A 120,240-nucleotide genomic window follows, 5' to 3' on the forward strand; every position below is an offset into this window, starting at 1 on the left:
TCCAGTCTTCTTGTCTGGATAATCACAGTGGACAGAAGGGCCTGGTGGGCTATAGTCCATAGGGTTGAAAAGAGTCGGACACGACTGAAGCGACTTCGAATGCACAAATAAGAGCTCTTGGAGCAGGCACTTTTGTTGTTATTCTGAACAGAAAACCAACAACACTCTAACCTGCAGGAAGAATACCCTTGAAGGAAGTGTGGCTAGGAGAAGGAAAGGGTATGGATCTTTATGGAAAACTAATTTGTTCCATTTCTAGAAACTCCAACCTAAAAAAGAATGAGATTCAGACAAAGATGTACAAAGATATCAGAGTTATTTGGCAAAAACTTAAGAGCACCTCGCAGAGAATGAAAATGCTTCCTGAGAATTGTTAACAAGAAAAATGCTTCTCAAGTGACAAGACAAAGCAAGATACAGGAGTTCCATGCTTCCAGTTCAGTTGCTCAGTTGTGTCTGACTCTGCGACCCCATGAACCACAGCACGCCAGGCCTCCCTGTCCATCACCAACTCCCAGAGTCCACCCAAACCCATCTCCATCAAGCCAGTGATGCCATCCAACCATCTCATCCTCTGTCGTCCCCTTCTCCTCCTGCCCTCAATCTTTCCCAGCATCAGGGTCTTTTCAAATGAGTCAGTTCTTCGCATCAGGTGGCCAAAGTATTGGAGTTTCAGCTTCAACATCAGTCCTTCCAATGAACACCCAGGACTGAAATCCTTTAGGATGGACTGGTTGGATCTCCTTGCAGTCCAAGGGACTCTCAAGAGTCTTCTCCAACAGCACAGTTCAAAAGCGTCAATTCTTCTGTGCTCAGCTTTCGTTATAGTCCAACTGTCACATCCACACATGACCACTGGAAAAACCATAGCCTTGACTAGACGGACCTTTGTTGTCAAAGTAATGTCTCTGTTTTTTAATATGCTATTTAGGTTGGTCATAACTTTCCTTCCAAAGAGTAAGCGTCTTTTAATTTCATGGCTGCAATCACCATCTGCAGTGATTTTGTCCCAAGAATATAAGTTGCTGTTGTTTTTTCAAATACAAGTAAACACTAAAATAGTATAAACTATCATTGGTGGTGGGATGAATGACTACCTTCTTTATATGTTCACATTGCCTAAAAAATATACTACCTCTACAAACAGTACATTGAAACCTGGAAATTAAAATAGCAAAAAATGAACAACATGACATGTTTTAAGGAAATCAAGCAGGAGAATGAAACAGGGCCCGTGAATTCTTTGGAAGACAAAACAGATCTTGAAGACTGTCAGGATGTAGGGAATGAGAAAGAAGCCTAGGATAATTCCAAGGTCCCAAGCTAGGAAGGATACAAAGAAACAGGTTTGAGAGAGCTGAATTCTGTTTCCAACCTAAGGAATTTGAGGAACCAGTAAAGTCCAGTGGAGAAGTATAGAGAGCCGTGTGTATGTGCTCAGTTGTGTCCAACTCTTTGCGACCCTATGGACTGTTGCCCACCAGGCTCCTCTGTTCATGGAATTCTCCAGGCAAAAATACTGGAGTGGGTTGTCATTTCCTTCTCCAGGTGATCTTCCCGACCCAGGGATGGAATCTCCTGCAGATTCTTTAACACTGAGCCACCAGGGAAGCCCATATACAGAGAGCCACGCTGAGCTTAATAAAGGGCTCAAGACAAAGAAATTTGGGGATCTTTAAAACGATGCTGCCTTTCCCTCCTCACTCAAGAGGCACCTTCCTTGAAGAGAATTGGGATAGGCTGTAAGGACTGTCATTTTTGGGACTTTTAAAGAATGTTCTTAAAAGGCTGGGATAGTACCCAGACACATACAAAAAATTGCACAGCTACTTAGAAGATATGAGATCATTTGACCTCAGTAACTTTTCCTGGGATTAAAAAAAAAAAAAAAATGTCTCTATCTTCTGCCCAAAAAGGGTTCAAAGCCGTTACCTCTAGGTGGTAGGACTAGTGTTTCCAATTCTCTTCTTTCTGCTTACCACAGTGTCTAACTTTTCCAAATACAGCTTATTGCTTTGATCATATGAAAGTTAATTTTAATGAAAACAAAATTTCTTCTGTTAGTTCTTTTTTCTTGCAGGAGCTAGTGAGAGTAAAACCAGGATTCAGGTTTGAATCAAACAAAATGGTTCACAACCAAAAAGGTCACAATCACTCCAGGCCAGAGAAAGGACATCTTAGTTCTCTGCTACCAGTGGGACTGAGAATATAACCTGAGCTATGATTAGGCCAATCTTTTCAAATCTTGGTCTCTCCATTTTTAAAAAAATGAATATACTTGACTCAGTTGCCCCTCCCTAACAAGCATAATTTACCAAGGTGGGCCAGCCACTTAGAGCACTTTTGCAGAGGTCTTGCAAAAGTACAAGACCAGTACACTGCCATAGAGTCAGTGGTCTTCAATCCAAGTGAGAGAAATTTCCAGTTAACTTTGGCACCAAAGAAGTCAAGATAAAACGTTCTACTAAAATGCTAAGTAAGTAAAATCATCCCTTTATGCATCCTGTATTTAATCCAGAATTAAGCACATTTCCTACTAAGCAGTACTTTGAGAAACATAATCATTTACATACCCAAAATACTTTTAAGTTGTCAACAAAAATATTTACCAATTTTACTCTACTCAGTTAAGTTATTGTCTTGCTAAAGATAAAAATGTATAGAGAGCTGAGAAAGCTCATTATTTCTGGTATTGTTTGATCATATTCCACCAGTTACATTTAGGTTTCTTTCCTCAGCTCCTATTCTGGGGGAAAAAAACAAAACTAAACTAAAGGAATTGAAATGACTAGAAGGCTCCCCTTTTTTAAAATGAAGTGCTAAAAAAAAAAAGAAATTGGCTTAATTTCACATTTCCAACTTAAAAATTTTATTGTTTGTTAAACTAACATCAATTTATACACATCACAGTACACTGTAAGATAAAATGTTAACTCTTCTGCCAGTCACTGTGTCTCGGAAAGTGGATCACACTGGACTACAGCTGTCACTACGTTGCTTTGTAAACACAATAATGTACAAAGACAGCACAAATCCAACAGCACATGCTGCGACCAAAACCTTTTCCGTGGACCTGAGAAAGCTTTCCAACGTATTCGATGGGAAACGAGCATCAGACAAGGAGCCGGGTCCGATCTGCTGACATCCTGCGTCGCCTTCAAGGGCTCAGCTTGGCCAGGTGAGTCATTCAAGTCCTTCAGTCTCAGGACGCGTGTAATAACGGGGACAGAAACGGTCAAACGCGACGCCAAAGCCTAAGTAAGATTTTACTAAGTAAGTAAGGTCTGTTGCTTCGCTCCTGGCACCCCATTAAGTCCTCGCCCCGTGGGCCACCGGAACTCCAGGATCTTCAGAAGCGTCGCTGGGCTCTGGTACCTCTTCCAGCAACATCCGTCTCAACCACCGGTCCGCGCTGGTCTCCTGCCTAAAGAAGCACCAAATGACCAGAGCCATGAGGGACAGGCTGAAGGGCAGCACCACCCACCAGGGCCGCTGCTGCTCGGTTCCCAGGGACTGCTTCACTGTCCAGCGGAGCGGCGCGGCTCTGCTGGAGGAAAACCGAAGGGGACGGTGAGGGTCATCCTCTTCGTCGCCCTCGGCCGCCAGCTGGGCTCGAGTCCGGCCGCTGGGCGGCGGAGGCGGGCTTCGGGAAGCCCAGCGCACGAGCCTCAGCGCCTGGAACGCCCTGGAAGAGAGAAAGCAGTGAGCGCGCGCGCCCGCCCCTTCCGCCCGAGGTCCCACCTAGACCCCGCGCAGCTCACCCGGCAGCCGGCGCGCACAGAACGCCGCTCATCGCGACCCCGGCTCCGCGTTCGGCGCCGCGGCGCGCCGTAGTCCTGTCACTTCCGTCGCGCGAAGCCGGAAGTTGGGTGCTGTTCCGGGCCTCCGCTCACGACTACAGAACGTGGGTCCCCGCTCGCGCAGCGGAAATGACTCATCCTCCTGCAGCCTCTTCCGTCGCAGACCCGCCCCCGGCCGGCCGCGCGGGCATGCCGGGAAATGTAGTTCGCGGCCGGCCCGAGGCAGCACTAGCCTTCCTCTCGCTGGGCTTGCGCCCCAGGCCTGAGGCCCATCGGCGGGGACGGGGTGTTAGCGTGGTCCTCTGATGAGCTCGCCTCAGCACGGGTCCCCCGATAACGGCCCACACTACGCACCCTTCTCGCAGTGCCGGCGCAGCCCCGGACGCCTCTTCCCCTGGCCTCACACCGCTGTCTTGCTCTCTTCGTGGGACTTCAGCCATGTCCCGTAGACTAGTGTCCCTGGCCCCGGGGCCACACCCAGCCCTCAAGCTCTGCGGGCTCCGAGCTGCGCAGCCGTCGCCGCATATACACCATTCGCCCTGCAGGGCAGGTGCACTGCTCAGCCGCAGGGCCGTGGGCCCTCACCCACGGCACCAGGGCACACCCGTGGCCCTCCCCGCGGAGCCGGCGGGCACTCGGGCACGTCTCCCTCTTCAGGCCAGCGGGACCACCTGCGCAGGGCCCGGAGCGCCATTGTTGTGAATGGAGGCTACAGCGTGCTCCTCGGGGACCTTCCTGTCCACCTGCAGGAGTTAGATCGGGAGAGACAGCCCCGAGCTGTCTCGGGACTCCCTGTCTACCCTGCTCTCCAATCGGCTCCATAGAGGCAAACTGGCGCTGGGCCAGCTGAGCCGTGCTGTCTGGAGACCACATAGGAGGACCCAGGCATCACCATAGACTCTGTGGCGATGTGGGAATGTGCTGGGGTGGGGGTGAGGGGGCACTTGATGACAACATCAGATTACCAGGCCACCTTGTGACCTGTGACATTTGAAAAACAAAATGCACAACATGAGAGGGTGCTTTTTTTTTTTTTGGTCAGTTTTCCCTTAACTCCTTTCAGGGTGTGTTGAACGTCAGCGACTGCATTGGTTAGTAACTTCATTTTTGCAGAACCGGGTGGCGAGTGACAATCTTTGGTTGGCAGCTGTAATTTGCCGCCTCCCTGGTTCAGCACCTTTGCTTTGAGCTTATCCTGCACCTACTTTCTGGTGGGAGAAGCCACAGCCTCGGGGATCCCGCCACACCCCAGGAATGCTGGAGACACTTGAGCAAGGGCAGCGAACTGGAGGTGTTCCTAACTCAGCAGCACCTGGGAAGTCTCCCCACCCAGGGAAGCCCAACCCTGAACCCCTGGTGGCGGCTCAGCTCCAAACCCAGGGCTGTGTTCAGAGCTGCTGTGTCAACAGAGGCGCCTATGTGCTCACGGCCTCCTCACTGGGCTCCGCCCCACGTGTTCCACCCCAGAACCCCACCCAGAGTCACTGCCAAACCAGTTCAGCCACAGGGAACCCCAGGAGCACGGCTATGGGCAGGAGGATGGACCACAGTCATTCTGGTGTGCAGCCTGTAGGGCTTCCTGGAGGAGGTGAACATAACCTGAGGAGGTAACCTCAGGAGGACCCTGAGGTTAGGGGTGGAGCTGCTGACTGCAACTGATGCAACCACCTGGTTGGTCTGCTTTCAGGCATCTGGGCACAAGCTGCCCTGGGCCAGCAGAGGGGGCCCAGAGCTGGGGGGGTGGTCAAGGGCAGGGGCTGGTGGGGGGTCAGGGACCCCACCCCCGGGCAAGGCAGCCTCTAAAGGGTCACTAAAACTGTCTTGATGACTGCCTTGGATGCGTGACAGAAATTAGACACCTGGACAGGTGCCCCTTGAGCCTCTGCTTCCTCAGCTGTAAAATGGGCATCTCCTGTCCTTCATGGCTGCTTCCAGGACTGGACCTCTGCCTGAGGGGCCCTCAGCAGGCCCCGGGGCAGCTGTTAATGTTAATGGGACAGCATGCAAATATCTTTCCACCCTGAAGCAATGGATGTTCCCTTACAGCCACCAGGCTCCTAGGGTGCTCTGAGGTCAGAGTCCAGGAGGAGCAGTCCAGGCCATAACAAAGATTTAACAAATCTACATGTCCTCTGTGCCCAAGTCCTGCTGGCCGGGTCTCCATTCTAGGTGAAGGCATGATGCAAAGGACACGGGTTCTGTGGAGTCAGCAGGCCCTTATGTCTGGGAACTGGCCTAGGGCTCAGAGCTGGGCTCTCCCATGGGACAGAAACAACTTCAGAGAACATCCGTGTTGGACCAGGGCACTCCATGCCCACGGTGGCTCAAGACAATCACATCTGAACACAGACAAGACATGAATGTGACGTGGCCCAAACGTCAAAAAAAGACGAAGTACTCGATTCCTGGCTAATGGGAGGGACTCTGGTCATTCACCAGACGTGGCTGTCCTCCTTCTGGACAAGATGTATTAAGACGCTATACTACGGACTCCCCTGGTGGTTCCGTGGTTAAGAATCTGCCTTCCAGTGCAGGGGATGTGGGTTCAAACCCTGCCGGGAACTAAGCTCATACATGTTGGGTGGCAACTACTGAGCCCATGCACTCTAGAGCCTGTGCTCCACAACAAGAGAAGCCACTGCAAGGAGAAACCCAAGCACCACAATGAAGGGTCATCCTCACTCTCAGCAACGAGAGGAAGCCCGCAAGCAGTGAGGAGCCTGTGTGCCACGACAGAGACCCAGAGCAGCTAAAAAGAAATACAACTTTTAAGTGATGCTACACTGAACTGAACAATGTTCTTCCAAATTCTGACCCCCTGGAGCCCACCACATGATCCCTATTTGGAAAGGTCTTTGTGGATGTCATTAGTTAAAACTATGTCATATTGGATGGGATTTCCCAGGTGGGACTAGTGGTAAAGACCCCGTCTGCCCATGCAGGAGATGTAAGAGATTCGGGTTAGATTCCTGGGTCAGGAAGATCCCCTGGAGAAGGGAATGGCTACCCACTCCAGTATTCTTGTCTGGAAAATCCCACAGGCAGAGGAGCCTGGCAGGCTACAGTCCATGGGATCTCGAAGAGTCGGACACGATTGAAGTGACTTAGTACCCACATATGCATGTCATATTGGATAGGGTGGGCCCTGAATGGCGTCCTTATAAGAGGAGAAAAGACCCAGAGACACATGGGGAGAAGGCCATGCCACGAGGCAGGCGGAGACTGAAATGATGGAACTAAGAGCTGAGGAGTTGGGAGGATCCTGGCTGCACCAGAAGTTTAAAGAAAGGCCTGGAAGAGTTTCTTCTTCAGAGTCTTCATGGTTTCAGATATCTGGCGTCTGAAACTGTGAGAAAGGAACTCTGTTGTTTTAACTCCCCCTGCCCCGCCTCGTCAGCGATCCTTTGTTATAGCAGCCCCTGGAGATTCACAGCCCCCAGAGCACAGCCCCCACGCACACGCCACTGAACCCAGAGCCCTTTGTAAGGCCCGCCTCCTGAGACACCTGCACTGCAGGCTGTGAGCTCTCCCTGCTGAAACCCACTTGTTCAGCGACATGTGTGTCCCCTCCGGCCTCTGGCCGGAGCATCTGCTGGTGACAGCAGCCCCAAATGCTGAGGTTTGCTTGACTCTCCAAAGTGGGGGAGCCCCAACAGGAAAACCACAACCAGATGCTCCTGGGGCCACCCCCAGAGCGTCTCCAGGACCCTCCGCTTCCTGACCCCAGCAATCTCGGCAGGGCGCTGGGTGACAGGTGCCCCACACTGGCAGCGATGCCCCCGCCCCTCCGGGACATAAACCAACACCTCAGCCTTCATTATCTCTAAGCACACAGAGCAACCTCACACGGGCCTGACGTTCCACTAACAGGAGGGAGGCTGCCGCCCGGTGTGCCCGATGGCGGGAGTAATTTACTGTAGCGCCACTTGAGAGCTGGCATATTGGACCTATTGATTTTCCCTGGGAAGATCAATACAGGGTGCGTGGGGACAGGCAGGGCCACCGCCTTTGGAAAAGCAGAGCTCGTCTCCCGGGGGCCGAGGCCTGAGAGCAGAGGTGGGGGCGGGTGGGCCCAGGGCTGTGAAGGCCCCGCGCCGCCCATGACGGGGGCCGGCTGGGAGCAGGTGCCGGGGGGCCAGGCAGCCTGAGTGCCTTGGCCCCCGGCCCACTCAAGGGTGCCAAGGGTCAGGGGGCTTGGAGGCAACTCCTTTCCTTGGCTCGAGGCCCCCTCCCCGGTTCAAAGCCAGCAGGGACTCTCTGCTTCCATCGCCCCATGTCCCCTCACCCCGCGCTTGGACCCTCCACCTTCCCCCTGTGAATCACAGCCGGTGGGGTAACTCAGGGCCGCCTCCTGCCTCAGGGTCCTTCGCTCAGTCAGTCCTGCTGGGTCCCTCTGCCAGGTAAGGCTTCGGCAGTTCCCAGGGGAAGGGAGTGGGCATCCTCGGGGCCATCCGTCAGCCGACCACGGGGTGCCGGCTCCCGGCTACCTGGGTCCTCGCCAGGCCGTCTCCTCTGCTGGAGCGCCTTCACTCCCCCGGCTCGGCTGGGGGAGCTCCTGCCCCCTCAGCACCCGCAGACCCCCTCCTTGGTGAAGCCCCCCTCTGGTCACATGGCAGGACCTTCTCCAGGGCATGGCTGCACCTCACCTTCCTCAGCCCGGGCCCCCCCAGCTAGGGGCCCGGCACAGGCGAGGGCTGGAGACTGACCCACAGGCCCTCCTTGGACCTCCACCCAGATTGCAGTGCCCTCGCCACCCTGCGGGGCTGACCCAGTTGCCCCGGGGACTCCAGCCCCTTCCCAGGCCCAGGCCCTGGCTGTTCCCAACAGGCAGCGGTGGGCACTGCAGCTGGGGTCTGGGCAGATGCTGGGGTCCGGACCTCGGTCCTGGGCAGGTCATGGAGGGCGCTCCTTGGGGCTGTGTCTGGGCAGAGAGGGACGCTGGGGTCCCAGCCACCCTGGGCAGCCACTGGACGCCGAGCTCCAGCTTTCCTTGGCTCCTGCAAAGGCCCCCATGGGGCGGGTCACTGGCCTGGCCTGGGGTGGGTCACGGCCCTAGGGTAGAACTTTGCATGTCCTGTCACTTCCCTGAAGCCAGTCCTGAAGCCAGGCATTGGGCCCTCTAGGTGGCAGAGAAGTGACTGGCAGCTTTCAGTGGGACAAGTCCCCCCACAGTCCCCACTAGGACCCCCGTGGGATGGGAGGAGAGCTGCCCCCTTGGAGGGGGCACTGGAACCTGGAGCTGAAAGGCCCAGGGAGGAGGTGGACAGGTGAGGCCTGCAACCGGAGGGAGGTCTTGGGCTGTGAGTGGTCGTGGGGCCCAGGCTGGGAGGGGCTGCTGTCCTGTGCTCAGAACCTGGTCCCCGAGCAGTGGAGGCTTTGGGAGACCCCCCCACCCCCAGCACTGGGGCTGCTGTCTGGGAGGAAAGCACCCAGCTACGCCCATGCGTGGTGGGTGACGAGGTGGAACTGTGTCCCCCAAACCGTGTCCACATGGACCTCAGAAGGGACCCTCACATGGAAGGAGGGTCAGTGGGGTGAGATCAAGTCAGGGTGAGGTCAGAGGGACAGGAGTGGCCCGCAGTCCCAGGACAGGTGTTCTCGAAAGAGCAGGGAAGCTCGAACAGGACACAGGTGGGGTGGGGCGGCCCTGTGATGAGCGGAGCCTGGGAGCCTGGGATCACAGGCGACACCAGATGCCAGGAGGGAGCGGGGCGGGTGGGCTCCCCGCTAGAGCCTCGGGAAGGACCTTTCACTTCAGGCTGCTGGCCTCCAGGGCTGTGAGAGTCTCCCCCAGCTCTGCTCAGGCCCCCGGTTTGCTGGGAACTGACTGGGTGGCCCCGGACGTGAGTGCAGCAGCACATGGAGGGGGCAGGGAGGATGGGAAGATGCTGGGGTCTGGGCCTGGCTCCTGGGCGGGGGTTGGCGGGGTGGCAGGCCTTCTGGGGTCCTGCTTGCAGTGTTGACTGTAACTGCCCAGGAGACGTGGTGTGGACACACCTGGGTGGGACCCCGGAGCTGGAGGGGCTACCAAGTCCCTCAGAGGAGGACCCAGATGCCAGAGACGGAGGTGCCAAGGGCGAGGCCCTGGGGGTGGCGGGGGCTCCTCGGGGTTTGCTGCACATGCACCTGCAGCTCTGGAGCGGTGGGAGGTGGCGGGAGTGGCCCGGCTGGTGGTCCCTGGCCCTCCTGGGCTTTCAGGGCCACTGTTGGCCCAGAGCCCACTCACCCAGGACGCTGAGGAGGCAGGATGTCCTCTAGAGAAAGCTACTCCAGAAGTCAAAATAGCATGAAATTTAATTTTCCGCCTATTTGACAAGGCTGGGTCTGGGCCCCAATCAGCGGCTGAGATAAGGGTCCTCTGCCGGGTGTGAGCCAGCTGGGCGAGCGGCAAACACTCCAGCATCCCTGGGCAGGCTGAGGCTCCCCCCGCGGGGCCCTGGTTGCCGGGCGCTAAAGCAAACGGGCTCTATTTGCCCAGTCTGCGATGACAATGCAGTCATCAAATATTTGCTGGCCTGGCCGGCCACGGAGCTCAGCTATAAACGCTTGAGTCCAGGTGGAGGTGGGCCTGCCCAGTGGGAGCTGCAGGCTGCGGCAGGTAGGAGCCAGGCTGGGCGGCGGGCGGGCGCGGATGGCAGAAGAAGGCTGTGGGCTCCTCTGCCCAGGTGGTCTCTGCAGACCACCCACCCACTGGGAGGGGTCACCAGCAGGGTGGGGAGGGCCGGGTTCTTGAAGACAAGCCCAGGCCAGGGGGAGACAGGACACTCGAAGCTCGTCTCCCCACTAGCGGCCATCCGTACCCCAACACTGGGGCCACGGGACACTCAGGCCGTGAAGAGAGACCCCAGAACTTCGAGCAGATGGCAGGGGAAGGGGGCAGGGTAGGGGAGCTCCCTGACTCTGACTCCTCGCCCCTCCCCCACGCAAAGTGTGGTTTCCTGAAGCTGGAACCCCCTCCCTCTCTGAACCCCCTTCCCTTTCTTCCTGCCTCCTGCCAGGGCGCCCACCAGGAGGCCTCTTGGCCAAGGGCTGGCCCGCCTGCCTCCCTGAAGCAGAGGAGCTCGACCTGTCCCAGGGTGGGGGCCTCCCACATTCAGAATCAGCTCCCTGCGCCCACCACCCTGCCCGCAGCCCCCCTTGGCCTCCAACCTGTCAGTGACTTCCCCAGTCCTGCCTGCACCACCTCCCCACACCTAGCCTCAGGCTAGGGACACTCGAGGTGACCCCCCCTCCTCCCCACAGAGAGCACAGGGAAGCCTGGGGTGGTGGGGGTGGGGAAATGGCTCTGCCCTCCCCCAAAGGCCCCCCAGCGTCACCCTCATGGCCCCTGAAGTTCCCAGACTTCAAGGGACAGAGCAGCTGGGTCAAGGCGGCCAGGCCCGGCCTCCCAGGCTCAGCACTGGCGCCTCAGGCACAGGGGACCCTGCCAACATCAGACACTCATGGGGGCACCAAGGGGGGCCACGGCCCGTCACGCCCCAGGGCAGACACCGCGTCAGCCAGCCTGTGTGTTAGAGGCCACAGCAACCCTGAGTTGGGACAGCGCTCTGCGGACCCCAAACCCGCCCGCAGCCCAGCCTGGCCAGCTCCCTGCCCCCCGGCCCACTCCCATCTCTGAGGCGCTGTTTCAGGGGCACTGTTGCCAGCACCCCCCACAGTGGGGGATGAACCCACCCCTTGGGGTGACCGCAGCCTGCACGCCCCCTCCCGCCGCGCCCACCTGCCCGCGGGCCACCACCTGTCTCTCCCCAGACATCAGCCATCCCTGAGCTCGGCGCCCACCCCAAGCCTGCAGTGGCCCCCCCTAGGGGGGCTGGGGCTCCAACCACTACCCTGTCCCCTCTCTGCCTCCCTCCACAGCTGGCGCCCACTGCCCTGACGCTCTGCGAGGAGATGGCCGCGGGAGTCATCCGGCCGCTCTGTGACTTCCGGCTGCCCCTGCCAGCCCTCCGGCCCTTCCCGCCCCCAGCCCCGGAGCCCCCAGACACTTCCGAGGAGGAAGAGGAGGGGGAGGAGGAGGAGCTGGAGACCGAAGGGCCAGAGGGCCACAGCCCAGCCCCCCGCAGCCCAGGCTGGGCCCCTGAAGTGCTCCCCCAGGACCCCAGCAGCCCGGAGACGCCACTGCAGCTGTTGCGGTTCTCGGAGCTCATCAGCGGTGACATCCAGCGGTACTTTGGCCACAAGGACCGGGGGCAGGACCCCGATGCCTGTGACATCTACGCCGACGGCCGCCCGGCCAGCAGTTCGGCCAGGGAGCTCTCCTGCGCCGACCTGGTGCGCCCGGCCCATGGCACCCCCCCGGAAGACCATGAGGCCACCGAGCCCGGGGGCTGCTCCCCAGGGTGCCCTGAGGGGCAGGCGCGTGGGCCAGGCCTTGGAGGGGACGGGCTGCAGCTGCTGGGGCCCCTGGCCGAGCTCTTCGACTACGGGCTGCGGCAGTGCTTGGGGCCCCAGGCAGCGGGTGGCCGGCGACTCAGGCTGGAGCGCAAGTACGGCCACATCACCCCCATGACCCAGAGGAAGCTGCCCCCGTCCTTCTGGAGGGAGCCGGCGCCCAGTCCCCTGGGCCTGCTGCACCCCGGCACGCCCGACTTCAGCGACCTGCTGGCCAGCTGGTCGGCAGAGGCCGGGTCTGAGCTGCTGGGCGCAGGGGCCCCGGGCCTGGAGGAGGTGCAGCTGGCCGAGGCCTAGTGATTGCTCGAGGGTCAAGCCGAGGGCACCAGGCGTCTGGACTCGCTTTCCTGCTGAACTGGCAGGAGCCGGGGGACCCCCAGCCACGGCAGCCACCAGGACTTGGACCAGCTCAGGTGGGGGCTCCCCAGGCCAGGGCAGGGGTGAGCCGGGGCTGCCCAGGACTCTGCCCATAGGAGGGAGGGCGGGGCAGGAGCTGCAGCCCCTCGGAGGTGGGGGCTCGAGTCTACACACAGTGGGTGAGTCCCATGTCCCCCAGGCCAGCCCCTGAGGTTCCATCCAGTAATGTAGGGCCGCCCTCTGCGCTGCCCACCCGGCTGGCCCCAGGGCGGCCCCTCCTTGCAGTGCCCGCAGCACGCCAGGGCCAGCTACTGGGCTGAGAACTTTCTGGTGGGGCAGGGAGAGGGTGTCATCTTGGTGCGGAGCCAACGCCCGGGGGCCACAATGCTGTGGGAGGGAGGCCCCAGGGAGCCGTGGGGCCTGGGCTCGGTGGCTCTGGCTAGAACAGGGGTTCTAGAAGTCTTGGAAAGACCCTCTTGGTCATTCCTTTGCTCAGGGCCTCCTGACCGCCCCTGGGAGGGAACTCTGGACTCCGACAGGAATGGGGCGGGCACATTTATTTCTGGGAAACGGGCAGGGACAAGAGTCGGCAGGCAGGCTTCTGGCCGTGGGGCTTCTCCGGGGCCGCGCTCCTGGGTGTCTGCTTGGATGCCAGGTTCATGAGAACCGCCTTCCACTGTAGCCACCTGCCCAAGACACGGCTCAGGCCCGGGGCCCACCTCCATCCCCTGCCCTGAGGCCTCCCGTGAACCCAGACCTGCAGGTGCTCTGGAAGGCGGCTCCCACTGCCCACCTCACGGCCTGATACACGCCCCAGCGGTTCACAGGGACCACGTCGTCGGGGGCCACCTCCTTGACAAAGAGCTGCTGCCGCCCCAGGGATGTGGGGCCCCTCCTGCTGCCCAGCGTCGGGGCCCAGGGGCCCTCCTTGCTCCACAGGCGCAGCACGCTCTCCCGCAGGGTGGCCATCGCCTCTGCACGCTGTGGACACGGGAGTTGGACTAGACGGGGGGCCGCCAGTGTGGATTATCTCCCTCTGGACAAACCCGAGCCTTATCTGCCGGGAAACGCGGCTTGGGCCAGACACGCACACAGACAGACAGCTGCGCAGAAAGGAGAGCTAGGGGGTGACCGGGCTGGGGGTGGCGAGGGCAGCAGGGCGTCAGGCTCCGCACAGAGGAAGGCATGGGTGGCCCCCTGCAGGCCTGGGGGGCAGGAGCGCCCAGCTCGGGGGCCGCCTCTCACCAGCTTGGTTTCTGTATTAAACTTGAGATTCTGGATGGTCTTGTTGTCCTGGATGCTGGTCTCCAGTTTCATCATTTGGTTCTGAAACTAAACACGGCCCCCCATTTGTGGGCACAGACGCAGGGAGTCTGCAGTCCCGGGGAGTGGCCCCACCCCAGCCATTCGGGGCAGGAGGCACTCTCCCACGAGAGGGTCCTGGTCCCTGGGTGGGAGCCGGCAGCATCACTCTGCCCAGTGACAAGGCGGGATTCAGCAATTCTCAGGGCCGCTCTCTCCCGTGTGACCATGGACGTGCACCAGCACCCGGGATTCCACGTGGGAGCTCCCACTGGTACTCTCAGAGGTTGAGGGGTGCAGAGCCAGCAGCAGGACGCCTGGTTCCATGAGCCTTGCCCCCACCCACCAGGCGGCATCCTGGATCTGAGCCTCCCTGGTGGGGGGAAGTCTGCGTGGCCCCTGCCCCCGCCGAGTGTGCCAGCCCAGGGTACCGTGGCCAGCTTGCCCTGGATCTCGGCGATCTTGCGCCCGGGGTTGTCCTCTCTGAGCAGCTGCACGGAGGACAGCAGGGCAGCCAGCTCCTGCCTCACAGCCTCGACTGCCAGCTCTCTGTGGGCACAGAGGCGGGGCTGCTGGGCTCTGGGAGGGCCTGCGGGGGCACGCAGGGTGGCAGGGGGAGGAGGCCCTGGGCAGGGCAGGGGCGCTCAGCCTTGCTGCCCCTCCGGTGGGTCCTGGGGGGTCCCCAGGAGGTGACAGGGGGATGGCAGCCCCCAGCAGGACCCAAGCCCAAAGCTGGGCCAGGTGGGGCTAGGGAGGGCTCGGGACAGCCACAGGGGCGGGGACTTGGGGAGGATGCCCACCGTCAGGAGGCCCGGGAGGCCACAGGTGTTGCTAAGACGACTGTGCCCTGCTGGGGGGTGGGGGGGGCACCCCTGCCCTGAAGGCCCTGCCGGCCCTGTAGGCGCCGGGCCTCACCTGGCTGTGGCCTCGGCAGAGATCTTGCAGTCCGAGTCGCTCTTGTGAAGCACACACTTGTCAGTGACAGCCTCTATCTGAAACATGGAGCAGGCGGGCAGCTCAGGGCGGGCACGGCGGGAGGGGAGGCCGCCCGGCCCTCACCCACCTGCTGGGGCAGGCGGTCCAGTCGCTCCTGCACCTCCCGCAGGTGCGCCTCTGCCTCCTCTCGACAGCGCGTCAGGCCTTCCCGCCACCGCTGCTCTGCGGCTTCCCACTCATTCTGTGTCTGGGGGGGGCACCAGTGAGCGGGGGGGCACGGGTGGACGGACAGACACGGTCACCCCCACACAGCAGAGCTCCCAGAGGGCATGGGCACCCGCCCCAGGTCTGCGCAGGTCCACGCTGACTGGACACAGCCTGGCCTGGCCCACGGCGGGCCCGGAACTCCGGGCAGGGCCCCAGGCTGCGCAGAGCACACCCCTAACACGGCCAGGCCCGGCTCCCTGCCCCAGCGCCCACGAGCCTGTGCAGACAGGGACTGAAAACAGGCAGCCCGCCCCACCGCCAACGGGTGTTCACGTGTGCACACGTGTTCACAGCAGGACTGAGGGCATCAGAGCGCAGCAGCTCTGTCCATCCGCTGACAGATGGACAAGCTGTGGTCTGTCCATGGTGAGATGTCACAGCCGAGAAAAGGAGGCACGTGCTGACACACAGCGCGAATGGACCTTGGACACTGACGCTCAGTGAGAGGCACTCACAGAGGCCACAGACTGTTCGGTCGCATTTATGTGAAATGTTCAGAGCGGGCAGATCCACAGACAGAAGCAGATCAGTGCTTGCCCGGGGCTGGGGAGGGGGAGTGTCCGCGGACACACGGGGGTCCTTCAGAGGGGACGAAAGGTTCTAGAAGTGACCGTGGTAGTGCTTGTACAGCTCTGAATGCACAAAGAACCATGGAATCACACGCCCTGAAAAGCTGGGCTGTGTGGCCTGTGCCCTGAACCTCAATAAAACTGTTAGAGAAAGAAGATGGAGAATCCCAGGGAGGAGGCTGCTGCTCTGGCTGCTCTGTGGAGCCCATGCACTCTGGGCCTGGGGCCGTGGGGCCAGCAGCCAGGGCGGTGGGGCCCCTCCTGTCTGGGACACTCACCTCCCGCAGCCGCATGCTCAGAGTCTGCTCCTGCAGGTCCAGCCGCCAGCTCAGGGCCAGAAAGTGGTCACTCAGGTCCTTCACCTGCCTGACCAGCTCAGCCACGGACACCTCCAGGGCCTGGCTCTTCTCTCGGAGCTGTGGGGGCCGGGGCTGAGTGTGCCATCTGCCCTGAAGGGGGATCCTGAGAGCCTGCCCCCCGCCCGGCCGCCTCACCAGCTCCAGGGCGCCATGTGTCTCCTGCTGGGCCAGCTCCCCGGCCAGCTGCATGGCCTCCAGGTTCTCCTGCAGGTAGGTGGCCAGCTCCCCAGCCCGGCTGTCCTCCAACTGCCCCTTGGCATCCCTGGGGGTGGGTGCCACTGAGGGAGACTGACCCTCAGCCAAGGCTGGCCCCCAGCCTGGGCACTGGACCAGGGCCACTGGCTTCAGAGCCTTCCAGGAGGCCCCAGGGACGAGATGATGGGTGTCATCCCAGGGGCCACTAGACTGGGCTGTGTCCACCACCACTCAGAGCACCCTGCGAGGGACAGGCCGGGGTGTTGAGGGGAGCCCCCACTACAAGGCTGCCCCTCTGCCCTGGGGCACCATGCTAGGAGGACACCCGCCCCACCCAAGGGCCCGCTCAGACACCCACCAGGCCTTCTGCTCGGCCAGCAGGACACGGTTGAGCGACACCTGGTTCTGCTGCACGAACTCAGTCAGCTGGACCACAGCCTTGTCCAGGCCCCGGCACTGCTCCAGGAGGTGGCACCCTTCCTGCTGCCGGGCAGAGGGGGCCTGGCACACTGCCCCCCCAGGGCCCGCACGCGCTGTGCCTCCCACCTGGCCTCCCCACCCCCCACCTGGCACTGCCCGCCCCCCCACCTGGGCCTGCGCCTCCCTGCTGCCTGGCAACGAGCCCAGCCTCTTGCCTAGCACTGCTCCCCCCCCAACCCAGTACCGCCCCTCCCCTGGCCCTGCCCTTCCCCCAGCACCGCCCCTCCCCCACCTGGCACCACCCCTCCCCCGGCCCTGCCCCTCCCCCTGGCACTGCCCCTCCCCCATCTGGCACTCTCCCTCCCCCACCTGGCACTGGCCCTGCTGGGCCCGCACGCGCTCCGTGTCCAGCTCCTGCAGCTGTCGCCACCTGCCCTCCAGCTCCTCCCGCAGGGCACTCTCCGCCCACAGCCGTGCACTCTCTGAGGCCTTCATCCTCTGCAGCAGCCAGTGGCCATGAGCCCAGGGCGTGGGGAGCACAGCCGCCCCCCCTCCTCCCTCAGGCGCCCACCTTCTCCAGGGCCAGGAAGCTCTTCTGCAGGAAGCCGCACAGCCTGGCCTCCCTCTTGAGGAAGCGGAGGCTCATCTCCTCCCCTAGCTTGGTCATCTGGGCCTGTGGGCGGGGTCCACGCGGTTGCCATGGCTGTGGGCATCCCGCACGCCTGCCCCCTCGCCCACATTGCCATGCTGTCCTCTGTCCATCCTTCTCTGTCAGAGGCAGCCCTGGTCCCTGCACCTGCAAGGCCAGGCCTGTCACACCCTCCAGAGGACGGCAGGCAGGCAGGCGGGGCCCTGGTCTGAAAGGGCTATGAAGGGGCCCAGGACACACGTGATCCCCACAGTAACCCTCAGACCCCCGGGCCAAGGGACACGGCAGACCAGCCACCGATTCCACCCCTGCCAGGACCTTGGTGTCCGTTTGAGCACGGGTGCACACACACAAACATGTGTACACACACACGTTCACTTGCACACTGCCTGTTCTCATCCCCAGGCCCAGGGAGGAGGCCCTTCCCTTTCTCCCTCCATTGCTCCCTTCCTGTCTTGCCAGGGATCTGGGTGCAGCCCCGCCCAGTGCCCCCCCTCACACGCCCACAGGCACGAAGCACCCTCTCCTTTAAGGCCGGGAGGGCCACCCCCAGTCCAGGGCAGGTGTGCCCTGAGCCCACACGGGCCTCCCCGCCCCATGCAGGCTGACCCAGAGCCAGGCTCGGCTGCTTCTGTAAAGAACCAGGAGGCAGACGGTCGGGTCAATGGGCCCAGGGTCTCTGTCACAACCGTCCAGCTTCGTGGCTCCCGCACCAGAGCAGCCGTGGGCAATAGTAGACAGATGATCATGGGCCGAGGAGCGCACTCAGTGCCCCGGGGTGCACTAGGGGAGCAGTGGGTCAGCCGGGGGTGGGGAACCCTGGGCCCCAGCGCTGCCCGGAGCACCTGCCTCTTGATGGGGCCCGCACACCGCCTTCCCACAGGGCCGCGGCGGGGTGGCAGGCAGCGGGGCAGCTGAGCTATGCAGGCAGCAGCTGGGGACGTGGCGTGGGCCTGGTCTCTATTTGCAAGCTGCAGAGACTGGGCCAGAGGCGCACGGCCCCGGTCCCACCTTCTAGGCCACGTGCACTGGCCCAGCAGCAGGCCTACCAGCATATGTGTGTCCACGTGTGGGGGTGGAGCATGGGGAAGGGCCTCAGGGTATGAGCTTCTGTTTCCTGGTCCAGGGGCTGGTCCCTCGGGATGGGGAGGTGCACGTTATGGACTTTCTTTGGGGGAGGATGTGCTCCATCTCATGGCCATAGTGGTAGGCGCCAGCCACAGGCAGCCACAGGGCACGGTGACCCGGCTCTTGTGACCAAGGAGCTGACATACAGAGACCCCCGTGGCCAGTGGCCACCATGGTGGACAGCATAGGTCTTGGGGGTTGGCCCAGGTCCAAACACACGGACAGAACCAAAAAAGAGCCGGGGAAAGGAAGAGCCCGCCAACAGAGGAGACGCCGGCTGGGAGGGGTCCGGTGTGGACCAGCTCACTGGCAGCTCATCGGTTGCTCAGACTCCTGGGCCGGGCCTGGGCCTCCCGGGTACCTGCATCCTGGCCACCTGGTGGTCCAGCTTCTGGCCCGCCTCCTCCTGGCTCTTCTGCAGGGCCCCACAGGCCACCTCACGGTCCTGCTCCTCCTGCTTCAGCTTCCCGGTCAGCTCGGACAGCCTGGGGGCAATGGCTGCAGGTGACTGCAGCCCAGCCGGCCGGGGAGACTTGGGGGGCCCCAGGGATGCTGCAGGGGCCTGGACACCGAGTCCTTCTCAGGCCTGAGCCTGTATCCGTGGGGCAGAGACTGATCCATGGGCTGGCAGAGCAGGGGGTCCAACCTCACCGGGGTAACCGTTCTCGAGAGGCCAGAAGCCCAGTACGTGTCCCCCAGCACCCCCATTCCGGGATGGTGAGAGCTGGGCTCCTTCTGAGCGTGATGATGGGGGAGGGGAGGGGTGGGGACCCTGGGCTCGAGTCTCTTTTCCCCACAGAGGGCCCACAGGGGTTCTGAAGCCTCCAGTCAACCAGCAGGTTGGCACCCAGGGCAGGGGGGACGCCTACCCTGCCATGGGACACCCCCACGACCACTCGTCAGGTCCAGAGACCGCCTCCCGAGGGGCCCACCTGAGGCTGGTCTCCTGCTCGGCGCCCTTCCGCTCAGAGTCCTGGAGCGCCTGCTTCCTCCGGACCTGGGTCAGGGCCTCCCGGACTTCCACCAGCCTGGCACACAAGAGGCACCTCTGTCTGGAGCCTGGGGCCCGCCCGCCCCCTCCCAGCGGCCAGGAGCAGGCTGGGCAGCCTTCAGGGTGGGGGCCTGGCCAAGCCTCAGCCCCCTTCCCGGGCTCCCGGGCTCCCGGGCTCCCGGGCTCCCGGGCTCTAGCAACCAGGCCTTCTTGAGCGGAGCTGCGGACGGATTTGCTAACCCGAGCAAGACGCCACGTTGGAGGGAACCAAAGCCCGGGGCTGGGGCCCGCGCTGGCCGGGCAGCAGCGGCTGCTTCCCCAAAGCCCCTCTTCCTCCCCCAGGCCTGCTCCGTGAGTGGGGGGTACGGGGGGTGGTACCTCTTGTCCAGAGCCTGCATCTGGTTCTGCTGCTGTGGGCCAGGGAGCTGTGAGGCGGAGACGCGGGCTGAGTGCAGCCGGGGCCTTGGAGCTGGACCCCGGGGGTTGTCAGAGTGCTGGGCCTGGGCTGAGTGGAGCTCAGGGTCCAGGGAGGCGATGCCCCCAGGCCTTGGGACACGCCCCACCTGGACGGCTTCCTTCTTGGGGGCTGGAACCGCCTGCCGCGCCTCCAGCTGCAGCCTCTTCAGCTGTGTGTCCTGCAGCTGCAGGCAGGCCCGCACCTGGAGCAGCTCCTGCAGCAGGCTCAGTGTGGCGTGCTCACAGCGGGCCCTGTGTCCCCGCAGGGACGCCACCTCGGCCTGCAGGCCGGCCACCCTGCGGGGCGAGGAGCAGGCCGAGTCGGCCGTCTGTGTGGGGTGACAGTCCCGACTGCGAGGCTGCCCCTCCTGCCCCAGGGGCTCACCACTGCTCCAGCTGCTTCCAGCGCTTCAGGGTGCCCTGCTCTGGGTTGGATGCATCAGACGGCAGGCGGCTGCACGCATCCTTCTCCGAGACCTCCTCTGGGCTCAGGGACTCGGGGCTGGCCAACTCTTCCTCCAGGAGCCCCAGGTCCTCCGGGGCGATGGTGCTCAGCTGGGAGGGCAGCGAGGCCTCGGATGAGGGGCTGCTGTCTGTCCGGTCTATGAGAAGGTAACTTGGGGTTCGCCTTTGGGGCTGACGGGGGAGTTGCTCCCAGATGGACCCCAGACCCTGCTGCGGGCACCCGCTGCGCTCACCATGGCTCATCCCGCTAGGCCACACAGGAAGGGCTCACCGAGGGCCCAGGGAGGGCTCGGCTCTCGCCGTCCACACAGGACACTCAGGCTCAGAGAGGTCCAGGCCCCACCTGAGGACACATAGCGCTGGACAGCAAAAGCGGGACAGTGCCTGCCAGCCCGAGGGCGGCCTGGGCTGTGAGGGGACCTGGGGGTCTCACGGGGCACAGAAGCTCTCACCTGGCGGTACCCCCAGCTCCAGCCGCAACTCACAGCTTCACCTGCAGCCCCGCTTGTGGTCGGCCTGCTGCCAGGAGGCCTGGGCCTCGCGCCCCGCAGCAGCCCAGAGTTGGCCCCGGGCGTGGGGGTGAGGGGCAGGGAGGATGGTGGGGAGTCAGAGCCGGAAGCTCTGGGGTCGGGGAGCACGTGGGGCGCAAAGAGGCCACCCTGCCCTCACATTCCTCCTTCCGGGACAAAACCAAGGTTGGAGGGCAGCAGGGCTCTGCCGGAACCTTCTCCTCAGCAGAACCTCCTGACTTCACGGCCCAACTGCCAGTGGAACCTGAGCCCTCAGCTTCCCCGTCCCAGTGAGGCCGCCCCAACTGCCCACTCTCAGAAGGCCCTGAGGGAACGCCCCTCTGCTGGTTGGGGGAGTGGCTGCCAGCCACTGGGTCAGCCTGGGAGGCCCTAGCCCAGTGGGAGGGGCGGCCTGGAAGCGATCACCCGCCCTGTGGGCAGGGAGCCTGAGCGGGGAGGCTGGAGGCCAGGGCCACACCAAGCACAGGTGGGCGGCCAGGCCGGAGGCACGGGGCCACGGGGGCGACAGGGCGGGGTTGGGGCAGGCCACCCGGAGGGCGCGGCCGTAGGGGAGGCGCAGCCCCGCGAGGAAGGGCAGGCTGAGCAGACCTGCAGCCTGCTCTAAGGGGGTAACTAACATGCCCCCCAGTCCCTCACTCGATGTCAACGCCCGGCTACAGGACAGCGCCCGCCCTCTCCTCGCGCCTCAGCCTGCAGCCCAGTGCCGGGGGGGGGGGGGGGGGTGTGCCGCGTCAGGCTTCAGGCCCGTGTGGACACTCAGGGCCCCTCACCCCACCCAGGTGGTCCCCCTCCCACTGTTGCCAGACCTGCCCACGAGGGATTGGGGGGCTTCCCTGTGACAAGGTGTCTGTGTCAAAGGGGACCCCTCCCCAGGGAGCCCGACGCCCTGCGGCCACATCACACACCCTGGAGGCCGGCAGATGAGGGACAGGGTGGCACTGAAGGGTGGCACACTGACCGAGCGGCCATGACCTGGGGGCCCCCATGTGTGGGACCGGGGCCGTGGTCAGGAGGCAGGGGGAGGGAAGACTGCCTTCTCAAAGGGCTCTGCAGTGGTCCCAGAAGCAACGTGGACGAGGATGTGGTGGCGGGGCCCACCCTCCCTGGGGCATAGGGTGGCCCCAGGCACTTCCCCATCCAGGGGTCTCTGAGCCCCTCACCTGCATCCCCAACTCAGAGATGTCCTCGCTGGGCTATCCCCCACCTCCACCCCTGTGACCAGTGAATCCTGGGTGCTAGATCAGGGTCCACACTGGGGGGACAAGGAGCTGACACAGTTCATCAGTACCATTCCTTTATTTCTCCCATTCAGATCCCCACACTTGGACGCCCACACCCCCCACAGAGCGCTTCCCCACCAGGAAGAGAGCTGCCTTCCGAGGCCCCACTCCCTTAAAAGGAGCTGAAACCCAGCTGGAGTGCCCACCCATCTATCACAGAGCCATCCATGGCTACCATCACAGAGTGGGCCAAGGACGCCAGTCCCTCCAGAATAAAGGTCCGGTGGGGCCTCAGGGACACAGCATCCCAGCTCTGGGCCTGCCCGGCCTGGGAAGGGTGCGTCCCTGCTCTGGGCTCGCCGACTCATCCCAGAAACCCCCTGCCCCAGATACCAGAAGCAGAGCTGCTACCGAGTATCGCTCAGGGCCACTGGGGTTCCGTGTGCCAAGAAGATCCACCTTCCCAGCGGCGTCCACAGGGGTGTGGTGACAGGCGTGGTTGGACTCGGGGGTCCAGGCCTGCAGGGGGGTCTCAGCTCTCCCCCTGTGCCCAGACCCTGGCATAAAGCCCACTGCACTGAAGGGGGCGAGGCCAGGGCTGCAGAGGTGAGTCTGGGAGTCCGGCTCTGAGGCCTGCGCTCCAGGATGGTCCTGCTCCCCGAGCCCTCGCCTCTGTGCCTGCAGCTCAGGTCTCTGCCCAGACCCAAAACCTGACAGCCACCAACCGAGCCGAGGCCTGAGGGCCAGGGCCAGGGGTGTCTGCTGCAGCCGCTGGCGGTGCGCAGGGTGCAGGCCTAGGAGCCAGCCCATCGTGGGGCTGCAGCACTCGGACCCATGGGCCCCTGCTTGCCAGTTGTCCCCTTGCACACACGCAGACACATGTGCTCACGGGCTCTTGGGAAGAGAGCAGCAGTTGCACAGATTCCTGAAGAACCAGGAACAGGAGGCTGGGTCTGGGATTCCCGGGGCGAGGTTGGGGGATGGGACACTGAGAATACAGTGCCCACGTGCACCACACGCTGGCCGGGCCATCCCCAACGCCTCGTGGTCGCTGGATCTGCTGCCAGGGAGTGAGGCGGGGGCCCTGGGGGAGGTGCGGGCTCCAGGGCCTCACGTCTGGGCCAGAGAGAGCTCCTCCAGGCCCCCCTTTCCAAGCCGGTACCTGGCCAGGTCCTTCCTGGTCACCATCCCGACCACCTGAGGGAGCAAAGCCGGGTCATGAGGCGGAGCATCCCCTCTGTGGATGCCCCTGCCCTGCGTGCAGAGGATGGCACAGCCTAGGGGAGCCCTGGGGGCGGGCGGGCAGGCCAGGGGCAGCAGGCCCCCCTCACCTGATTGCAATTGTCCACCACCACCAGGTGCCGGAGGCCCAGGGCCCGGAACAGCTTGAACACCCGTGGAAGTGACGCCTCCTGCAACATGGACACAGCCTCAGCTCACCCGCCAGCCCTGCCCCACCCAGGAGACGACGGGGCAGGATCCCCCCAGCAGTACCTGGGGCACTGTGTAGGGCGAGGGGTTCATGAACTCGGACAGGTCCATGGTGCACTCCCGCTCGTCCTGCGACACGTGGATGGACTGAATTGGGGGGAAGCGCGGGTAGGCATCGCGAAAGTCCTTCAGTCGCAGCCGGCGTCGCAGCAGGCCCATGCTGGAGCGCTCCATGAACACCTGCAGGAGGCGGGGTGGATGGTGGGGTGGGCATCAGGCACTGGAGGCTCAGAGCCCAGGGCCCTGCCCGGCTCCCGGGCCACCCGACGGCCTACCTTGTGCTTCAGCAGGACGATGAGCTGCGAGCGCAGGATCAAGCCCTGGAGCCGAGCTGGCTGCACGAGAGATGCCGCGTCTGCAGGAGCCCCAGGACCCACCCTGCCGTCTGGGTTGCCGGTCGCCAGCGCCAAGACAGCTGGGGGCTCCAGCCAGGCTCCCAGGTGATGCCGGCAGCCCACGGGCACTAGCCATGCTGCAGGCACTTCCCCAGGCAGGCTTACTGGTCCCCAAATGCCAGAAGAGGTGGCAGGACCCAGAGCAAGAGGTGCTGAGAGATTGTTGTTTGTGGGGGCAAGCAGCAGACCCTAGCTCCTGGCCCCGATGCCGGAGGCAGCAGGGCTGCATGTTCTGTCATGACCCCGACAGTCACAACCCTGACCCCAGGTGGCGATGCAGCCTGGGGTAGGACAAGATGCTAGGGTGCTTCAATAACCACCCACACCGCGGAAACTATGCTCATGGGCACGGCCGTGTGAGCAGTGGCTTCTATCAGAAACCCCAGAGCAAGACACCCCCCTTCATAGAAGCCCGCCCCCACTCGCCGCTCTGGCCAGCACAGGTGGCAGCCTGGCCTTCCGCAGGGGTTGGTACCTGCGTGCCGTCAGCGTCCTCCACCACGGGGAAGCCGTTGTGGTTGGACGCCGTGCTGCTCAGCACGTCCACGATGACGCCCACCTTCTCCCTCCTCCGCAGGCAGGTGACCGGTGTGCTCATCACCTCCCTGGGGAAGAGCCACACCGTGACCCACCACGTGGCTGACGAGGCCTCCCAGGGCGTCCAGCACCCGCCCAGCCTGCGGGCCTGCCTGGAGGGTACCTGGCGGTGAGTGAGTGTGAGGTGACGGGGGCCTCCCAGTGCAGGAAGGGCACGCTCTGCAGCTGGATGTGCATGTCGTACAGGCCCTAGGGAGAGCAGGTGCGGCCATGCACGAGGCTGCTGGGGACTGCCCCCACGGGCCCACACTCACCGCGGCCACCGACCCTCGGTTCCCCTGCCACACCTCAATGAAGACATCCCCCACAATCTTGGCGGTCATGAGCACCAGCATGATGGGGAAGCCGTAGGTCACGTTGCTGGTGGCCTCCATCATGATGACCGTCAGGCTCAGCGTCATCCTCACGATCCCACCTGCCCAGGGGAGGGCGAGGGCAAGACTGGGCGGGTGGGGCACCAGCCCCTGACAGTCCCCTGTGCAGCACCCCACCGTCCATCCAACCCTGAGACCTGGCCCCCAGGCAGCACCATATGGGGGTGGGGGAGGTGGGGGCCTTCCCAATCTCAGGACACCCACGTGGTGGCCAGCACTCACCCAGCTGGGCAGCAGCTCCCATTAGGGCATACTTGCCAGGGTCCGCCCAGACCTGCAAGGAAGACACGGGGTGCTGAGGGGCGTGGCAGCCCCAACCCAAACCCATCTAGGCTGCACTGACCGCACTGTCCAGGAGCGAGTCCACAAGAGCGTCACCTGAGTCTGTGAACACGCTCACCGTGCCCGCCCAGAGACAAGTGAACCTGGCCGCCTGAGAGACGGGCATGTGGTATGCTGGGGCGGGGCCGGGTGTGGGCAGGAGTCCACGCACAAACACCTGGGTCACACCAGGAAGCGGAGAAAGGAGTGAAAACCTAACTTGTGCTAACGCACAGGCGAGCTGTGAAAACATGACACTCACGATGGCCCGCCTGCACAGACGGATCGCTGCAATAGCCAGCAGAGGCATGTCCGCGGAGGCAGAAAGCGGACCAGGGCTGCCAGGGGCAGGGACACAAACGTGACTGCCTAAAGCGGACAGGTGTCCTTCTGGGGTAACAAGAACACTCTGGAACTTGGTGGTGGTCGTGGTCACACAGCTCTGCAACACGCTGAGGAGCTACCCAGCCATTCACTTCCACAAAGTAGGAGTTTACAGTATGAAAGTCACCATAATGAAAGTCAAAACTGTCTGGAAGGAAACCTGGGACAATGACCTGAACCTGGCGAGGGGAGGCTCACTGTACCCCTCTGACGGCTTTTTAAGGTCTGGTCTGAACGACCATGATACAGCTAGAAGGTCCATAGGATGAAGGCCAAGCCAGCCGGAGGCAAGGAGGAGGCAGCGCCAGGGCTGAGGCCTGAGCTCCACACCCCCAGGCCCCGCCCCCCAACCCTGGACTCCTGAGCCCACCGAGCTTTCCCAGGGCTCCAGGTCCGGGTGCGGCTCGCCGGACCCGCACTCACCGCGGCCCCCGTGATGTAGGACAGGGAGATGCCGAAGAGCCGGCCCCAGGCGGCCCCAATGAGCAGGGAAGGAATGAAGACGCCGGCCGACACCGTGAGCCCATAGGTCCAGCAGGCCAAGAAGAAGTAGACCAGGGTGAACAGGCCGAGCGTCACGGGGTTGTAGGAGCCTGCGAACAGGGCACTGGCCAGGGTCTGCCATGCGGACTCAACCCTGCGTGCTGCTGCCCGCCCAGTGGCCCGGCTGAGCCCCCAGTCACAGCCCACTCCCCGAGCCTCCCCGTCCTCAGAGGCCTGGTGCAGGGTCTCAGGGCCCGGCCCTTGAGCGCCAGTCTGGCTGCCCAAGGGGCGTGCAGAGGGGCGTGGGGGCCCTGGGCTGCCACTGAAGGTGGGCGACAGCCAGAGCCGAGGCAGAGGGCTTGCAGACAGGTGCCGAGCGGTCAGGAGAGCCCCTCGCCCCCAGGGAACCGAGACCGCTGAACTGGAAGCAGGTCTGTGTCCAGCCTGAGCCCATCTGTCTTCAGGAACACAAGACTGTGCCAGGCTCCGGTGCCAGAGAGCGCCTCCCCAAGCTTTCTTCTGACCAAGTGACCCCCGTGGGCAGCGGCCAGGAGGGAAACCCACCCTGGGAGGCGAGCCCGTCTGAATGAAGGACAGGACGGCCTCCAGGAAGAGAAGCAGACAGCGTGGGGAGCCTGGCCGGGTCCCCGGGCACTGACTGCCAGCTGCGGCCCTAGTACAGCCAGCCCTGCAGCCCAGGGCAGAGGGCACAGGCCCATGTGGGGACAGGTAAACGACAGCTCGGAGCAGGAGCAAGCACCTGGTGGGTCGTGAAAAAGGCTGACCACACTCTTCTCTGGGGTGTTGAAGAAGGCCGCAGCCATCGAGTTGTACTCGCCATCAGCACAGAAGAGCTGCAAGGGGTGAGAGTGGATAGGCCAGTGGGACGCGGTGGTCCCAGGCTGGACAGCGTCAGGCACAAGCACACACAGGGGTCCAGCTGCAGTCTTGGAGAGGAGGTGGGGCCCGGGAGCTCGCGTCAGGAGCAGGCTCCCATGGTGCCTGGGTGGACGTCGGTGCCCGGCATGTGCCAGGCCCAGCCCTCAGCCTGAACAAGACTGCATGCCCCTGGAGGCCTTAACGTGAGCGGGGGCTCCCAGCAGAGTGGCGTGTGTCCACCCCACGGCCCCAGCTATGGGCCTAGACAGGCCTGTGTGTACTCCCCCTGGGCAACCGGCAAACAGCTCCCGTCTACGAAGGAGCCTGCTCTGGACGTTTCCCGCACACAGAACCATGCCACGTGTGGCCCTTCCTGTCTGGCTTCTCTGACGCAGCAGTGTGGGAGTGTGTATCAGAGCTCAAGCCTCTCCACAGTGAGGGGACCCACTGTGTGCGTGAACCACCCAGTCCCTGCTTGTCGTGGGCAGGCACTGGGGCTGTGGTGCAACCTGCCGTGGTGAGAGTGGGCACACGGGTCTCCCCTGCACGCCCACCACCCCACCTTGCAGACCCCATCAGCCCACCACTCCAGGAGGCCAGGTGAGACCCAGGCCGCGGTGCCCGCCCTCGTCTGGGGGCTTGCTCTGCCCCACCTCCCCCAGCTGCCTACCTGGAGGGGGTAAGACACGGAGCTCCCCCGCAGGGGCTGACAGTCTCGAGACGAGTAGATGAGCACGAAGGCGGCTGTGGCGGTGACGGCGGCGACCAGCGTGGCCTCGACCACCTGGAGGCAGGGCCGGTGGACGTACCTGGAGTGCACAGCCAGGCCAAGTGTGGGACGGCCGGCGGCCAGGGCAACGGGGCCGGCCACTCGGGAAGACCGTCCTGGACGCCGCACCCATCTGCCCGCCCCCCACCAGGCTTCCTCCTGCTCTCGTCTGCCTCCCAGAGTGAAAGGGTGAGGAGAAAGGCCAAGACTCCACCTCGGCCGCGAACACCAGAGGCCCCCAGGATGGCTCTCCCAGTGACGCGAGCACCTCTGCTGGACCGTGTGCGGCCGGTGGACGCCCCTGCAAACCGCCGAGGCTGATGCGAGGCCCGACACGCCTCCTGCCAGGCCACACGCGCCCCGTCGCACGGGGAGAAGCGCGCTGGGCATGGGGCTGCCGCGTGGCGAGAGCCCAGAGTGGGACTGTTTCTAGCAACCCCGTGCGGCCACACTTCTCAAAACTGATTTCTCACCTGATTCGAAACATTGTCAGCCAGTAATTCAAGGCGTTGAACACAGCTCCGAGAATGCCCCCTGGGATGAGGAAGGAGCAAGTAGGTGTGTGGGACTCAGGGAAGGCTGCCAGGTGGCAGGGGGCCGGAGGGGATGCCCGAGGATGGAGTGCCCACCCATGAACTGAGTAAGGAAGCTGAGGAGCTGTCCCCAGCCAAGGGGAGCTCCATCCCCCAGGATGGGCTTCCCCCGCCGCCTGGGATAGCCAGCAGGGGTGGGACCATGAGCTTCTCTGGCTCCCGCAGCTGGGCCAGACCTGAAGCCTGCGGCTGTCCTTACCCACCACGCCCATGGCGATGAAGATGGGGATCTCGTGGATCACGTACACCATGGTCTACGTAAAAAGGGAAGAGCAAGTGTCCATGAGCAAACCACTGGCCCCTGCTCAGATGAGGCTGGGCATGCCCGGGGGCCCTGTGCCTCTCCGCAGAGTGCAGACCCCAGGAGGGGAAACCTGGGCGCTTGGGCAGACCAGACTGCCTGCCTCCCAACAGGGAGGCTCTGGGGACGGCTCAGGCTTTTGCAAATGGGGAAGTGAGGAACTACGAAAGAGGAAAGAGAACGCTGGTGACCTGCCCACCAGCAGCCCATCCACAGGCAAGAGCCGGCCACTGAGGACTTCTCGGCCTCCAGGAGCCACTGCGGGGCGCTGGCCATCAGCCTCAGTAATGCTGCCCGACAGTCTGTGGGCGCCTGAGCCCCCCTGAAGCACTGCTGGCTGACGGGCGCCCCACCTGCATGGCCAAGCAAGACACCCCCTCCCGGGGCAGCTCCAGCTCCAGCCCCAGCCCCACAGACAAGGGCTCCCCCACAGCTGCTCGGGCTGAGCCTCGAATACACAGCCTGGCCCCCTTGAAGGAAGGCTGCAGGGCAAAGGTCACCACAGCGGGCACCTCAGTATCAAATCTTCCAAAGTTGATGAGCCCAGGGCTGGACAGGTCCCACGCGTTCCCGTGGTAAATGCTCAGGACGAAGTTCAAGGTGAAGGTGGAGATCATGGAGGCAAAGAACTGCAGGTGGAGAGATGCACGCTGTCAGTGCCGACGTGTCGCAGCAGGGGCACACAGCTGAGCCCCAGTGGGGGACGGTGGGGAGGGACCGGGCTGAGAGCTGCCCAGCCTCGGGAGGGGGCCATGCCCACACTCACGATTCTCCACGTCAGGAACTGGTTCCAGAAGGACGCACCTTCCTCCAAGCTGAACAGCACCCCACCTAGAAAAGCAGTCGCCAGCCCTGAGGTGCCCACCCCACCAGACAGTCCTGCACCCACAGCCGCCCCCGCCCCATGGCAGAGGGCCATCGGGGCTCTCGGGAGGCCCGCCCCACACCCTCGGCGGCAGAGTCCCCCAACACCAAGACCCTCCCTTCCCACAGCAGGGGCTGGCTCCTCCTCCTCACCCACAGGAGCCCCGAAGGCAGCGGACACTCCAGCTGCAGCTCCTGCCGAGACGAAGTCCCGCTTCTCCGTGTCTCTGCGAAAGTACTCGAAAATCTAGGCCAGGACAACAGAGAAGCCTCAGGCCAGGCCTCTGATGGGACTTCTCTCAGACTGGGGGAGGGGGCCCAGAGTGAGGGGGAGGGGAGGGGTGAAGGAGGGGAGAAGAAAGGGGAAAGGGACCCAAAGTGAGGAAGAGGGGGAGGAAGGGAAGGGGGAGGGGAGCGGAGGGGCTCAGCCATGGGGTCAGCTGGCAGGACTGCAGAGTGGGGTCTCGGGCAGCCTCCTTACCCACTGATGTCCAGAGAAAACCACCCAATCCAGCAGTGACCACACGCTGTGGTCTTTGCAGGAAGGACCAGCCCACACACGTGACCTTCCCGAGCTCTCTGGGCCACATTCCTGTGGACTCTTCTCAGAGCTACACGCCGTTTCCACGCAGACACACAGCCCCGCAAGGAGCACCAAGCGACCGCATGCCCCACGGACCAGAGGCTAAGGCGACGGTGCTGCAGGGGAGGCGGGCCCGACCCGGGCTGTGGTCCTGGGCACTCGGGGGACTCACCTTGAAGTCCCGCTTCAGCGACGTGGACCTGCCCTGGGAGATGCCCGCGGCGATCACCGAGCCCGAGTGGATCATTGGCCCTTCCTGGAAGGCACAGACAGCGTGTTCTGGAGATCAGCCCACCCCCACAGCCCAGGGGCGGGGGCGCAGGCTGGGGCAGCTGCATTCCGTTACCTTCCCCACGGCCAGTCCCCCCACCACCGACAGGATCACGCCGGACACTTTGATCACCAGGGTCTGGAACACAAAGGAAAAGATACCAAAACTGATTAGAGGCCACACATGGTCAAGAACCCAAGCGACAAACTGCACAGACAGGAACCTCATCGTGACCCCCGGCAGGCAGGAGGCCAAGAGGCGGCCAGTGTCCAGGGATGTGGGCTCGCGGCCCGTATTCCCCTGCCACCCATCTCCTCGGACCTTCCATCCTGGGCACTCACATCCACACAGGAGACACACAAAGCAGCTGTCACTCTGTCCTCGGGCTTTGTTCTCTGCTCCCCAGAGGGACCAGACCCCCCACTCCCTGGAGCACCCCGTCCCCAGAAAGGGCAGGAGAGACGTCGCCAGTAAACCCCTGGCCCAGGTCCACCCACCACCCCCTGGAGTGCCCAGGAGTCGTCGCCCAAAGAAAGCGCCCATAGACCTGCCAGCATGTCCACACAGAGGCACGTCAGCAGCAGACAGCGCGGGTCTGGGCAAAAGTCAGAGGCAAACGTGGGCAAACAGAACACTCCTAAGTCAGAACGCACATGTCCTGGGCTGAGCCCCAAGCCCCCAGGGGCTGCCTCGCACCTCACCTTGAGCCTGACCACGTGGGGGATCTTCACCCCGTTGAGGAAGCACTTGATCTGGGGGATCCCGCTGCCAGCGGCGACCGGCTGGAAGGAGAGGCAGCACTGAGCCCGCAGGCAGGGCGAGCAGCCGCTGCCACCACACGCCCAAGAGGACGTGCCTGGCGGGGCCTGGGCCGCTGGGGGAGGCGGCTGCTCGACTCTCCCGCCCCCACACAGAGTGACCACTGAGGGGAGCAAACGCCACAGACATGGTGGTCCCGGTGGCCCCCTGGGCAGGAGGGGGTTCCTAGGACAGGGGGCCTGCTGAGGTGCCCGCCCTCTTGCACGCCCAGGGGACCCTGGCTGCGCCCAGACGCTTCCGGACACGGCCCCCGTCTTCACCCAATGCCCCCACAGGAAGGAGCGAAAGAGCGCAGGGAGGAAAGTGGTCCTGGGGCATGTGACCCCTTGGTGGGGCCCTCCACCGGCAGACCTGCGGGTCGGGCTGCAGGGCCTGCCTACCTCCACAAAGGCGACGATGGCGGAGCCAAGGAGCACGAAGGCGGCATTGAGCGAGGCCCACAGCAGGAGGGAGAAGGACAGCCCGCCGCGCTCGGTGAACCTGTCGATGTCTGCGGCTGTCAAGGGCCACATGCTGTGGGGTCTCGGGGCACCGCGTCCCAGGGGCTGCACTCTGGCCTCCGGGGCATGGAATGGGCATCTCGGGGCCAGCGCATAGCCCCACCCAGTCACACTCCCCCGCCCACAGCAGAGCACGGCAGGGGCCCTCCTGCGAGTCCACCGGCTTCCAGTGACCACGGACAGAGGATACTGTCCTTGACGAGCCTGTACTTGAGGCCGGCCAGTTTCTCCACCACGATGTCGATGAAGCAGGCCACGAGGCCCGTGAGGATGCCCACCATGGCGCAGATGACCCAGCGCTTTATTTCCACCGTCCGGAAGGCCTGCGGGCCGTCACAGGCAGGCGTGGTCATCAGGGGCAACTCTGTGACCTCCATCGTGCACAGGCTCACCCTGCGGGCCCCCAGACCCTAAAGAGCAGCCCTAGCGGCATCTCAGAGGCCGCGGAGCCCTGGGGCATGGACCCCGACCAGGGCGAAACTGGATGCTGATGCTCCAGCCGCCATTCGAGAACTGCCTCCTCAGAGGTGACAGTGTGACCCTGGCGTGGGCACCTGAGCCCAACCGCGGGCAGCGCTCACCACAGGACGCCAGGTGGGGCCGGGGCGGAAAAGAGACGGAGGGAGGTGGCAGGGTCTCAGACAGACAGACAGATGGACAGACGGACACACACAGACACACACCACAGACAGACACACAGATAGGCACACACAGAGATACACAGACACAGACACACAGACGCAGATAGACATAGAGACACACAGAAACACACACAGAGGCAGAGAGAGAGACACACACACACAGACGCTCCCCCATCCCCTGCCGGCTCACCGTGTGGTTGATACGTCGCTCCTCCTCCAGGAACAGCTGGTTCTCACTGTTGTCGTAGTCCAGGCTCTGCGGACCGGGCGGCAGACAGCGGTGAGCGACCCTGGCTTGCGGGTGCAGGGTGGCCACACTGGGGGAGGGCGGGGCGCGGGGGGCCCACCTCGTACTTGAGGGACAGCAGCTTCTCGTTGTGTGGGATCTCCCTGGGGAAGGGGTGTGGGGGGTCCATGTCCTGCGGGGAAGAGGCAGATCCTGGCAACCTGGCACGCGTCAGGACACAGCAGCACGAGGAGGGGGCCGTGCCCGCGCGCCGGGGCAGCAATTCTGAGCCCAAGGCCAGGCCAGGCATGTGGCTGGGGGCGGAGATGCAGAACCTCGACAGGAGGCAGGCGGCCAGGTCCCGCGACACCTGCCAGGCAGGTTATTCCAGGAACCAAGGTGGCCTGGCCCCGAAAAGCAAGATGGAAGGTGTCTGTGGCGTGATGGGACACCCGCTGTGGGCTCTCGTCCGCGTTCTGGCTCTGGGCCCAGACACCCAGCTTCTCTGAGTGATGACAGAGTCTGGGCTATGAGACGGCCGGGCTGGGACTAGAAAACCATTGCAGGACCAGCGGGCTGGAGATGCAGCTGATCTCCAACGGGCAGGGGTCAACCAGTCCTGCTCACATGACGGACCTTCACTCAAACCCCACGCGGAGGGGACAGGGAGCTTCTGGCTGGTGAACGTGGAGGGCTGGGAGGGGGCTCCCGGGGAGGGTGTGGGGCTCCACACCCCTTCCCACACGTTCCCTGGGCATCTCCCCCATCTGGCTGTTCCTGAGTTGTGTCCTTTGTGGTAAACCAGTAACATAAGCAAAGTGCTCCCCTGAGTTCTGCGAGTCATTCTGGCAAGTTATGGAACCAAGAAGGGATCGTGGGAACCCTGATTTACACTGGTCAATGGAAGCACAGGTGACGGCCTGGACCGGTGTGGGAGGGGGTTGTTTCATGGGACTGAGCCCCTCAGCCTGTGGGTCTGTGATGCAGTTAGGGTCAGAAGGAACTGACCTGCAGAACACTCAGGGGGTGTCTGGACAATCAGAAGGTGACTTGGTGTAAAAGTAGAAACAGTTCAATACTGTTTCAATAAAGGACCAAATTCACAGAGAACACCTCAAAAGACACAGAAAAAACATTAAACACAACTTAACAGAAGACCTCGGGGGACCTCCCGCACTTGGTCACGGTGCCTGTGAAGACCCACACACAACAGCACGCTCAGGGATGAGACTGAGACTCGTCCTGTGAGACCAGGACAGGATGAGGATGCCGCTTGGGCACCTCTGCTCAGCTCGGCCCTGGAGGTGCTACCAGGGCCATCAGGCAAGAGAGAAAGGGAAAGGCACTCAGGTCAGGAAGGAAGAAGTGAAACTCTTCTTTGCAGATGACATGGTCTGATATGTAGAAAACCCCAGAAAGTAGTCTTAAAAAAACATATTTCCATGTTCCTGCAATGAACAATCCAAAGAGAAATTAAAAAACTGCATTTACTACAGCATAAAAAGTAAGACTCTACAAAATAAAACTTACTCCTAGAAAGCACTTAACAAAGGAAGTGAAGATCTGTATGCTGGGAACTATGACCCATTGTTTAAAAAGAAAATAGAAGACCTAAACAAATGAGAAGCTATGCTGAGCCTGTGGAGCAGAAGACTAGATGTTAAGAGGCGACACCACTTCTGTCTAGACTCCGGCAGGAGCTTCTGAAGAAACTGAAGAGCTGAGCTTAAACCCCACATGGAAACACACAAGGGATCTTGAACAGCCAAAACCTCTTTCAGGAAATGAACAAAGTGGGATGACTCAAACTTCCTATTTCTGAAACTTCCTACAAAGCTACAGGCGTCTGGGGAGTGTCGCCCAGGCATACGGACAGGCTAAGAGACCAGAAACAATCTCGTCACAGCAACTGACCTTCAATGATGGTGCCGAGACAACTCAACAGGGAAAGCGCTATCTTTTCAGGAAGCGGTGCTGGGAAAACTGGGCAACTATGTGCAAAGAATGAAGTTTGACCCTTATCTTACAGCATGAACAAAACTAGTGAAAAGCGGATCAAAGATCTGAACTGCAGAACATGAAAGACGGGAGTGAATGCTTATGACCTTGGCCTGGGTGGTGGTTTCTCACCTATCACACTCAAAGCACAAGCAACAAAAAACAAACCAAATGGACTCCGTCAAAATTAGCAGTGTTTGTGCTTCAAAGGACATCAGAAGAAAGTGAAGAGACCAGTGATGGGCCAGGAGGAAATTCCTGCAGATCCTGCAACTGACGAGCAAGGTGTGTCTGCAGTGTACAAAGACCTCTCAGAACTCAGTCACAAAAACACAAACCACCCGGTTAAGAAACGTGACAGGACCCAGAAGTCCTCCAAAAGACACAAAGGCCATGCAGCACCAGCAGCCTCCGGGGGAGGCAGGCTGACTCCTGAGGAGGGGGTCAACCGCACGTCTGGGGAGGGGTCTCGGGGAAACGCTGGAAACTGCTGGGTACTTCAACCCCCAAAAGAGGGGCAGGAGAAGGGACGCCACCCAGGTCCAAGGGCCTAGCACCCTGAGATGCCCTCCCCCGGGCCAGCACGGACTCTGTGCCTGCCCCTCCCGGGCCACACAGAGCAGCTCGCTCCTGACATGCGTGCCCCCACCTGCGCTCAATCATCTCAGCCTCGGGGACGGAGCCCCCCCAGTGGCCCCTGTCTGCACGGCACTGTCACCGCCTGCCATCCTCCCGTTTGGCGTTCTCCGTTCGCCCTCGGCCAGGCTGTGGCTCCACAGAGCGGGCCTGGCTGTCTGGGGCGGGGCGGGAAGGGGCCTGGTCGAGCAGGATCCCACTCACAGGGTCCAGAAGCTCATCGTCCAGCTCCACGCTGCTCAACTGTCCGATTCGGAAGAACGCTGAGTGTGGTGACTGGAAGCAGAAGAGAACCACAGGCCGCTCAGCTGCAGGCCGGGCTGCACCGGCATCACCCCCGGCCCCGGCGTCCCGGCCTCCTCGGGGGAGCACAGACGCACACCCTCATGTGGGAGACGCCAGTGGGACCGGCGCTGCCCCCAGGCCCGGCCCAGGACCCACAGCCTGTCCCATCCCCGGGGTCCTCCTGGGCCCCCCTCCTGTCCTGGGAAACCCAGGGGATCAAGCCCCCCTCCAGGAGCCCTTCACCCTGCAACCCCCGCCACCCGCAGAGGCCCCATCTCTGTCCCCCCATCACGACATGAGCTGCTCCACCCGGTGGGCCCGTCACAGGCCTCCCCACTACCACCCCACCCAGACAAGCAGTCAGAGAAGCGTCCTTTCTGTGGCAGGACATTCTGAAGCAAGGTGTGCTCCTGGGCCCAGGACAGGTCAATCGCAGAGGACAGTCACCCTGGCATGTGCCCACCCTCACGCCCAGCGCTGGGCACAGCACATGTGAGCACCAAGAAACAAAGCACAGGCCGCCCACAGGCGCACCTCCGGCCACGAGCCCCCTGCCGGACAGAGGGACACAGCGCGAAGTGCGACCCGGGGCTCCCGGCACGCTCGGGTGCCCTGCCTCTCCTCTGCAAGAGCCACGAAGCACCTCAGAACACGGGCCGCGGGCCCGCCACGCGGGAGCCCAGAGCACACGGGGACTCCAGCAGGAAGGCGTGGACTCAGCAGCACGCCCAGCCGCCAGCAGTGCTGGCCGCATGCTGAGACCACAGTTGCGGAGGCCGCGGTAGAGAAACGTTCTCTCAGCTCTGCGGACCCAAGTGCTGGCAGGGAGCACACCCGCGCAGGGTCGGGGACAAGGGTGTGGTGACCCCTCGGCTGTGGTCGCATCACTCCAACCTCTGCTCGGCTGCCACCAGCCTCCTGTGTGTGCGAGCGGACAGGTACGCACATGTGGGTGTGCACGCACGGGGGGTGTGCACGCCCGTGTTTCATGTGTCCCCCTCTCCTATGAGGACGCCAGCCTGACCACACTGGGACCTGACCTCAGCTGCCAAGGCCCCACCCAGGCTCCAGGCTGGGGGCACTGCTCCCCCATGACAGGTAACCTGTCAGGCGTGCTCACGAGCCCACCATCCTGCTCCAGTCACTTTCCCCCAGGTATAAATGGCAAACATCAGTACAATGGGAGTGAACAAAGAAACACAACTGCTTTCTTTTCTAAAAGCAATTGACAACACCCTCGAAACTGCTGACCCTGATGAGGAAGGCAGGAGGGCCTGCCCCGCTGGCCCAGAAAGGACTCGACTTCATAGGCGGGGCCCGAGCTGGCTGCAGCCTGTGCTCCCCACACAGACACACGTCACCGGAGCACACACTGGGGACGTCTCTATTGAGGAGATGGGGTGCAGAGACAGGTAGAGCTCAAAGTCGGATTCTGAAAGCAGCAGGAAAGACCCAGCTGCCCTACAAGCCAACAAGCGGAGCCAGGCGGAGGGGCATGCGCGTCACTGCCACCGACGGAGCACAGCGCCAGTCGCTCCCGCTGAGCCGTCGGCCCACAGAGCAGCTCCCCTGCCAGTTCAACAGCCCCCGAGTGCCTGCCTGCAACCGCGTGGCCTGGGTAGAGGCGGGCACTCCCCCCCGCGGGAGCCACCGGGCGAGCACACGGGGGCACCAAGGAGCTGTGGGCAGCCCCGAACACGGACTCCTGCGGGGATGGAGCCCCCGCTGAGGCTTCTGGCTGCACCCCCGCTTCAGCGCCCTTGGGTTTTCATCACCTCTTCCCCAAACTCCACAGGCATCTCACAAACGGATTATCTTTTGTGATGAAAAAGCCGTTTACTGGATGTATGGTGACTTGTTCTCTTTTCTTCACCCAAGCTAACTGCTGGCGTTTCCCCAGACTGCTGATGCACAGGACAACCTGGCTGGAACCTCCAGGCTTCTGAAAGGACTGAAAGCTCCCACTCCATGTGGCTCCCCTGACCCGACATGCTTGGAACGCCAGCCCTGAGGGAGAGCAGGCAAGGGGTGGGCAGTGGCTGTGAGAGGCAGGATGCGGGCACGTATGCCACACGTGACGGCAAAGCGCTGTGCACACACACTGTGCCAACATCAGCACTGTCTCGGCATGGTACTGCCCCGGGGATGCGGCACACGGGCCCTCTTGTACTGTCTTTTCAACTTCCCGTAAATCCACAATTAAGAATTTATATGCAAATGGGACTACATCAAAGTGAACTTCCGTGCATCAAAGGAACGATGAACAGAGTAAAAAAAAAAAACAGTCCTACAGAATGGAACTCCTGCAGCCCGACAGCAACGAACGAGTCGACTAAAAAGACTGGCCATGGGGTGTGGGGCGTGAAGATCTAAACCACAGTGCGATGCCACCTCACACGTGTGAGGACGGCCAGGATCAAAAAATAAAGTAACAAGTGCTGGTGAGGACGTGTGGAACCAGACCCCCTGTGCGCTGCTGCTGGGCGCGTGAAATGGAGCAGCTGCTGTGGACAACAGGACAGTGGTTCCTCAAAAAATTAAAAATAGAATTACCTCATGATCCAGGAATTCCACCTCTGGGCACAGACCCAAATGACGAGAAAACGGGGTCTCAAAGAGGTGTGTGTACACCCACACTCAGGCAGCATCGTTTATAGTAGCCAAGCGGTGGAAGCAACCCAGCTGCCCATTGGAAGATGCGTGTATAAGCCTAATGTCCATCCGCACAGCGCAGCGCTATTCCATCTTGGAAAGGAGGAGATCCTGTCATGTGCCACAGCACGCACAGACCTCGAGGCACCAAGAGAAAGAAGTCAGCCACAAAACAACAAATGCTGCATGACACCGCTGCTCGAGACACCACACAGACAGCAGACCGGCCTTTGCCAGGGCTGGGGAGGGTTGGGGAGTCGGGGTTCACAGGCGACAGAGGTTCGGTCTGGGCGGACGAGAACGTCCTGGACATGCTGGTGGTCTTACATGTAGACTGTATATGCTTAGTCACGATTGAGGTGGCAAACTGTGCTACGTACCTTTAGCATCATTAAAACAAACGGCAAACAGTTTATCGGCTGTCTGCACACCCTTTCCCCCTGCTTTCCAACCTCCCTCAGCCCAAAGCCCCCCGGCCCCAAGCACTGAGGACAGGCACAGGGCCTCTGCCACCAGGGGCTTAACAGTCAGAAAACCAGGCTGCCCATAAACAAAGCGTAAACCGTGAGGAAGGCTTTGAGGGTGACGCCAGGGTCCAGTGGCGGCGGGGGAGGAGGCATCAGCTGAGACCTGACAGAAGATGCTGGGGGATGGGACAGCCCCACCGTGGCATCGCTGTCCGAGTACCGCCGCCTCCGCACAGGGGGCCTCCCGGATGCCCTGACCAGTTCTGGACCCACCTTGTCCTCACCTCCCCTGCACGGTTCGGCTGCACCCATGTCCTCTGCCTCCCAGACTCTGAGCTGCCTGCACCAGCCCTGGGCAGGGGCTACTGCAGGCCTGGGGGAGACAGGAGAGGGAGGGAGCCTTCAGGGAGGGCGCCGGGGTGGCTGGCCTGCACCCTGTGATGTGGGGCCAGAGCAGCTGGAAGGGGAGGAGGACAGCACGCGGACACCAAGGCAGAGGGACTTCCCGCTGACACTTGCCCCAGCCCGGAGCTGCTGCCGGCTCAGGCTTCCCTCTGTGAGTCCTCAGAAGCCTCCGCTTCCTGCTGCCCACCCTCTGCCCACACACATGACTATGACTTGCTGGCTGACGCCACCTCCCCTGCCCCAGGGTGGACAGGCAGCAACTTGCCTTCACCCCACACTCGGGCATGACGGGCCGAGGACCAGAGAGAGAGAAGAGCAGCTCCAAATAGCCTAGTTCCCGACAGATGGGGTTAAGCTCAGGGGGCCCCATAACCCATCCTGCCTAGGATGGCCCAGAGCGGCCATCACACAGTGCCTGGCAGGTTCCAACGCCGGGTGCACGAGACTCCGGTTGGGGACGCCCTGCAGTAAACCCCGTGGCGCAGGGCTGTCACTTCAGTTCAGATGGCCCTGTTCCGAGAACAGCTTCCAAGTGTGCTGCGGTGAACTCAGCCCGCCGGTCCACAACCGCCCCTCCTGCAAGATGGCTGGCCTTGAGGGGCTGAGTCAGCAGTAGGGGAGTTGCACCAGGAACGGCAACCCAAAGACCACCAGAGCCAAACTGCTGTTTCTAACACCCCTGGGAGTGACCAGTGTTGACCGCCTCATGATAGGCGGCTGGGGGCTGGACACAGGTGACCCTCCTTGCCAGCAAGGAGCCTGCGCACTTGTCTCTGCTGGTACAGTGCGGAGCTCCTGCATCGATGCCTCCGGTAACCCCAAGCCCCTCCACCCACCCACCCCAGGCCGTCTGAGCATCCTTCAAGGCTGGAGCCTCCAGCTTCCCGAGGATTCTCCACAAGATAAAGACATCTGGAAGCCCGCAGCTGTCCCCTGCGGGTCCATCCTGGCTCCTTCCCCGGCCCCACCACCCACTCCAATTTGCTTCCCAAATGCACTCTCCCTTTATCTCTCCCCTCTGTCTACTGGCCCGAGGACCATGCAGGCTTCAAGACTGGACCCAAGGTGACCTCTCCTATCCTTGGGGCCCCTCACACAGTCCTCCTAGAGCACTAGGCCTGCTCTTCCTGGAGTTGGAACCAGTGGCAAGGGAGCTGTGCTGTTCACCTCTGAGTGCAGCTGGGGCACACGGCAGATGCACCACACTTTATTTTCAAATTGCTTAAGAGCAACTGATCACTTATCACTAAACACAAATGAAAAACAAAAAAGCTTGTAAAGGTTTTTTTTTTTTTTTTAACAGGGGAATGAGTTTCAAGGGAAGAGTCAACAGGTTAAGAAAGGAAAAAAAAAAAAAAAAAAGAAGGCCAACTCCTGTGCCTACACTAAGGAGAACTGAGAAACCCCAGCACATTGAGTCCTGCAATAAACTCCAATTCCATTTGGAAGCTTTCAATCACTTTACCTGTTAGCCCTTAGGGCCAGTTTCATATTTATAGTTTGTAGATTTCAGATCACTTTCTTTTAAAGAGAAGAAAAGAAACAAACATTTTGAGAAGAAAAGAACAAAGCAGCCCTGTCTCCTAGTAGATCAAAAACCACTACAAGTCAGCCTCTTTAGGTCACTTCTCATGTGGACAGACAGCACTTGAGCAGAAGACCTCATTCATGGAGCAGACTGTGACCCTCACTGTCCGAGGCATCTCTGGGGGACCGGGGGAACCTAAAGATAAGTTCTAGGGGGACAGCCCCATGCTTGTGTCCTTCCTCATTAAACACCACACAAGGGTGTAAAGGACACATCTAGGACACAGTGAGAAAAAAGAAACGGGAAGAAAAGTCACAAAACAGAGTAAGGCCGCACAATCAACTCAAAATTAACACAACACACAAGAAATGACTTAAGTGACACAAACTTCTGTGCTGACTCGCAGGGCACATTTCGACCACTCGAACTTGTCTTCCTGCATCTGGCTGTGCTTGCATTCCAATGAACAGCTGTAGGAAAACCGAACGCACTTCCCTGTCATTCCTAAGATCGGCCTGAAACCGCTGCGTCTAAAGGGGGCCGGCCGAGTACCCAAGGTATTCCCACTGAAAAAGCAAACTCCGCGACCTTGAAGTCTCTTGAAAGCTCTTGAAACGTCCTTCCTAGCGGATCAAAAATGACCCGATAAAAATAGTACCTCGTATTTAAAAAAACAAAACCAAAAAGTAATGGGTGACCCGAGCAGCAAACCACCCGCCTTCTCTTTACAACCGCTGTGGAGCAAACAGGGAGGAAACAGCTTCGCTCTGCCGGGGCTCGACCGCAGCGGCCGGGCTCCACCGGGTACGAGGGGCCGCGATCCCGCGAGTCCAGAACCGTGGGGCCCGGCTTCCGAGCCCGCCCGGTCGTCCGCCCGGCGGTCGGAGCACCGACTCGCCGCGTCCCCGGTCCCCGGCCCCCGCGAGCGCGGCGCGGACCCTGCCCGGCCCGCCTGCCCCCGGCTCACCGCGCGGGCGGCCGCGGGCCCGGCCCCGTTCAGCAGGGGCGCCGCCTCCCCGGCCGGCGCCCCGGGCCGCGCCGCCCTCCGCAGCAGTGGCGCCGCCTCGTCGTCGTCCAGGTCGCGACCGGACCACGACACCTTCTTGGAGACGTTGGCCATGTCCCGCCGCAGTGGACCGGCCGCCGGCGCCGCGGCCGTGTTTGTTCTCGTGACCCACGCCGCCGCCACGTGACGTTCGCTCTGATCACGTGGGCCCGCCGGCGTCCACGTGACCCAACGGCGCCGCGGGGCGCGCGCGGCCTTCTGGGAGTTGCAGTCCCACCGCCCGGCGCCGGCTGGGCGGGGCGGAGAGCGAGCCGGCTCCACGGGGAGTCCGCACAGCTGTGCATACAGACCCGCCTCTCGGGAAGGGTCCCCACGCAGCAAACGGTTGTGCTGAGGACACACCATGACCCTGTGGCCTTCCTGCAGAAAACGCTGCACTGAGCGCATCACACGGGGAAAATCCAGTTGAACCCCAATTTCGGGACAAGTGCCAGCTAGACAGCTCTTCCTGCAGTGTCAGCGTCCTCCCAGAAACACCGAGGAACACCGAGAGACCGCCCTGGATGACAGGAGATTAAGAGCCGGGCAACCGAGGCTGCTCGTGGGCCTGGCATCTGGGGGACAATTGGCAAAGATCAGACAGGCACTGTGCATTAGGTAGGGGTGTTACTGCGGCGCCCAAACCTGGGGCGTGATCTTCGTCTGGGTGTCATATCAGAAAAGCCCATTTCTTCTGGAGACAGCACTGAGATAGTCAGGGATGTAATGTGATGTCTGCAGCGTAGCCTCAGGTGATTCACAAGCTAATGGTAATCACAGTATGTAGTTACCCACAGAGGGAGAAAGCAAGCTGGTGGGATGTTAGCACGGATGAAACCAGGGTAAATACACCTGTGCCACGTATTCTTCTTGTAACTTTTATCTTTAAATTTGAAGCTTTTCAAAATAAAGACATTTTAGAAGTTCTTTATAGGCTTCTCCCACATGTTTCAAAATAAAACCAAAACTGAAACCAAAATAAGAGGAAGGAAGCCCAACAGGATTGTAAGTTTTCCCCACGATTGCAAAAGGTGTGACCTGGCTTTGCCCTTTTGCCGGATAAGAACAATCATGTGCCAGCCCTGTCTGTGGAGGGAGGCCTGGAGGCTACAGAGTGAAGCTGGCTCAGGCTCCGAGGAACGATGGGGCTGGTTCTCGACTGAAGGGAGTGGGCGAGTGCAGGTTGTATGAAGCCCAGGCCTGTGGAGAACTGCACAGAGCGATGGGGAAGTGAGAACAGGCCTGGGGACGAGGGGTCCAGAGGGGAGGCCCCTCTGCATTCTTCCGTCCTCCCTATCCAGGAACGCAGTGGACTCAGGTCAGAGGTGGGGTTGATAGGATTCGAGGTAGGTGTGGCTCCCGTCACTCACCCATCGGGGATCCCCGTGACTTACTCAGCCTCCCCTGCCCCAAAACCTAGATGGGCTTCCCCTACACTCCTCAGTGGAAAGCCCAGCCCTGCCCAAATGCCTAACGACCTGAGTTCCCACCAATCTCCCCTACAAACACCTTCCTAAGTGGGTCTGCCCTCCTGGAGAGGCCCCACCAAGCACCCGGATGCAGGGCGGCAGACAGCCCACTGCCACGCTACCTCTGCCAAACACCCACCGTTTCAGCATCTGTGAACACTGGGCAGAAATGCTGCTGCGAAAGCTAACGGACGATGCTGTGGTGTTAGAACAGGTGTTCGTAACATGCCTGAAAGCTGCAGAGGGCGGGAAACGGCCTGCATGTTCTCTCAATGCTGGCGACCCAGCTGTCCCTTAAGAAAGACTTCCTAATCAAATTAGTCTTCCCCCAGAAGATGTCATCTCTTCCTCCTCAACAGTCCAATGCAGCCAGGGCTACAGAAAAGGCCAGAGGAGCCTGGGAAAGAAGAGACTGAGATGGGCAGCTCTCCGTGAAGACGGACACGCCCTGGGGAAGTGCCAGGGGAAGCAGAACTCTGTGGTTCCGGGACCTTCCTGTGGCCACCCAGGGGGGTTTCCAGACCTGGGATTAATCCTCTGACCTTGACTCATGGATGGCTGGGGAATGGGCTGGGAAGGGGGAGGGGAGGTGGCTGGCTAGACTGGCTAAAGGCCTGGGATCACAGCTAAGAGGCCCCAGGGGCTGATTTCAGCGCCCCCCCTCCCAACCCCGCCCACGGAGCAGGCCTATTTCCAGACTTAGTGATTCTAAGCTTTTCCGACAGATGAACAGACGTGCCCGGCGCCCCCACCACACACACCCCTATGCTGCTCTTTTCTGTGCCTACAGATCGCCTTACAGGTTTTGAGATCTTGCAAGGATTAATTTACATCACAGTGATTCTTTTCCTTTTTTTTTCTCCTGAGCTGAGTCCTAACCACTGGAGTGCCAGGGAATTCCCCACACCTGTTCTGTCAATGCATTTTTTCTTTTTTAACTTGCCACGATTCAAAATTCTAAAAAAAAAAAAAAAGCTGTTAAAAACAATACCCAGTACTGGCACGAATGTGGAGTTATGGCAACCATCATAGAATGCCGGCGGGGACATAAAACAATGCAGTCACTTTGGAAAACAATTTGGTGGTTTTTTTGAAAGTTTAAACATGATTTTATCATTTAACCCAGGAATTCCGCTGTTAGGTATCCGCTCAAGAGAAATAGAAATGTGTGTCTACACAAGGACTCAGAGGAGGGTGTGCACAGTGGCTTCATTCACAGGGGCCCCCAACTGGAAACCACCCAAGTTTCCATCGACTGATGAATGGATAAACAAAACATGGGTCATTATGACAGAAGATCATTCAGCTACACAATGGAATGCAGCAGACAGACGCTACAACACAGATGAACCTGGAAAGCACGATGCTCAGTGAGAGGAGCCAGACGCCGAGGACCACACAGTGAAGGGGTCCATTTATGTGAAACGTCCAGAATAGGCAAATCCAGAGACCGAAAGCAGGAGAGTGGGTGCGGAGCTGGGGGAAGGGGCTGTGTGGGGACAGGAGTGACCCTAACAGGCATGATGTCTTTATGGGGTGGGGGGAACAATGTAAATGTTCTAAAGCTGGATCATGGTGATGGCTGCAAACTTGGCAGATTGACTACAAATCTTCGAACTCTACACTTAGAATGGGTGAATTTCATAGTACATAAAAGCATTGCCCATCCTTAATGTGTGTTTCTGAGTAGCCTGTTTCCTTTGCAAGCCCCCTTCCCAGCAGCTCTGGTAGCCTCACCAGCTGTGTCACAGAACCTTGATGGACCCCCAGGGGGAAGGAGCTGCAAGGGCCAGGAAATGGACTCTCTGGCCCTTCTCATGAGAGATGTTGGAACAGGGAACAGACAAACAGAAACTCTCACAAGCCTCATGGAGAGAGGACCACGGAAGCTAACACAAGGAAAAGAGTTTTCCAGGGACCAGCCTGTGGCTGCCGCAAACCCACACCCAGGAAGCCCAGCACCACCCCGTGGCCGATCAGTTATGCTTAAATGACGTCATACTACAAAGTGGGGTGTTTGTGAGAACACTGCAGTGAAGGGGAGAATGCAGTCCCGGGGGCCCTAAGGCCCGGCTCTGCCTGTACCGGCCCCGCACCCCCCATGGAATGCCCACCTCCTGTTGTTAGAGGGCAGGTGAGCCTGGTCCAGGTCGGGGACAGCAGCCTGCCCCTCAGTCTGAGTAGGGGCCCTCTATGGACTGTGCAGGGTTTGGGGGTGCCACCGTGTGAGCGCCACTGCTGTGTCTGCGGTGAGCCCTCAGGGACACAGCTGTAGGCAGGTGCAGTTCACCCTCTGCACGAATCCGCCCACCGACGTGGCATTGGCCAGCGTCAGGATGGCACCCGTCGGGAGCGTCTTCCCCATGGCCAGGTTCAAAACCTCCCCAGGGACCAGCACGCGGTCCCATATGGCCAGGCCTGCCATGCTCCCCACAAAGGCCTCCGAGCTGTCAAACCCGCCCCCCACGCGGTCTTGCTCCTGGCCTAGCACTAGGGACCCTCCTGGGGGGATCTCGTACCCCTCCCTGAAGCGGGAGCCAGTGGCCACGAGCCTTCGGTCCACGTGGAGCCAGTATCTGCCCAGGATGGACGTCCAGATGACACACACGTGGTGCCACTGGCCGTCTAGCAGTGGCTGGAGGGGCAGCTCCCTGAAGGCCGGGTCTCCGATCACAAAATGGACAGAGCCGGGGGTCAGGGAGTCGCGGCCGTGCAGAACCAGCTTGTTGTCATTTTCCTCAGTGGCGTAGGACAGGAGGGTGCCCAGGTGGTCCGCGGCCGTGCGGACCCAGCTGCAGATGGACAGGGCCCGCAGACCCGTGAGGAAACCGGGGTGGAGGAACCCCACATTCTCGGTGGAGGCGTTTGGGAAGATGAGTGCAGGGCCCACGTTGCAAACTAGAAACAGACGAGGGAGGGGAGTCAGCCTGCGTCGCGGGGGCGGCGGCTCACTTGTCCTCACGTGACCTGTGCCGTCTCCCAGATGGCAGGACTGACGCCAGGGCACCTGGCCAGCTGCGCTCCTCGCAGCAGGGAGCCCCGGATGAGTGTCTCGTGGCTGCTGGGACAAACCCCCCACAAATGCAGCAGCTCAAAACAAAACCCAAAGTTAGCATCTCACAATCTGGATGTCAGAAGTCCCCATGGGTCTCTCTGAGCTGAAGATCACGGTGTGGGTGGGGCTGGTTCCTCTGGAGGCTCCAGGGAGTAGCCCTTCGCTGCCCTCTGACCTCTGCTCCTGCCTCACATTGCTGTCCCTGATGCTGAGCCCCCTGTCTCCCTCTCCTGAGGACCCTGGGATGAGGTCGGATCAGCTCCCATCTCAGGGAGCTGGATGGACTTCACATTAGAAAGTTCTCTTGCCACGTGAGGTGACGCAGCCACAGGGGCTGGGGCCAGGACGTGGGCATCTTTGGTGGCATCATCCTGCTGACCAGACTTCCTCCCAAATCTGCCTGAAGGAGGGTGGGTGGGGCGGGGGGGGGAAGCCTGCATTTCTAGCTCCAGGGTAGAAGTGGGGGCTCCTGTCATGATCCAGGGCAGCGGTTCTCAATGGACATGCCTGTGTGCCCGGGGAACATCCAACAACACCTGCAGACAGTTTTGGTTGTCAGGACTTTGGGGGTCCCCAAACTTACAGCGCCGCTTTCCTGGGAGCCCTGTTGATTCCCTGCAGGTCAGCCAGTCAGCTCAGTCTTACTGGTGAGGCCCCCAGAACCATGCAGATGGAGGGAGACCTGCTCCAGACTAATTGTCCCTGAGGGCTGCAAGGCCAGACTGGGAGCAGCTGGGCCACAGCTGAGAGTTCAAGGCGGGTGGAGGCCAGAGAGGTGCCGAACACCTCTTGGTGCCCTGGAGGCCCCTACAGCTGGGGACGACCCGACCCCAGGTGCCCCTAGTGGAGAACCCTAAGCTGACGATGTGAAGCGGCAGAGGCCAGGGGCCCTCCACAGACCCCACGGGCTACAGACCGGGGCCCTGGCCCTGCAGGAAGGATCCTGTTGGTGACAGCTGAAGATGCCAGCCCTGACCCGTGTGATCACCAATGCTGAGTGAGGATTTACTGCCCGCGGGCAGCACCCAACTCGTGGGTGTGCCAGGTAGCCTGATCTGCAGGCAGGCCATCTCCTGGGTGGTTCCTTTCTTCAAAGGTGGGGCGTGTGGGGGTATGAGGGACTGAGGGCTAAGCAGGCCCCCAAGGGAGAGGTGGAGAGTGATGGGGGCGGGCAGGCGTGGTGCTTACCCTCGCCTGGGCTCTCAGGGGGCCACGCCTGCTGGTTGCCTAGACCCAGGGGCTCTTGTGCTCCCTGGAGACGGTGAGCGAAGTCCGGAGGTGGGTCCCGGGGCTCAGATGGAGCTCTGGACGCCTGCCTGCCCCCCTGCAGCTGTGGGGTGCTCCGGTTCGACGGCCTAGATGGGGCCAGGGTTACCTTTGGGGTAGCGGGGCTGGGGCTGGCCACACGCAGCTGGCCTTCGAGAGCGGCCAGCCTGGCGCCCTGGCTGTGGACGAGGGGCGTCAGGCGGAGCAGCGTGTCCTGAAGGGCCTGCACGTCCCGGGCCAGGCCGGAGATAGCGGCCCTCTGTGTCTCCTGCTCCCGGGCGCACCGTGCACTGCCCTCGCTCACGGTGGCACTCAAGGCCAGCAGCCTGTGGTCCGCCTTCTGGCTTCGGCGCTGCGTCCTCCGCACCCAGGTCTGGAGGTGGCCCAGCTCGCCCTGCATGGCCGCCTGCGACTGGTTGAGCGCCAGGGCCACGGCCCGGCTCTCATGGGCCAGGCTCCGGAACCGGGCCTCGACGTCGAAGGACAGGTTGTAGTGGCTGGCGATGCCCTGCAGGTGCGTCAGGGTCACCTCTTGGAACCTCTGAAACTGCGGAGAGGACACAGGTGGCCCCGGGGGCTTGGTCTTCAGGGCAGCTTGGTGAGGTGACTGACCTCCGCCACCAGCTCCCCCGCGCCGAGCTCGCAGCTGCAGGATGACCCCAGGCCTGCACTGCAGAGGGCGAGGGCCCCCGGGAGGCTCCCACCCCTTCCTGCAGCCACACTCTTCACTCCCCTGGTGAGGGCAGGCTGCTTGTGTGGGGATCAAAGTGGGGAGGGCTTGGGCTCCTAAGAGCCGGCCGTGGCCCCACACAGGAGTCTCTGCTCCACGGGGGACCTGAGACCCGGCGCCCCGAGGCCCAGCAGGCCCCAGCACACCTGTGGGTACCCTCCTCGGGGTCGCCCCAAGCCCACCCACCCTCACACGCAGCTGGCTTATCTTCAGAAGGAGCCCACTAAACCTGTTTTGCTATTTCAACCATAGGTGAAAAGTCAACCCATAAAAACTGCAAACTCCACTTTGAGCTCACAGAGCACAGAACTTAGCATTGTTTCTGCATCATCTCTGCTTCGCCTGCTGTCAATTAAAAACCTCTACCGCCCCACACAGTAGGTACACTTACCTGCTCTTCTAGTCTACGGAGCCTCTCAAAAAATGGTTTTCGTTGCCCCACGGGGCTGGTTGCTTGCGACAAAGCTCCATGTAGATATATGTGCAGAAGGATGAGCAAGAAAGGCAGGGTTCTTCCCGTCGGGCTGCCCATGCTGAGAAGGGGCGAGAGGAGTCCTGAATGCAGGAATACGGTCTGCTTGGAGCTGGGCCTCCACTAGGTTTGCTCGCCTCTCCCGGGGGTGGCTTCCCTTCTTCCCCTCTGGCAGGTAGTCAGGTGCCTCCCACCATCTTGATGAGAGGTATTCGCTCTGGAGACTTGAGGTTCCCAAGGACACAGGCTGAAAACAGATGCAGTGTCTTTGGAAAATAGGTCTACTTGGTACAAAGCCTGGTCCAACTGGCTCGGATTCAGGCGGGGTGATTGCTTTAGCAGGAGCGCACGGACTCATGTTCCCACCAGAGAAGTGGAGGTAGCCCAGGGACCCTGGCAGGAGCAGGGGCTCCTTAGAGCCATCTGCCGTGCACAGCAGATCCAGATCCATGAGGCCCCTCCCTCGCCCTTGGAGGAGGCAAAAGAAACAGAATTGGGAGCTGCGTTAATTCATCTCGGGCTTTGGGCTGTGAAGTGGGCTGAGTGGTAGGTCCCAGCCTAACCCTGGTGCCTGCAAATGGGAGCTTATTTGGGAAAAGGGTCTTTGCAAATACAATTAAGGATCTTGAGATGAGGTCATCTTGGATCATCCGTATGAGTCCCAAGTCCAAGGATAAGTGTCCTGAGACAGAGAGGAGACACGCAGGGGAGAGGGCCGTGTGAGGCGAAGGCCAAGGTTGGGGTGGAGCCGCCCCAGGAACAAAAGGAGCTGGGGGCGGGGCGGGGGGGTGAGAACCCTCCCAGGAGCCTCGGGGGCAACGTGGTCCTGCCAACACCCTGATCTCCGACTTCCGGGCTCCAGGGCTGCCAGGGAAAGCGTGGCTTTTGTTTTAAGCTCCCCTATTTGTGGTCATTGGTTACAGCAGCCCCAGGAGACAACACAGGCCGCCTGCCTAAGTGAATGGGGGGCAGAGACCTCATTCCAGGGCCAGGTCCATGGCCAGTGCTGACCCAGTGAAGGTAGCAGGAGAAAACCACGGTCAAGGCGGAGACTTCCAGGTGAACAAGGCGCCGGGCACAGAAACTGGTCTCCTCTCTCTCCCCAGGGTCACTCTGATGGCAGCCAAAGGACATAGCCTGGAGGAGCCACAGGGCAAGAGAAGAGATGCAGCAGCTGCCCCGGGGAGCAGAGGAAGGGGCAGAGGGGACCCGGGCGGGCAGGGAGCGGGTCTGTGTCCTGGGGCTGCAGCACCCTGTGACTACCCTGGGGGGCAGGCACAGGAGTTCATTCTCCCCCGGCTCTGGCAGCTGGAAGCCTGCAGTGGCGGGGTCAGCAGGCCCACCCTGGATCCAAAGGCTCTCGGGGAGGATCCCCTGCCGCTCCCGGGGCAGCCTCGCCCCAGTCCCAGCTGTGTCTTCACAAGGCCTTCTCCCCCATGTGTCTCTCCTCTTCTGTCCAACAAGGACACCAGTCATTGGATCTAGGGCCCACCCGGATAATCCAGGGTGATCTGATCTCGAGATCCAAAACTTGGTTACATCCACAAAGACCCTTTTTCCAAATAAGTTCACATTTATAAACACGGGGCTTAGGACTTGGATGTTTTTCTTGGCGGCTACCATTCAGTCCATTACAGGGAGGTTTGAGGGGTTGGGGGCTGTCCAGGGATGGTAGGGGGCTGGGGCGGTGTGCAGACTGGAGAGAAGAGACTCTTGTCAGTCTGAATACAGAATTGTCAGTCCCCTGCCTCCTCCCTCACCTGCTGCGCTGGGTGACTGCTCCTGCCCACCAGCCCAGCCCCCAGACGTGTCAGCTGGTTCTCTGAAGCCATGATGTCCAATCCCCCGTCCCATGAGGCTAGCCTGGGTGGAGATCCACTGCAGGTATAAAATGCACCCTGGATCCCAGGATCTAGTATAAAAAAGGAATGAGAAATGCTTCCTCAATCATCAGATTTTATATATGATTATATGTTGAAATGGTAATAATATTTTGGATGGACTGGATTAAATAAAATAATGTTTTAAAAATTAATTTCAACGCTTTCTACTTTTTATTAAGACTACTAAAATATTCAAAATTAAATATGGAGCTCATGTCATTGTTTGACTGGACAGTGTCACCTTGGAGAAAGACTCTGGGTTTGCGGGCCCCCAGGCAGAAACAGGGGTTTTCCTTTGACTCTCTTTCATCATCCATTCTTTAAAAAAAAATGGTGGAAAAAATATATATCATAAAATGCACTCATTTTAAGGGTGAAACTAACAACATGGTATTGAAGTAAATATCTACCTATTGGACTGTGGGAGTCTGAGGGTTCTGCTAGCTTCTGGAGAGCAGCAGACAGGGACCTTCCCCAGACACCTGCCCCCAGGCACCTCCTCCAGGCACCTGCCCCCAGGCAGGAGGAAGGAGGGAACTTCTTCAGTCCAGGCAGAAAACCTGTTCTTACTAACATCATGGGCAAGAGCTTCCTGCACTCCACCAAATGAACTTCCAACCACAGGGTAGACAGAAATCTGCCCAAATAGAAAAGGAACCAGGAGACAATGCAGAGGGCCAAGGAAAGGCTCAAAAGTAATCTAAAAAACACCTTCAGAAAGACAAGAAAAGCTTTGTGTCCACAAGGCAAGAAATGGATACTGTGGGAAAAGGAATAATCAGAAAGGAAGAAGCTGCTCCTGGAAATGAAAAGCACAATTTTCCAAGACACAAAGAAGTAATAAAGTAAAATGCAAATAAATAAATAAGTAGAATAGAAAAATTAAAAGGCAAAGTTAAAACAGTTGGTCAGAAAGTAGGCAAAAAGGCAAAGAGACGGAAAAGAAGAGCCAAAACACTGGATTGATCTCAGTCCAGTGAAAAGACACTACGGAGCGTGAGACTACAGGGAAGAGGGGAAGGAATCACTAGGAGGATAATCTGTGAAGCTGCTGCAGACAAGGGCATCCATCATTTGAAGACCTCGTGGCAGAGAGCCCCAGGCCAAGGGACAACTACAAGACTCATTTAAGTGTCAGACACCACAGATGAGAAGATTCTAAAAGTGTCAGAGGAAAAAACCTGGTCACCTGTGGATTGAGGCTCCCCCAGAGGGCTGTTGGCCACCTCAGCAGCAAGGCTGGCTGCCAAAGACAGGGGGCAAAACTTGACGACTCTGAATGAAATGATTTTCATTTAAAACTGAGCAGGGCTTCCCTGGTGGTCCACTGGTTAAGAATCCATCTTGCAACTCAAGGGACACCATTCGATCCCTGGTCCGGGAAGATCCCACATGCCCTGAGCAACTATTGAGCCAGGACTCTAGAGCCTAAGAGGTACAACCACTGAAATCAGCCCACCCAGAGTCTGTGACCCGCAATGAGAGAAGCCACCGCAGTGAGAAGCCTGCACAATGCAACAAAGAGTAGCCCCTGTTCGAGGCAACCAGAAAAAGCCTGAGTGCAGCATCGCAGAATCTCAATAAATCTTGAACAAAACAGAGCAGTTGGAGTGGCCAGTTAGCTCAGATGGTTAGAGAATAATACTGATAAATTGTGTATCTGTGGGGAAGAAGGTGGGAGGGGGGTTCAGGATGAGGAACACATGTAAATCCATGGTTGATTCATGTCAATGTATGGCAAAAACCACTACAATATTGTAAAGTAATTAGCCTCCAAGTAATAAAAATAAATGGAAAAAAATTGTGTATCTATTAATAGCTCAAATGTGAATCTACCTGGAGCAAAGAATAAAATCATTTTTCAGATATGCAAAGGGTTAAGAAATTTATCCTCTGTGCCATCTCTTGAGACGTTACTGAGTGACAGGATTCAGAAAAATGTGGGGATAGAGGGAGAAGGAAGCAGCTGTAGGAGCCAGGAATGAGGGCTGTAGTCCAGAAGCTGCCTGCGAGGAAGGGGCAGAGAGTCCCAGCAAGGCAGCATCCTCTCCTCCTCCCTCCTTCGCACCCACATCCAACCCATCTGGTCTCCCCCACGTGAGCCCCTTCTCATCACCTGACCCCTGGCTGTTCTCGCACTGGCTGCCTCTCTGGGCTTTCTGTATCCACGGTTGCCCCCTACCGTACACTCTCCTAACTGCACCCTGGGTGGACCCCTCTTGATGAAAGTGTAAGAGGAAAGTGAAAAAGTTGGCTTAAAACTCAACATTTATGTATGGAAAAAGTAACATGGAAACTTACGTTACCATATGTAAAATAGATAGCCCACAGGAATTGGCTGTCTGGCTCAGGAAACTCAAACAGGGGCTCTGTATCAACCTAGATTGGTGGGATGGGGCGGGAGGTTCAAAAGGGAGGGGATATATATATATATATATACTTACGGCTGATTAATACTGAGGCTTGATAGAAAACAACAAAATTCTGTAAAGCAATTTTCCTTCAATTAAAAAATAAATAAAATTTAAAAATATTTGATTTAGACTCACAAAAAACAAAAACTGAACACTCAGAAAACTAAGATCATGGCATCCAGTCCCATCACTTCATGGCAAATAGACGGGAAAACAATGGAAAAAGTGAGAAACTTTTATTTTCTTGGGCTCCAAAATCACTGGCAGATGGTGACTGTAGCCATGAAATTAAACGACGCTTGCTCCTTGGAAGAAAAGCCATGACCAACCTAGACAGCATATTAAAAAGCAGAGACATTACTTTGCTGACAAAGGTTGGTATAGTCAAAGCTATGGTTTTTCTAGTAGTCATGTATGGTTGTTAGAGTTGGATTATAAAGAAAGCTGAGCACTGAAGAACAGATGCTTTTGAACTGTGGTGTTGGAGAAGACTCTTGAGAGTCCCTTGGATTGCAAGGAGATCAAACCAGTCAATATTCATTAGAAGAACTGATGCAGAAGCTGAAACTGCAATACTTTGGCCACCTGATGCAAAGAACTGACTCATTTAAAAAGACCCTGATGCTGGGAAAGATTGAGGGCAGGAGGAGAAGGGGACGATAGAGGATGAGATGGTTGGAATGCATCACCTACTCGATGGACAGGAGTTTGAGTAAACTCCGGGAGTTGGTGATGGACAGGGAAGCCTCATGTGCTGCAGTCCATGGGGTCGCAAAGAGCTGGACACAACTGAGCGACTGAACTGGCTCTTAGGGCACTCATTTTCTTACCCCACCCAATTTTTCTTATCACTATTTGCTATCTGATATATTGTACTATTAATTCTTTGGCCACCTGATGTGAAGAGCTGACTCGTTGGAAAAGACTCTGGTGCTGGCAAAGATTGAAGGGAAAAGAGAAGAGGGCAGCAGAGGATGAGATGGTTAGATAGCATCATTGACTCAATGGACATAAATCTGAGCAAACTCTGGGAGATACCGAAGGACAGGGGAGCCTGGGGTCACAGAGTCAGGCGTGACTTAGCGGCTGAAAGACAACAACAACTATTGTACCTGTACTTTACTGTCTCCTTGACATGTGAACACAAACTTTGCTTCAGTCTCTGCTCTACAAGAGTGCCTGCTGGCGCAGCAGGCATTCAGTTGACGTGTGTTGAATTTATAACTGTTTCCCAGGTTTCCCTTCGACACCCCCTGGGCTGAAGATCTTGCCAGGACTTCGCCACTCCCCAAGGTCACCATAGGACGTTCTGCCAAGATGGAAGTTCCTTTATCTGTGCTGTGAGTTGTGGCAGGTGGCTATCTAGCCCTTGACACGTGGACAGTGCGACCAAGGAACTGGCCTGGTGGCTGGGGGCTACCGTGCAGAATGTTGCCGCCCCTACCCCAGGATACCCATCAGCACCCGAAGTCACCTCCGTTGCGACTGCTTCCTAGTCCCGGCCCTGCCTCAAGGCGGGCGGCGAGGCCGCACACGCGATCGGGGCTCAGTAGGAGCTTGTGTGTAGGGTGCGCACGTGTGGGCTCAGGAGAGAAACGGGACTCTCGGGCGGAGGGAGGGAGGGAGGAGGTCACCCTGGGAAGATGCACGCGGTGGCAGAACGAAGGCCGGCAGGCGCGAAGCAGCTAGGTTCCGAGCCACGTGCGACTCAGCACAGAGAAAACCGCCCCGCCCACCAGAAGCCACGCCCCCTCGGACACGCCACGCCCCCCCGCGCCCGCGCAGGCGCAGATGCGGCCGCCCGTCCCACGCCTCTTCCGGCTCGCCAGTTGGCGGCAGATTCGTTACAGGCAACCTGCGGGAACCTTCGTCCGGAGCTCAGATATTCAGCGCCATCTCTTTAGGCCCCGAGAGTCCTTGCTGTGCGGCTACGTGATCTGGGCTTCGAACTGACCGCTGAGCGGGCCTCGGGGGCCGTGGCGAATCAGCGACCGGTCGGCATTGGCGGAGCGAGCGGAGCCGTGGCGCACCACTGCAACTCGGCGGGCTCGAGGGTACGCCCCTCCCGGCGATCCCGGTCCTTCTTGACGCCCCTTCTGCCCCGAGACCCCCGCGCGTCCCGACGCCCTGTCCGGCTCCCCGAGGACCCCGCCGGCCCCACGTGGCCCCTGTCCGCTGCGCCACTAGGTGGGCTCAAGGCGCGTGCCGGGGCGCCGGCGCCGAGCCGGGCGGTCGCTGGCGGCTCTGCACGCCGCGAGCGGGAGCCCGCGTGCGCCGGGCCGAGCTGGGAGGCCCAGGCTCGGGGGGACACTCCGTGGGTCCCGATCTAGTGGCTGGGTGCACTGGTGTCAGACAGGTGCCGACCTCATGGAGCTCGTGCTGCAGGGGCGCCTGGCCCTACTGTCACTGTCAGTGATGCTGATGGCTTCTGGGCAGGGAGGGGGCTTGGCAGGGTGAACCGCAGGTGGGCCTCCCAGACTCAGCACCGTTGACATCTGGGTGTGGATTCTTCCCTGTGGTGAGGCTGTCCTGTGCCCCACATGTGGGATGTTTACCAGCGTCCCTGGCTCCCACCACACACTAGGGACGGAAAAGTAGCAGCCCCCAGTTGTGACATATAAAGAAGGCCCCAGACACGGGTTCCTGCGGCCTGGGTACCCTACTGCAGAGCCTCAGGCCAAGGAATGGCTCTTGGTGGAGAAAGCCCCAGCTGCTGAGGGGAGGGGAGGATACTGCTGGGTGCCAGCAGGGGTGAAGAGGAACCGGGTCCTGGGGGCCTGAGGGTGGGCTTCCTGAGAGTGTGTGAAAAATGCTCCCTTATCCGAGGCCGAGTCCCATGTGGAGGATGACAGCCCCTGGGACTTCTCACGCACCTTTCCTGTGAACCCCAGGATGGATCCTGTGGCCTCTGCTGTCCGCCTGGAAGTCCAGGAGGCTGTTCACATCCTTTCGTCATCTGAGGATGGGGGCCACATCGTCTCCACGCTGCAGTCCCTGAGGCGGTACCTTGGTGAAACGGAGACCCAAGCTCCCCCTGGGGAGCAAGAGGAGTTTAGCAGGACCCACTTTTCCACTGTTCTCAGATGTGTGGTTGGCAAGCTGAGCCCTAACTGGCTGGACCTGCTGCCAGATGGCCAGTTGAAGGAGCTGTGGGCCAGCTTCTTCCTGGAGGGCCCAGCTGACCAAGCCTTCCTGGTCCTGATGGAGTCCATTGAGGGTGCTGCCAGGTGAGTGGGGCTGGCTCTGATTATGGAGTCGCTTGTAACATCTGGAGGATTTCAAGCCAGTGGGTTCTCCAAATTATGTGACAGTTCGGCATCCTGAGAAGTGAGAAAGTAAAAGCAGCGCATGTTGGAACGCTGAACTAAAAGAGGGTTGCGTTAATCTCTGCAATGGACAGGCCCTCTGTCCTGCCGTGTGGGCGAGGGGGCCACAGGAATGGTCACACCCATGGTTGGGCGGGCCCACGGGACAGCTCCCGGCTTATGTGGTCTAAGCAGGCAGTGGGGCGTGGCCATCCTCCTGGGGAGCCCTCTCCTTCACTCTGTGGCTCCCAGCTCATCGTGAGGCACCCCAGCAAACCCTCTTCCTTGGCATCAAGCGCCTTGAGGGGATGCTGGTTTCGGTTCCCTGCGGTGGGACGGGAGGGGGCGTGTCCAGGGATCCCAAGGTATGGAGGGTGCTCAGGAAGCAAGGCTGCTCACACCTGCTCTCGGTTTAGCCCCAGCTTCCGTCTGATGAAGATGGCGCAGCTGCTGGCCAGGTTCCTGAGTGCAGGCAGGATGGCTGCTGTGATGGAGGGGCAGTGTGGGCAGCAGGCAGGGCCGGCCTCCCGCCTGCTCCAGGAGACCCTTCTCACCAGGGTGGTGGGCCTTCCCGATCGCCTGGGCAACCGTCTGCAGCGAGAGATGCTGGCCGCCTTCTTCCCTCAGAACTACTTCCCTCTGCTGGGCGAGGAGGTCCTGCGGGTGCTGCAGGCTGTGGTGGATTCTCTCCGAGGTGAGGGCCCCTCTTCTGACAGCCTCCTTGGGCCGGCGTCCGCTCTGTCCCGCCCGCCCTCTCTGGCCTCCAGGGACTCTGCCACCTCTGGGCAGTGCCACGGGCAGGTTGGACGTTATGGTCTGTCTGGGCTGCAGCAACCCACCTGTGAAGTTTCGGCCCGGCTCGGCTTGCCGTGGAGATGGAACTGGCCCTGAAGTCCTTGTGTGTGTGTCTGGCCCCCCCACTCAGAATAAGGGAACGTCTGAGGTCTGGAAACTAAAGAGCAGTGATGTGAAGAGGGTCCATCTGAGGTGGCTGCCAGCCGAAGTGTCCGTGTCCCTGTCCTTGTGGGTGGGGGCTGTGCTGGGGGCCAACTCTGAGGGAACTTCCTGTGCCCAGGGCAATGGGGCGGCATCCTGCCCACCCTCTCTGGGGCAGCAGGAGCCTGGCTTCCCCACCTGTGTGGTCCTGTGGTCTGGGAGCCAGTAGAAGCTGGGGTCGTGTCAGTCCAAGTGAGGGTGGGCATTGGCCCTCCCCACAGTGAGGCCCTCTTTCCCTGCGGCCTGGCCCCTGCGCTGCCCCAGCCCTGGCCGGAGACCCTCACCTCGCCCTCCCATCTTGTCTGAACTGAGCAGCTGCGTGATGCTGTTACCCTAAGCCTAGCTCTGAACATCCCGGCAGCTCACCCCGCCCCTTCCCAGCTCCGCCCCGCCCACTCCCAGCTCCGCCCCGCCCCCACAGCTCTGCCCCGCCCCCTCACGGCTCTGGAGCAGCTCTGGCCTCAGGTGCTTCTTTTCTGGGCCGCTTCCCGGTCGCCGTCTCACCCTATTTAGTATCGCAGCCGCCATCTCGACCTCAGAAGTGGTCAGAGTGGCCCCTGTCCTGCTGTCTGACTTTCCCTCTGCCGTGAGCTGCCATCCTGGACTTGTGTCCACAGCTGACCTGGTCCTCACAGGTCTGCTGAGAGAAATGGACCTGAGTGTTGGGTCATTGGGGCTGACGTGTCTGGAACACATCTCCTCCCCCCGCCCCCCGCCCCTCCCGCTGTGTTGGCCGGGTTGAATTCACTCCCGGATGCCCATCTGTAGATCGCAGACGCCGTGTTCCCTTCGCACGCGGGGCTGTCTGTCTCCTGCTTGGCCCCGTCACACGGCTCTTCTGGGGCAGCTGCAGCCTCTCCCAGCGCCCCACATGGTCCCTGCTTTGTGGAATCACCTTAACGATGAAGCAACTGAACATGGTGCTTTTTGATGTTGTTTTCATTGGCTCTTTGACTTGGAAACAATGCTGGTGGGGCTGGAGTTAGACTGAACGAGTTGGCCATTTTACGATGCGGGATCCCCCTGCCAGGAGCCAGGTCTGTCCCTACGAGGCCGGGTGCACACGGGTGGTCTCATCGCCTCCTCCTCCCATCCCAGGTGGCTTGGACTGCTCCGTCTCCTTTCTGTCTCAGGTCCTAGGCAAAGCCTGCGTTCACGGGAGACAGAGTGAGTGTCCCTGCTGTGGGAGAGGCTGCGACGTGTCCCGGGAGGGGCGGTGCGCTTGTCTGGCCCTGGCCCTGCTGGGTGGGGCTCGTCTGCAGTCACTGGACTCCCCATGGGCCCCGGGCTCAGGGCACCCTTTTCTTCTCCTCAGAGGAGCTCCTGGGCGTGCTGGTGCCCCGGCTGATGGTGCTGACCCAGGGCAACTGCCTCTGGCAGCGGGTCTGCTGGCGCCTGGTGGAGTGTGTGCCCGACCAGGCCATGGAGGCCGTGCTGAAGGGGCTCGTGGAGGCTGCCCCGGGGTAAGAAGCGAGGCATCTTCCTGCTGCAGACGCTCCTCTCCCAGAAGGGCGGGTGGTGGGGATCCAGAGGGCGCCTGGCCTGCCCGTCTCTGTGTGGTCAGCACCATGGCACCTGGGTGGGGGCCCCTCCATCTGGTGACTGGTCCTTTCTTGGAGTTCAGTCATGCAAATGCCCATCGCTCCTCACTCCTGGTGGCCGAGTCAGGCCCCTCTGTCTGCACCTCTGTCTTCTCTACACCGGAAAGTCCCTGTGCTCAGAAAACTGAAGTCCTGCAGGAGGGTGCTGGGCCCGCGGCTCCATCCTGCCTGGTGACCATGCCCGGGGGCTCTCATGGAAACCATGGGAGAAAGTGCTGGTCTCTCACTTGAAGGAAGCAGGGGTCTCTTAGTCTAGATCAGAGACTGCAAACTACAGCCTTTGTGGCTCACCCTGTGCTTTTACGAATAAAGTTTTATTGGCGCACAGCCACGCTCAGTTGTGGACCTACCTGCCGTGACTGCTTCCGGCTGTGGCATCTACAGAGCCCAGTGGGCCATGTGCCTGGCCCTGCCCAGAGAAAGCTGGCTGCCCTGCCTGAATGGAGCATTTCACCTGGACCCATCGGGGCAGGGAGGGATGTCCTCTGTGTCCAGCACTGGGCTCCCCAGTCTCCACAGTTACTGGGAAGAGGGAGGGTCAGCACCGACTTGAGGCTGGGGCGCCTCCTTGGCCCCCCAGTGGTCAGCGCGGATCCGGGGAATTCCGAGTCCTGCTTTTCCCTCTCACCCTGCCACGCCTCACAGGCCAGAGGTCCTCTCACGGCTGCTGGGGAACCTGGTGACAAAGAGCAAGAAGGCCCAGTTTGTGATGACGCGGAAGCTGCTGTTCCTACAGTATAGTTGCTCGGTGAGGGCCGGCGGGGTGGGACCTGCGCTCGGCTCCCTGGACCCTCCTGCCCCTGGGCTCCCTGGCCGGGCAGGCGGTATCTGTCTGCAGACGGTGATGCGAGCCTGGCTGTGTCGCAGACGCCCGTGCTGCAGAGCCTGCTGGGGTATCTGGCCATGGACAGCCAGCGGCGCCCGCTCCTCGTGCAGGTAAGGGACCCCTGACCCCCAGGGAGCGTGTTCCTGCTGGGGGGTGGAGGGCGCTGGGCGGAGCCTCTTGGGGGCTGGCGGGACACTGTCAGGAGGGGGTGGGGTGTCTGACAGGCTGCACCCGCTGCCCGCCAGGCGCTGAAGGAGCTCCTGGAGACATGGGGCAGCAGCAGCGCCATCCGCCACGCACCCCTGGAGCAGCAGCGCTACGTCAGCAAGGCCGTGCTCATCTGCCTGGCGCACTTGGGGGAGGCGGAGCTCCGGGCCTGCCGGGACGGTGAGTGCCCGGGGCGCCCCATCCCCCACCCCAGCACCCCCCACCCCGCCCCCAGCTCAGCCCCGTGGCTTGGTGCTTCCAGAGCTGCTGGCCAGCCTGATGGACGGAGTGAAGAACCGCCTGGACAGCAGCCTGCCCCCCGTGCGCCGCCTGGGCATGACTGTGGCCGAGGTGGCCAGCGCCCGACTGCACCCTGAGGGGCCTTCCCTGAAGTTCCAGGTGAGCACGGGCGCTGCCCGCTGGGCCCTCCCAGAGCCGCCGTCTCTCCCGCCCGTCACTGCCCACTGGGCCCTCCCAGAGCTGCCGTCACTCCCATCCCAGTCACTGCCCACTGGGCCCTCCCAGAGCCACCGTCACTCCCACCCATCACTGCCCACCCGCTGGGCCCTCCCAGAGCCGCCGTCTCTCCTGCCCGTCACTGCCTGCTGGGCCCTCCCAGAGCTGCCGTCACTCCCGCCCGTCACTGCCCGCCTGCCGGGGTCCAGACCATGGAGCATCTGTGCCCTGGTGTCCCCACACAAGCCCCCAGGGGACTCTCAGGACAGAGCCCTCTCAGGCCCCTCCATCCACTGAGCCCCCGGACATCCTGGGAGACGGGGCCCCATCTGCCCCGTCCCTGGGGATGCCCAGACCCTCTGGCCCCTGGTGCCACCCTCTGCGGAGGGAAACCTAGTTGCTCTTGAGGGGCAGCTGGCTGGCTGGCCGTGCAGACCTCAAGCTGTGATGGTGGCTTCAGAGGGTCCCCACAGTGCTGCCCCTGCTGCACCCGTCCCACCGACTCCAGCTCATCTTCGTTGCAGTATGAAGAGGACGAATTGACCCGAGAGATATTGGCCTTGGCTGCACCCTGGCCGATGCCTGACGGCCCCTCGGAGGCAGGGTGAGGGGCCCACTCGGAGCTCTGGGCATGGTGGACCCGGCAGGCGGCTCCTTCACACCTGCTACTCCTGACCTGTCCTGGCTGAGACAGAAGCTGAGATGCAGACAGGGGCTTAGCGAGTGTTCCCCAGGAGGTGCGGGTTCTGGGACGAGTCTCGCAGGGCAGCCCTGAGGGTTCCTTTTTTGTTTCTAAAGCCTGCCTGTGGCTCCCGTCGGTGGGGAGTCTCCTGACCAAGAGACGGTGGATGGTGGTGGCCCCCAGGCTGGGCGGGAGGGCTCCGACTCCGAGCTGGACAGGTAGGGGCGGCCCCACGAGGGAGGGCGTGAAGGCCCTGGCAGGACCATCTTGGAATGTGGGCCCCGCAGCGCTGGCTCCCTCTGTCCCTCGGGTCCTCCTCCCACTGGGAAATCAGCCCGCAGGCTCTGAGGGCCCCAGGACCGGTGGGACCGAGTGCCTGTGCGTCCTCCTCAGTGATGATGAGCTGGTCCCCTACGACATGTCGGGGGACAGGGAGCAGAGGAACAGCAAGACGCCCGCGTATGTGCGGGACTGCCTGGAAGGTGCGTCCTCTGCGTCCCGGGTCTCCCGCCCCCTGCCCAGCCTGCCCACCCGCCCCGCCTCACTCGGGCTGTGGGGGCCTCTCTGCAGCTCTGACCGCATCTGAGAACTGGGAGCGCTGGGAGGCGGCCCTGCAGGCCCTGGAAGGCCTGGTCCTCAAGAGCCCAGCCGCCACCCGGGAGGTGAGCATGCAGGCCTGACAGGTGTCGGCAGGGAGCGCCCGGGCCTCTGGTGGTGTGGGGGAAGTGGCAGGGCCCCTACGATCATGCATCTTGACCCTTGACCCCGTGGGCAGGTGAGCCTGGAGCTGGCCAAGGTGCTGCTGCACCTGGAGGAGAAGACGGTCATAGCGGGGTTCGAGGGGCTGCGCCAGAGGGCGCTGGTGGCCGTCACAGTCACGGACCCGGCACGGGTGAGTCCTCGCGATGTGCGGAGCATGGGTCGTGGCCCCGGTGGGGGCTGCGCAGGGGGCCCCCTCCGGGGTCGTGGCCCTCAGCCACCTCCTGCCCGCCTGGCCTAGGTGGCGGAGTACCTGGCTGTGCAGTTCTATGCCCTCAACTACAGCCTCCGGCAGCGCATGGACATTCTGGACGTAAGTGCCCAGGCCTCTGCCCACCCCCATCAGAGCAGCACTGGCGGGCCTGGCACAGAGCCCTGGAGGGGGACGGGGCAGGTGTTTGCCAGAATCTTCGTGGAGGGACCAGAGGCCTCCCCAGCCCCTGTCGCTGGTGTGAGAGCCTGGGACCAGTGTCTGTCTGGTGCTGACACAGCATGGCCTTGGGGGCTGCGTCCTTTGTGTTAAATAATGGCTTCACTGAGTTGTGATGCACACGTCATAAATTCAGTTTTATGATAAGCAAAATGGGGTATGTTCACACAGTGAAGTATGACTTGGCTTGAAACAGGAAGAAAATTCTGACATGATGCTCAGTGAAGTAAGCCAGACTCCAAAGGACAAACAGTATATGATCTGACTTACACAGAAAATGGACGGGCGGGGAAGGGCAGGAGTCCGTGTTCCCCGGGGCAGAGTTCTGTCTGCGGGGACGGGAAGGCTCTGGAGGTGCCGGGGACGGTGGCGCTTTCCCTAGGTTGGAGCTCTCTTCCCTTTGCCCACGAGATGGGGGTGGCAGGACTGAGTGGGCTTTGGGAGAAGTGACGGGGGCCTGGGCTCCTCAGCAGGGAGCGCCCACCTGCCCCCCACAAAGTGGAGTGCAACTGCAGGACCAGATCCGATTTGCCGCAGGGCTCCCGGAACCGCCCCACGGGGACCGCTGGGCCCTCTGCGGTCCACCTCACCTTGAATTTGGAAACTGTCGTCCTTCCCCAGCGGGGTGGCAGCTGCCCCGGGTCTCCTCTCCTCTAGGTCCTGGTCCTGGCCGCCCAGGAGCTGTCCCGGCCCGGGTGCCTCAGGAGGGCCGCCCAGCAGGGCTCCCCGGGGCCCGGCTCCCAGCCCAGTGTGGCTGCGGTCCCGGCCTGGCAGGCGGTGGTGGAGGAGCGCGTCAGACGCAAGACCCGGCGGTTCTGCAAGGTCAGCTGGGCCCCGGCGTGGCCTCCCAGACGGGGCCTCTGCCCCGTGGGCACGGTGCCCACTCGTGTCCCAGGAAGGGAGGGAGGGTTTCGGTGGTGGATGCTTGCCACAGGGCATCAGGCTGAAGGGGCTGTAAGGCTAGGAGAACAGCCCCGAGGTTCAGCAGCAGCAGTTGGCCGCTGGGCACGACACGGGGCCATGTCTGGAGACTTTCTCATCCTCACCAGGGTGGGGGGTGACCAGCCCTCCTGAGGGTCCCCGTGTATCCACGGGGCCTTGAGTGCGCGTGTGTTTAGCAGGGCTCCGCGGGGTGGGCAGCAGCCGCTGGCCCCAATGAATTCAACGCAGTGGCTGGTTACTTCTTCTTCCCCCTCCTTCAGCGTTTCGACAGGTGAGGGCATTTTCTAGAGCCTGTGGTTTGGGGAACAGGAGCCCTGGATGCTCCCAGGCTGGGGGCTGAGGTGGGGTCAGGTCAGCAGGGTCAGGACCTTGACTGTGGTTGCTCATAGCGTAAGTGACGATAGAGCGTCAGGATGTCTGTCACAGATGCTGGGCTCATGGCAGGGCTGGGCCAGAGCCTCCCTGGTGTCTCAACACAGCCGCCCCCATGTACCTCCTCGTCCCGGCTTCCTGCCCCAGGCCGGGCTTGACCAGGCGGCCCTGCAGAGTGACGGGGTGTCTGTCCACTGCCTCCCCCTTGCGGCTCTGGGCAGCACGTGGGGTGAGGAGGTGAGGAGGGCCGTCCAGGCCTGGGGTCTCTCTGTGGCCCAGGAAGTCGGGGAGCCAGGCCTGAGCGCCTGGCCAGCACCATTGCTGGGTTCTGTGTTGTAGGCCTGTGGTGACCTTTGACCTTTTGGGAGATGACCAGCTGGTTCTTGGGAGACTGGCCCATGCCTTAGGGGCCCTGATGTATCTGGCCGTGAACACCGTGGTGAGTGCCTGACGACCCAGCCCTGGGAGATGCCCCGGCCTCCTGGCCCCGCCACCCTTGCCTCGGGACGGGCGTGTTGGGCCTTGTGGGCCCTGCGGCGGGGGCCGCTGGCACCTGGACCCCTGCCCACTGGCGTGCCTGTTGCAGGTGGCTGTGTCCATGGGCAAGGCCCTGCTGGAGTTCGTGTGGGCTCTTCGTTTCCACAGGGACGCGTGAGTGGCCGCAGGGCTGAGGGCAGTCGGGTGGGGGGTCTCGGATCCTGTGGGTCGTGGACAGCAGCAGGTGGGCAGGGCTGGGGTGGGCAGCACTGCATGGCAGCTCCTCACGGCTCAGCCTACGTCTTCTTGGCAGCTACGTGCGCCGGGGCCTGCTGTCTGCCATCTCCTCCGTCCTTCTCAGCGTGCCAGCCGAGCGGCTGCTGGCGGACCTGCCGGACGAACTTCTGGAGGCCCGGTCCTGGCTGGCAGGTGGGTGCTGGGCCAGGGCCGAGGTGGTGAGGCTGAGGGGGCCGTCAGCTTGTGGGTGGCGGGACACGGTCAGTCACTTCAAGGCACCCTGTGGGGAACGTTGGGGCAGTGCTTGTATCCAGGCTGGACAGGTTTGCCCTCTGTGAGGTTACTGGTGTCCTGCCACCCCCCCGCACCCCTCCCCCAACCGGGTCATATGTTCTTTTTAAAAATTCCCCTGTGGACAGCATGACCTCTGCCTGTGGGCACTTGAGCCATGGCCCTCAGCACGCTGTGCCCATGTGCACCTGCGGGGCTCACAGCTCAGGGGCCTCTGATGACGGCCTTTCTCTGCCCACCTGCCCCCACGAGGCCACCAGCCCCTGCAGCCCAGCCTGTCGGGTCTTTGCTGGTTTCCCAGCCGTCCTCGCACAGCGGCTGAGGCGCCTCCCGGGCCGGGCTTCCAGCCCAGGTGCCCCGCATCTGGGCTGCTTCCAGGTGACGTGCAGGCTGAGCCCGGTGCCCTGACACTGCGCACATTCCTTTCTGTCTTCGCAGATGTGGCGGAGCAGGATGCAGACGAGGACTGCCGGCTGCTGGCGGTGAAGGCGCTGCTGGTGCTGGAGAAGCTCCGCGACAGGCTCCTCCCGCTCTCCTCTCCTTAGGCCCTGACCCCTGACCCTTGAGCCCGGGAGGCACATCGCTGGATGAGCAGGGCGCCTGTTGCAGGCTGGAGTGCCTGCGGCTCGGCTCAGACGTCCACCAGGGACTCAGGGTGCCGCCCCCCACGGCCTGACACTGGGATGTGGCCGCTGCGGCTCTGGACTAGGGCTGTAGGACGGCCGCTGGGCAGGAGCGGGGAGCCGTGGCTCAGCCTGGCCTTCGTGCAGACCGTAGACCAGGGTGTTGAGAACACCGGAATGAAGCGTGAGGGGGCAGTGGTTCTCTCTTGGGCAGGGACCCTGGCGTGCAGACGGGGAGACGCGAAAATGGGGCCAGGAAGGGGATGCGGGCCCTTGAGAAAATAGGCTTTATTTGGAGAATTTCAGCAAATAGATGCGGGGTTGAGGGTGGGAGAGGGTGAGGCAGCCCCTGACAGCCCCTCGCGGTAGGAGCTGGTGACGGAAGGCGCAGTCTGGAGGCACAGAGCCCCGGGCACAGCCAGTACCAACTGCTGCCACCCTGTGGTCAGGACGGGCTGTGCTGCAGGAACCAGTCAGATGTGCTGCTGGGCGACCCGCGTGGGTGCTGGGAGATACCTCAGGTTCTTAGGCTTCACACCCTGTAGTTGGGGAACGTCATGGAGAAAATAAACCTACTCCCTTGACTACAAAAGGGCTAAAACCACCTCAGCAAGGATCAGGGACTCAGAGGGGTGGCTTAGAGACACCCCCCGACACCCGCCAGACAGGCCAGCATGTCTTCCTGCAGCTCTGTCTATGGACTCGGGCGCAGAGCTCGTCAGGGATGTTGGGCCCCGCTCCGGGAGAGGCGGGTGGGTCCCAGAGCCTGGTGGCGGCTCAGGGCCCGCTCTCCACCTCCTCGGCCACCTCCTCGTCCGCCCCCTTGTGCTCCTCCACGCTGTTGTGCCGCATGCGCTCAGGTGCCTCGCAGGTCAGAGGGAGCCCCAGGCCCTGGTGCACGGCGTCCACGATGTGCTGGCTCACGTAGTAGGACATGTTGGCGGAGGGCAGCCGCCGCCGCATCTCCTCCAGGTACTTGTAGGCCTGGGGACAGAGGGCAGCCAAGACGGTCAGCGCACAGAACAAGGGCCCGGCCGTGGTCAGAGTGGGCAGCAGAGGACGGGGCTCCGGGGACCTCGTGACCTTCCCAAGTGTGGCGACGGCCGGGGCTCTGGGGCCAGTGCTGTGACCTTCCCTGGGAGGAGTCCTGTGGGCAGGCTAACAGCAGGATCTTGTGTCTGGGGCCACAGCCCTGGAGGGTGGGCCCCCCTGGATGCTCACGGGGGACCCTGGGAAAGGATTCACATGCTTCATTCACTGGGGGGGAGGGCAGCACAGTTTACACACACACGGTTTGCCTGCTCCTGTGCCCCAACTACTGGCCTTCACAGTACAACTACGGAGCCATAAGCCGCAATGAGGGTCCGTCAGCCACAGTGAAAGATCCCACATGATGCGAGGAAGGTCCTGTGTGCTGGTGCAGCCAAATAAATTAAAAAAAAGGTTTGTCTTGTGTATTTTGACCAGGCGTCCAGTCTAGTGCAGTCAGTCGGCCCTGTGGTTAGTTAGTCTTGTGTGTGTGTGGTCCTTGGCCAGGGGCTGGTATTTCCTATGGGGCCTCTTCTGGTTCTGCTAAGTGGGAATCTGGGGGGCATGGGGGCCACCCAGGAGCTCGGGGGGGCGGTCTGAGGCAGGATAGACATGCTTATACCTGCTCCACCTGCGCCCCTGTGGGGAGGGTCACATGCGAGCATGAGGGGCCTCACGTGGCTTGTGTGGGTTCACTAAGAATCAATTCAGGATGTGAACAAAGTTTCCAGGAACTCTGACTTTATGAGGAAATGATGGTCACATCTGAGCATTTCTTCCAGATGATACAATTCTAGAGCAGTCATCTCAGATATAATTGGGAGATATAAACAAAGATTGTGAGATAAGCTAGGCTATTTGGAGGAACGAGGGGTGCAGCATACAGGTGCCCAGACTCCCTGATGACGGGGAGGCAGTGTTGGGCACCAGGGCCATCCCTCATGTCTGCCGAGTGCCGGCTACAGGCCAGGAGCCGTGCTGGGCGCACAGGAGGCCCAGGCCAGGCTGGTGGGCACTGCGGTGAGAGGCCTAGCCCAGTGAGGGTGGAGGTGGTTGGGCAGCTGCGGGTTTTGGGCTGGGAGCTGCTACATGGATGGGAGGGTGGGAAGCAGGAAAGGACTTCAGGGGGCCGGGGGACTCGGCAGCGCACAGGGGCAAGGCAGCAGTGTCTCCAGGAGGGTTGGGGGTCTGTCAGGGCTATTACGACAGGGGAGGTGCATCTAGCGGGAGACGGGGGAGACACCCCCCCACCTCGTGCCCCCGAAGCTGCAAGGAGGGTTTCTGTGTTCCCCTCCTGGGAGGAGACATGCAGGCCTTCCCTGTCTCTATTTACAGGTTTTTTTAAATTTGGAGTTACTGTATCCCCCAGGGGACCCCCCCTGGTGGACCAGTGGCTAAGACTCTGCCCATCCCTGGCCTGGGGCCAGGGCTCCATCCCCGGTCAGGACATCGAAAATCCTGTGTGCTGCAATGAGGACCTGGCGTAGCCAAATAAGCAAATAAATAAAAGAGCTTAAAAATGAAAACCCCACAGGCTTCAAAGCTTGAAACCACAAAGAATTTGGTGAAACGCTTGCAATGTGATATGATACTGAGGATTCAGAGGTCTAAGTATCTCTGCTGTCCAGCTTGTGTTCTCCTAAAAGGGGAACACTGTTTGGTTCACTTCAGAGCTGTCTCCACAACAACAGAAGGGCTCGGAGCTGGAAGTGGATGGGCCGAAAGGACACGGGTGAGCCGGCCAGGAAGTCTGAGCTCATGGTGCTGGCCCCCAGGTTGGGGCTGCGGGCGGATGCTCGGCTTCCCTGGGAATCAGGGCCACGCCCCACAAGGCTGGCACGGCCCGCTGGCGACATTTCTGGAACAACTGGTCGATGCAGGGCTTGTGAGCGCTTGGGAAAGGAATGGGCCTTGGGTCACTGCCTGCGGGGGCCGGGCCGGGCAGCGCTCTGGGCCTCGGCAATGTATGTGTGCAGCCCGTGGGGACACGACAGGAAAACATGGTGGGCAGAGCTCTGCTGTCTGCATGAGAGGATGGAGGCTTCCGCTGGGCTCTCTTTAGGTCAGCCTCCCACCAGCAAGGACAGACTGCACAAACGCATCCGGCTCCAGAGAACAACCGTGGCAGGTGTGTTGGGGCCCACGCTCAGGTGACTTCTGCTTGTAACCATTGCCTCAGGGAGGCCCGAGCCCAGGCGCTGGGAGATGTGAGAGGCATGCAGAAGCCACACCCTGTCGTTGAGAGAGCCAGAACTGGAACCAGAACTGCGTCCACATGGCAGCCGGCATGTGAGGAACAGGGGAGCCCTGGAGCCCAGGTCCCGGCCTTGGCTGGACCCTGACACTGCACGCAGTGTAGACGGGCCGGAAAGAATACGGCAGAAAAAAATATTTACAGATTTCCCAAATACAGTCTCAAAAGGATCAAACTGTTTCCAAGTAACTTACTCTCATCTCAGAAGAAAGCTCAGTGATGTCTAAACACACACACACGGGGCTTCCGTGGTGGCTCGGTGGATGAGGACTCACGTGCAAGGTGGATGGGCGCAATCCCCGGTCTGGGAAGACCCCACGCGCCACGGAGCAACTAAGCCCGTGCACACAACTACTGAGCCTGTGCCGTAGCACCCGCGTGTCCGAGAGCCCGCGCTCTGCAACGAGAAGCCCGTGCACCTTAGCGAGGAGTCACTCCTGTTTGCTGCAGCTACAGAAAGCCTGGGCACAGTAACGAAGACCCAGCACAACCAAAGGTAAATAAATAACGTTAAAAAACATACACAGACACTCACACAGGGACACAGGCACACACACACAAAGACAGAGTCGCCTGACAACCTAAAACATCTGCAGTGTCTAGAATCCAATACATAATCACCAGGCCTGCAAAACAGCAGGAAAATACAAGCCACAATAAAGAGAGAAGACTCGACCAACAGAAACACCGGAACCTAAGCCAGGAGTGGAGGACTGTGCGGTAAACACGCGTGTGCACAGGAAGGCAGAGGAGAGCGCCGCACAGTGAGGAGACCGGGAGAGCACAGCGCGCTGCGGGGGCCGCGGGGGCTGGACCCAAAGGACGGACGCGAGTCTCTGCACGAATGGTGCGCTTTGCCGCACAGCAGTGCGGAGAGACTACGTTCCAAAGACAGAGGAGAGACACGCGAGACGCAGGGAGGAGAGGCGGTCCAGACCCACGGGGGTACAAGTGCAGACGGAGCAACAGGAGAGCTGTAACCTGCAGCAACAGCACGGCAGCTGCACCAGTGCGAACAGGCACATTCTGAGAGAGGGACCGGCTGAGCTGGGGCCAACACACGCCAGACGGGTCCAATGGGGGTGCAGGGGCCCCCAGATGGAGAGGACACAGTGGCGCACCAGTAAGAGGACAGGCCCCTCGTGACTCGGGGGGGAGGCACGGGCGCTCGTGGGGGAGCGGGCCTGCAGACGGGGCGCGTGACCACCACAGTGGGACACACTGTGCACCCCCCACATCGAGGCCACGGTGAGCCGTCCTGCACGGGGACTTTCCAGATGAGGTCCCTGTGACATGGGCCAGCAGGATTTCTCCAATGTGTAATGAACTGTGTTCACATTTGCACAACCCAGTGAACCAGTATTTTCCAAATGACCACTGTGATGTGACAAAATCACGTGTGTGTACAAGATCCAAGACAGACCAACGGGTTCTAAGGTAACAAGTACGAAAAGCAAGGCCTGGTCTCTGATGGCGGAGTGTGGTGAGGAGACAGACCCACGGACACCAGGCGGGGGTGCGGGAAGGCCCGCCCCTTCTCGCCTGCATGCTAGTGTGAAACTGGGTCTTCATCACAGGCCTCATATTTCAGTTCAAACAACCTATTTTACCAAATAGAATGCAGAAATCAGACATTAAAGAGACTGGCAAAAATGTACAACAAAGCTACTTTTCTCACTAAAGGTCTTTGTTTTGGAAAATGCTGTTATTTTAAATGAAAATGTTATCGGTGTTACCATATCGTGAGCTTTTTATGATTAAGTAAGTTAACAAATATTTTACAAATTTATTATTTCCTAATATGGTAAGTATTGGTAGACATCAGCCACATAAACAGAAGTTTTTTGAGTTGTCAGTAACGTCCCCAGTGTAAAGGGGTCCCCAGATCAAAATGCTCGAGAACTGTCTATTATACCGAATGATCAAGAGCCTTCCCGAAAGAGCGCTCCAGGGCCAGAAGTCCACCTGCATGCTCGCTCCTAAGGACCTGACGCCCATCTCACTGAATAAACGCCCTCGGAAGCTCCAGGAGCCGGGCACCCCGAGTGCAAGCAGACAGAGGAGTGGGGGCAGGAAGGACTCTGTGCCCCTTGAATGGCTCAGAAAATACTCATTTTATGTGTAAAATATAAATCTTAAAACATTTACAGAATGAATAAATAAATATGACAAAATATTTAAAAGACCAAGAATCTGGTAAAGGGTAATTGGGGTTCCATTATTCCTGTAACTTCCCAGTTTTAAAGTATTTCAAAATAAGAAAGGTAGGAAAGGAAGGGACTTCCCTGGTGGTCCAATGGCTGACTCCACGCTCCTGATGCAGGGTTCCCAGGTTCGGCCCCTGGTCAGGGAACCAAATCCCACATGCCTCAACTAAGACCCAGCGCAGCCAAATAAGTATTTTTTTAAAAAGACTGAAAAATCAAACCGACACCGAGCCGCAGGGAAGCCAAGCCCCCGCCCAGGCCTCACCGCCTGCAGGTCCCCCGCGTGCACATGGCGCTCCACCAGGAAGCTGTAGACGTCCCCCACGCGGACGCTGCTGTCCAGGTGCGGCTCCTCCAGGAGCAGCTGGCACTGCCGGATTGACTCCACGGGGTCCTCCGTGTAGGTCCTGCTGGGAGCAGGGACAGCCTGAGCCCCAGCCCCGCGCGGGGCTGCCTGTCAGGGGGCAGGGCAGGCCCTTGGCCTGGAGGATGCAGCTTTGTGAAGGTAACTGCCGTGAGGTCCATGAACTCATTGGTGAGTCATGTCAGAAACTCACTGATTTGTTTAACAAAATGTGCTGACTGCTCGCAGGGCCACACTGGACTCTGGAGGGCACTGGCCTGTTCACACCCCGCCCTGCACGGGACGGGGGGCCTGGGCCGGAGGGCGAGGGCCTGGAGAGAGCGCACTGACCCGGGAGGGGGTCACGCAGGGTCCCCCAGGGAAAGGGCAGCACAGGGACGCCAGGGGCTCGGCGGTTCCTGGTGTGTGCCAGTGAGGGCACTAGGAGGCGCCGCGAGCCCTACAGGCCCGTCTTCCAGTCCGTCCGGGCACCTGCCCGGGGCTGCGCCCACTCCCTCCTGCCACCCTGAGGCTCCTGAACCTGCACACGGAGCCGGGAACACCCTCAAAGGAGCCTGACTCTGTAAACGGCTTCAGAACAGCCTGGGGCTCCTCTTCAGAGAGCCTGCTCTCAGGTAAGGAAAACGCTTCTATTGATTTAGTCAGAAGCCGAGCTCAGGGCCCACACAAGGGGAAGTGCTGTCTGAGCGGCCAGTAAATAAGAACTGGGGTCCTGGACATGTTCAGGGCTGGAAACAGCGGGCCTCCACCCTGGGCCGAGCTGGCATCAGGGGTTGGAGCCCCCGTGCACCCGAGCGGGCCGCAGGCTCCCCTCAGGTATAGCCTCCCCGAGAACACATGCCTCCCTCAGGCATCTCGGGCTGTCTCTGGAGTGACCTTCCTAGAACCAGCCGGGTTCTGCAGGAGCCAGATGGGCCCTGACACCGTGCGAGGGGCCGCAGAGCGTTCCTGCCCACGCCCTGCCCGCTGTGCAGCGAGCTCCCAGGGAGAGGCGCCTGCGGGCGTCGTGAGCCCCACGGCCGCACCTGCGCGCCTGCATGAAGCGCTTCACCAGCGTCATCCTGCTCTGCAGCTGCGCCAGCCTGGCCTCCTGGTCCAGCGGGCTCCTAGCCTTGGCCTTGGACAGGCACTTGTAGGCCTCGGTCAGCGCCCCGTGCGCCTTGTCGTAGTTCTGGTACTCGTCGACCTCCACCTGCAGGAGGCAGTGTCAGGACCGGCACCCGGGATGGCACCCCGCCCCGCCTGGGCCAGGAGGCGGGTCAGCACCTGGGCACAGGCGTCATAGAAGCCGGCCAGCAGGTCCAGCGCACGGCCCTTGGTGTAGAAGCTGATGATGCTCTTCATGACCTCGGGGTCCTTCCTCCAGTCCAGGGACTGCAGGTAGTTAGCCGCCATGATGTAGATCTCCTTCTGCCGCGAGACACCCGCGAAAAACACAATTTTCTCCGTGTCCCCGGACTTGAGCAGTGCCCTCATGGCCTGGGTGGAGAAAGAGCCGGGCTGGGCCCCTTCCAGGCACGCGGACAGAGTGCCCGCCCCACGAGACAGGTGTGGCTTCAGGACAAGGGAGATATGGGCTGCCAGGGCTTCGCGGGTGACCCCGGAGCCCAGCCGGGGAAACTCTCCCTGCGGGGCGCGAGCAAGCACTGGCCATGCTCACCTTCAGCCTGTCCCCCGCCTGTGTGTACTTCTTGGTGGCCAGGTGGTAGCTGCCCTGGCGCATGCAGCAGCTGGCGACCTGCTCCAGCAGCGCCCGCCGGGCCTCCTCGGACAGCTCCTTGCAGTCCTTGGGCACCGTCATCTTCTCGGCCATCTCCTCAGTGATGGTCAGGTTTTGCTCCAGGCACAGCTGCAGGGCTTCCTGATACTGGGGGCCATGGACACCGAGGAGAGGCGGTCACCGTCTGGTGGGCGGGCGGGAGGGGGGGCCTCCCTGACCTCACCCCCATCCCCGGGTTGGGGGAGCAGCATGGCCAGGGGGTGGCAGGGGATCATCTCTCGCTGTGGACACTCTAGAAGGGCTGAGGAAACACCTCTGGGAAGGAATTCATTGTGGGAGAAGACCACAGATCAATCATCTTCTTCAATTCAGGTTTTCGGAGTAGGGGGTTTAATTACTTTTTTCTTAAAAAACAATCAAGAAAAGTTTTCTATATTTCATTTGAGAAAGATTCTCGGGAAGAAAGCGCAGTGTGACCTGGTGGGGACACCCCCTGCGGAGGCTGCACAGGGAACCTGGAGGGCGTGTGCCCAGACACGGACGGCGGTCCTGATGGTTGGGTGTGCACACACCACCTGTGTGTGTGAGCATGCTGTCAGAGGGAGACAGGAAGCGGGAGGGGGGGCCCGTGCCACGGCGAGGGGGACAGAGTCCTGGGGATGACAGGCACCACGGACACCCCTGAGCTGCACATCCAGGAGCCCCGCGGTGTAACATACATGGTACGCACGCTGGGAAAGAGTGGCGAGGTCCGCACAGCGGGGCCGGGCCCTCCTGGGAGCGGGCCCGTGTCTGCAGCCGTACCTTCTTGGCGGCCAGCAGCAGCTCCACAGCCTTCTCGTACTGACCATGCTCCAGGAAGAAGTCAGAGCAACGTGCCAGGAGGGCGGGGTCCGACTTCTCATCCAGGTCCTCTGCCACCAGCTGCAGGGCCACAAACTGCTGGGTGGCAAAGGCCAGCTCCAGGGCCTTGGAGAAGTGGCCGGCCTGCAGATGGCGGGTCTCTGAGTGTGCCATCCGGGCGCTGCCGGGCCGGGCCAGGCTGGGCCGGGCGGGGCCGCCTCACCTTGTGGTACAGCATGACTGCCCGGTCCATCTGCTCGCCCCTCTCCTCGTAGTAGCGCGCGGCCTCCAGCATGTCCTCGGGGGAGCTCAGCAGGGCCAGGTTCATGAGCTGGTCGTCCAGGCCGTGCTCCTGCGAGGGCACAGATGTGCTGGGGACCGCCTGGCAGGAAAGTCTCCCCTGGAATGGGACCCTGGAGCGGAAGCAGGGGTGCTCACCTTGCACAGGCGGATGGCGTTGTTGAAGGCCTGGGCGCGCGTGTAGAAGTGCACGGCCTGCCGCACCTCGTTCTGGCTCTCGTACTGCCGGGCCAGGTGGTAGGAGGCCGCCCAGTTCCCAGTCTCGCTGGCTATTTCGGCGGCCTGGAGACACCAGGGATGGTGGCCTCGCGTCCAGCCCGCCCTGCTCTGGGGGGATCCTGCCCTCCCTCACCTGAGCACCGGCCCCCTTCCCCGGGGCACCCACGCCCCCTGCATCAGCACCCCCGCCCCGTGTGCCCCCAGCCCTGACCCAGTCGGGGCACCCACCCGCTGGATGTTGCCCTGGAAGCAGTGGACGCGGACCAGGGAGAAGTAGTCCTGGGCCAGCTCATAGTAGTGCAGTGCCGTGTCCATCTTGGCCTGGCTCTCCAGGTACTGGGCCCACCACCGCCATAGCGTCCTGCAGAGGACGCCTCTGCTCAGGCTCTCTGCCCTGGCCCACAGCAGCCAGGCGGCCAAGCCTGAGTGAGGTCCCAGGGAGGTCCCCGCCCAGCCGCCTGGGGTCCAGCCTGGAGGGGCTGGGATGCTCCATGCCATCGCGTGGAAGGCTCCGGAGGGAAGCCCCTTGGGCCGGCACTCACTTGTCCTTCATCTTGCTGACGTACAGCTTCAGGGCCTGCAGGTCCTCCGCCAGCATCCGTGGCACCTCAAAGCGGTGTGTGTCTGACTTCTCGTAGCTGTGGGAGGTGAGGCAGCGTCACTCATCCCCTGCCCTGGTTCAGCCCTGGGGATGCGAGGACGGATGGCGCCTCGCCTCCCGCCTGCAGCTCTGCTCCTACTGTGGGCCCCACCTCCGCACTGCCCAGGTGGGGGTCCAGGCCCGGCGGGGCCCATGCACTCAGCCGCCCGAGCCTGGCTGCTCCCCCTAGAGCCACAGGGCTCAGGCGGCCCCCGCAGCTGTGCTGGCCCGGCCCCTCCCCGGAGACCCTCGGACCCTCGGGGCTCTCACTAGCTGAGGGCCAGGCTGCAGTCCCCGCTGGCCTCCAGGTGCCGGGCGTAGTTGTAGTAGGTGGTGCGCAGGTGTACGCGGTCGTGGCGCTCGGCCACCTCGATGGCCCTCTGCCACTGGCCTGAGGCCTGCAGCAGGCGGTTGAGGAGGTCATAGCGCCCACACCTCTTGTAGAGCTGCTCCGCGTCCTCCTGTGGGAACAGGTGGGGTGCAGGCACTTTAGGGTGCGGGCAGCCTGCCTTTCAGCCAGGGTTGGACCCCCCACCCCATCGTCGAGGGGCTCATGGACCCCATCAGAACCGGGGGTGTCCACTCCCTCACCCCACCCCCCATTACAGCCTCAGCTTGTCCAAGGAGTTTTCTGCTCCCTGCAACCCAATGGCCCAGATAGGCCCGCACGGGTGGGGAGCGGGCCCGCGCAAGGGGCGTCCCACTCACCAGCATGCCCAGCTGCACGGCCAGCATGGCCACCCTGGCCTCCGGCTCCGGCTCCTGCTGGGCCTCGCGCAGAGCTCGGGCCCCCTGGGCGTGGCCCATGTGCCCCAGGCACACCCTGGCCACGTCCAGCCGCTGTGTCTTCACGCACATGCGCGCCATGTTCTCCCAGACGGCCTGGCTGCAGCAGAGGACACAGGGCTCAGTGAGCGGCCACCCCCTGTGCCAGGCAATGCGGGGACCTGGCCGGACACACGGTCCCTGAGGAGGGGGCCATGTGCGAGCCCCACGGCTCCACCCACAGAGCGGCCCGGCAAGCTGGGGCCCACGGGCCCTCCAGAGGAGGATGTGATGACAGTCCTGTCCCCCGGCCCGTAGCTGGGACCCTGCCTCTTGCCCAGACACCCCCTCTGCCACTGTCCCATGAAGACTGGGGGCGTCCTGCACAGGCCGCCAGCCCCGCCGTGCCCCTCAGAGCACACCCGCCCCCCCACCAGCACCTCCATCCCAGGCTGCACTCCTAGTGGCCCCATGTCCTCCCACAGAGACCCCGGGTCAGCTGGGGAGTGGGTACGACACCCGGATAGGGGTGAGGGTCCCGGGAGCCGGGCTGCAGAGCTGCCCTCTGAGCCCCTGGCACAGGCTCGGGGCGGGGGTCTTCTTTTCTTCCTTTCAGAGGTTTCCGGCGTCTCTCTCCCTCCCACCCCAGCAGGTCGGGCCTCCCCAAGAAATGAGAAATGAGGCTGGTGGGAGGGAGGGTACTCCATGTCCAGATGACCCCACAGCCCCGAGGAGCACAGACCAGTAACTCCTGGGACGTGAGAGGCTGGTGGACCTACCCCGCTACCAAGCCATTCTGGGAAAAGCCCGTGGGAAGTGCCGTCCCCGCACGCTGGCTGCTCTGACGGCAGCTTCACCCTGCGTGGGTCCTGGGGTCCGCGCACCCAATGGACAGGCCACGTGGACACCGACCCAGTGCCCGTCTGACTGTGAGAACTCCCTGCCGCCCGGGCCTGCATGTAGACTGTACCCTCAACCTAAGAGGCAGGCAGGCTCCAAGCTCCCAACTCTCCGGGAAGCCCGGGCCCCACAGAAGCTCCTGGGACACGCCGAGGCCCCTCCTCCTGTGCTGCCCTGTGGAGACCCCAGTGGACGGGGCTGCGGTGGACGACAGCCTCACGTCCGCCCAGTGGCACACAAGCCGCTGTGCTTCTGCCGTGCATCCCTGCTCTGAGGTTATGCTCCTGTGAGTCCACGCACAGGGGTGGGGAGGCCTCGGGGGGCTGAGGGCCCAGCTCGTGGGGGACAGCGATCAAAGGACGAAGGGACCCTCGGATGGCGAGGTCATCCCTGACTCAGGTCTGCTCCTAGGCCGGCCACCAGCCCCGTCCCAGCTGTCCCCTCCGCCCGAGGCTGGGGGCTGGGAGGGCGCTGGCTTGCTGGCCCACAGGCACCCAGGTGGGTGACCTGGCCCGTGGCCTGCCCAGCCCGGGAAGACAGAGCTGGGACTGCCGTTCGTGAAACCACTGCTGCTGTCCAGCGGAAGACAGCCACGTGAAGACTGACTCAGGAAGAGCGACTTAAGTAGGTAAGGAAGGAAGGCTGTCAGCTCTCAGGAAAACCTCCTTCTGAGGTGAGTTCACCATGCGTGCAGGGACCCCAGTCCGTGGCCCCCTTGGGGGGGCACCCCTCTGCCGGGTGCGAGGAAGGTGCAAGGACCGCTAGCACCCACCAGACACAGCGTGGCTGGTGGAGCAGGGGTCAGCCTCGCCTCTGGCCCTGAAGGAGGGAAGTGGTGAGAACTCAGCTAGCGCGTCTGCTGTGAGCCCTGGTGGGAAAAACCCAGAAGAGGTAAAAATCCACTGGGAGCTGACGGCCCCTGCCTCTCAGGAATGTAAACTTGGCGGCCCCTGCAAGGCCGACCCAAAGTGGGCGGGGCCTCGGGGGGCTGACCCGGCCCCGCTGGGAGTCAGCACAGGCAGGCCGGGACCTGGTGAGGGTCTGAGAGCCCAGCAGGCTGGGCCCGTCAGCGTCCGCAGCAGACGCGGCCTGGCTCTCACCCGGGCTTCGCTGGGTGCTCAGCTCACCCACAACCCCCTCCTGCACATGGACAATGGCCTGCTCTGGGGGGGGTCTCTGAGCGTGGGTGAGGGTCTCGGCTGGGAGGTAGGGGCGTCCGGGGCCCCCAGCACATCAGCCCGTCTGTGCTGCGCACCGTGTGCGGACAGTATCCATGTGCGGGGGGAGCGGCTGAAGGTGGGGGAGGGGGGGAATGCCCCGTCCCCGGAGCGGACGGCCGGCCCCCACCCACGTCACCCGCCGGGGTCAGACAGACAGTGGGCCCGAGGGCGGCGGGCAGTGCACGTTGCTCCCAGGGAAGGTGGGGTGCGGGGGAGGGCTGCGGAGGCCTCCCGAAGAGGCCCCTGCCTTTCCCATCAGGAAACACATCCTGTGGGCGTCTGGCCGCTATTTGTTGCAGTTGGCTACGCCCTCTGGCTCTCCAAAAACAGCCTCAAAAACAACCATTTCCTCCCTGCCGAGAGACGGGGAAGACGCAGGCGCGAGGCACACTCACACACGCACGCGCCTCCTCTGCCGTCTGCTCTCCAGGCCCAGCTGCTCCGCAGCAGAGGCGCCGGCAGGGGCTCAGACCCGCCGCCCGCTGCTCCCCGTTGCCCCGCTCTGCGCCCGCCCTGCGCTGGTCCCTAGAGCAGCTGGCCCCGCGCCCTCCAGCCTCGCCTGCCTGCGGTTTTCTGCGCGCTGTGGCCTCCGCCCCCCAGGAAGACGGCGCACTCAGGACGTGGGGCTCTCGCTGCTGCCCCTGCGTGCCCCCCGGGATGGGAGGCCCTGGCCTCGGCGCAGGCCTGGTGCTGCTCCAGGTGCAGGAGGCCGGGTAAGGGGCCCGCGAGGCGGGCGCCCCCGCACCTGCCGCCCAGGCCTTCCCGCCACCACCGAGCATGAGTGGGGACGTCCTCTAGTCGGCCCCACTGACACGCTGACCGACCGCAGCTGGGACTCCCCCCACGACGCGAGCCAGCACTGCGGCCGCAATGACTGTCCGCAAAGTGGTGGCCACAGCTGTGCTGGTGGCCCTGGTCTCTCTCGTCCTCAACAATGCGGCGGCCTTCACTCCCAACTGGGTGTACCAGACGCTGGAGGACGGCCGGAGGCGCAGCGTGGGGCTCTGGCGGGCCTGCTGGCTGGCGGAGCGGCCCCGGGGGGCGCCCGGCCCGGGGGCCAGGCCGGGGCCGGCCGACACGCGCGACTGCGAGGCCCTGGGCTGGGGCTCTGAGGCGGCTGGCTTCCAGGAGTCGCGAGGCACTGTCAAACGTAAGTCGGCTTGTCTCACTGCCTCCTTTAGAGTGGCCATCCATGCGCACGGGGCGCGCAGCTGAGGGGAGAGGTGCGCCTGGGGACCCGGGTGCGCCCCAGGCTCCACACCCACCTGCCCTGGTCCCTTTGGGACAGAATTCTTCCTGTGCAGGAGGGCGCTTTTCTCTGCCGTTATGTGTAGCTAGGGGACGGATACAGTAACTGAAGCAAGGAAAATGCATTTTTCGTGGTGGACAATAAAGATTGCTAAGGAGTGAAATAAACAAGGCGCTTAAAGCAAGCGGCTGGGTTTGGACCTCACTCCACAGTCGTCAGGGTCCTCAGGGCTGTGGGCAGCACTGAGGGGGACTCTCAGGGGCGCTGGCTGGAGGTGGCGGCCCAGCAGAGACGGGCAGACTGAGGCCTGCGGGGGGCGGGAAGGAGCCCAGGGCCCGGGCTGCCCCGCTGCCCCCAGCGGCCCCATCTGGTTGGTCACGTCCAGCACGGGGTCTGGAAGGTGGGAACTTCACCTTGAAAGCAGGGTTGGGTTTGAACATTTGCGTGGGAAGGTCCAGGCACATGAAGATGCCTGACACTGAGCATGCAGACGCGGGGTCACAGCGGCCGACGTGAAAGGCTGCCACCCTGGCAACAGCCCATGACAGCTGTGGACAGTCCCCGACACACAGACCTCCTTCCCTTTCTGAAGGTAGCTCTCCTCCCAGGAGAACACGGCCTCCAGTGGGGCTTCGGCCAGCACAGGCACGACTGCCCCCAGCCAGCTGGGCCCCCGGGACTGGGTCCCCTTGGGAGCTGGCTGGGGGCCGTTGTCTCCACTTGGCAGGCAGAGACAGAGGCTGCAGGAGGCGCAGGGTCCTGGCGAGCCCCTGAGGGGACGCCTCCCTGTCTCTGCAAGTAGAGCCCTCACTGCACAGCTGGGGAGTGTCTCATGGGGAGCGGCCAGCCCCCCGCCCTTCGTAAGCAGTGGGCCAGAGCCTCCCTTAATGCAGACAGAGCCTGGAGGAGTCTGCCTGTCCCATTAGCGCTCAGACCAGGGTTCTGTGAGATGCTGGCAGGTCCTCTGAACCTGGGGATCTGGGACCTGTCGGTTGGAGGGGGGTCCTCTCAGGGCTCTGCATCTGTGGTGAGGGGCAGTGGGAGCCAGTGACTGGGGCTCCAGCATGGGCCCGGTGCAGGCCACGCATCCCCGACCCCCAGGGGCCCTGTGCTCCCCTACAGGCTCCCCCGCCTCCCGGGGCTCACAGCTGCCTGCCACATCCCCCAACACCACCACGCAGGTGCCCGCTCCAGGCACCCCCCACCTGCCCCCTTGCTGAGCCAGGACACAGCCTGCTCTGGAGCCCCACGCCTGCCCTGCTGTGAGTCCCAAGAGGCTGCTCACCTGCCCTGACTCACTGTCCCACCTGCCCACCACCTGAGAAGCCCCTGAACAGCTCTTAGAATGGCTTACTCCCTTACTCAGCACTTGCAGCAGCCAGCCCTTAACGAGGCCCCGAGCATCAGACATTTTCCCAAAGAAGGGGACGGTCAGAGCAGCTGCTCACGCGCGAGCTGCCACCAGGAAGAGGCGCTGACACCCTTCTCACCAGCTCCCTGCGACAGAGCACTGCTGCCCTGGGGGGTCCCGAGAGGCAGGGGGCTTCTGGTCTTTTTCTGGTCTGTCCCCGTCAATCCAATCAGCAGCTTCCAGCAAAACCCCAGCCCAGGTTTCGCCCAATGGTCCAGCCTCCTACTGAGTCAGGGACGGGAGGAGAACGGGGCGGCTTCGACTGTGAGATCACCTCTGTTCATCCACCCTGGGCCCCACGCCGCTTTGTCCAGAGCCAGGCCAACCTGGAGGTCCCAGACCCCATGCAGGTGCCCAGGGCAGCCCTCGGGGACAGCGGCCACCCTCCCGCCGGCTCTGCGCCCGCGTCCTGGCATTGCCTGTGGAGCCCAGCCAGAGCTGCTAGGCACGTGGGGCCAACTCTGCCACCCCCGAGGGTGCAAGCTCCAGTTAGGGTGTCCCGAGCGCTGGGTCAGGCCCCCCAGCCACCCCCCGTCATGTTTGGTCCCGTCCCAGAGCACAGGGCCCATGCCCCATGCCGCTGGCTGAGCACGCACTGCAGCCCTGACTTTCGATATTGATCAGGCGGGGGTGCGGGGGGGAATCGGTCTTGCTTTCTGACCCCTGTTCTTTCTGCCACTTTCCATCTGTCCATGTGTCGGACACTCTGTCAGGCCCGGACACAATCCTGTCCTTTCCCTGAACCAGGGGGGGACATGAATAAACGGGTGTCCAGTCTCGAGCTTCGCCTTCACGGCTCCTCCAAACCCAGAGCCACTGCCCAGGCTGCATGCGTAGCAAGCGTGAAGACCTGCCAAACGCCTGGGCGCCTGGGCTCGGGGGCGCTGGTGGGACACGTCCGCCTGGGTGGCTGGGGAGGGGCAAGGCTGAGAGGCGAGTCTGCGCCTCAGTCCCCCCAGCCCCCGCTGACTTGGGGAGGCCCTGCTCGGGCTGGGAGGCGGGGCTCATGGCCTTGCTGCGCCAGGACCCACACCCCACAGTGTGGACGCTCCCGGCATGGCTGGCCAGTCCGCGTGCGTCCTTCCTCACCTGCGAGGCTGAGCCCCGGGGACCAGAAGGACTTTCCTGAGCTCAGGTGGGCCCCACACTTGTGCTCTGAGCATCCATCACCCTCAACAGCCCTCGTCTCCACCTCTGCCTCCAAACTCGTGATCTCTTAGAGTAGCAGGGCCTTCCCATAGGATAAAATTGTTTGAAGGGTAAACGTGGTTGCAAGCAAGTCCAGGTGAAAAGGCAGGAAGAGCGCGATGAGCAGCCTCCCCGGAAAAGCCTGCGAGTGGCCGAGCCCCATGCTGACGGGGGACCCATGTGGCCTCCCGCTCCCACATGGGGTCAGGGGACCCCGGAAGCCCTCATAACCAGTCAGGAGGGTTCCTGCAGATCATGAGACCCGCTGCCCTGCTGCCCAGTGTGGGGAGGCCAGGGGCCTGAGCCCGTGTGGGGACGTCGGGCTCCTGGGGCCTGCCCTGAGCTCTCTGGCTCCTCCCTTTAAAGGTCAGCATTCCCAGAGACCGCAGCCATGTCCTGTGGTCGCTCTGACGACTACAGAGCCCAGGACAGTGAGATGGGGGTGTCAGGCAGAGGAGCCATCTGTCCATCCATCCATTCACCTGTCTGGGAGTGCTCCTGGGCCCTTGGTGCTGGGCATCAGTCCACCCGCTCACCCGTGCAGGGTCCAGGGTGCCCACAGCCCCGAGCAGTCGCATGGCACAGGCTGGGACCTGGGAAGGGCAAGACCCCTCGATCTCTGCACGGCAGGAGAGGGGCTGGGGGCGAGCTGCCTGAGGCCCCCGAGCAGAAGGAGTGACCCTCTGGTGGAAGCGGCACAGTTGACCACACACACTAACGGAGAACGCTGCCTGCCCATAGCGCGCTGCACCCGAGGCCCTGGGGCAGGGGGCTTTTACACTCTGGAAGGGCCACGGGGAAGGGGTGGACTTCACAGCTGAGGGCTCTGCAATCCAGCATGTGGGCAGGACAGTTTCCCCCCCGACGGACCTCTGGATGACACCACCCAGCCCCCACCTCTGTGGTCCGAGCACCAGGCTGCCCCCCATGCATGTCCCATGCGTCTTGTTCAGGGTCCAGGGTCCGGGATGCAGGTGGGTGGGGGCTGGGGAGGGGGTGGTGAGATTCGGGGAGATGGAGGGAGGAGCCCCAGGTGGGCAGGGAGCCAGGCTTGAGCAGCCTGGCCGGTGCCGACCGTGCTGACCGCCGCTCCCCTCCCTCCCACCCCGCAGTGCAGTTCGACATGATGCGAGCCTGCAACCTGGTCGCCACGGCGGCGCTGGCAGCCGGCCAGCTCACCTTCGTGCTGGGGCTGACTGGCCTGCCCCTCCTGTCGCCCGACGCCCAGTGCTGGGAGGAGGCCATGGCTGCTGCGTTCCAGTTGGCGAGTAAGTACCCGGCGGGGTGGCAGGTCGACTGCGGCTTTTAGTCATGGCGGCCCCCACTCGTCACTGTGGGCAGCAGCCAGACAGAAACATACATGGTGTGGGGGAGGGCGCTACGGGGCAACCCGAGGGGTTTGTGTCTCTTTGCCCTAGGCCTCCCAGCCCTTCCCGCCGTCTAAGGCGAGGTGACTACACTCGACACTTGGTAACCCGTTTGGCTTTTCAAAGTCTCTGGCACCTGCTGTTTCTTTGCCCCTCTGCAGCCCAGGTGGCAGGCAGCCTGGGTTCATTTTCCTCCTGAGAGGCTGCTGCAGCCTGCTGTGAGCACATGGGCACGTGGACAGAAGTGGGTGCCCTTCTAAGCCCTGCAGCCTTCCTGGCTAACAGTCAGCAGATATGGAGTTCCGGGCATGCATGTGGTTCCCAGCTGGCGATCTACAGGCTTAGGGTTGGGCTTGGGTTATAGCTGTGGTTGCCTGGGGCTCGGCTGGGATCAGATGAGCGTGGTGGGGGCGATGCTGGGGAGAGGGGTGAGGCCGCAGGCCCTCAGCGAACAGTCCAGAAGCCGCCTCGCGCTGGGGGTGATGCGGGTGGGGCAGGGCCTGGCCACTGCCGGCTTCCGAGGACAAAAGCAGTGGCCCCACGGGTGATGAATGGGCCTGGCCAGGGAGGCTGTGCAGTGGCCAGGAATCCCCGAAGCCACCCACCCGTGTGCCCTGGGAGTAGCGGTGGGGTGGGGGCGCATCTGTGCTGGGTTCCCCCCCAACCCCCTGCCTGTCTTGCTGGCCCAGGTTTAACCATCATGGGATCCTGGCTTTCAGGTTCCTGCTGCCCATGGGGAAGGGCAGGTGGGGGCTGACAGGATGGGGGTGGGGGGGGCAGCCAGGCATCCGGCCCGGGGGAGAAGCAGCGCCCAGTGGTGAGGCTGCAGCCCAGCCCCGGGGGGGCAGGAAGTGCGAGTGAATCACGGGGGACGATGGATCCCGGGCCCCCCCACTTCCTGGAGAAGCGCAGTTTCCAGAACACGGCTGACAGCTGGCAGCACTCATGCTGGGAAGTGCCGGGTGGGACCCAGAAACGGGCCCTATTCACAGGGCGGTGCAGCCCTCAGCCAGTCACTTCCCTGGGGCCGGGCAGCCCGGGGCGCTGCGAGGCCCAGGAGGGCACACAGTAGGTGTCAGAAGAACAGGGCTGCGTCCGCCCCTGCGGTCACCGTGAATGGGGTGAAGCCACAGGGGTGACACCCACCCTGCCTGGGGCGACGCTGGGGCCGGGGACCGCCGCCCCCTCCCTCCTCCAGGACCGTTCCACGGGCCACCTCTGCTGAGCTCGGGGCTGTGGGTCTGTGCCTCGCTGAGATCCCCCTCCCTCACGAGGGGTCATCTGGAATTCCATCCCTTCAGGAAGGAAGTGGGAAAGCTGGATTAAAGACAGATATTCGAGTGGCGTTAAAGGAATAACAGTAACAGCTCTTGACTCAGAAAGGGACTCCTCCCCGAAGGAGGACCGAGTGTGACACCGCACCTCAGAAGACACGTCTCCGACACACTTACTTGGAATTACTGGAAAACGTACTGTGGGTTTGGTGTTAAATATGACATCCTACTTCCTGCAAACTCTTGTTTCAGAACAAAACTGTACTGTTTCCAAGTAACACACAAAAAAATCGAAGCGGGGGAGCCCTCCCCATTAACTGAAACCACACTGTCCTGCAGCAATGGGCGCGGGGGGCACGCCCTGCAACCTGGGCGTCCCCAGGCCAGCACTGCCTCTGGGAGGCAGGACCGGGCTCTGCCCAAACCCGTCAGGCCGGCAGAGGCCGATGGAAAAAACCAGAAGCCTGCAGGGCACCTGCAGCCCTTCCGTGATCCGTCCCCCTGCCTCCGCAGGCCCGCTCCCCGCCCCCGCCCGGCGTCCGACCGGTCACCCCCCACGGGGCTGCTGTGCCCAGAGAGGAAATGCACTTGGCCCTGTTTAGACTGTTTCATTGACAAACAGTAGAGAGCACAGCGCTGGGCCTTTCTTCTATCACCCGGCTAATTTTAGAGTTAGGTTTTTTCCTGTGCTCTGGTCTGTTTTAAACAGTCAGGGAGAGACTGAAGGGCGCCAGGATATCCTGTCCCAGGAGGGGGAAATGCCTGCTGGTACCTGTTATGCAAGGGAACCTTGAGTCCCCACTGTGGGGCCAGAGGGTGGGTGGGGGAGAGAAGGTGCTCGTGGAAGGGGGGAGCAAGGCTCCCTGGGAGGTGGGAGCACGAGGACCAGCCAGAGAGCAACACCCCAGTGGGAGGAGGCAGGAGGGCAGCCTGCGGCTCTCTCGGTGATCCCACAGCTGCCCTGGGCACTGGTCCCCAGGGCACGGGATGCCCGGCCCAGCTGTGTAAAAGGGCAGCCCCTGCCTCCCCTCAGTCAGGGCTGCAAGTCCAAGAGATCCCGTCTCAGATGCCAGGGAGGACCGCGGGAGACAGAGCGACCGTCAGCGATTTCACCTAGTGAGCTCTACTGCACTCAGGCAATTTCTTTGCAGAATCTTCCAAGTGTGATTTTCATTTACCCTAAAGTTGAAAAAACTCCTTGCTGTCCCTTAGTCCACCACACGTGTGAGCTGAACACCCCGTGAAAGCGCCCTGCACGGGGCAGGGGGGAGCAGGCGCCACGTGGCAGCCGTCTGCCAATGCCGCCCAGCCGGCCCCTCCTCGGACACCAGCCCCTCAGTCCCCGCAGGGGTCGAGAGCAGCATTTACGTAGACCGTGTGGGCTTCATGTCTGCTGAACTCCTTGCCACTTTTGCAAATCCTGAGATTTTTTTGTTGAAAAACTTAGCAACATGCTAAGGGGCTGCTTGCCCCACACCCGGGGTGGAGGCTGACTTTACTGTCCCCAAAGCTCAGCTGGTTGGCGCGTGGTGGCTGTCCTGGCCTCTGAGCCAGAGGAGACCTGCTCGCGCCGACGGCCCCTTTCTGTGCTGTCTAGTCAAGCGCCTGGCTCGTGCCGGAGGCTCACTTTCCTGTCTCCTGCCCCTGTTGCTCCCGTGGCCGTGTCCTTTCCTGGACTCCCCCTGGTTGCCAGGGGTGGGAGGGGGCGGCACTTGTCCACACCCTCTGCTGCTCACGGTGCTGGAAGCTCGTCCATGGCTGAGCCTCAGGGCCCCACATCAGGGCCCCGGCTGATGCTGCCCTGGACCTGTGGCAGGCGCCGTGCGAGCTCAGGGCTCAGCCCCACGGTTTCCATTCACGCCCCCGCGCAGGCTGGATGGCCACTCCAGAGGACGGCCTGTGACAGCCGGCGGAGCCCGAGGAAGCCGGCAGGAAGGAAGAGAGGAGAGGGCGTCTGAGCCACGCTGCCCGGCCGCCAGCCCACAGGAAGGGGCTGTTTGCTTTGGAACATAAGCTTGTGAGGACGGAATCAATTCCACGTGGGTCTACTGCACCTCTCCCCTTAGGCTCGCTTCACTGACATCATGGAAAAGGCTCTGGAGATGCTCAGGAGCAAAAGGCCCTCAACCGGGGCTGAGAGAGACGACGGCCAGGCTTCAGAACCTCATCGAAGTAAACGGCCAGTTTGCTTTCAGGGGGATGTGCATGTGGCCAGCGCAGTAGCTGCCACCTCTAAGTGTCCCCGTGGCTTTCCACTGCCCACACGTGGCGCATCGTGGGCCCCGTGGCAACCAAGTCTGCTCAGCCACACCGCCTCTGCTGGCCGAGGGCAGGCGAGGATGAGCGTGATCCTGCTAGAAACCCACCCGCACAGCTCACTGAAGATGGCAGAGAACTCTGCACAAGACAAAGCGCTAGAGAGGCAGGGCTTGGCCTGCTCTGGTCACTGACAAGCATCCCTCCAAGAGGCTGTGCTTGCCTGGCCCCTGCCGCTCGCAGCCGTGTGTGCAGAGCTGTCTGTTCACGCGTCAGTTCACACTGCTTTCATCTGCTAACATAAGCACACTTCCAGTGTACTTGCAGAGGAAGTGATAAACGGAGTAAAATGTCAACAGAGTAACCGCCTGTCCTGTTTCCCTCCAAAACAGAAGACGTGCTCGTCAGCGCACTCTCAGCGCTGGAGGCTCCCAGGGTCCTGGTATCAGAGGCCCAGCCCCTCATCCTAAATGCCCACATGGTGGGCGCCGCACCTTGGGAGGGGTCCTGGATCAAGGGGTGGTGATGCCCAGCTGTGCGCTGAGGGGCCAGGACAGGAGGACCGGAGGCAGCCTGCCTGTGGCAGGTGGACACAGGACACGGCGCCAGGAAAGTGGGGGAGGGCAGTGTGCGAGGCGAGGGGGGCGCGAGGCCTGCTCAGGTCCCGAGGCCAGGAGACGCGAGCGGGGACGACATGTGTCCTCTACGGCCTCCGCGGGGCCACTGTGCAGCCATGGGGAGTCACGTCCCCAGAGCCGTGACACGCTCCAGGAAGCACCCATTAGTGGAAGAAGGAAAGGTCAGCTGCACTTCCAGAACCTCCTAGATGCCCTCCTGTGAACCTTACATAGAGAGGGCTCAGGAGACACGCATGTGGCACTGACGACACACGCGTGACACCGGGAAGCCTGTGTTCACTGCCCCGGCCCGTCGATGGTTGCTGCCCATCAGCTGAGCCGTCTGAACCGAGCACAGGCGCTAAGCGCCTGCGACCCGCACCCCAGCGCTGTGTCTGATGACCGCGTTCCAGACGCTGCTGACTTGGGTCACAGTTGTGTTTCCTGCGACCTGTGATAAGCAGGGTCTTACTCAGGCGTGTCCTGGGAGTGGGTCTCGGGTCCCCGGGCCACGTGTATGCCCCATCAGTGTGCCCTGCCCTGGTCTCTGCCAGGGCCTGTCCAGGTTGGGGTCTCACGACTCACAGGCCTCCACTTATGAATTCAAGGTCCTCTGTCTGTCAGTGATGCAAAGCCACCCACGTCAGACCGCCAGCGGCCCTGGAGGCCGTGGGGACGCCCAGTGCTTTCGCCCGCCCCCAGGGAGGGACACCGCCAACGGATCCTTGTGTGACACATACAAGCCAGATGAAGCGTCCCTAGGATGGGGCAATGGGCTCTGAGCACAGAGGAGGGAGGGGGCTGGCGTGCTACAGCCGCCGTGCTGGGGGAGCACCCCTGGCCGCGCCTGGTGCTCATGCTGTCCCCCGCCCTGCTCCCCCTACCCCGACACGGCTGGCGTGCTGACTCACCCCCTTGCCCCATCCCCCGTGCTCTGAGTCCTGCTGAAAGAAGGCTCAATAAGCACCCAGACACCATGACATCGAGGGGACGCAGAATGCTTCCGCTTTTGTTTCACAGAACACAGGCCCGAACCCCTCCCATCACGAACGCAAAGCTGGCCATCCAAGACAGCGGGCACAGGCCGTTTGTCCTCGTGGGCACAGAAGTGCCAGTGTGCATGACAAACAGAATCCGTTACTTTTAACAGGAGGAGGCATAGAGAAGCTTCGGGTGTAACAAGATTCACCAAGTGCCGTGGAGAATGAGCACAGGGCTTGGTCAGCGTCACTGCTGCCGAGCACACGACCGAGGCAGGACAGACGTATGAGTCAGACTCTCTGGAAGGTGCAGAGAAGACGAGACCATAATGCTTGTGCTTCGAGGAAACCCCAGCCTGCGCCCGGCACCCAGTCAAGACGTGGCTATTAGAACCGGGCGCGGGCATCACTGCGACAACCCTCTGCCCCGAGGCCACGCTGGGTCATGTGTGGCCTGGTTTACTGAGGAAAGCAGGCGGAGAGGGGGGACTGGCAGGAGCAGAGTGCGGTTGTCATGGCGGAGGATGGGCGAAGGGACTCGGTGGGCTCGGCCTGGCCAGGGCCCAGGGCAGGGCCCGAGACGGTCTGAGAGGTGCAGGGAGTCCCATCTGGACACTCCGGGTCCCCGAGGGCCTTTGTCCTAATCAGGCACGTTCGGTTCCTTAAAAACAGACTCAGCCCGGTCGGCACAGCAGAGGGGGTGCCGGGGCTGCCCAGTGGGGGGCTGATGACCCAGGGCTGGGAGGAGGGGCAGGCTCCAGACAACTTCCTGAGCAGCAGGACCACTGCCTCTGCCCCCATCCTAATCACCAGGGCTTCCAGCCCAGACCCAGACCTGAACTCTCTCAAGCGCCAGTGCCTGCTGGCTTAGCCCACAGATCCTGGGTGTAACCAAAAGATAGGCCTGTGGAGCCCCTGAGAGACAGAACCACGTCTCTCAGTGATGACGGGCCGACACGAACGGCTGACTGAGGGTGGGGAGGCCGCACAGGGTACTGTGCACAGTCCTGGACACCCACCCCTCTGGGCCCGGCATCATTGGAAGAGAGACGGGGATGAGGGGGACGAGGGGACAGGATGGGGCGGGGATGCTCTAGGACCAGCTACAGCTGCTCAGACGGCAGAGGAGACGCCCGGGGCCCGGCTCCTGGCCCCCCGCCTGCCCGGTATGCTAGGAATAAGTAAACTCTTAAGGACAGGAATACAACTAAGTCACACACCAATCTGAGCTGGTATAAAGTAGAAAACACATGTGTTTCCCTTCACTTTGAATGAATTAGGCATTTACAGGCCTGGCAGACCTCACGCGGAGTCACTGCTGGGCCTTTCGGGGTGAGGAAGCAGGTGTCGGCATCCCCTCTGCAGCAGGTGGGGGGTGGCAGAGGCCAGACACCTGCCAGGTCTCAGGAACCACCTGAGCCCCAAGACTGTGCCTGGCCAGGACAAACGCCCCACCAGACCCACAGGCCCCGGCGAACGCAGCCAACCCCGAGGCGGGGCGCGGGGCGGGGCTGGGCTCCTGGCCCCCGGAACAGGGTCGGCCGGAGGAGGGCGGGCGGGGAGCGGGACGGGGAATGGGGCCCTCCAGCAGCTGCCTCACTGCGGGCTTCGTCCACAGGTTTCGTCCTGGTCATCGGGCTGGTGACATTCTACCGCATCGGGCCCTACACCAGCCTGTCCTGGTCATGCTACCTGAACATCGGCGCCTGCCTGCTGGCCACCCTGGCTGCCGCCATGCTCATCTGGAACGTCCTGCACCGGCGGGAGGACTGCACGGCCCCACGCGTGATCGTCATCAGCCGCTCCCTGACCGCACGCTTTCGCCGTGGGCTGGACAATGACTATGTTGAGTCACCGTGCTGAGGGTGACCCCCCTCCACCCAGGGACCGTCTGGGAATTGGGGCGCTGCTCCCCACTTGAGCACACACACCACACGCATTGACCACATTATCCACGGACACGGGGCTTGACCACATGGCATCTGCGCCCTCCCCCGCGGCCCACGTCATGCTCCTGCATGGCCTCGCGCTCTGCCCCAGCCCGCGTTAATTTATTCAGCATCTGCTGAGAGGGGCATCCTGGGTCATAACCACTCTGATAAAACAGAACACGGGGAGAGTTTGTGAACTGCATGGAGCTTCCTCCAGGGACTCAGAATTCACAGTCAGACGGTTATGGCTTTACGACAGCATTCTGTAAGTGAGGTCCATTTACTCCTGATTATCCTTCTAAGTTAAAATAAACTGCCAATCTCTCACCATGGCTTAAAGCTTGTGTTTTATACACTAGACTGCCACGTGGTGAGGAATCGGGCCAGTCCTGTAGTTTTGTAGGCTGACCGTCAGAGAAGGTCCGGGGCAGCGTGGCTGGGGGTCACTCATGCCTCCACTCACAAGTCCCTGTCCCTACGGACCCTGAGCTGCACCTGCATGACAGCATGTCCACAGTTGGCAAGTAAGAGAGAAACGCCTATCGGCTTCAAACAATTCAGAGGCTGGCTTGCTTTTTCCCCTAGAAGAGTCTTCACCGCACCCAGCCGGGACCCCGCCACTGGTGGCTTCAGACCTCCCTCCCAGCCCCAGCCTGGCGCCAACAGCCCCAGACCCGGCAGTTGGGCTGGAGCCCCGACTCCCCACGCTGAGCACCAGCAGCTCAGAGGTTCACACCAGCCAGCACCGTCAGGCCAGCGGCTGCCCGCCCACATCTGTGAGGCCTGTGGGGGCCACGCCCCCTGGCGGTGGGAAGTGCTGCAGGCATCTTGCAGCCCAGGAAGCAAGGCAGGGGCGGGGAGGCACCTGTGTTAAGTCCTCTGCTGCCTCCCCACGGGTCGGCCCTCTAAGAAGACTAAGAAACGTTTAGCTTGGCTGCCGCACCCTTCCCAACAAGCGGTGACCAGCCTGGGGCTCAAAGGCCCTGCTGCCCCAGGAATCTCTTTAGTCAGAGTGAGGGATTGGGTCACGCTGTTGCTTTAGGTAAACCCAAAGCAGGGGAGGACAGCCTCAAAGCATGTCTAGCCTGACAGAGTACGTCAATACAGCTCAGGGTGGGGGTACACGTGGGGGCCACATGGGGCCGCCCTCCTCCCCAGCAGCTCAGGGTCCAGCCTCAGCAGCATTCCGCACACGACAACACACACTGCAGTGGCCCATTGGTCACGTATGGTCTCTGGTGGAGCTTCTATCAAATGGCAAGTGCCGCCAGCCACTCTGCACTCCCCAACCAAGGGCCTCTTGCCCACCCGGTGGGCGTGGGGAAAAGCCCCACTGCTCTAGGCCACAATGACCAGGGTCTGACCCGGTTACAGACCCGTCTCTGCAGACAGGAGGGGGGGCGCTTAACTCCGGTCCTCCCCTTCCACCTGACTTCCATCCTTCAACAGTTTTTCTATCCTGTGTGATTAAACTGTCAGATGCTCTTGAGAAGCTCCCCCATGAACAGAAAGTCGCTTATACACAGCCCTTGATGGATAACTTCTCTTGGAGCAATTTTAATTGCATTTTGTCTGCCATTTTGAGGGTTTACTATCAAAACCTTTTTTGGGTGGTGCAATTATCCCCAGAGAGACAAGTGCTATAAATATTTAGTGACTGCAGAATTTTCGACTAGGAAGTGTCCAGACATGAAAATAAATCCAAACAACTGAATCTCAGCCCCCGAGGCTCTGAGCACCATGAGGCCAGCCGGATGCCATTCACGTCCCGGTTTCCACCAGCATCTCCTTGAACCCGTGAGACACCACACACGCCAAGAAGACTCAGTGACGGTGACCGTCCCCCCCGGCCCCGCCCTGCGCAAGCAGCCCCTCACCTCTTGATGAGCTTGATGGACCTGAAGGCCTCATCCATATCTCCGATGGCCAGGAAAAAGCTGAAGTTGAGCATGGCGTCCCGCGTGGGCTTGTCGCAGTCCTCTAGCCCCACAAAGTCCCGCAGGGGCCTCCTGCCCACTGCCTGGGGGATGCACTGGGATCCGGAGTCCAGCTGGTCCTCCAGATTAGCTTCTCCTGGCTGGATGACAAACAACGCTGTTTATCTGTGGGTCCCTATGAAGCCAGTGTGCGCCCTGGGCCTCTCCCTGAGGGACCCTCTGCACAGACCCCACATTCACCAACGCTCTTGGCAAAAGCATCACATGTCTGCAGGCCCTCGAAGGGACCAGAGCACGGGGCTCCAGCTTCAGACTGCAGGCGATGCAGGCGTCGGCACGCAGGGACCTGTGGCTGAGGCAGTGACGTCAGCGGCTCCACAGCCATGAACACGTGAAACCCCCACCCCTCAGCTGTCTGTAAACTTCCTAGAAAGGGCTCCTCCTGCCACGTCTTACTGTGTGCCTGTGCACGAGGTGTTAAAACCACGCCAGCACCACTGCAGGTGGAAGACTTGTGGTCCACTCCCACTTCTGACTACAAGTAGGACACTTGCTCACACAGAAAACGCAGAGCTCATGCTGAGGCCTGATTTTAAGTCACCTTACACTAAAGCCAAAAAAAGAAAAAAATCCAAGAAAAAGCCGCACATTCAGTTCTGCTGACAGGACAGTGAAAACACAAGTGAAGAAGTGAAGCGGGAGGAAGCACAGAGCTGGGGGGGGGGGGCAGCTCAGGCAGCACCCCAGGCCCACAGGCCCAAGGTCCAAGGCAGAGCAACGGGCTGCAGCCTGCACAGACCCCTCGGTGCAGGGGCTGTGGGCGCCCGGCTGAGAACAGGTGGCTCAGCCAGCGTTCCAGCAGGGCTGGAAGCTCTGCCGCCCATCACAGACGCGCCCACCCCTGATGAGCACTGGCCTCAGATGCTGACTTCAGGTCTGGGTGGGACCATGGGGATGCAGAGACCACGCCCCAGGGATGGCAAATAACTCATCCAAAGTGGTTGGGGCGAGTGCCGACAATGACCCCGTTTGATCAGAAATTTAAACACACGCGAGTATGTAACAGGGCATCCCTGCTGGCTCAACTGGTAAAGAGTCTGCCTGTGACGCTGGAGAACTGGGTTTGATCCCTGGGTCGATCCCCTGCAGGAAGGGATGGTGTATGTGACGCACACATGCAGGCTACAGACAGAACCTCTCTCTAGCTGTCCCCAGCGGCACCTCTGCGGGTTGCAACCATGGAGATTTGCATCATCTCTGGTCTTTATTTCCTTATTTGCAGTTCCTGAATTTCCTACAGTGAATACAGGAATGGTAGTTCAGTCGGTAAGTCATGTCCAACTCTTGCGACCCCATGGACTGCAGCCTGTGAGGCTCCTCTGTGCATGGAATTCTCCAGGCAAGAATATTGGAGTGGGTAGCTGTTCCCTTCTCCAGGGGATCTTCCCCACCCAGGATTGAACCCTGGTCTCCCGCATTGCAGGCAGATTGTTTACAGACTGAGCTACGAAGGAAGTGAGCTTCCCTGTGGCTCAGCTGGTAAACAATCCGCCTGTAATGCGGGAGACCTGGGTTCAATCCTGGGTGGGGAAGATCTCCTGGAGAAGGGAACGGCTACCCAGTATTCTGGACTGGAGAAAAGAGTCAGACACGACTGAGTGAATATAGGAATAGGAACTTCTAAAAAAATAGCTAGATTTTTAAAAAAGAAGACAGGAAGATGGAAGGGCCCAGTGCTTTTGGGGGAGCCAAGAGGGATACCCGTCAGTGGAGCTGCTGCCCACCTGCCCGCCCTTGACCTTCCCCACACGGATGGCGACCTTGGATCTGCTGGGATCTCAGGGGACAGCTCGGGGCACACGGTTTGCTTGTGTAACGAGAGCCCCCGGGGAGGAGGAGGGCCCAAGGATACAGCCGCGCCCGCAGGGCCCACCTTTCTCGTGAAGTAGTAGTGGGGCACCTGGATCCCCAGGAGCGTCTGGAAGGCAGGGGGCCGGGGGAAGCTGTCCTGCAGCAGGAAGCCATGCTCTTCCGAGATGAAGAAGGACAGGACCAGCACGTCTGCCTGCGGATGGATACGTCCTGTCTTCAGTTCGACAGCAACTTTCCTGGTTCTTGTCTGACCCCACTGGCATTGCCAAGAAGTTTACATAAAACACAGAGAATAGAGCGGCCGACAGGCTGGTTCTCATATAACTCCACTCTCCCTGCCGAGGACCTTGCACACGACCCCTGTGGAACAGGGTGGGTCCAGGGAGGTGCACACACAAGGGTCACAGGGCGTTTTCTGGGGCCACTGGGTGTCTTGCAAAATAGGACAGTGGAAAGCGGTGGAGTCTGGGCCCAATGAGGGGATGAGGTGTTGGGGAAGGAGGCCCTGCAGAGAGGGGAGGGCGGTGACCGAGACTGGGGGCCCGCTGATTGGGGAACGACTGAGGGGATCTTCATAACTGGACCCCACAGGACGCGCCCAGATCAAGGGTGACTCCGATCCCTGAGAGAAAACGGCACGTGACAGAGGGTGGGGCCAGCTCTCGATGTCAACCCACAGGGGAGAGGTGTCCCCTGACGTCCTGGGGGTGGAGACTGGCTCCCCAGAATCCGTTCCCTACCACTTCCCCAGGGACCACGTTGGGAAGAAGAGCCCACGCTGCCCGCCCGTCCAAACACATAGGCAACTGTGCAAGGAGCAAGGGGCCCACACTGGCCTCGGCCGGCATGCTCCCGTCCGTGGGCTGCGGTGGGGCACTAGTCACCTCCCGCACAGCTTCGCACACGAACAGCCGGGGCTCACTCTGATCCCAGAAGTGGTTCATGGGCACGAGGTCTGTCAGCCTCTCATCCTCCAGGGCCTGGCTCCTGAAAGAGAAAGAGACCCGCACGCGTGATACATCGAGGCCCTGAAGAAAGACCGGCAGGGATGCTGACGGGTTTCTGCACCCCGAAACCTGGGGCTGCCCGTGGGCATTCGAGTCGCAGCCCTTTCGGAAGCTCAAGTTCCTGGCCCATGACTCCAGAACCTCAGAACCGAGGAAACAGATTAGACTCAAATCCCCACGATGGCCCAGGGGAGCGGGCTTCTGTTTCACCTCTGGTCCTCACTGCTCATGGTCACTAAGCTCTTCCAAGTATGAAGAAAACTTAGCAACAAACTGCCTCCAAGCCAACAAGTAACTGAGCATCATTTTCAATATCCTTTTTCAACAAAGTCCTCCCAAACCACAGTCTTACTTCTTTGTCTCCTGCCCATTAATGGACAATGTCTCTCTTTGATCTATCTGTCCCGTCTTGAGGTCGAGGATGGTTACTGTGTCCATATCCACGTCGTAGAAGCAGATTTTGGAGTCAGGGCTGTTGTCGGCCTAGGAAACGAGAGCTGGAGCTCAGTGTACCTGCCCACTGATGTCCCACGTGCTCGGGAGAGGCCCCTGAGGTCCCAGCAAGTGACTCTCCAGACTGCGGAATTCCAACGTCAGCTTATGTTCATCCCACTGAAATGGCTGCGGGTTTACTATTCTCTAATTTCAGCTGATCGCCCAGAGTGGCTGGGCTCACCGCTGCCCTTCAGCCCTGCTTCTCTCCTCCCAGCTCTCACCAGGGCTGTAAAAATTTACTTGCGTCTGCTCATCCACAGGGGTGGGGTCGAGTCCCCCATTTAACACACCAGTTTGTGTTTACAGTACCCAGCAAAGTGCGTGGTACACACACGGCAGCGAACAACCCACTCTGGAATGAATGAGTGAATGAGAGAGTGAATGAATCAGTGAATGAGTGAATGAGTTGGTGAATGAGTGTGTGAATGAGTGAATGACAGAGGAGTTCATGAACAGACACTGACGGCGGGAAGGCACCAGTTCCTCTAGAACCAACGGCCCTGCCACCTAGCTCCTTCACACCCACTCTCAAAGCAAGAGGCTCCAGATCACCCCTGCTTCCCAGAGACCTCAGTCTGATGATGGAAAGAGGCAGAAAGGAAGTGGTGAGGGTCTCTGTAAGAACCACTGCTTCTGATGACACAGGGAGTGAAGTGAAGGAAGGTGGCAAGGTGGAGGGATCCCCAGGGGGTGGAGGGGGCACCGGGGCCGCGGGAGGGTAGGGCAGGCAGGGAAGCACACGCAGGGACCCACCTTGCTGAGGAGGAGGCTGATCTTGCTGCCGCTGGCATTGCATCTGAGCGAGGTCAGGCCCCCCACGCCTGGGACCAGCTCGGCCAGGCTCTTGCAGCTGCAGTGCACCTTGGCCTCTCTGCGTGGAAGGACGCGGTCTCAGTGGCCCTGCTGGGGAGGGCAGGCAAGCCCTTCCCCTCGGGCCGGGAACCTGGGCCCAGCGGCTCTCACTTCAGGAACGCGAGACCCAGGAAATGGGCTGGGCTCAGAAGACAGGGCAAGTTTTTACATTTTTTGGTGGAGATATAATTGACACATATGTTATCTGAGTTTCAGGAGCACAGTGTAACAATCTGCTATTTGTGTGGCTGAGGTTTTAAAGTTCTGTTTTTGTCAACAGGCAAGAGTACTATCTCGTTCCCATCACAGACAGGAGCAGCAGATTATAGATGCCGCACCGTTCACACAGCACGGCCGTGGGCTCTGCTGCTCACGCTTCGTTACAGCCACGTCCTTTTCCACTGTGTGGAAACTCAAATTTATTACACTAGTCTCCTGTTTAGGTGTGTCTGGTTTGATGCCTCCAGAAACAAAACTGACTTGTAGAGATAGCTCACCATGACTTTCTTTATTCACATTTCCTTACTTTCCCCCTAGTGTTCTCCTTCTGCTCTGGACCCCCATCCAGGCCTCACGTGACATTTAATCATCTCGTCTCCCTGGGTCCCTCTGGGCTGGGACAGAGCCTACGGTTCCAGGCTCATCTCGTGTATTTCCTGCCTAGGCCCAGAATCCATTCCAGCATCAATCTCTGAGGAGCCCGCTCCCTTTCCTGCAGGAGGATTTGGACCCAGATCTGGGCACGGGGTGTGCTTATTGGTCCTGGGGTGTCGTTGCTCCCAGACCCTGGCGGCGGACAGACCAGGCCGTGTGCACTGACCGATGCGTGTCCTCATACCTGCATCCACACAAAGCCACACCTGGCTCCAGATTCAGGTCTCCACCTTGGATGCATTTGCTCAGGGGAACCACCCCTCAGGTGAAAAGCCGGCTCCCTATCAGTCCCTATCCTGACACTCAGCTGCGCATGACCAACCTGGACGCCTCCCTGCACCTGTGGGAACTGACTTTATCAGCACAGAGCGTGCTGCATGCGGCCCCTCAGTCATTAGCCTCAGGGCCCTGCTCAGGCCCAGGGTGACCCCGACAGCTCCTGGGGCGGAGGGAGGTGGTTCCACACGCTCATGAATGGGGGTTGTCCTGCCTTGTCTGCCTTCCATCCTGGGCCCCCCTGAACTGAAAGGTTGTTTTAATTTGCAGATACTAACGCTCACTGTGAGCTGTAAAGGTCTGTGGATTTCGGCAAGTACACTGTGTCACATGTCTACCACACAGTGACGCTACTCCCCACTTCATGCAGAGATTAAGATTTTAAACCAAGACATCAGGCATTTCCAACAGGAAAGTGCACATTAATGTTGAAATGAGAATATAAGCAGTCTGCTGCCCCCATCTGTCTTCTACCCATCGCACTGTCTCCCAACACATTTAAAATACTTTTATTTGGACAAAAACTGTACCTTCGGGAAAGATCAAAGCTTTTAAAGTAAGCCAAATCCGTCCCTACAACCAGGAAAGTTCCACAGATGTCCAAGAAGCACGGGTTCCCCTCTGACTCGGAGAACGGCAGGAGCTGCTTCACGGTCCCCTAAGGAAAAAGGAGGGGACAGGGACCTCAGGGGGGCTGCAGTCACAGGCCCCACCCCTTGCTGGAGTCTCACCCCACGTGGGAGGATGGGCCCTGTCATCAGGGAATCCCTGGTGCTTCTGGTCGCGGGGAGGTACAGAGCAGCCAGGTCAACAAGCAGGTGTGCACGTGACTCAGCCTGAGCAAGTGCAGACAGGTGACGGGAGGGATGCTAAAAGAGAACAATCTAGGTGGCAGTAGGTGGAATTCCATCCGCTCGGGTTGATGCAGGAGATGCTGCCCATGAGATCTTACGTTAAAGCCCCAGTGAAGCTGACTGTAGCTAGTGGTCACCTCTGGGAGAGGCCGTGAGTGGAAGGGGTGGTGATCACCTCCCAGGTATGTCCATCTGTCAAAACTCATGAGCCGCATGCACAACATGCCTACTTTCCTGTGTGTCCATCATATGCTGGTAAAATGCCTGAGAACAGGTCTTGTCTGGGGGGGCAAGTTGAAGTGAGCCTGGGGGGAAGGGCCAGCCATTGGAGAGCTGCACTGGCCTTCCAGAAGGAGAAGGAGCTGGGTGGCAGGAAGGAAGGCGGCCCTGAGGCGGACAGTGAGCAGACACCACATTGGGCATCAGTGCAGGCCAAGGGAAGAGTCAGAGTCTGTTCTACATGAAGCTGGAAGACTCTGGAGGGTTCTGAGCCACAGGTGACTTAAAATCATTTATGTTTTAAAATGTTCTTCCACACATCCCACTATTATTATTTTGGAAAGAGTGACCAGAGTCAGGCCTGGGCAGAGCTTATGCTTTTGGGTATCTTGTGCATGGATTGACCCCTCTCCTTGGAGCTGAGATGGGTCCCTGGCTCAATTTGAAACAGGAGGGAAGGGGGCAGGGCACAACTTATGAAAGAATGACATAACCCAAGGACACAACATAAACCAATTAATCAAATGGGTCCAAGGTGGCAGACTCCATTTCCCTGTGGCTCAGATGGTAAAGAATCTGCCTCCAATTCGGGAGACCTGTGTTTGATTCATGGGTCAGGAAGATCCCCTGGAGAAGGGAATGGCAACCCACTCCAGTATTCTTGCCTGGAGAATCCAACGGACAAAGGAGCCTGGCAGCCTACAGTCCATAATGTTGCAAAGAGTCGAACATGACTGAGCCATTAACACTTTCACTTTCACTTTCAAAATGGCAGTAAAGTCAGCTTCCCCTAGACTTTGATCCTCAATCAGCAAGCTAAATGACCACCCAAAGGCACTATGACAGTTCCAAGACACCAAAAGTCAAAAGACCAAAAAGTGGGTGGTGGCCCAATTCCTGGAAATCTCTACCTCTTCCCCCAAATAGCAGGAATAATCCTCCCACTCATTAGCTTATGAATTACCCAGCCCATAAAAGCTAACCACACCATATTTCAAGGCCTCTGCACTTGCCCTCTGCGATGGCCCACACTGCCTGTGGAGTGTGTTTCTCTCCGAATAAACCCACTTTTTACCTGTTACTTTGTCTCTCACTGAATTCTTTCTGCAATGAGACATCATGAACCTGAGCTTTATCAGATCCTGAAACTAGGTCTGTGACCTCAGTGGGAAGACTGTGGGTTTTGGCTGGTTCGAGTCCCAGCACGTGGGTTCAAGTCCCAGTCTGAGGTCAATGGTTTTATGTTCAACCAATGCCCAATGAGTGTCTGCTTGGCTTGGCACTGGGCTGGGAGCAGAAAGGCCAGGGGTGGGGTTTCCCACAGAACTTAGTGGGTTCCTCATACCAGGAACAGAGACTCCCAGGAACAGGGAGTCTTTATTGAATTTATTACAATATTGCTTCTGTTTCATATTTTGCTTTTTTTTTTTTTGGCCATGAGGCATGTGGGAGCTTAGCTCCCCGACCAGGGTTCAAATACATACCTCCTGCATTGGAAGACCAAGTTTTAACCACTGGACCAACAGGGAAGTCCCTGACACATATTCCTTTTGATAAAAATTTAAAAAGGTTAAACTCTTGTCTATGGTCAGATGTTCCTAAGTTCCCGCCATGATTTCCAGCTTGACTCTCACCCCTTCCCAGCATGCTGTTATCTTTTCCCAGCATGCCTTTTTTCCCTTCCCAGAATGCCTTTCACCACTTTCCCAGCATGCATTTCACCCCTACCAGCAACCTTTCACCCTTTTCCCAGTAAGCTTTTCACCCGTTCCCTGAAGGCCTTTCTGTTTTCTCCCAGTATGCCTTTCGCTGCTTTCCCAGCAGGCCTTTTATTCTTTCCCCATAGGTCTTTCATAATATGCCTTTGGTTCTCTAGCAGCATGCCTTTCATTCTCTCCCAGTATGCCTTATGCCCCTTTCCCAGTATGCTTTTCACTCCTTTTCCAGTATGCCTTTTGTTGCTTTCCCAGTGGACCTTTCATTCTCTTCCTGTATGTCTTTCACTTCTTTCCCAATATGCCTTTCATTCTCTCCCAGTATGCCTCTCACTCACGTTCCTAGCATGCCTTTCACCCCTACCAGCAACATTTTGCCCTTTTCCCAATGTGTCTTTCATTTCCTGCCAGCATGCCTTTCACCCCTTCCCAGCAGGCCTTTCCTTCTTTCCTGCATGCCTCCACCTTCCAGCTGAAGTTCATCCCTCTAATAACCCAGTTGCTCCTTCATCTGTTGTTAGCAGGGATCCTTCCTACCTCAGTTTTATGTCCACACCTAATGCCCCTTCACCACTATCAGCAATATGCAAGCCACATCCTTCCAGTCTCCCCACCTGCCCTCTGACCTGAACCTGGCCAGGCATCTCTTGAGGCCCAGATCCCTCCCGGCAGTTCCCCCAAGAGGGTCATGGGACTGCGGCTGCCTTCCCTACTCGTCAGGTCTCTATTCCAATGCCTCCCCCTGCAATACTTCCCAACTCCCTCCATACTTTACTGTGCTCCTTACCATCTGACCCTCCTGCTAGAAACTAGAACTGCAGGGAAGCTCCTTCAGGAGTTACTGAATGGAGAAGGGGAGGTATAAGCCTGTGGGGTATAAGTACAGGCCAGACCTCAGGAAAGAACTCAGAGCTGGACACAGTGGTCACACAGTGAGAGCTAAACCAGCAGCACAGCAAGTGTCCTCAACTGTGATGCAGAACACTGCACGTGCGGGGTGAATGGCCTCCCCTGAAAGATACACCCACTTGGATGTAAACATGACCTTATTTGGAAAAAGGGTCTTTGAAGATATAACTGAGGATCTCAAATGGAGACAACTCTAGATTAGGGTGGACCCTAAATTCAGGGACAAGTGTCCTTCTCAGACACAGGGAGAAAACCATGTAAAGATGGAGGCAGACACCTGGCTATAGGCTACAGAATGCAAGGAATGCCGGCAATGCCAGCAGCTGGAGGAGGTATGGGACGAACTCTCCCCCAGAACCGCAGAAGGAGCAGCCTTGCCCACACCTAAATTTTGAACTTCTAGCCTCCTGAACGGTGGTGAGGAAGATAAATTTCTATTAAGCCATTCAGTTTGTGGTCACTGTTTACGGCCAGTTCAGGAAACTAATACTCCGTGTCAGCCCCAGGGATAAAGCAAGTATGCACGGGATGTAGGCAGGCAGGGGTCCCCTACTGCACCCCCTGTAGGGGACAGAATGGTGTGCTAGAGCCTGTGGTCCTGGAGGTATGCATGGCTCCCACCCTTGACATGTGCAGGAAAAGGTCTAAAGATGTGGCCCAAACTGACAGCCCCTCAGTGCTCCAGGTGCACATTAAACTGCACAGCTTCCCCCCATTTCATAATCCCATGCACTCAAGCATGAGCCAGGCAGTCCTTTTCAGGGCTAAGGGCCACTGCCTTACCTCCTGATTTCTGAAGTCACAAGAGCTGTTGATGGAACAGCTATGTGAGAATCCATTTTTACAACCAGACACCTAGTGAGGGGATCTGATAAGGCTGGGTGAAGTCACTAAGCAGGCTCTGGCTTGATTTAGATGTGGCATTTTAAACTCTGCTCTAATTGTCTTGAACGTCATAGGCCACTCACTGGAGAGCAGCCATTTACCTGCCAGGTTCGAACTTGGACTCTGTTTGGCTCCACCGTATAAACGTTTTCTTCATGCATGGCTAACACTGGAGACTCACACAGGAAGGATCCTAAAATGAGACAGAAGTCATCACAGTGGCAGCTAGTCTTGTCAGAGTTCCTTAGAGTTTTGGAAGCATTCTCACACTAAAACTAGAACTCTTTAGAGTGCTTGATGGGAAAGACTGGAATCTAGCAGAAAAAGCTTCTACAACTAAGGTGATAAAGAAGAGCCTCAGGCTATAAAGATGGGAAGAAGGGGCAGAGGTGCGGCATCGTCAAGAATGTTCTCACGTGTATGCCCTACTGTGCCTTGGCCCCACAACAGCCTTGTGAAAGATATGTTTTCTTCATCTTGGAAAGTGAGGCTCCAAGATACAGGGACTGACCAGGGTCACGGCTGCCAGTGCCGGCCTGATGGGGCACCCAGCGCCAGGCACCCGGCCTCACCACTCACTAACGGCCTCACCTTCTCCCTCCCGGTGAGCAGCTGGTGCTTCCCACAGCACAGCCTCTGTGAGAACACCACTGTCCAAGAGGCAGCTCATTGTACATGGGACTCTGGAGGCCACCAGCTCTAGCCCAGGCACGAGAACGGGTGTGGGGTCTCCTGGTGGCCCAGGACCTGCCCTCTGCTGGCGCCCCAGAAACCAGCACCCCCACCCGCATCAGACGCAAGACCCTCTGGGGGCTAAAGACTCCCACCTGCACTGCGTAACGTGGCTCCAGACGGCTCAAAGATCACCACCTGCTTTCCATTCCAGACAGCAACAGCATCCTACGAAGAGCCACGGAAATGAAAAAGCAACTGGTCATCGGGGCCTCACTGTCCCCAGTGACCCTAACAACTCTACATCGACGACCCTGCCCCCCACCCACAGGTCACCCTAGCAGTGACCTTGGTGGCGAACACTCCGCTGACGTGCATGTCTGTGCGCAGGCTGTGGGTCATCCCCGTGGACAGGAAAGACACGCTGAGGAGGCTCGGCGAGACCTGCACGGCAGCCACTTGCTGGTGGAAGTGGGACGACATGGCCTGCTCGCGGAGGATGAGCACGGAGCTGATACTGTTCACAGCCAGGAGGCTCTTCCTGGAGCCCCACTTGGTTTCCACAAGGAGAGACACCACCGAGGTGTGAACAGAAAGGAGAGGTGCAGTCAAGGCAATGTCACAGGTATGAAGATTCATAAACAGTCTCCAAGCACTGCTTCTTCTTCTTATTTAAAGTGAAAGTGAAGTCGCTCAGTCATGTCCGACTCTTTGTGACCCCATGAACTGTAGCCTACCAGGTTCCTCCGTCCATGGGATTTTCCAGCCAAGAATACTGGGGTGGGTTGCCATTTCCTTCTCCAAAATTGCTCTAAGATATCCCTAAACTATTTACCATGTAAGTTTCATTTCCTGATTGGATTAATTAAACTTCATCTTTAAAAGTTCAGGGAGCTCCCTAGGGGTCCAGTGGGCAGGACACTGCCCTCTCCTGGTCGGGGAGCTAAGATGCTGTATGCTGCAGGCCTGTATCACACAGAGCAGAGCTGAGAGGCCAGGGCCAGGATGGCAGGCGAGGAGCCCGGAGGACACAGCAGGCCTAACTGGTGAGAACTGTGAGAACACAAATGCCCATTTCTCTTGGAATTGGGCACAGAGTTAAATGGAGAAAGACAGACTGAAGAAAATCTACTGAGTTTAGAGAGAAGAGCAGAGTCTGTGACAGGAGAGCCTGGCGGGCAGGTTTGGCCAAGATGCCTGGGGAGGGGCAGCCCCCAGCGTCTCTCACCGCTCAGCTCCACACACAGGCCAGCTCCAGGTGGGTGTGGGGAGGCTCTATCTTGGGAATGGAGCCTGACCACACGGACCAGGCCTTCGCCCCAGCTTGCTTCTCGTGGGGAGCTGGGTGCCAAAAGCCGCTGTCCCCACAGGCAGGCTCTGGGAGCGGCAAGCTCCCAACACAAGCAGCTCTATCTAAAACAGAGCGTGGGCAAGAGAGCAGTGCCCGGAGAGCGGTGGAGGTCTGGAGCATCAGGAGGAGGCTGGGGCAGGTGTTCCCCGTGGCTCAGCGGTGAGGACTCGGCACTCTCACTGCCAGGGCCGGGCTTCATCCCCTGGTCGGGGAAATAAGATCTCACAAGCCGAGGGGCATGGCCAAAATAACATAAGTGAAAAAAAACAGATGATGGTAGAGATAAAAGGATGGGTAGATAGGTAAAATAGATAAATATAGACTACCACAGACCCACAACCACTTATCTGACTTCTGACCCAACAGGCCTTTATAAATATTTTATTGTTGCTATTTTTAAATCTTAAGTTGAACAATTGACAAAAATAGGTTCAGAGCCAATTACTGCTTCCACTTGTGCAGAAAGTGAGGGCCCCCAGCACCCCATAGGGTGTACCTTTATCTGCATGATGTTTCCTTCCAGCTCAGTGGGGGTCTGAAGGGTCCACTTTTCTTTGCCCTCAGCCCCATGGCCATTCGGGAGGCCTGGCGCTTTTCTCCACATGGCTACTCGCCCCTTGTCAGTACCTGCTGCCAGGAGACCTACACGTAAAAAGAGAGCTCACCTTAGCTGAGTTGGAAAGGGATAAAATGGCAGCAGGCTCCCTCCTCTGACCTCCCTCCCAGACATATCAGCCTGCCCAGTGGCTCTGCAGCCACTTACCCGGCTGCTCCTCTTTGTAGGAGCTCACTGCCGTGGCGACAGTGCGTGTACACATACATGAGTGTGTGTGGGGGAGGGGCCACACAGGACTTGGCACTCGGTGGGCACAGAGGTGCTGCTCCCATGCATCTCCTATTCCACTGTGTATGTGTGCACGGGTGCACACATGTGTGCACATACTCATATCCATGCACATATATATTAATACACGCACACATATAATGTTCCTCACGCTCTCTCCTGAGGTTTCAGGAGGAACAGACACCCATTCCTGCAGCTGGATGGTCACATTCCCGACCTCTCTTGCTTGTCACAGCACCCGCCTCTCTCTCGCTCTGGGCTGACCATCCTCGAGTGGCTGGTTCTGAGAAGAGTCCCTGATGCCAGAAGTCTCACCTTTAACTTTACAGTAAGAAACGCAATTTATATTCTCTCCTTTTTCAAAACCAAACTTCTCCTCTGGACTCAGGACGTAGCTCTCCCCTCGTTCTAAATCCCAGAATCTACAAGGCAAGCAGGAAAGCCTGTGTTAGTGTGTTTCCCTCAGCTCCGAGGGTCTTGTTCAACTTGCAGATTAAACTTTAAAAATCAGGAAAAAGACACAACCCTTCAGACTCTGCAAAAAAAAGTTTCTCATCATCACGCTGTCTGTTAGGCCTTGTTCACGACCAAAGGGAGATGCTGCCAATGCAGAGGGTCCCTGTGGGACACCAAGTCAGGAGCTCCGAGCACCCGAGCCCAGGAGACCCCTGATGTCACGTGGACTTGATGCACCAAGAGGCCACGACATGGGTTTCCACACACACAGGGGCAGGGGCAGAAAGGCAGGGGACGGCAGGACACCGTGGGGCGGGCGTTGGGGCTCTGACTGTCCTGCTCATCCACCTCTGGGCTGGTTACACAGACACGTTCAGCTGGTGACAATTTGCCATCATTCGTGTGCTGGTCTCTGTGTACGTTAGGCTCCAGTACGGAGCCGACTCACAAGAGTGCTGGGGACAGACTTCTCCCTCCAACCCCACAGGGTCGGCTCTCACCTGAGCGCCGTCTCCCCGATGGCTGTCACGAGCAGGCTGCCATCGATCAGCGTGATGTCTGCCTGGCGGCCCGTCTTCCCACTCAGCTTCACCTGCACAACAACAGCCACCTGAGGAGGTGTTGCCCGTGTGGAGGCTGTGTCACTGGTCAGGGGCTGGACTCTGTTGGCAGCGACTCCACGGAGACTGCCCATGCAGAGGAAGCGCAGGCGGCCCCAGCCTTTTAGGCCAGAGCAGTTAATGGGGCCTCTCATAGGGAAGGCACCCTCACACCCACGCGCGGAACCAGTGAGGGGCTGCAGGGTGATTTGAACCCAGGTCTACAGACTCAGTGACCACATTTCAGCTGCTGTGGAGACAGAGGTGCACAAGGGCCCTGAACACACTGACTTTCTGCGTCCACCAGTCCATGTCTGGGGAGGTTCAGGGTCCCTGAGAACCTGGAAACCATGGGTGGAACCGAGAAGCCACAGGAGGGTGGCAAGCGGTCCTCAGGGAGCTGTACATGCTGCCTGACCACACCCCAGGCTCTGGGCATCCTCCTGCGGGCAAGCCCCTGGGTCAGGGGTGGGGTACCCACAGGGATGGTGGGGCGTCCAGAGTTGCAACCGTCACATGTGTGGGCCAGCCGGGGTGGGAACACTGGTGACAACCCCTAAGGTCTGCACATGGCCAGGCATCCCCACCACAGACCCCCAGCCTTCTGAGGCTCGCCGCCCCTTCCCCCAACGTCTCCCCCACCTGTGACTGCAATGGTCTACAACAAATAAGGCACCAAAGCTCTGGTGACCCTGCAACATGGACTCCTCAACCAAGACGAAGCGGGGTTGAGGCAGGCCAGAGGGCACCCCTGGGGTGGCCCCACGCACCTTCATCACCTCCTCGGCCGTGCCCTCGGGCGTCACTGTGAACAGGCAGAGCAGCAGGCTGTCCGTCACTGCCACCAGCGCCCCCCTCTGCTCCAGGTAGAACAGCGTCTGGATGGAGCTGTCTGTGGACGCTACCTGGGCCGTCCTGCCTTTCTCGTCCACGTGGTGCACGGTCCCTGTGAAAGAGCCATGGGTCCATGGAAGCTGGGTGCTCCCGTGGCCATTCTACCTGCTTAAGGACACTTTCAACATAAGCATCTTCATCACAATCATTTACAAATAAGCCATTTTAAAAACCACTGGCAGACTTCCCCGGTGGTCCAGTGCTTAAGTCTCCATGCTCCCAAAGCAGGGGGCCCGGGTTCGATAGCTGGTCAGGGAACTAGATCCCACAAGCCGCAACTAAAGACCCAAGGCAATAAAATAAAATAAATTAATTAAAAAACAGAACAACACTGGCCTGTAGCTGCTACACCTGCTGTCTTGTGCATCAGTCCAGCCTGGACTCCTGCCCCTGCCATCCCCTCCACCACCGTCCGGCACTCAGTGACCGCCCTCCTGATGCACAGCCTCCACGCTCCGGTCATGTCTGTCTGCCTCAGCCACGACCTTCCCTGGGGCCTCGACCCAGGCCCTCCGTCCCAGGTCCCGGGTATCGCAGCCTGCCCCTCTTCCCCTCCCCAGGCCCCTCCCAGTGTGGATCCCTCGCCTTGGCCCTGAGCTGCCTCCCAGTTCTGCTTTTAGGCGAGTTCTCGGGTGGGTTCATTCTGCTGCTCTCAGGAGCCCCTCACCCTCGGGCCCCCTCCCATCTCACTCCCAGAAATGAGTACCTGCTCCACAGACACGTGCAGCGGGCTGGGTGTGCACGTTCACATGAGCTCTGCCCATGGGGTGCAGGAGGCAGGGACTGCGTGTCCCAGGCCGTGCCTGGAGCTGAGGCACAGGGATGGTGGTGCCCAGCGGCACAGAGTCTGGCCTGCAGTGCCCGGCACTAGCGTCGCCCTCTGCCTCAGGGCTGCGCCCCGGTCCCTCCAGTTGCCCTCCTGCAGCTCCGCCCCTCACCCCAACATGCTGGAGTCTCTACCTTTAAGACGACCAGCACCCAGCCCCTGCCCGCAATCACCCGTCACGGTCAAGCTGCCTGGCCACGTGCATCCCAGACCCCATCACCCCGCGCAGCCCCACCTCCTGGGCCCCTTTCCCGCAGCAGACACGACCTGTGAACATCCCCTGAGAGAACAAGACCCTCACGCTGCGTGGCCGCTGCTGCCTGCCTCCTGGTGTGCCAAGGAGGAGCCGTGTTACAGCCGACAGCACAGCCCAGCCCCCAGAGCTGCCAGTGGCCACGGCCAGCAGAGCCCATCCAGTGCCCCGGTCATGGCCCCAGAGCTGAGTCTGGACGCGGGCACAGAGACCACGCAGGCACCCTGGCAGCGACTCGTCTGGGCCCGCGCACCAGAGAGCTTCTTCCTGAAAAACCTTCCAACACATAGAAAAGCTGTTTGTCTCCATCGGGGCCAGGGGAAGCCACCCTTTGGGCCCAGGATAACCCCGGCACGGGCAGACCAAGGCGTCTGTCTGGGAGGGGCGCACGGCCTGCGGCTTTACACAGACACTCTGTACACTCGCTGGTGACCGCCAGACGCCCCGAGATGCTGCGGTGTCCCCAACCCCAGCATGTGTCTCACCGTCCATCAGGCTGACGAAGAACGAGAGGCCCTCCTGAGACCCCATCTTCAGGATGCTCCCGAAGCCGCTCTTTCTCCAGTTAAACATATCCAGGGCCTTCTCGTCCCCACTCACTGCCGCCCTGGCCAGCTGAACCAGGTCCCTGAAAGCAGACGGGACGGGGAGCTCCTCGTGGCCCTCTGGGTGCAGGTGGGGTGACCACAGATGAGACCCTGACTGCCCCCACCTCCCACGCGGTACTCACTCGCCGGGCGGGGGCAGCAGGAAGATGCAGTGGGTGAGGGGCTGCCCATACTCATGCCGCAGCAGCGGCATCCCCTGCACACGGCCCCGTTGGTCCAGCTTCCACAGGAGCAGGATGCCGAGCTGCAAACCCAAGGTCACATTCTCAGCGCACAGAGGTGACAGCGCACCCCGGAGCGTGGGCTCACTGCCTTTCCAATCAAAACTGTAGCAGGATGACGCGAGCACTGTGAAAAACCCAACAATCCACAGGCTCCATGAGGAGCCAGAAGCTTCTCTGTGCCCTCTCCCGCCTTCAGACCCTGGAGATCACAAGTGTCACGTGTTCAGTTTCAAAAAACAAACCTTTGCTTTGAGGACAGACTCAGATTCAAGGGAAGGTGGCAAAGGCAGTTGGGAGAAGCCCCAGCCCTGCCCCGGTTGCTCCCGTCACCAGGGAGCGTGCCACTAGCGGAAGCCGTCCCGGGGCTGCGTCCTCACACGTGGGGGGCCACACCTCCTCCGGCTCCTGCTTCAGACGCCTGCCCAGTGTAAGGAAGCCTGGCCAGGGGCTCCAGAGTGTGTCCCCCGGAGGGATGTGTCTGATGTTTTCCTCCTTGATGACGGGGTGGCAGGTTTGAGAGGGACACCAGAGGGAAAGTGCTGTTGCTGGCAAGTCGGATCAGGGTCGTGCCCTCGATGTGACCTCCCTCACTGGGCCCTCCTGCTTTGAAGGAATTCGCTAGGTGTGGCCCTCACGTAGGAGGGGAGAGACATCTCACCTCTAGGTCATCTGGAGATGTGTCCCGTCTCGCCAGCATTTACTGATTTAAGTCATAGATTCCCATCATCTGGACCCACGGATGTCTAGTTTCTGCTCATGGTTATAACCCAGTATTGCTTTGTGTAGACACTCCAGCTCTGGCCGCTGAGCGCTCTTCCCTCGGCCTCCACTGTCGCTTTCACACGGCCGTCGCTGTAGGTATGTGAGCCCCTTCCCACATCCTGGCCGACAGACCCTCTGGGCTCATGGTCCTGCCCCAGCCCAGGACCAGCTGCTTCTCCCAGGAGCCCCAGTTCCTTTTACTGGGAGAGACTGACCAAGACCTGGGTGCCAGGTGTGCTGTACATCAGAGTCTCAGAGTCTCAGATTAACAGTTCAGACAAGTGCCAGAGAAGTTCAGGTTGGGAGAGACCATTTGGCCTGGGAGCAACAGTCCACAAGGGCTTCTGGCTGCGGACGAGCCTGGCTGTGCTGAACGGCGCCGCTGCCATCACAGCAGGGCAGCTGCACTTCGCAGCCCAAGCCATCCTGAAGGCGCGTCTCCTGCTCCAGGTCAGCGGGCATTTTAGCAGACAGTGAGGCCATCTTCTCTCCCTTCATTCAAGTCGCTTTCATTCCAATATCCCCAAAATTGGATAACATCACTTAATCGTACATGAAAAGAAGATCTTCAAATAAGCGGGCCTTATAAAGCAACCTGTACAATGGATCTCTAAGAAAAGCATATTAAGAGTGGACATAGTATGTAACCTGAGGGTGCATACAATCTAAATTATGTATCATTAGTCTGATTCTTCTATTTTTAAAAAAAATCCACTTTTGGCTGTCCTGGGTCTCAGTTGCTGAGTGCAGGCTGTCTCTAGTTGTGGCGAGGGGGGCGACTCTCTAGTTACAGTGGGTGGGCTTCTCCTTGAGGGAGCTTTTCTTACTGCGGAGCACAGACTCTAGGGCCCGTGGGCTTCAGGAGCCACGGTTCCCAGGCTCGAGAGCACACGCTCAGCAGTCGTGGCATGCGGGCTTCGTTGCCCCACACGTGCCACATCTTCCCAGACTAGGGGTCAAACCTGTGTCCCCCGCATAGCAAGGCGGATTCTTCGCCATTGGACCACCAGGGAAGGCCAAACACATTCTTCTTGACTTTGCCAGCTTTATAAAGACAAGAATAAAAGCACTCTTGGTTTCTTTGTGTTTAGAAGTTACTTTTAAAATGCCCTGCGAGTGCAGCCCGGCAGCACTTTTTTCTTTTCTGGCTGTGCTGTGCCAGTTATGGGATCCTAGTTCCTGGACCAGGGATGGAACCCAGGCCCTACCAGGGAGAATGCTGAGCCCCGACCACTGCACCACCAGGGAATTCCCACCCAGCACTTAGTTTTCAACACAGTAACTGACTGTTTTACCAGCACACGCAAGCGTCGAGCTGACGGCCCCTCTGGCTCCTGAGCGGCCATGCACACTGCACGTCCAGGCCCTGACAGCTGCTCTGGGGACGTGTCTGGGGCTCAGGCCCTGGAGTGGTGGGCTCGGCTCAGAGGCCTGCAGACCCCCATCCGGACACGAGGACAGACGCACCACGGGGGGTGGGGGGAGGCAATGGGAGGCCCTCTCTTGTCTCCAGGAACCAGGCAGACACGACTGCCAAGCGGAAGACAGCACAGCAGATGCCTCTGGACCCCCCACCACTCCTGTGGGCCACTCTCTGGGTGGAGAGCAGCTGCCATCCGTCCCAAGTCAATGCACGTAGACCTCCTTCTCGGCGCCTGCCCTCCAGTTCGGCTCCCACCCCTGTAGACGTGGGACACTCTGAGGCTCCCAGACTGGGCTTTCTTGCTGCATCTGGTGAGTCTCAGGGTAACCAAACCAGGCCTCTGGTAGAAGAGTGGAGAAGACCTTCGGCCAAGCCCGGGGAACCGGCGTCTAGGGCGTCACTGTTCTCAGCGTGTCTGTTCACTTGTTAGTACATCTCTTCCTGTCAGAGTCCAGTATTAAATTGGGACACAATTGCAGATTTTCTGAGACAGGACCAGGTATTTTTGTTCTGAAATCCTTTAACTTCAGAACTCGGTCAGCGGTGACCTGGGCTCTGGGTCGCGCTCGAGTCATCTGCTTTGTCAGTTGTTTCTCCTTTCTTCAAGATGCAAATGGTGATGTTCAAGGACCCTGACTGCTTTTATCCCCATGGGGGATTTTCAGGGCAGGGAGGTGGGGAAGGGGTAGGAGTCCACAGGAGAAGGAGCCTGGGGTGGGGCAATGTCACCAGGTGTGAATCAAACAGAAAAACAAGAAAGGTCTGGAAAAAAGGAACAAGTAGAACAGGGAAGAAGTGGTATGAGCAGAAAGCAAGTATAAATGGCTTTCTAGGTAACATTCACCCTCAGGAGGAAGAGAAACGCACGTAAACTGGAACACAACTGAGACAGCACTTCTCCCACAAGATCCTGAGCTTGGTCACAACACACGCGCGGGTTGGTGTGAGCCGGTCAAGCCCCACAGAGGGAGCTCTGGGCACAGCGATCAAACCACAAGGGCACGCCCCGGGTCCCACCTTCCTCCAGGACTTTCTCTAAAAGTTCACATGTGCGAAAGGACAAAAGCATGAGGACAGCTGTCGTGTAACCTTCCAACAAAGAACTGAAGACTGCTTTTCCACAGAGGCTGCAAAGGCAAATGGTAACAGGTTCATGGAAAAAAAGGCAGGTCTAAAGAGAGTGCCTCCACAGTGTGCCGCTGTGGAGAGTGGAAGACACGGCTTCCGATGAAAAGCCTGAGCACAGTGTGTGCTGGGTGCTGCTGCTCACGTGACAAGGATCCAGGAAAACAGGGAGGGGACGGTGTGACCTGTGTGAAGACGCACACAGTGGTCAGGAGATAGCCACATGGATCTGAACCATGGGACTTGCTACACAGTTACGAGCTGGACCCCTCAAAACGCTGATGTCATCAAAGACCAAACGAGAGACAGAGAGAGACGGAAGAAGAGAGCAGGGACCAACTACGATGGAAGGAGATGAAAGAGGAAAGATGGCAGAGCGCATGCTGGGCGGCCCCAGGTGAGGATGAGCTACCGGAATGGCAGAAGGAGCCGCCACGCTGACCACAGCGGGGAGCGTGAGGGCCTCGCCCTCCTGTGCAACAGCATATGTGGTTACGCGCAGAGGAGATGGATGTCAAGCCATCGAGAGATGAAGTGTGACGTCTGTGACAAACTCCCCAACATGCAGGGGGAATACAGACACCCAGAGAACTGATGTGTCGAAATGTTAACAGCTACTGAGCTCACAGTGAGGGCACAAGGGTATTCCTTGTATTGCTCCTTCCTCTAACGTCTGTGATTTTTCAAAACTGGAAACTGGGGAGAGATCGCACTGCATGCTTCTGTGTGTTCCCGTAGGAACCTGGAGAGACATGAAGGAGCTGCAGGTGCCAGGGGCGGGGTGCAGTGAGGAGAGTGTTTGCAGTGTATACCTTCTAGCATTTTTTGAGCTTTGAAACATGCAAACATATTACCTTGAAAGTACAAAAGAAACAAACACACTGTACACTTTCTACTGACCCTTTTGAAGCAAACAGGTCTAGATCAAGTCTCTCAGCCTGGGCACTGCGACGTCTCTGGCTGGTGATTCTCTGCGGTGGGGTCTGCCTTGAGCGCTGGCGGAGGCTGAGCAGTAACTCTGGCCTCCACTCACCGGATGACAGCAGAAAGCACCCCCTCCCTTATGACGAGGAACAATCTCTCCAGAGTCCCCTGGGGGCACGTCAATCTGCTTAGGAGGCCCCAGGCCAGATGATGGGGACCAGGGACTCCTGGGCAGCGAAGCAGTGTGCTCAGAGGGCGCACTGGGGTTTGGGGTACCTGAGGCACCACCCCATCTGTGTGACTGTAGTTATCTAGAGATGTTCATTTACAAAATTTCACACTTCTGCCACAGAGTGAGAAGGTAGAATAACACTTTCAAATCTTGCTCCCAACATAAAACACAGTCTGCCGTGATGGCTGACAAGGTCAGCGGAGTCCGGCAACCATGCGTCGCTGACAACCCGCCCCTGAGAGCCTCCCATGTCCCTGAGAGCACACACAGGCGAGGCTGAGACCCCGAGCGGGCCGCTACGCATCTGCTCACCCTGTCCCCCGATACCAGGCAGTTCCCGTTGGGGCTCCAGGCGAGGATGGCAATGTCGGCCGTGTGCGTGGCGGGGATCGCGTGCTGCTCCTTGTCCTGCTTGTTAAACATGACCACTTCTCCAGACTCCCAGCCAATAGCCAGGATCAGCCGAGTCGGGTGCCAGCACAGGGAGGTGACCCGGAACGACCTCTCGACGTGCGTGTCTGGCACGCGCTCGCCCTGCGACACACGAGGTAAAGCCCTTGTTACGGGGAACGGCAGTGACTACGTATTTCTGCCTCATCAGTGGAATGACATCAGGTAGAGGGTACAACAAGCTGCTTATTAAGGAACAGTCTAATTATCATAGAAACACCCATCTTGCCTCAGCTGAACTATGACAGCACAAGAGAAACATTTAACCAACCCCACAAGCCAGCTTATCAATAAAACTTTATTTACAAAAGCAAGTGGTGGGCCAGTGGGTGAGGTGTGTTGACTCAAGGTTCACAAAGTGTGGCTGGGCGACCCTGAGAACCTCTTTGAGGTCAGAGGCGTTTTCAGAAGGACACTAGGGTGTGGTCTGCCCTGTTAACTCACATTCTCTCACAAGTGAACAGTGGAGTTTCCCGGAAGCTTTGCGAAGGTGATGATGTCATTGCTGTGAGAGTCAGTAAGGTGTGCGCTTTTACATTCGCATGTTCTCTAGAGCTTTCAAAGACAGCAGGTTAAAAGTATAAATGTGTGTTTCAGAGATTAACTCAGTTTGTTCTACTGGGCTCTTCCTACCAATCTCCAGTTATACCTGCTACATCTGTGATCTTATCATTGAATAAATCATAATTTTGAAATCCTACAGTTTTCCTTGTGCCAATTAGAAACACACAAAGCACACTTCTTTGTTTTGTAATAGTGTATTTTCAATTTTCTAAATTTTCAAGTTTTATCTGGGGAATTCCTTGGCGGTCCAGTGGCTGGACCGCAGGCCTGTGAGTCATCCCCTGAAAGATGGTAACATAGCCTCAGGAGGAGGAGGAGATGGAGGGAGAGGAGGTCAGTCGGGGAAGAGGGAGGCTGGACGTAGCGGGCTGGGTGAGGAAGCCCCTGAAAGATGGTAATGTAGCCTCAGGAGGAGGAAGAGATGGAGGAAGAGGAGGCCGGTCGGGGAAGGGAGAAGCTGGGCGCAGTGGGCTGGATGAGGAAGCCCCTTGGGTGTGCTGTCTGGAGGATGCCACAGGAGGGTGCCACGTGTGCGGAGGGGATAGCGGGTGCGGACCCAAAGCACGAGAGGCAGATTTCAGGGGAGGGTGGGGCAAGGGGCGGGAAAGGAAATCCATTTTCCTTGGTGAAGTAGGAGTTTCTAGAAAGCTCTAGTTATGGAGTTGTGTGGCCCCAAAAGATATGCTGATTCCTAAACCCCTGGTTCTTGTGACATGACCTCATATGAAACCAGGGTCTTTGCAGATGACCAAGCTCAGACGAGGTCATCAGAGTGGACCCTGGTCCAGTATGGCTGGTATCCTTGTACAAGGAGGAAAGACACCCCGCCACAGCCGGGGGACGCTGAAGACTGCAGGCTGCACTGAAGCTAATGAGAAGCAGGGCGCACACCCTCCATTTGAGACTTCAGAGAGGGCAGGGCCCTGTCAGCCCCATGCTGGAGATTTCTGGCCCCATAACTTTGAGAGAATAAACTTCTGTTATTTTAAGCCACCCAATTTGTGGTAATTTCTTATGGCCGCTCCAGGAAACGAGCAGTTTCAAAGGCTGATGTGACCCAACAAGGCTGGCGCGGTGGAGACAGACAGCCCTGTCTGTCTGTGAACCTGACGGTGGATTCTGTCTCAAGCATCCCTAACTGTGTACCCAAAACTAAATAATAAGGGTAAAAGAATTATTTACATAACAAGGCTTTTACAGTGTTGGGAATTCGGACCTCCGTGAGAAACACACACACACACACACACACACACACACACACGCACGAGAACAAAAGAACAAGACAAGCGCCAGATCGTCTGACTGCAGCCAGAGTGCTGCTTTCCGCACTCACTTGCTCCAGATACATATCCACGCTGCCTCCTGAGGTTGTGCTAACAGAAGCAACCGCCAACAATGGGTGGACAGGGTGCCAGCCAATGTGGGAGGGAGACCCGACTGTGTCTGGGGCTTCTATGCGGTGGTCAAAGTAGAGGGCCATGACGGAACGCAGGCCTGCTCAGTGCCAAAACCTGCTGGGGAGAAAACAAGTCCTGTTGGTTTTGAATAAAACTCCTACATATGGAATTAGAAAAGAGAGGTTCACAAACCCATGATCATAAGACATCAGGTAACTTATCAACACCCCTTCAGACAGATGCACGCAATTTATGTGGAAAAGATCTCTAATGGGGGAAACACACAATTAGAAGCAAGGGATTAGGCTGGGGTGTGACGGAAAAGAATAACACACATTGCCATCAAAACAGTAAAGAAAAGAAGCCTGCAGACTAGATCACACGTGTCATCCTTGATCATTTTTATTCTAATCATAACAAGGACAATTTATATTTTTACAGTTCCCCTTTAAGCAATATTTTCAAACAAGAAACCAAAAAAAGCAAACTGCTGCACAAAAGAGAAATGTGCAGAAAAACCTAACACCCAGTTTCTAACAGAAAACCAAGGTGGTCCCTAATGTCTTCTTGAGGTGGCAGGAGCCAAAGGATTCATCTGTCAGGGAGTGGAGGAAGCAAGGCCACAGGGCAACTGGGGAAAAGATAAGCTTGATCAGCTACCTAACATCTCTTTCTCTTTGCTTCCTTAAGAGATGTGCATGTTGTTCCTGTGTGGGAGGGGCAGGAGCATGAATGGAATGACCGTCTGACTGCCACCCATTTGTTCACATCCTAGAGTCAGTCTGGGGAAGCGAACTAGCCTAGAAAAGTCTCTTTGAGGTGGCTGCTATCATTTGAAATTATTCAACTTCATCCCCATCAGGATGGCTGTTATCAAAACAACAGAAAGTAAAAAGTGTTGATGAGGCAACTGGAAGCCTTGTGCACTGCTGGTGGGAGTGTAAAATGGTGCAGATGCTGTGGAGAGCAGTCTGGGGGGTCCCTCAGGATCACACACAGGATCATCACATTATCCAACAATTCAGTTCTGGACACATACCCACAAGAATTGAAAGCAGGGATATGAACAGATCCTTGAACACAGTATTCATAGCAGCATTACTCATAGTGAAAAGGTGGAAACAACACAAATACCTATCCACAAATGAATGGATAAACAAGATGTGGTATATCCATACAATGGAGTATTATGCAGCCTTACAATGGGATGAAGTTCTGGCACATGTTACAGCATGGATGAACCTAGAAGTGAAATAAATCAGACTCAAAAGAACAAATACTGCATTATTCACTTATATGAGGTACTTAAGAGTCACCAAATTCAATGCCTCTGCCTTCCAATGCAGGCGGTGTGGGAGCTAAGATCACACATGCTTCATGACCAAGAAATCAAAATGTAAAAACGGAAGCAATTCTGTAACAAATTCAATAAAGACTTTAAAAATGGTCCACATCAAAAAAATCCTTAAAAAAGAAAAAAGAAAGTAGACTGGTGGTTGCGAGGGCCTGCTATAGGCGGTGACGGGCAATTAGTGTTTATTATATTTAAGGTTTCAGTTTGGAAAGATTGGTGGCGATGATCACACAACAGTGTGAAGGTACTGTTGTCATCGAACTATATACTTATAAATGGTTAAAACAGTAAATCTTAAGTATATTTAACCACAACAGAAAAACTGCAAAAAAAGTTATCCAGCACCTACAAAATTCCATCACTGGAGAAGGGAACAGGCTATGCCATTTGCTTTGAGCAATACAACAGTTGCGTCAGAGAAAGCCACGCAGGCTCATTTTGGGTTCAGAGAGGGAGATCCTGTTCTTCCAGAAGCTGGAAGGCAGGAGGGTACAAATGAACAGTCACATTTCAAATGTTTATATTTCTTTTATGAAAATATACCCTGACCACTAAACTTACCACCATGGGCTGGCTCCTGATAGATGGCTGGGCACTGGCCAGAGGAGTGGGGGGATGGGAGACTGGGGTCTGTGGGGGTAGGATCCGTGGCCAGCTGCACACACTTCACTTAGGGGACACGTGCACTGGTCCTGGGCTCTGGATTTCTTGAGTAAAGACTTCACGCAATCGTTCACACAGAGCCACAATGAGACACACTGGGTTAAAAACTGGGCAGCATAATGCAGCAAGGAAGCCTTTCACAGTGAGTTCTAACGTGTTGCAGCCCATCAAGGGTCTAAATTCTTGGCTACAGTAAATTCTTACTCATGTTTAACAAGTTTACTCTCTGAAAATATGCCTTGGAAAAATGAGTAACATATCAGTCTTCTTGTAATGATGGAAAAAGAATTATAAAAGCACTTATAAACCTGATTTCCTCTATCTTTTATTTCAAACATCACTTTATAAGGAGCAAGTCTGCTAGAAGATCTTTAAGTTACTTCCTTCCCGCTGGGGCTCTCCCAGAGGCTTTCCCCATCACAACCCTGCACTGGGTACTCAGGACGCCTCTTTCCACCAGGTTGTCCTGTGCTTCTGCCCAGTGTCATCAGAGAACCCTGTATTCTCCATTTAGACTGTCTGTGTCTGACTGACCACTCTCCACTCCTTACCTGATAACCTGTCCCACAAAGTGAAGGGCCACCGGAGCACACCCGGCCCCAGAACACTGCCTCCACCAAACAAGCCCTAGTACGTGAATCCCTGATGGAGATACTTACTAGCGAGGAAAGAGGCTTTTGATGTCTAGTTAGTTGCAGAAATTGGGGTCAGGCCAGGGTGAATGAATCCAGTTTTATATGATGAATAAATGCTACCTGGGAGAAGGCAATGGCAACCCACTCCAGTACTCTTGCCTGGCAAATCCCATGGATGGAGGAGCCTGGTAAGCTGCGGTCCATGGGGTCGCTAAGAGTCGGATACGATTGAGCGACTTCACCTTCACTTTTCACTTTCACGCACTGGAGAAGGAAATGGCAACCCACTCTAGTGTTCTTCCCTGGAGAATCCCAGGGATGGGGGAGCCTGGTGGGCTGCCATCCTATGGGGTCGCACACGACTGAAGTGACTTAGCAGCAGCAGCAGCAAATGCTACCTGTGTACCAAGACTTCCCTGGTGGCTCAGTTGGTAAAGAATCTGCCTGCAATGCACGAGACTCGGGTTGAATCCCTGGATCTAGAAGATCCCCTAGAGAAGGGTATGGCAAGTCATTCCAGTACTCTTGCTTGGAAAAGCCCATGGACAGAGGAGACTGGCGGGCTACAGTCCATGGGGTCACAAAGAATTAGACATGACTGAAGCAACTGAGCACGCACATACACGTGTGCACTTACAAACAAAAGTTATCAAAGTAAACGTAAGAAGGAGAGATGACTAACAATGAAATCGCATCTATTAATGGCATCGGTTCAGAAACAACGCCATTTCCTCTCGTTACAAGAAACGCAGGATACCTCTCGTTACAAGAAACGCAGGATACCTCTTGTACATAGCGCCGTTTGTCAATACATAAACTTTGGAAGAAAGAAAAAAAAATTCCACTTGTTCTCACCGATTTGCTCTTTTCACCTCCAGTCGTGCAACCTCTTCACTCTTCAGGTAAGCCACCTTTGGGGGAAGAACAGCTCGTGGTACTAAGGATGACTTCAGTTGCATCACTGCTTGGAGACGCTGTGAGAGGGAACCAGAAGGACTTTGAGGCAAGGGGGGCTGAGTGGAGGGGCGCAGTGGAGGGCACTGGAAGCCACCCCCAAAAGCCTCACTCTGAACCCATTGCCCCCGGGGCCTCGTTAATGCAGGCTCATAGCTGCATCCCGTGGACCTGAAGAAACACCATCTCTGGCTCGGACCGTGAGGTCCCCCGGGCCGCAGGACTGACAGCTCCGAAGGTGGTTTTCTGAATCCCTCTCAGACCCGTGCCGCCGCCAGCGCTTCCGGCGCCGCCCCCTCCCCTCCAGCTCCGCTCTCCGGGCCTTGCGCCGCCTCGCGGCCCTCAGTCGGACCTCGCCTCGCGCTGAGCCCTCGGACACCCGCCCCGCACCCCCAAGCCTTGGCCTGATCGGCCACCGCTCGGGCGATCGGCCCAAGCAGGATTTCTGGGCGAAGATAATCCAGGAGGCGGAGAAGAGATTCCGGCGCGCCTCGGCGTCGCCCTTCTCCCGGGCCCAGGCTCCGGGTTCCCGGCCCTCGGCCTCCCGAGGCCCTCCCGGCCCTGCCTCGTCGTCGCCCTGTCCTGAGGCTCCGGGCCCCCAGACCCCCTATTCCCGGGTCCCGGGTCAGGGGCCGCACTAGCCTTGGCTGGGCCGCTGCGCCGCGGCGCGTTGCCCGGACAACGGCCGCGAGCCCAGCTCGGATACAGCCGAAAGCGAGCGGGCGGACGCCGAGACCAGCCGAAGCGCCCCGAGAGGCCGGAAAGAGCCGAAGACGCTCGGGAACGTTCGTGCGCAGCCGAGGGCAGGATTCCTGCCGCGGGTGGCGAGCTCTGGGGCTCTGCAGGGCAATTTCCCCCTTTCTCGATGGTTGTCTAGAATCCACAACGCTAGCTCGCAGAGGGAGCCAAGGGGACAGAATATGCCTTTCTGCCCAGAGAAGGGAAGCTGGTGTATTCTTCTGTATGTGATGGGGATACACGGTCGGTTCGCGACCCGCTTCTGTAGTTCAGTTTTTCCAACCACATAGGTCGGTCAGGAGGAAGGCAGCAGGGAGACTGGGAAAGAAAGAAAACGCCATCTTTAAGATTCTCTTCTCTCTGGTTAATCTTATTGCTGGGTCTCTCGGACCCCAAAAGGTTTGCTAGATTCCGATTTGTCTCCAAGAGGGTGTCGTTCAAGAGTATTTCTGAGAAAAGTCAGTTGATTCAACATAGTTCCTTGAAGTTATGCGTTCAGTGCTTTGAGGGGGGAGGCTTATGGACGCCATTGGAGAGAATAGCGTAGAGTAGAAAGTACGAGTTCATTTAGTTAGAAACTAACCTTTTTCCTAACCTTGGCTGCTGACTGCATTCCGTAAGGCATTAGCAACGTGCTGTCCTGCTCTAACGGTCTGGTGGGTTAAACTAATTTTGAAAGAAAAAAAAAAAGCAATGTTACTAAGAAAACTTACTATAGCAAACAGCAGCAAAGGTCTTTCATTTGTTAAGCATACAAGGAAGATTCTATTTTAAAAAAAAACCATTTTCTTAAACACTAGGATTTTATTGAATAAATTTAATATGTAACTGCGTAAATTTAAGGT

At 59.6% G+C, this 120,240-nt stretch overlaps 8 protein-coding genes across 23 annotated transcripts; 3 read left to right on the plus strand and 5 right to left on the minus strand.

The window, feature by feature from the left end:
- Positions 1-2,845: 2,845 nt before the first annotated feature.
- On the minus strand, positions 2,846-3,888 carry UQCC4 (ubiquinol-cytochrome c reductase complex assembly factor 4). The gene is made up of 2 exons (XM_065920245.1): positions 3,762-3,888; positions 2,846-3,685 (listed from the first exon to the last, which is right to left on the minus strand). The coding sequence occupies exons 1-2, from the start codon at positions 3,791-3,793 to the stop codon at positions 3,310-3,312; spliced, it is 408 nt and encodes a 135-aa protein (XP_065776317.1). The 5' UTR covers positions 3,794-3,888; the 3' UTR covers positions 2,846-3,309.
- Positions 3,889-11,693: 7,805 nt separating this feature from the next.
- On the plus strand, positions 11,694-12,812 carry PERCC1 (proline and glutamate rich with coiled coil 1). Its single transcript, XM_065923983.1, has one exon. The coding sequence runs from the start codon at positions 11,694-11,696 to the stop codon at positions 12,489-12,491; it is 798 nt and encodes a 265-aa protein (XP_065780055.1). The 3' UTR covers positions 12,492-12,812.
- A 206-nt stretch (positions 12,813-13,018) lies between these two features.
- On the minus strand, positions 13,019-21,050 carry CCDC154 (coiled-coil domain containing 154). Of its 8 annotated transcripts, XM_065923982.1 has the most exons (18): positions 20,741-21,050; positions 20,522-20,631; positions 20,209-20,425; positions 19,931-20,120; positions 19,746-19,792; positions 19,309-19,404; positions 18,738-18,861; positions 17,171-17,272; positions 16,969-17,097; positions 16,538-16,662; positions 16,120-16,246; positions 15,904-16,041; positions 14,917-15,036; positions 14,769-14,845; positions 14,285-14,402; positions 13,797-13,883; positions 13,345-13,532; positions 13,022-13,237 (listed from the first exon to the last, which is right to left on the minus strand). In XM_065923982.1, exons 2-18 carry the CDS (start codon positions 20,529-20,531, stop codon positions 13,108-13,110), a joined length of 2,025 nt encoding a protein of 674 aa, XP_065780054.1. In that variant the 5' UTR covers positions 20,532-20,631; positions 20,741-21,050; the 3' UTR covers positions 13,022-13,107. The 8 variants fall into 8 exon arrangements, 4 of the variants coding, with proteins under 4 accessions (XP_065780053.1, XP_065780052.1, XP_065780054.1 ...); XM_065923981.1 differs by having other exon boundaries at positions 13,019-13,237; positions 16,538-16,659; positions 19,746-20,120; XM_065923980.1 differs by having other exon boundaries at positions 13,019-13,237; positions 19,746-20,120.
- A 1,056-nt stretch (positions 21,051-22,106) lies between these two features.
- Positions 22,107-41,673, minus strand: CLCN7 (chloride voltage-gated channel 7). The gene is made up of 25 exons (XM_065923984.1): positions 41,468-41,673; positions 35,368-35,439; positions 32,651-32,722; positions 32,494-32,559; positions 31,853-31,985; positions 31,543-31,652; positions 31,045-31,125; positions 30,419-30,481; positions 30,245-30,328; positions 29,643-29,736; positions 29,392-29,456; positions 29,138-29,254; positions 28,524-28,578; positions 28,205-28,265; positions 27,633-27,771; positions 26,844-26,937; positions 26,024-26,193; positions 25,118-25,169; positions 24,809-24,936; positions 24,625-24,710; positions 24,400-24,529; positions 23,805-23,864; positions 23,533-23,709; positions 23,370-23,450; positions 22,107-23,235 (listed from the first exon to the last, which is right to left on the minus strand). The coding sequence occupies exons 1-25, from the start codon at positions 41,618-41,620 to the stop codon at positions 23,149-23,151; spliced, it is 2,430 nt and encodes an 809-aa protein (XP_065780056.1). The 5' UTR covers positions 41,621-41,673; the 3' UTR covers positions 22,107-23,148.
- Positions 41,674-45,271: 3,598 nt separating this feature from the next.
- On the minus strand, positions 45,272-55,814 carry PTX4 (pentraxin 4). Its single transcript, XM_065923995.1, has 5 exons — positions 55,708-55,814; positions 50,298-50,449; positions 48,457-48,784; positions 47,258-47,882; positions 45,272-45,912 (listed from the first exon to the last, which is right to left on the minus strand). The coding sequence occupies exons 3-5, from the start codon at positions 48,595-48,597 to the stop codon at positions 45,272-45,274; spliced, it is 1,407 nt and encodes a 468-aa protein (XP_065780067.1). The 5' UTR covers positions 48,598-48,784; positions 50,298-50,449; positions 55,708-55,814.
- On the plus strand, positions 54,650-65,331 carry TELO2 (telomere maintenance 2). Of its 5 annotated transcripts, none has more exons than XM_065923992.1 (21): positions 54,650-55,021; positions 55,726-56,061; positions 56,556-56,833; positions 58,234-58,302; positions 58,451-58,598; positions 59,382-59,484; positions 59,604-59,672; positions 59,808-59,949; positions 60,032-60,168; positions 60,750-60,829; positions 61,024-61,125; positions 61,301-61,389; positions 61,478-61,569; positions 61,683-61,799; positions 61,908-61,979; positions 62,754-62,918; positions 63,218-63,309; positions 63,750-63,849; positions 63,997-64,061; positions 64,201-64,316; positions 64,854-65,331. In XM_065923992.1, the coding sequence occupies exons 2-21, from the start codon at positions 55,727-55,729 to the stop codon at positions 64,958-64,960; spliced, it is 2,478 nt and encodes an 825-aa protein (XP_065780064.1). In that variant the 5' UTR covers positions 54,650-55,021; position 55,726; the 3' UTR covers positions 64,961-65,331. The 5 variants fall into 5 exon arrangements, 3 of the variants coding, with proteins under 3 accessions (XP_065780064.1, XP_065780065.1, XP_065780066.1); XM_065923993.1 differs by having other exon boundaries at positions 54,650-54,888; XM_065923994.1 differs by lacking the exon at positions 61,908-61,979.
- Positions 65,332-65,815: 484 nt separating this feature from the next.
- Positions 65,816-119,402, minus strand: IFT140 (intraflagellar transport 140). 5 transcript variants are annotated; one of them, XM_065923986.1, is made up of 31 exons: positions 119,300-119,402; positions 118,559-118,677; positions 114,988-115,165; positions 112,953-113,174; positions 108,073-108,194; positions 107,828-107,970; positions 106,140-106,315; positions 105,271-105,362; positions 104,630-104,736; positions 103,967-104,112; positions 102,468-102,671; positions 102,275-102,347; positions 101,549-101,640; positions 97,396-97,523; positions 95,837-95,954; positions 94,941-95,071; positions 94,414-94,568; positions 93,643-93,770; positions 91,650-91,849; positions 75,323-75,500; positions 74,885-75,075; positions 74,517-74,612; positions 74,203-74,335; positions 73,894-74,037; positions 73,679-73,807; positions 73,417-73,599; positions 72,553-72,759; positions 72,159-72,371; positions 71,918-72,084; positions 70,794-70,935; positions 65,816-66,022 (listed from the first exon to the last, which is right to left on the minus strand). In XM_065923986.1, exons 3-31 carry the CDS (start codon positions 115,132-115,134, stop codon positions 65,816-65,818), a joined length of 4,374 nt encoding a protein of 1,457 aa, XP_065780058.1. In that variant the 5' UTR covers positions 115,135-115,165; positions 118,559-118,677; positions 119,300-119,402. The 5 variants fall into 5 exon arrangements, with proteins under 5 accessions (XP_065780058.1, XP_065780060.1, XP_065780059.1 ...); XM_065923988.1 differs by having other exon boundaries at positions 93,643-93,774; positions 94,466-94,568; positions 114,988-115,168; XM_065923987.1 differs by having other exon boundaries at positions 93,643-93,774; positions 94,418-94,568; positions 114,988-115,168.
- Positions 77,841-90,100, plus strand: TMEM204 (transmembrane protein 204). Its single transcript, XM_065923996.1, has 3 exons — positions 77,841-78,649; positions 82,460-82,615; positions 89,460-90,100. The coding sequence occupies exons 1-3, from the start codon at positions 78,370-78,372 to the stop codon at positions 89,702-89,704; spliced, it is 681 nt and encodes a 226-aa protein (XP_065780068.1). The 5' UTR covers positions 77,841-78,369; the 3' UTR covers positions 89,705-90,100.
- Positions 119,403-120,240: the final 838 nt, after the last annotated feature.

This window comes from Muntiacus reevesi, chromosome 2 (genome assembly GCF_963930625.1).
Source record: "Muntiacus reevesi chromosome 2, mMunRee1.1, whole genome shotgun sequence".
NCBI lineage: Eukaryota > Metazoa > Chordata > Mammalia > Artiodactyla > Cervidae > Muntiacus > Muntiacus reevesi.

What these genes read in the sequence shown, in the direction of transcription:
- UQCC4 (XM_065920245.1), bottom strand. Translation starts at nt 3,793, where the DNA reads ATGAGCGGCGTTCTGTGCGCGCCGGCTGCCGG. An exon ending in CTGTGCGCGCCGGCTGCCGG is followed by an intron (nt 3,686 to 3,761) that starts GTGAGCTGCGCG and finishes TCTCTCTTCCAG; the next exon opens with GGCGTTCCAGGCGCTGAGGC.
- PERCC1 (XM_065923983.1), top strand. Translation starts at nt 11,694, where the DNA reads ATGGCCGCGGGAGTCATCCGGCCGCTCTGTGACTTCCGGCTGCCCCTG.
- CCDC154 (XM_065923979.1), bottom strand. An exon ending in TGGAAGCAGCTGGAGCAGTG is followed by an intron (nt 20,121 to 20,208) that starts GTGAGCCCCTGG and finishes CTCGCCCCGCAG; the next exon opens with GGTGGCCGGCCTGCAGGCCG. An exon ending in ACCAGGTGGCCAGGATGCAG is followed by an intron (nt 17,273 to 18,737) that starts GTACCCGGGAGG and finishes CCCCGCCCACAG; the next exon opens with GCCCAGATGACCAAGCTAGG.
- CLCN7 (XM_065923984.1), bottom strand. Translation starts at nt 41,620, where the DNA reads ATGGCCAACGTCTCCAAGAAGGTGTCGTGGTCCGGTCGCGACCTGGAC. An exon ending in CCATCGTCGCCTTTGTGGAG is followed by an intron (nt 31,126 to 31,542) that starts GTAGGCAGGCCC and finishes CTCTCCTTCCAG; the next exon opens with CCGGTCGCCGCTGGCAGCGG. An exon ending in CTGACAATGTTTCGAATCAG is followed by an intron (nt 27,772 to 28,204) that starts GTGAGAAATCAG and finishes TGTGCACTCCAG; the next exon opens with GTACGTCCACCGGCCCTGCC.
- PTX4 (XM_065923995.1), bottom strand. Translation starts at nt 48,597, where the DNA reads ATGGGCAGCCCGACGGGAAGAACCCTGCCTTTCTTGCTCATCCTTCTG. An exon ending in TCCGTAGACTAGAAGAGCAG is followed by an intron (nt 47,883 to 48,456) that starts GTAAGTGTACCT and finishes TCCTCTCCGCAG; the next exon opens with TTTCAGAGGTTCCAAGAGGT. An exon ending in CCCTGAGAGCCCAGGCGAGG is followed by an intron (nt 45,913 to 47,257) that starts GTAAGCACCACG and finishes GTCTGTTTCTAG; the next exon opens with TTTGCAACGTGGGCCCTGCA.
- TELO2 (XM_065923992.1), top strand. Translation starts at nt 55,727, where the DNA reads ATGGATCCTGTGGCCTCTGCTGTCCGCCTGGAAGTCCAGGAGGCTGTT. An exon ending in TCCATTGAGGGTGCTGCCAG is followed by an intron (nt 56,062 to 56,555) that starts GTGAGTGGGGCT and finishes CTCTCGGTTTAG; the next exon opens with CCCCAGCTTCCGTCTGATGA. An exon ending in CTCCTTCAGCGTTTCGACAG is followed by an intron (nt 63,310 to 63,749) that starts GTGAGGGCATTT and finishes TCTGTGTTGTAG; the next exon opens with GCCTGTGGTGACCTTTGACC.
- TMEM204 (XM_065923996.1), top strand. Translation starts at nt 78,370, where the DNA reads ATGACTGTCCGCAAAGTGGTGGCCACAGCTGTGCTGGTGGCCCTGGTC. An exon ending in GTCGCGAGGCACTGTCAAAC is followed by an intron (nt 78,650 to 82,459) that starts GTAAGTCGGCTT and finishes CCCACCCCGCAG; the next exon opens with TGCAGTTCGACATGATGCGA. An exon ending in TGCTGCGTTCCAGTTGGCGA is followed by an intron (nt 82,616 to 89,459) that starts GTAAGTACCCGG and finishes CTTCGTCCACAG; the next exon opens with GTTTCGTCCTGGTCATCGGG.
- IFT140 (XM_065923986.1), bottom strand. Translation starts at nt 115,134, where the DNA reads ATGGCCCTCTACTTTGACCACCGCATAGAAGCCCCAGACACAGTCGGG. An exon ending in CCGTGCAGCTGGGCATGCTG is followed by an intron (nt 75,076 to 75,322) that starts GTGAGTGGGACG and finishes CTGTTCCCACAG; the next exon opens with GAGGACGCGGAGCAGCTCTA. An exon ending in ACGCGGGGGACCTGCAGGCG is followed by an intron (nt 66,023 to 70,793) that starts GTGAGGCCTGGG and finishes CTCTGTCCCCAG; the next exon opens with GCCTACAAGTACCTGGAGGA.